Source organism: Medicago sativa, chromosome 4 (assembly GCF_051527215.1).
Source record: "Medicago sativa cultivar Bolivia chromosome 4, Bolivia_mono, whole genome shotgun sequence".
In the NCBI taxonomy this organism is placed as follows: Eukaryota; Viridiplantae; Streptophyta; class Magnoliopsida; order Fabales; family Fabaceae; genus Medicago; species Medicago sativa.
In genome coordinates this window covers 8,305,139-8,449,317 of record NC_140752.1, presented here as the reverse complement: position 1 = coordinate 8,449,317, position 144,179 = coordinate 8,305,139, and the positions used below count along the sequence as shown (strand labels likewise).

The window sequence follows — 144,179 nt, the reverse complement described above, 5'->3', positions numbered from 1 at the left end:
CTAATCGTTATAAAACTGACTTGTAAAATAAGGAATATCACTGTTTATAAATATTTTTCATCATTCATCATTTTCAATGTAGGATTTGAGTTTTTCCCATTACTTGTGACAAAAACATGACATTTTTTGTTTGTTTTGAACAGATTAGGATGCAATGAGCACAACTTTGCTAGCAGAATGGAATGTTTCAAATGCAGTGCACCAAGAGACACTTACTAGTAATGAGATTATCCAAGCAAAAAAAGACTAGAGATGCTGCAAGATTTTCTTTATTAGTTAATATGGGATGTTATGGCTATGATTTATAAAAAGGTGGTCCAAAATGCTATGTTTATTAGAGAAACCACATCCCAATTAGGTTCTTCTTTAGATTTCCCTTTAAAACTATAACAATGTTGTTTTTGTGCTTTAAACTATTTTTATTTTCTTTGATCTTTGTGTTAGAGAGTTCATTTATTGTACGGTGCGTGGCTTTCTTTAATGAAGATTAATATCTCCTTTCTTTTCTCATGAAATTTAACTAGTACTTACTTCCTAATTGTAATTGTAGAGTGTGTGATGCCATAATCCACCATTCCTCATATTCACAAGTCGATCAGGTTATTCTATATAGTATTGAACAACGATCAAAGTTAGTGAATTTTGTTTTTCCAACCAAACCCACGTTTTTGGTCCGTTCCAATTTAAAATCTGAACGTGTAAAAAAGAAGGGTTTTGCTCCTTTTCTACATGTTCAGAATTTAAAATTTGAACAACCCATGGACTTTCGAGAAGTGTGAAGTGGAAAAAGAAACAATCTCAAAGTTATGCATACATGAAGATTCACATCGTCACGGTCGGCTCAAACATAAAGCGGCTTAAGTCTTAATTTTAAATCCATCAATAAAAAAACTTATGTGCCAGGTGGTCATGACACCACTTGACCACTAAATGATCGACTCTAATATAACATATTCATCTAAAATCTTAAAACATTAGCTATATAGATTCTCAAACTTATATACCGTTCAACATTCAATTTTTTATTCAATGTAAGACTTTTAACTCACACCTGATACACCAACATGTACTTATAATTTTTTTATCATTCGTCACCCTGACACAATGATAAACTGCGTGTTTTTTCCCTAGTGAATTGGTAAATTCTTAGTTTTGAAAGAAAAAAAAAAACTTTATTTTTGTAAGACTATTGATTTTGTTAAGTCTTGCCTCAAAGTTCCTTTAGAATTAAAATGTGGCATATGGTATGTGATTTAGTACAATTTTTAACTCGAACAAAATTGATTGGGCACCGAGAAATCCACCAAGCAACCTATTCAACAAGGAAAACCCTTTAAACCTTTAGGTTGACCAAAGGAAAATAACTTTGAATCTACATACTTTACTAGTGTAATTATAAAGTTAAGCATATTTTAAATCGCCAACTTACCAGAGTTTAAGACATATTCATTAATCTCTTCTAATATAATACAAAACCATTTATAAAACCTAGAACTTAGATTATTAAGTCCACAACAAGTATTGTTGCATTGAACTATGGAACCAACATGTAGATGGGTTTCAAAGGATCAATTTTTATCACTGATATTTCCTTACATTTTCGAGTTTTTTTTTATATATATAAATAAAAGAAAGACAATTTAGAGTTTAAAAGTATTAAATTCAACATATTTCATAAATTCATTACACATTCATTTCAAACTTATTGACTTGAACATTATAATTTATTCTAAAAAATAATTTATATGGACATGAATCATGAATTTCATTTTGAGACTGCTATTAATTTAAAAATGAAATATTTTTCCCCATGTATAATCGAAGATAGTTAGATTTAACATGTCCGAGATAGAATGCTAAGCTTTCATATTTTAGGCAGGATGCCTGTTATTTTGTATTATATAATATCTATATATTCAATCTGAATGTGATCAAAACATTATTTGTCCAACATGCTCCAAAGTTGCATTCTCACATCATTTATCAGATTTCTTGAACAAAAGTGTTTTTTCTTAATAAAACTATATTATTATGAGACAATTGAAAGTTATATTTATTAAAAATAATTTAAATGTTCAATATTGTCATGATTGTTGCATTCACATATTGCACGATCTAAATACATAATATATAGTTTTTATAAAAATAAACTCCATCTAAGTCCTTCCTTTCTTTACTTCACTGTCTTAGTTAGCATATTTGAGGAACAAATCACATTGGATTCCTTTCACTGAATGTGTAAAGTGTACTTTAAAAAAGGAAGTGCATTGTGGATTTAAAAGATGAACTCAAGAATCCATAACAAAATGTGTTTTTTTAGGTTGAACTCTTGTCTTCCTTTCAGGCAGGCTTTATGTTAGTGAAGGGTCTCCAATTCTTTTAAGGCTAACTTTATTTTGAAGTTGTCTCCAAATATAGATAATATAAGAGATAAATGGCCCCTCATTTATTACTATAATTTTGTTATTCATTGTTACTATTATCATTATTTTGTTAAAAGTTACATGGCTTATCAATTGGAGGACCCAACCTAGTTAATGTGTCCTATTAGTATGATAACAATGCTTATTAGATAATATTATCCCCTTGAAAACCTCATTATCCTATCAATACTGAGGTCGAATATTTGTGATTCTTCTTTTTCAACAAGGGACATTTTCATTGACCAAACAAGATTTCCCTTTGTTTTTGGGTTTATCAATTTAGAACCCATTCCATTAACTTCTTTGAAGTTATTTGCTTATCTTATTTGAAGGAGAAAGAAAAAAAGACGATAAATGAGGGAAAGGGATGGTGAGACAATAGGAGAATGACTAATATTTTTTATGAAGCACGGACACCTCTAGGACTAGGTGTGTCGTGGTGTCCGACACGCGTCGTTGTCGGATACTCCTATGACACTTGTACAACACGTGTCGGACAACTAAGATCAGTGTCCTAATTTTTTTTTTCCTTTACTTCGATACTCCTAGATCGGTGTCCGACACCTATATAACACTCATACGAACCGTGTCGGACAACTCAGATAAATGTCTGAAACATTTTTTTCTCTCTTGGCTCCACACATAGTAGATACAAGAGTTTCATATGTGTTGAGAAATGTGGATCAATTATGGGGTTATAGAAACTAAAGTTGATTACAATGTTTTTGGCTTTTTTTATATTAGATGAATAAATAAAGGTCAAATACTATGATATTTTTTTTTAGAACTTTTTTCAATGAAATAAGTTGCTCAAGTTAAATTCTTATTATGTATGTATGATTGATTTGCATTTTAGATTGTCTATATATATATATATATATATATATATATATATATATATATATATATGTAGCGATGTCAGTGTCCTATATTTTAACATTAACGGTTTCAACATGTCTGTGTCAGTGTCATGTCAGGTGTCTGTGTTGGAGTCTGTACTTCATAGCTAATATATGATAATGCGGTGAACCACAATTTGAATTTCCGTTAAAAAAATTGAGTGCTCGATTACTTCCATTCCAAAATGTATTTCGAACGTATAATTTTATACTTTTTTTCTCTATCGAAAGAAATCTTCTGATTTTGTATTTTATCAACGCAATGAACCTAAAGCGCAACCATTTTTGGGACAACCTTTTTTTTTCTCTTCTTTCACGACAAAAACAAAAGAGAGAAAGAGGAAAAAAGATAGTAAAAGGACAATATGAGTATAACAGATGGTTGTCCAAAAGTTATCGCAAAATAATTATACAAATATTTTGGAACAATTTTTGTACAACTCTCATACTCTTATTATGTTCTTACTTTATCTCTTTCTTTTTCTTTCATTATTTTTGATCAATAAGAAGAGAGAAAAAGGTTATCCCATAAAAATATAATATTCCTCATAAATAAATAATAGAACTCCACATGGAGAAATAGACCATGATATACCAAACAATGATGCAAAGCAAAAGTAAGCACCATAAAGAAATAAAGGAATGAGGGAAATAATAATCAAAAGCCGAAATATTGTCAAGAAATTTACTTTGGAATAGTTTAGTACAACAGTAGGACTGTGTCAACAGTTATTTTGGACATGCAGGAGTTAGAATACAAAATTAACCATAGACATTGACACTTGACAGATGCCAAAGGTTATTCATAGTGATACCGATACACGTTTTAAATTACAAAATTCACTATTGACATTGACCCTTGACAGATGCCAATGGTTAATATTGATGTATCCAAGTAGAATTCTTCCACTTCTCATTTTCTTTCTAATATTGAATATCCAGTATTCCCAAGAGCCTTAGCTCAATTGGCAGTCAAGTTTCTTTGGAGACAGCTTGAAGCTTAATGCTACTTGGGTCCAAAAATACTGCACAACTTTTGGGTAAATGCATTTCAAGATTGTATAGTCATACAGTTGATGCATTTCAAACCGTCCGATTGATTTAAAGAAGGTTTTGTTCTTTTTATAAAATCGATTGATTTAAAGCAGATTTTGTTCTTTATATAAAATCTAAAAATACGAACTTTAAATCTGGGTCATCCGATCTTTTAATCGGTCACCTTTCAACTAATCCAGGCATGCACTTCTATGTTCCTAGAAGCATTTGGACATCTAAAATATAATTGATCTGCATTTTACATTTGTCTATTTGGAAAACATTTCAAGATCGAACTTGTAAAGTATATAATAGATAGAATTATACAAACATAACTTGTATCCGAAGTTTCAAATGTTTTAATAAAAGCCTTAACATTATATATTCCTAAAATAGTCGACAATTCTAACGCCAAATTACATAACTCATCCTTAACAAAGCTGCATGACAAGAGCATCTGAATGGAATCCGTGAAAACAGGCAACAATTCTTGTCAGACTCCCAAAGCATCTACTGCTGCATGTTTAATGGATGTTCAAACATAAGAAGTTAAAATCACCAAAAAAAAAAAAATAACTAAAGTATAATCTCGTCTACTTCAAGAGCAAATATAAATGAACAGCCAGGCACACAAGTTTGAAGAAATACCAAGAACATGCATGCCATTCGGCACAATAACTTCAACTTTTGAAAATGATGATTGACAAAATAACACAACCTTGTTGAGTGCTGACAACAATCAAACAATAAAAGCTCAAATGACAAAAGCAACTTCACAATCTATGGTATACATTTGTAGAGATCTACAATCATAATTACCTAATAGAATGAACTATAAGAAGTCTGTTAAAGTTGCACACTCATATTTGATTCCAAACTACTTTTCATCAGTCAATTGAAGTATAAGTTATACATGAATGAATATATTGCCTGAGAAAATGTGTACTGCAATTGAACAGGCCCACTAATAAATATAGCAGCTGATTTGAACTACCCGGTCCAAAAGCCATTGCAATAAGCAACAAATTTTGCAAATCCTAATTCATTTTGTGAATCTAAAATGGTTTCCATAATAGTATTATGCAATTCAGTGCCTAATCTCAGGGTGTAGCCAAATGCACAGATTCAAATCCATAATCAAATATGATATGGAAAAAATGACCTGTTTAAGTAAACAGGTTAATCAAGCGCTTATCCTCCTATAAGCATTTATGTATAAAATATTTCTATAAACAAAGAGTTAATATACCATCTCAAAATTTGGATTGGGTCCAACTCAATCCTTACGAATCCGGCTTGTAAGGTAAGAACTACTCACGACTTATAAGCACAGACCATATCTCATATAATGAGAGACTTCTCAACAGTAACCAAACAAAAAATAACTTCTGGTTACCTAATAAATATCCCTGAACAATATTTTTAGACAACTTTGAGAATCCCGTTTTCAAAAGCTAAACCAAATGGAGCCTTTTTTTATTTTTGGAATAAAGGAGGACCTAAGCCAACTAAACGGAACCTTAGTTTATGAAGTTTAAAATCTAAATTATTAAGTAGGGATACTCCAGGCCATGTCTTTAGCCAGTTTACTCATTAGCCTCTGATCTGTATGTTTCCAAGCAGTTTACTAATTCTCCATAGATCTGTAGAAAGATGTGTCTCCAATTCTTCTCTATGTCAGCTATGCAAAGTGTAATATCTTTCAAATTATGTTGACTCCTACTGCAACAAATATGAAAGTTTACAACAGCTAGGTTTGCAGTTGGTCACATTTACTATCCATATTTTCATAGCAACATGTCTATAAGCCTTGACTTGACCCGTGTAAATTGTGAAGATTCAAAAGGTATGAAGCCACAACCTATGCGGGTCTTCCCCAAGAAAACAGTCCCTGTGTTTCACAGGATTTTCAAGATGATAACGCTACTAGTACTACCACCATTCATCCTTTCGCTAGTTAACCATTTCACTATTCAGGTACCCTAAAAACTCATTTTATTTACATATAAATAGTTAATCTGCAGAAGTCAGATATCAAAGTTTTTGTTTACATTTGGAAAAGATATCCCCATAGAGAAAAACAAAAAAGAGTAATTACTATAGATAAGTTCCTTCTATCTGCAAAGAACCAACTCAGTGAAAAGTGAAAAACTTGAAGACTTAACACTGCATGCTTTCTAAAAGGTGCAAGTTCACACATAGTTTTTATTAATTAAGCGTATAAAGGCTTTTGATTTGCGTCGGTCAATCACATGTTCGCAAATAGCTTTATTTAAATGATTTGTAACTAAATATGATTTCTAGTAGAACATTGCAACTTTGTTAGACCTAGTTATCATGTTGGTAGAAAAACACTTTTAGCATTGTAATAGGAGAACTATAGTATCATGATTGGAGGAATGGAGGAGCACTTCTAAAGTGAGTTTCAAGGAAGTAACAAATAGTAATGGACAAAAATAAAAGTTTGGTTGTTATAAATCAAAATTTATCGTGCACTCAAAAGCAAGTTTGACCAAGAATAATGAAATGAAGCAGACAATTTTACACTTAAGTTTCACAACAAACTTGTTTTCCAAAAAAGAATGTAAAAATATAAACTATTCCACCACCTCAAACTAAATTTTAGCCAGAATTAATTTTATGACATTAAGTTCTCATTCACAACCAATTACCATATGCCCGCCCAAAGACATGTATCTAATACGATTTAAAGAGAATATATTGTCCGTGTAAACCAATATTACACATGCAACCAATGAGAATTCACTATTGAGACATGTCAACCCACTCTTGTAACAGAATTTTAAAATTAATAATATGAAGTGACGAAGTAATAGATTCTCACTGGATGGTGGTGTAAAACTGATTTCCACAGCATATGCCCTTAATCTCATCTAAAATTGCTTGATGCTTAGTTTCTTCAACTTTATTTTTCACAATCAACAAGCATAAACACAAAACTCACAATGAGTAGCAAAAAGGCCAGTAAAGGATCCTATCAATAATGTGATCACATGAAAAGTGCATCATCATGATTCATAACTCATTTTGATTCATAACTCATTTATGTACTTATTAATATCTATTTTTCATAACGTTTTCAATTTTCACACATCTTCCCTAATTTTCCTACCACCATTGTATCAAACAATTAAAAAATAACTACAAAGAAACAAAAGAAAAACACAATACCTCATCTAGTAGGAATCATGCCAGTCTTCCTAGCATAAGCAAAGATCCCACCAGCCTCAATCACTGGACCAGCATCCCCAATCGGCTTCAACTGATACTCCTTTCCAGTCGTATGATTAATCAACCGATTCTCCTCAAGCTCAACCGTCACCACATCTCCGGTACGACACTCCTCACACAACCTCGTCTCTGACTCCAATGGATACACCTCACCAGTTGCCACTGAGTTCCGGAAAAAAATCCTTGCATATGATTCCGCCACAACAGCAGCAGCACCAGAAGCACCTAATATTAAATATGTAACAGTTAGTTACAATAATTAGTTACACTGGTTAGCTATGTTACTTGCTCTAATTGGTTATATAAGCATGTTGTATATATTCCAGCGGCAGAAGCACCTAACATCAAATGTAATAGTTATTTACAATAATTAGTTACACTGGTTAGTTAAGCTACTTGTTCTAATTGGTTATATAAGCATTATTGTATATATTTCATACTAGTCTAACTTAAGTGTATATTTGGTTTTGCGTTGACAAAAATTACTTTTGAGCGATTTATGTTTGGGTATATTTATGTAAAAGTGAGTTGAACAACAAAATCAATTCTACTCGAAAGCAACCAAACATGCCAAATCAGTTCACTTCCAAAATCAATTTTGGTTCCACTTTTGGAGAAGCCAAATGATTCTAGAGGTGTAGAATCGATGTTGTCATGTTTGGTTGCTTTTGAGTAGAATTGATTTTGTCTCTGGAAGTGATTCTACTTGAAGCTAGAATTTGTAGTTTTTGATTCTAGAATTTATTTTTACACTCAAATTTATTATTCAACTCATTTTTACATAAATGTATTCAAACATAAATCACTTTCAACTCACTTTTATTCGGAATCAATTGTACAAAATCAATTCTTGTCACCGCAAAACTAAACATACATGGTGTTAAAATCAATTCTGAACTCAAAAGCTCCAATTTCTAACTTCAAATAGAATCAATTATGGAGGCAAAATTAATTCTACTCGAAAGCAACCAAACATGTCAGAAACAATTCTACACTTCCATACTCAATTTTGATCCGTATAGAAATCAAACCAAACATACACTAAATCTAACTTACTGTAACTAACTATTTTATCAAATACCTAATGCGACCGGAGCGTGTTCACGAGAAGATCCGCATCCGAAATTAGCACCACCGATGATGATAGAGTATTTCGTTTTAGTTTCACCGGATTCAACGAATCGTACAGTGTACGAATCAGGAAGTCCGATTAAGGCAAAAGAACCAAGCTTCTGATACTCATCAGGATTGGAAGGGACTAAGGTAAGATGCTCAGCAGGGATGATTTGATCGGTGTCGATGTTATCACCAACAACGTAGCAGAGACCGTGAAAAGATGATGCGGCGGTGGTGGTGACGGGAGAAGGTGGCGCTTGGGCGCGTGTGATTAGTGGAGAGGTGGTGGTGATGGTTTTGAAGGAGTTGGATTGAAATGAAGGAAATGAGAGATGAAACGACGACGTTGAAGAAGAGAGTGAGAGTTTGTTAGAGGGAGTGAAGGTTAGGGTTTGTGGAATGGTTGTGATTGAAGATGAAAACGCCATCGTTTTGAGTTGTTCTGCTTCTGAAAGTGATGATGAAAGTCACTGTTTTTTTTTTGGCGGCTGCTTATGCGTTCCGGTAATTTTCATTAGATTAGACTTATATACTATACTTAAACGACGACGTTTAGTGGTTAATTTAGTAGCAGCCATTATTACAGCTTCCGTGCGAGTGTCTCTTCTTGCATACGCATTTCCCACGTGTCAGAAAACATTAAGGGTAAAAATGTCAATTTGTAAAGTATTTGCTGACTCGTCATGGTTTTTGATCAACTTTGAAAATATTTGTAAGTTTAGACACCAAGACTCAAATGCCGTATCCTTATTATCTAATCATAAGCTACAATGTAAACAAAACTTGCAAACCCTAATCCTAGCATTTGAGCGGAAAAATGTGTTTACTAACTCATTTAATGTCGAATTCAAAATTCAAATTCCTCATATTATACCATAGGCCGCCGAACCCTTACATGTGTGCTCATTTAATGCCATTTTCTCATTGGAAAGTGCTTAAACAGCCTCAAACTCTCTCCATTCCATCTCTTACAATGTCTCGCGTGTTTCCAATGCAGTAAATAAACCAATGACTCAGGTTTCAATCAGGTCTCATACTTTTGTCAAAAAAAAATCTCTCTCATGCCAGAACCCACTCAGACTCCTCTTTCTCTCCCGTGCGCTACTTTCTTCTTCCTTTTCTCCCAACCTATTTCCTCTCTCTCTCTCTCTCTCTCTCTCTCTCTCTCTCTCATGCCAGAAACCTGCCAGTCCGGAAAAAGAGAAATAAGCCATGGAAATTTGCAATCTCAAGTGGAGGCTCCCATCATTGCTCTCTCCCTTCATCAACAAAGCTTCTCCCGTTGCTGAATCTAAGACATCCATTATGCTCAATGCTCCCTTCCATCACTGTTCTAATTTGCTAATTTTGCAAAGTTTCTCTCAAGGTAATTGTTTTTCCCTTTCTATGAATTGAATTGTGTTTTTAGTCTAATCACTCTCCAACTCTCAGTTGTTTCTTCAATTCCATTCATTATTGGTAATAAATTTGCAATTAGGTTCACAACACAATCAGATTTGGGTCTCTGATGAGAATAAGGTCATAGTTGATTGAATAGGATCCACTAATTTTGTTGTTGTATCTGACCTCAAGAATTCAGTAGAAGCCTCACCCTCTACATCAAAGCCAAATGAATGAAAACCATTGGGTTTCATTCTCAGTTTCACCCCTCACTTTCATCTTCTCTTATTTCTCACCTTTCATTGTTTCGAAGTTTATATGTTTTTTTTTGAAGTTTTTTGTTTAGCAATCGATTAAGATTTGTGGGTTCTTTGTTTTTGTTTTTCATTTTTTTGCAGTGGTGCTAAACGTCTGGTGTCGTCGCCGTTGTTGCTTAAGGTTCGAGCTGCTTGCACCTAAGGTATTATCTCCGATGAAAGTTTCTGATAAGTTGTTGCAATTGTATGGTTTCATCTGTTTTATTAATATCGTGTATATTTTCTATTGAAGCTTATTTAGAGTTTGCTCGGTGAGTTTATCGAAACCACAATGAGTCACTATTTTCCACATAAGGGTGAGATGATAACCCTTTTTCTTAATCATGTGATTCAAGAAATTTGTCTGAATTTATTCATGGCGGATCTAATTGGGGATTTAAGACACATTCATTGATTTATAGACTACATTTATATTATTGAAAATGAAATGCTTTGATGTTATTATTTTGCAAAAACCCAGCAAAATGGCTTTTGAAGTGCATGATGTAATTGAGGTTATTATTTTTGAGATGTACATTGTTAGTGTTTATATTTCTTTAGGTTTTTATTTTTGAGTCCTACAAATTAATTGTGCGCTTTCAAATACATCGATTTAGAGATAAGGGTAAATCTTTTTTCAAAGCATGCTACTATTTATAACTGATCACTTATAATGATACGTTGTTCTGGATTTATATTTACAAAATGTTTGAGAGTTGGCCATTTTAGTTATATACAGTGATTGATTGATTCTGTAAGCCTTCTTGAATTGGTCCGGGACAGTTTTAAGATGGTATCTAATATATCGTATATTCAAAATTTGAGTCGAAACTGAAGGATTGTTTTCCTGCTCAAATTTCCATTGTCATTTCTCTTGACATTGGAGCTTTTTTTTTTCTTTCATTTCTTATTATTTCTGTAGAATTTCTGCAAAACATTAGCTAATATGGATTCATATCATTTAGTTATGTGATCTGTCTTTTTTTAAAACATTATTTTATGTTTTAATTTGGTCTCCTTTTCTATGTCGTTATGTAGATTATTTTTGTAAATGTACAGCAGATATCCGAAATTTGCTTATAGTACACAATTTTGCTATTGTAGATGTGCATTTGTTTTCTTAATGAGTATACATTGTAAATGAGTACACAATTGCTAAATGGTATGCAATAGGAACTTTCATTCAGTTTGACCAGCATGAGTTTTGAGGTTAGTAGATAAATTGTAAAACCTGTTTGAAGCTTTATTTTAGAATATTTAAATATCAAATGAGAGATTCACTATACTAAACTTATATAGTTTGGTTTTAAAAACAAAAGATTGTTTTGTGTATGTGAAGAATCAATGAATGCTTTGCAGCCATTCAATGTTTTCTATGCAAATGATAACATGATAAGTGTGATCCTGTTAGTTGGGTTGAAGTGTGTTAGCCATTTAATTTTCTACCCCAATTATAGTAATGTATTATGTATAATACTAAGATCTTCAACACAATAGGAATCTGAGACCATCCTTTATTTCTTTCCAGAGTTGCGATTTCAGCTCTATGTAATATGTGTAGCGTTCTTCGTCTTTTGTTTTGTTCATTCTCTTAAATTCTTTAGTTATTTTTCATCTGTACTTTTGAGTTTGTTTTATCTTTATGTTTATGATTAACATACATATGCTTAAGGGTTTTGAGGTCCTTATGGGTGCATATTGATGAAGTAAAAGGTTGTTGTTGTTTTTTTTTTTTTTGAAAGAAAAGAGGTTGTGGTTGTTTAAAATATTTAGTATCCCTTTTACTTGATAGTTTTTTCCACTAATCATATGGTTAATGATTGGCTCACTTTTTTTGTCAAATTCATCTTTGTGACCATAATGTAGGTTGTGTGAACATAGGGACTTTTAAAGGAAAGGCTGGAATAAGCTTAATTTAGAGTTTGGATAGACTGTTTGATGACTACTTTGGAGTTATGAAGGGAGTTTGCAACCTTTTGGTTATGCTGTGCAATGAAGAAAAGATGAAAATATGGCCGAAAGTTTGTTAGCCAACAAGTGAACTTAAATTTTTATTTGTGAACCTTATACTTCAAGATTGACTTTTGTTCATTATTATTTGTTTTTCTTGATTTTTTATATAATATTTTAGTTAGACATACATACTTTAGAATTGGTTAGTTTATCTGCCAACTCTATTATGTTTTCATGTTTTTTTAATTGTCTTCATTGCATTCATATAGTGGATAAGTGGAACTTAATTTGACTTAAATATGTTTTGAGTATTTTTGTTGAATAGAAGTCTGAAGCATCTACTGGAGCAAGAATTTTTCGCATTGTTTAAGTACTCTTATTCCTCAAGATAGAAATTAGGCAGCTCTAATTTGGTACAATTGCAGAGAACTAGCTAAAGAAACAGGCAACGGCATATTAATCAACATTATGTGAACTATATGATACATGGATTTCTATTGTAAACAGGCTATTAAATTCTTATCCTTATTCAAAATCAGTATAAATTCTATTATTATCATATCAATGAAAATCATTTCTCTGTCTTTTTATGCTTTCAAATAGTGGCTATCTTGACGTGTTCATTTTGATACTTAAAATATAAGCTTATAGATCTCATAGTTGATAATTCAAAACTCTCATTGTTGATAATTGTGTTTAATCAAATTTTTTGATTGTGATTTTAAATTTATATCGAATTATGGAGCAACCCTGCTATATGATTGAGAGCAGCAAACATAAAGCAAAACTATTGAAAACATTATTATTTGTAATTTAGAATGGATGCCAGATTCCATGGTTACTTCGTTGCAGCTTAGAAATGGTAGTAATTTAGGATTTCAATTTTTTCAGAAAAGAAAAAATTGATTAGAAATGACAATAGTTTAAGATTGAAAAAATTGCAATATCATGAGTACATATATGAAATTATTTTTAAGGATTATACATGCATTTAACTATTTTTTATTTATATTGTTTTATTTGTAGCTAAAACTCACATCCACGGTTGAGAGGTCTAAAACTTGAACACGAATGAAAGTGTTCAACCTAACAATATGGACATGATGTAATTTCGGTGGTTAGGCTCTATAGACTATTTCCATTCAAGGGTTGTCTAATACATGATGTAGATCAATTGTTGTGAATGGTATTAACATCAATTGTGTCTAGCTCAAAAAATAAAATAAAGGCAGTTGTCTTAAACCAACGAAGACAGTTTCCCATATCAGTTTGTTTTGCAATGACTATTAACAAGAGTCATGGGCAGTCTCTCAAGCATGTTGGTGTATACCTTCTACAGTCTGTATTCTCCCATGGTCTGAAGATTGTGATAATTGATGACGATGGTGTCTGCATTAATAGTACCTCAAATGTGGTTTTCAAAGAAATTTTCCACCATTTTTCTAAATGAACTTTTTCTCATGTACTGTTGTATTTTTTTGATAATACTAAGTGAATGTATGAACATTCTATCCGCATATGTACTGTTGTATTTTTTTGAACCCACTAAGTGAATGTATGAACATTCTATCCGCATATATATGACCCGTGCGGTAGCTATGGTGCTATAAATTCCTAATTACAATATAATTGAATGTTTTTTTTGCAATCAATATGACCCGTGCGGCAGCACAGGTGCAAGGTCTAGTATTTTTTTGCCTTAAATATGTTATTCGTCCCTGCAAATAGGGGACGCTTAAAATTTCGTCCCTGCAATCGCTAATCCTTTTTTTTTGCCCCTGCAAAGTTTAATCAGTTAAAAATTCGTCCTTTGACCCAGTTAATCACTGCCACGTCAGTAATTTACCAAAAATGACATGGGGATTGACGAAAATACCCCTGGCTTATTTTTTTTTCCTTCAAAATTTTTTTTTTCCAGATTTTTCCCGAATTTTTTTTTACAATTTTTTCTCCGAAAAATTTCAGTTTTTTCAGTTTTAGTTTTAACATTTTTTTGTCCGAAATTTTTTATGATTTTTAATTATTTTTTCAGATTTTTTTTTAATTTAAAAAAAAATCAAAATTTTGAATTTTTTTTTAAGGAAAAAAAATAAGCCAGGGGTATTTTCGTCAATTCCCATGCCATTTTTGGTAAATTGCTGACGTGGCAATGATTAACTGGGTCAAAGGACGAATTTTTAACTGATTAAACTTTGCAGGGGCAAAAAAAAAAGGATTAGCGATTGCAGGGACGAAATTTTAAGCGACCCCTATTTGCAAGGACGAATCACATATTTAAGCCTTTTTTTTTTTTTGAAGGAACAAATGCCATATATTTAAAGTTGGAGTAAATAGGCAATTACTCCTTGAAATTGTAAGTTTCGTCAATTACTCCCCTGAAATTAACAAAACTTCAATTACCCCCTAAAATTGTACAATGTTAATCAATTTACCCCTTCAGTCAAATTTTTCTGTTAGTGAACATGACGTTTTGCAAATACCCCCCTTGAAGTTTTGCACTTGTGTGCAAAATGCCCCCCGAACTTAAAAATTTATATCTTTTTTTATGTGTAATGAGAACTATTGCCCCCCGAACTTTAATCTTCTATAGAGATTGATTGAAAATCCATGATTGTTTAGCCAATTATACTATCAATACATTCATGAATTGTCTCCAAGGTCTTCCAAGTGACACTTTCCTAAGTAACTCTGGGATTGCTATAGTATTCATGATATATTCCATACAATGCCCAAAGATTGGTCAACATTAACTCTTAGTGCCACTGCTTGTGCCCCCAACTCTTGGTGGTGTTTGTGTACATACAATGTGTCTTGGTAACCATGAATTCCACATGAAGTGCCACTGATAGGCTAGTTTCATGACCAACGGTGTTTTGGAATGTAATTGATTTGGCAATGAAATCTTTACCAAGGGTATATTGCTGGGCAAGCTGTGTTCTTGGAACTAATGTTATAGGCATGAACTTAGAAGCAAAGACACGAATAGAAACACTTTATTTCATTCATTATCGCTCTAAAATTTCACCCTCTTTCACCCACAAACAATCATGGATGTTCAATCAATCTTTATAGAAGATTAAAGTTCGGAGGGCAATAGTTCTCATTTACACACAAAAATAAATATTAATTTTCAAGTTTGGGGGCATTTTGCACATAAGTGCAAAACTTCAGGGGGGTATTTTCAAAACGTCATGTTCACTAACAGAAAAATTTGACGGAGGGGGTAAATTGATTAACGTTGTGCAATTTCAGGGGGGTAATTGAAGTTTTGTTAATTTCAGGGGGGTAATTGCCTATTTAGCCTTTAAAGTTGTGTATTCAAACAATCTTAAATTAAGAATTTTACTTTTATTTTGTAAGTGTGCTCCTTCTCAAGATTTTAGCTTCGATTATCCTTGTATCAATTTGGGTGGACTAATTTTGATTTTTAAAAAAATAAAAATAAATTTACTTTTAATTTAAAAATTTAAGTGTCATGGATATATTATTTAATGAAAGAAAAGATAAAAATACAATTAACATATTGTTAATTTAATTAATAAATCAATTTTAAATATTAGTTTTTTTTAAGAAGCTAAATTAGAATTTTAAATATTAGATAAATCACAAATAATTTATTTTCTCTCATTCTCATGAAGTAAATATGATTTTTAGATTATACCAAAAATAAAATATTATTTTCAGAGTCATTCATTTCAATCACAAATAACATCAACTACAAGTAGGACACCACCATCTTCATTATACTTCATCTATTAAATATGACTATGAGAATCATACATATTATGTGAAAATTAAAATTATATATGTTAGAAATACAAAGTGATTATAAATTTTGACTCTTGTTATCTATTATCTATCCAATAACTAGTATATTTTTAAATAATCGTTTTAATTAATGTAACGTGCTATTATTTAATGAATATGTTATAAATTAGTAAATTACAATTTTTTCCAGTTTTTGTTTTTTATAAATTATATTATCAACATTAATTATTGGCTGGTTTCAAGTTTCTTTTCAGTTATTCTTGTACTTTTTCATTTTTTTTCCTTTTTGTACACACACGTAAAAAGAAAAGACATTTTTACGAGCATAACTGCATAAGGGTACCGAAAATTGTTACTTTCTGGGGGTAGATTAAAAGTAGGCAAGCATGAATCCAACCACCACCCTCCTCCCATGCTAACATGTTATATGTATAGGGTTGTTAATTTACTCTCATCCAAATATGAAGGTCTAATTTAGCAAACATGCTCTCACTTTGGAAGTTTTTTTTTTTTTTTGAAAGGACTTTGGAAGTTAGTTAACATGCTTACTTTCACCTACTTTTTACCAAAATACCAACTTATACTATTTAAACCAAATTTCAATGTAAGGGTAGTTTTGTAACTTTCATATAATATACTATTTAAACCAATTTTCAATGTAAGGGTAGTTTTGTAACTTTCCTATAATTAATTAAACAAAAAACAATATTTTAAAAAGTATAAAACTAAGGGCTCAAAAAATTTCAAAGATTATGAGCTAATCTTATACAGAAGTTAAGGTTACTTGATTTCACATTATGACTGAAAAGTAGGAAAAAATTTAAATTGAAGGAAGGATACAAATTAGTAAAGTAATAAAGCAGTTAAGTTCATGATATAGTTTACAAATTTCAATTCACACAATGATAACATATAAAATATATTACCTTCAAAGTGACTTAAGTTGTTCCATTAAAATATATTACCATGTTCAATTAGAATTGAAAAGAAGAAATGAATCTGTCACAATAAAAAAGTCAAAATTGCGTTAGTTTTTTTTTTTTTTTTTGACAATGAAAAAAATAAAAATTGTGTTAGATTGTTGATAAGAAAAATCAAAATACAAATTCAGACACCAAAGAAATCATAAAGTATGAAGGATACACATTAAAAAAAAAATAAAGACAAAATAGCCTTCAAAGAGAGACCTATGCTTTTCAAAAGGATAATGATGCTTGACACGAAAATAATTTCGTGCAAATCACACGAGGCGATATTCACCTTACGTGGATGCTATTTTAATAGAGTCAATACTTTAATTCCAACTCAAAATATCTTGCATTACTGCATTAACATGATTTACGACAGCTGTATTGTCTGTGACAGTGGATGAAGTACCTTAATCGCCATAACTAGTTATATAGTTTTTTTTTTCTGTACTTCTAGCATGATTGTGCCACATTTTTCGGTTTGTTACTTTGGTACAAATTTATAAACTTGCAAAAAGAATCGAAACTCTCTTATCCTTATCCTGTCCCACTTGTTTTCAATAAAATATAATTCTAATTTGTTTTCCAACTTGAACAATGCATAAGAAGTAAAAAAAAACCAGTGTATATTTTTATTTTTGAGGAACCAATGTATATTTTCTATTTGGAGTGTATCATCAATTTCACTTCAATAATTAGTTGATTGCTTTTGTTTTCTCTTTGGAGTGTATCATCAATTTCACTTCAATAATTAGTTGATTGCTTGTTATTATTTGTCAAGTTGTTGGATTAAATGAAGTTAATCTTAAGAAAACCGTTTGCATAAGGGTAACCTTAGTTTGGAAGAATAAAGACTCAAAGTCTATCTTTTACTACTCATTAGTTTTTCAATATTTAGATTTTCATAAAATGGTGATGAAAAATATAAAACATTGCTTCTCAAATATGCAAAACTTAGGGGGTGGTTTTGTAGTTTTTTTTCTTAGGGGGCCAAAATTGCAACTTCGTGAAAGTTAAGGGGTAAAAACTGTTATTAAGCCTTTTTTTTTTAAGAATTGAATGAATATGATTCTGATACTTCTTATGTACATATCCACGGGTATCTATAAAATATCAATATCCGATAAGGACACATCTTTATTTCTGGAGTATTCGGTCTTCATGGGTCATAACAATGCCATTTTGGAAGGAAAAAAAGTGTTAACCAGTTAAAAATAATCGATTTAATTTAATTTTGTTCTACAATTTTTTTTTTACAAAATATGAATCAAACAAAATAAAATAGTTGATTAGATTCTATTCAATCGTAACGGTGAATTTAAAAATAAGTGAATTTATTTTATAAAATCAATAAAAAATTACAAATTTTAATTTTGTGTGCTATTGACACTACATACACTGTGTCCCCGTGAGCATCGCTCAGTTAGCAGGGATGATGCATTGTTATATGTAGGAATTGGACTTCGAACTTCAAACGTCTCATTTATTCACTTTAAAAAGGTAAATTCTAGCCACTAGACAACTTAACAAAAAATAAACTACATTCACTGTGATATAATGATTAAAGCCTTTTATTCCGCCAAAAAAATTATTAAAGCCTTTTTAGAGACTAACGGAATCCGCATTTTTCGATTTTATTTTTTTGGTTACAATGAAGTTTTCTATTGTATTTATGTTTTATGTGTTTTTAAATTTAATTATTTTTTAAAAAAATATTAAAATTATTATGGGCAAATTTACAACTGAAAATGTTCAACTGAAAAATAATTTTCAAATTTTCTATAGTTTTGGTGTATGTTTAGATTTAAATTTGTGAACAAAAAAATTTAATTTTTGGTTCGAAATATTTTTGAATTAACACAAGTATTGATCTATCGAGTCAATTTGTTGAATTGAAAAAAATAATTTGACTCAAATTCTAGAATTTCTTATTGAGTCTATTTGTTGGGTTGAAATATTTTCGAATCAACACATGTATTGTTTAAATTAGAGATAAAACTTGAATACTTATAATCAATAAATTAATTTTGAACTATATTTAAAAATAAGAATGTTACTTTTAATTTAGAAATTTATGTGTTATGAATATATTCTTCTTAAAAAAAAAGTGTTATGAATATATTAATTAAAGAAAGGATGAAAACACAATTAATATATTATTAATTTTAATTAAAAAACAATTTTTAATATTAGATCAATCACACTTAATTGACTTGGTCTCATTCTCATGAAGTAAAAATGATTCTTAGATTGTACCAAAAATAAAAATATGACTAGAGTCGCGCATTTCAATCACAAAAAATATCTTCAACCACAAGAAGGGCATTGTTATCTCCATATCATTCATGTATTAAATATGACTATTGGAGGAATATTTGTTATGTGATAAATAATATTATATGTGTTAGAAACATGCACAAAGTGATTATAAATTTTAATTATGTTACCTTTATGTATTATATTGTATCTATTATCTACCAAATAACTAACATTATTCTGATTAATCATATAAAACATTGTAACGTTTTATTATTTCTTGAACAAGTTATAAATTATATATTTTCTCAATTTTATTGTATATATTAGTAAACACTCTGAACTAAATTATATATTTTCTCAATTTTATTGTATGAATTGTATTAGTAAACACTCTGAACTTGACCCTGCCGAATTTTTGAACATCCTAAAGATGGACCCCGCTGAAACTTTCTATTCCAAATACTAGTCTTTGTTCTTTCTTTTTTTTTTCTCTTCATTTTGTTTGTTTTATTTAGCATTGTAACAAAACAAAAAAAAAAAAAAAACACTTGGAACTTAGTTGAGACATCAACATTAATTATTTTTTGGTCTTTCATTCGTCTTCGTTTATTCTTAGGAAAATGATAAACAAACACATTTTCCCAAACACAAATACGACAGCATAGGTATTATACCCCACCTGTCAAATTTTGATTGATTTAGGACAAAAATCTTTAAAATCGACCTTTTAATCAACTGACTTAAAAAGTCCAAAATAAAATAAAATAAAATAAAATAAAATAAAATAAAATAAATGAGGAAACATTGGTATCTCCGAAATCCAAGAGGAAAAATTATTCTTCAACCTTGGTATTTATGTCCAAACTACCAAGATATCCAAATAGTAAAAGCACAAATTAGATGGTGTGATGAAACAGCTTGGTATTATCTAAAAGAAGATTTTGATTATTTTCTTTTTAAAGAATATGTAGAAATGTCTTGGGCTTTGAAGAAAGAACTCAAAAGATTAGCCAGATAAATAATGGATTGGTTAATAAATCCATTTGGAAAAATAATACCACAACCATTCATATTAAATCCTAGTTATAACGAAATAACTAAAGTAAAAAATCAAATTAGATGGTGTAGGGAAACATCATTCTGGTTTTTAATGATCGAAGACGATTATTTTACATACTGGGAGTATGAAAACTTAGCAAATCTTTTGAGTCATAGGTTACAAAAATTAACAGATGGCTAATAAAGGACTAAGTGATAAAATACAAGATATTTTTGAAAATCTAATAATACTTCAAGAACGATTAGAAAAAGTAGTAGAAACACTACTAGAAAAAGAGTTTAAAGAAAAACTCGATGAAAAATTATCTAATCTAGAGGAAAATCAAAAACTATTAGATGAAAAACTTTTCCTAAAAATGGACGATTTAATCGATCTATTAAAACTCTTACATATAAGAGATAAATGTCTAACCCTAGAAGAATTACAAACTTTTGTCAAAAAAGAGGGGGGGAGATATGATAGAAATTTCAGAAAAATCTGAAAAATCAAAACAAGAATTGCAATTTTTTGCTCCAAAACCATAATGGACGAAACAGAAGAAGAAATAGCTAATCAGCTACAAGAATTACAAACCCTAATGGCTACTTTAGACATTAGTGAAAAAGGTAAAAATATCGAAGAACCAGAAGATGAAAGTAAATTCATCTATGATTTCGATTCAGAAAGTTCACTTGGTAATTTCGAAGAAGAAGAACCACAAGTAGGACTTGTTAAAACTGATGACCCAAAATCATCAGACCAAGGTCGTAAGAGAGGACGCCGTGATGACAAAGAAGAATTTATTGACCAACAAATCATTCAAGACAAAATGGATGATAGAAAATTTAAACATATACCATCTAAGTATATACCTGTAATAAATCGTCATAAAGAAGATGATGTTTTAGACATCGATTGTAGTGATGATACTGAAAAAGAGCTAAGAAATTGGTACCATAATAGTATGGTAACTATCCAATTAGACTCTACACTAAAAAGTTTAGGTCCAAAAGATATTTTTAACTATCTAAAAACTAAAACTCAAGGAATTGCTTGGAGCTTCATGTCCGAAAAATCAGACCAAGTACTTCCAGCAACAACTGTAGAAGTAATAAATTACGTGTATTCAATTCTAAAAAAGGAATTTGTAGGTTTTGATGAGCCTGAATCACAATCAGACTTAGAAAATATTAACATACATAAAATCTTTAACTTAAGAATCTGTGATATGTGTCAAATCGAACCATTCATATGTGAATTTAAAAAATACTACTATGCAGTATCACCACAAAAAAGATTACAATATAATCTTTTAGGATTATTCTATAATAAACTACCACCTGCGGTAGAAACAAAAATGGATAAGGTAATCCAAGAACACCTAGAGGTACTTGTAGGGCTAGAAGATACTCTAGGAACTAGGATAACTGCATTAAAAGATGGATGTCTGAACAGTGCAAGAATAAAATTGCTAAAAGAGAAGCAAAAATAAACCTTTGTTGCGACAAACTTCAAGATAGAGTAGGTAACTACGGTTGTAATAAATCCATAAGAAAAAGAAAAGTCTTTAGAAAAATTGACCGATCAGAATATAAAAGGAAAAAGAAATTTCCTAAGAAATTTAACAAACAAAAATATTTTAGGAGAAAGAAAAAATATCCTAAAAAGAATTCATGCCCTAAAGGCAAGAAAACATGCACATGTTGGTTGTGTCATGAAGAAGGACATTATGCAAACGAGTGTCCTAAGAAGAAAGATTCTAAAAAAGAAACCTTAAAATTAATTTGGCAAGTAGGTTTCGAACCAATAGAATCAGATATAGATTCTGATGAAAGTAGTATCTTTGAATATACTACTGAAGAAGAATTTGAAGAATGAGTAGGAAAATCCTAAAAAATGGAAATCCTAATTCAACATTTATTCAAGTTATCTTGAATAAAAAGAAAATCATGGGTTACATTGATACAGGTGCAACTCTATGTTTTGGAAGGAAATCTATATCCAAAGAATGGATTAGATTAAAGAAACCAAAAGAAATAAGAATTGCGGATAAAACAAAACATAGGATATGGTTTGTTTTAAAAAATACTTTTATAAAAATTGAACATATATATTTTTATATAAGATCAATTTACGAACATGATTCTAGAATAGATTTGATAATAGGAAATAACTTTTTAAAGTTATATAATCCTTTTATTCAAGAACTTGACACTATAACATTAAAATGGTTTAATGTCAATAATCCAGAAGAAAGTGAATTTGTTACAACAAACATTGTAACAAAAAATGAAATTTTAAAGGCAATAAAAGAAAATCTGAACGTACTTAGATGTATGTGGGATAAAAGAAAGTTTTACTTAACAACTGAACAAAATTTAGAACATCATTTAGATCAAGTTTGTTCTGAAAATCCATTAGATTCTGTAGTAAATAAGATACAGGATTTAATTGTTATAAAACTTAAAGATCATAAAAAGGAAGTTAAGGTTCTATACAAAATCCCTTATTCATCTGATGATAAGGAAGAATTTAAAAAAGAGATAGCAGAATTATTAGAGAAAAGGCCTAATAAGAGCTTATGTCAGTCCACATTCAGCGCCAGCTTTTTATGTCAGAAAACACAATGAGATAAAAAGAGGTAAAGCTCGAATGGTAATCAACTATAAAAAACTTAATGATGCCACTATAAGTGATTTTTATAAGTTACCAAGAAAAGATTACATTTTTGAAAAAATAAGAGGATGTAATTGGTTTTCATCTCTAGATGCAAAATCTGGATATTGGCAGTTGAGGTTATCAGAAGAAACAAAACCTTTAACAGCTTTCAGTTGTCCAGAAGGACATTTTGAATGAAATGTTTTACCATTTGGTTTAAAACTAGCACCATCAATATATCAAAGATTTATGGACAATACTCTTAAAGATCTTGACCATATTTGTTTTGTATATATCGATGACATTCTAATTTTTACTAAAGGAAGTAAAGAACAACATGTCAAAGATGTCATGACTGTTTTAAACAGAATAAAAGAAAGAGTTATTGTTCTATCTAAGAAAAAATCAATACTTTTGAAACAAGAAATCGAATTCCTTGGTCTTATTTTAAGAGAAGGAGGAAAACTCGATTTATCACCACATGTTCAAGAAAAAATTTTACTTTTTCCTGATCAATTAGTGGATAGAAAATAGATCCAAAGATTTTTGGGATGTCTAAATTACATTGCTAATGAAGGATTTCTCCAAGATTTAGCAAATGATAGAAATTTTTTACAGAAGAAGATATCTGAAAAAGTGCCATGGTCATGGACACAAAAAGATACTGAGGTTGTAAAATCTTTAAAAGAAAAACTAAAAGTTTTACATCAACTATACAACCCAACCGAAAATGATTTTTTGGTTGTAAATGTTGATGCAAATCAGTTTGCTTGGGCTGGAGTTATGAGAGCTCTACCTAATGGTAAACAAAAACTAGGATTAAATCTCAGTGGATATGTTGAGGATGAAACCCCACAACAATCCTATACCATTGTGGGCGCAACCCCACAGTTAAAATCAGATATCCCTAATGGGCGATCAGATATAAAATCGGTTTCGACTGATACAAAACTTGATTATTCAAGTAATAACATCCGAATTAAGGATAATGAACTTGTCTTATGCAAGTATGTTTCAGGTTCTTTTAAAGATGCTGAAACAAGATATCATATTAATGAGAAAGAAACCCTTTCTTGTTTAAAAGTTTTAGAAAAATAGAGAATGGATTTAATTCCATCAAGATTTTTATTAAGAACTGATTCAACTTATGTTAGCGGATTTTGGCGCTACAATTTAAAAGTTGATCATAAACAAGGAAGACTTGTTCGATGGCAAATGCACATCCAATAATTCTATCCTTACATTCAAATAATAAAATCAGAAAATAATTGTTTTGCAGATACATTGACAAGAGAATGGAGCAAGCTTTAAAGGTTCTCCGAAATAGCTTAAAGCAAAAAGATGAACAAATTGAGATCCATAGCCAAAAGCTGAAACAGCTCTCTTCAGAAAGGGGGAAAATGATTAAAATGATCGAAAGCTTAACTAAGATCATAAAAGTTGAGCTACCAGCAGAAGAAAATACAAAAAAGACCATGAATGAACAACATAGTTTTTCATCAACATCTTCAGCAGGATCCATGCTAGAAGAAGATACAAAAAAGTCATGGGCTGACAAGGCCGAAGAAGAAAATGAAGAAACAAAAAATGCTCCAGACCAGCTAAACGATGTCGTCGATCTAACTAATGAACAACTAGGGAAAAAGGTGTATGTCATCTTTGATGGTCCAATGAAGGGCATCTACAACAATTGGGCAATTGCAAGTCTTCATATCAACGGCAAAAACGTCTGACACAAAGCTTATCCAACCATGGAAGAAGCAAAAGAAGCTTACAAAGCTTCCTACAAAGAAATGACCATTGCCAAAGATATTGGTCAACCATCAAAAATGGAATCAAAAAAGAAGATCTCAGTGGGATCTATTATAAATCTCCATAAAGAGAAAAATAAGCCAAAAACCCTTGATGACTTCATGGGGAAATGGAGATGGTTAGCAAACTTCAAAGAAGAGCTAGCTCTTGAATGTTTTTACCCGGTCAACACCAAGTATGGGGTAAAAGCTAATACAGTTCCAGGTATATCTAAGGAATTGCTCGAAGAATTTTATGACTATGGAATGCTCAAGACTGTATATCTTGAAGAAAGAGAAGGTCGTAGATTTCAAGATTTGGCTGATCTTCCAAAAGAGATTGGCGATACAGCAAAAGATTTAATGATTTTCTTGCTAAAGGAAGAGAAATATATCTTCAATTCGAACAAACATATCCATGGTTCGAAAAAGAAAACAACCAGATGGCTGTAAGACCAAGAACAATCATAAAGATAGGCATCTCAAACAAAACCTATCTAGAACCAAATGCAACAAGTGTTGGATGGACATTAATTTCATTCATTCAACAAATGCAATATTTTTATGATTACCTAATTAAATATGGGTCATACATTATTAATTACAAGGTTCTTTATGTCTCAGATTTTTGTTTTATGATCTGTGATTCAAAGAAAAAAGTTTCAGAAGAACATCTTAAACAAACACTTCATTTTGAAGAATTATTCTCAGGATTTGAGAATGGTCTTTACCAAATTCAAGAAGAAGTATAACATGAGTGCTGCCAATACTTCTCAAAGTACAAAGGGCACATGTGTAAATGGTGTGCAAAAAACAAAGTGTCGGTAGAAAAAGACAATATACCGACAGTTTCAGCATTTGAAGATAAGGCCTAAACACGTGTTATGTAAGTAACCGTAGAAATAAAAGTTGTAATAGTGGAATCTTATCATCTGAGTCAGATGGGGACCACTAAAGATAGAAAAATCTTATCACATTAGGTGATAATGTATCTCTTTTTTCTTTGCGTGTTTTAGTGTCTTTACTTTTGAGCTGGATGGAAAGAGACATGTAGCCTACCATGTAGTCTCTTCCTCCTATAAATAAGAGCTTTGATGCCCATTTGTATTTACAACTTAAATCAATGAAGTAAGTACCATTTAGTTTATGAGAAACGTTGTTGGGAAAGGACTTTGCAGGATTTAAGGTTGTCACAACCAAATCGAAAGATTTTAAAAGTTTCCAATAATAATAATCGAAAGATTATTTCAAAGTTCAAAAGATCGAAAGATCAGAAGCATCAAAAACTCTAGTCAAGATCAGGTATGATTTTATATTTTACAATTCTTAGTATTTTATAATGGAATTTAGCATGTTGAAAGAAGATTCATCTGGTTTTATAGCAGATGTATTAATAGATCATATAGAAAAGGTAGATTTTACCTTAAAACCTGAAGAAAACTTCAAACAAAAAAGTATTTTTTTCTTTAATAAAAGAAAAGCTATCCGAAGAAAAGATTCTAAAATATGGAATGATGGTGGAAGATGTTTCCGTACCAATGGAATCAACAGATGGATCTGTTGTAATATCCATGATTGATAGTCAACAAATAAGCGAAAGATTAAAACACTTATCGCTAGAAAAAAGAAATAAGATAGGATATATTCATATATCAACTATTCAAATAATCATAAAAAGCACTTTTATGAAAGAAATAGATTCAGAACTAGAACTTCTTATAGAAGATGCTAGGATGAATAAAAAGCATTCACTAATAGCCAAAGGTGAAGGAAATTTAAAATGTGTAAAAATAAAATTCGACATAAACTTACAAATAGGCTTGAGTCTAAATGATATAGATCTAAATAGATCTTTAGTAATTCATTATAAACTCAAAGACCAAAATCTTATGAGACCAGGAAATCATCCTTTTAGCATAAGTTATAAGATGAACTATGCACTAAGTAATTCTCATTATAGCATAGAATTTAGTGGAAAAGAAAAGATACAGGTAGATGAACTATTTGCATCATTAATAAAATTAGAATCACCAATTCTAAAACCATTAAAAAGAACAAAATCTATTATGACAATAGAAAGAACACCTCTTTTAGAGCAAGAGGAAAGCACTAGTAAATCAAGATTCTTACCACCAAGGACTTCACTAGATAATAAAAAGTTTGACAAAACTTTATCAGAAATTAAAACTGAACTTTTAAAAATTAATAAAAAACTATAATGCCTGGAATAACAATAAAAAACGAGTTAAGCTTATTCAAAATAAAGCTAAAAAATTTAGCTGACAAAATAGAATTTTTTTTCTAAGAATAGAAATGAAAAATACTTTTTGGGGAGTCCGTGACTTAATAATTCTACATATTCCATATGTGGAAGAAATGATAGGAGAATTAGAAGAAACCGAAAATATCTCTACCCAACAAAGAGAAAGAGCTGAAACCTTACTATGGCCTGCTCAAAAATTAATTCACTTAGAAAACCTTTTGAAAAAGGTTGAAGAAAATTCCACCAATAACTCCGTGTCTAATCAATAATGCCCGGATTAAATCTTAAGATAGAGTTAAAACTCTTTAAAAAGAGACTAAAAAACATAGTTTCTGAAATAGAATTATGTTAAGACAAATTCTTTTCCATGCTCAAGATTCAGTACTCTATCATATAGAATATGTTGATAATTTCCTAAAAGAAATAGAAGATTTACAGGATCTTACGAGCATACAACAAGAAAGAGCTAAAATACTTTTAAAACCATTTCAAGGTTTAAACAAAATCGAACAAATGTTAGAACAAGTTCGAGAAACTTCCTCTGCCGATTCTGACCCCAACCTGGTATCAGAGCCAGTCATACAATCCTAAGGGATAAAAATGAAAATAAAGATAAAAATATTATTTTTTCAAAAAAGACAAGTCTTTTAAAATCGCTTTTTTAAATAACCGATTTAAAATGTCAAGACATACGTGTGTGTCCAATTATCACACCTCTTATTCTTATACTTTTTTTCTTTTCCTTTATTTCTTCTTTTTGCACATATATGTAAAAGGAATAGACATTTTTACAAACACAAGAGTACCGAAAATTGACATATTAAAAGTGGACAAGCACGAATCCAACCACCTCTCTTCCCATGCTAACATGTATTTTTTTTTTTTTTGGTCACGAACATGTTTTATATAACTCCTAAAAAATATGGTGTATACATGCATACATACATATATAGGGGTACAACAACTATTTTGACAACTTGATGTATATATGGGTATTTTCATAAAACCAAAAGGAAAAAACTTTATAACACAATGTTTTTACAATAATACCCCTATATATATAGGGTTGTCGAATTTAGATGTTTAATTTATATATATTTTTCTACTAAAAAAATTAGAAAGAGTTCATTAGCATGCTACACCTTTTGGTTTTGGACAAAAAACCTTTTTTATTTTCTTCAAAAGTAATCAATGCATGTTTTTTAAAGTCATTTTGTAATTCATCCCGACTTTTTTTCCTCACTTTCAACCAATCATTTTTTTTAATGATCAACTAATAACCTTTTTATTTTTTTATAATGACGTTTTTCTTATAGTACCAAATAACTTTGTTGCCAAATTCTTGACCCCCTGTTAAGATTTTTTTTTGGAAGCAATTTTTTAGATCATAATTATTTTTGTGCTTTTTTTCCCTGTAAAGAAAGCCATTAATTTGTACACTTATTAGCATTTTGAGAGACATTATATTTGCTAGTGAATTTATACCCATCTTTTAACAAACAGAACAAAAATAAAGGCAAACAAGGAAAGTACTCCCTAAAGAAGAAAGTTCTTAAAACATCATTCCGAAGAAGATTAAGCAAGCCTTCCAAAGGAGAAGTATGGATTAAGATATCGTTGTGTGAGGAAGCTTCAAGTTTCACCAAAAAATCTGCACATTGATTCTCTTCTCTAAATGTATGACATTGTTTTGAAGAAGCGGCTCTTTTATGTCTTGAATAAGTACAACATAAACTACTTCACAATGAGACTATTGATAGGTTGATACAGTGAAGTGAATGAGAGTAGCAACAAAGTTAGTGATACTAATATTAGTGGTAAACTGCTAACAACTCAGTGAGCAAAATATCAAAAGAATCTGGATAAACCAGAAAGAAGAAGACGCTGAAAGCTATGCGTCAGGAATACCCATCTATGTGTGTAATGATATGCTAAATGTTGATTTAACATGTTTAAAAAAAGTGTGTATTTAAAATCATTTTCGTTTGCAATCAAACGTTTAAAACCATGCATTATTAAAAAATAAATAGTGAGTGTTGATTGAAACACTAAAACGTTATTAGTTGTTCATAAAAAGAGTATTGATTGAAATAAGGAGGGAGAAAACGTTGAGATGGGTTGCAAATAACTAAACTTATACCTTGTGTGAGAACTTCGTTTATTCTATTTTGATTGATTGTTGTTGTTTATCTAACTCTTTGCGGCGAGGGATTAAAATGAATGATATTATTATAGCTGTCATAAACATTTATACATATAATTTTAATCAAAATCTAATTTTATAAAAAAATTATTTATAATTTACATGCATCAACCGCTACTATTTATAATTAATAGACAATAAAATTTTTTTTGGTCAAAATAGACAATAATTTTTAATAAAGCCTAATATATAATTCTTCAAAGTTCCTTTTTACATGCAAATGAGGAAAGAGCGTCAATGGGGCCTTAAGACATCACAACTAGGAATAACACTTGTGTACCATTAAGGTACCAATGTTATATATCATTGGCCAATTAGAGTGTGTCACCTACCAATGTTACTTTATAAATGCTTTATTTGATATGTATTTTTTAAAATATATGTCACGTGGCACACTCTGATTGGCCAATGATATATAACAAGTGCTATCCCTAGTGGTGATGTCTTAAGGCTCCATTGACGCTCTTTCCTCCTTTCCTTGTAAAAAGAACTTTGAAGAATTATATATTAGGCTTTATTAAAATTGTTGTCTATTAATTATATAAATACTAGCGGTTGATGGGTCTTTTTATTACACTAATGCGTGTAAATTATAATAACATTGGTACCTTAATGGTACACAAGTGCTATCCCACAACTATATTGACACAATTAACAACCCCGTATCATTTGCAACAAACGTCATAAATGTATGTAAATCTTCAAAGTATAACAAAAGCAAAATAATTTTTCCTTTAAAAAAAAAAAAAGCAAAATAAGTTTTAACCAGATGTTTTAGGTCTGAATCCAACCATGTGAATGTAATAGTGTTAAGTTTCTTGATAGGGAAATTTGTCACTTATTACAGTCCTACCTGACTCGATTGATTAGTTTATGTAGTTATGTGCAGATAATACCTAGTTTAAAATAAAAAAAATTAAGAATCGAATTACAACATTTTTTTTAAAGAAAAAGTTAGAGTGCATATGTAACACAGCAAATTTGACATTGACACTAATAAATTTATTGGTAGACGAAATAACAAAATACAAAGAATATCATAGAAGGGTTAGGCCAAAACTCCATAAGACAACAGAGAAATTGAACAACTGTCTAATTAAAAACCTTTCTTAAAAATTCTTTGGAATAAAACTAGCTAGCAAGTTTTTTTTTTGAGAGTACTAGCAAGGTTTTATAGCATATAATTCTCAATGTCTTAATGATTATTAAAATTTCAAAATAATTTTACATCTGCATAATAATTGACAGGCCGACGCAACATATTATAAGGCTTTAAAGCAAACATTAAAATGGTACATTTTTTGTAAGAAAATTAATTGAAATGAAAAAAAAAAATTGATAAAAGGAGTTTTAGATCCAACTATCAATGTTATTAAGAAAACACTTTCTAGATAAAATACACAATAAAGAAACCATAAACTAAAAGAAATTCAGTCTCTTATATTCTTTCAATTTGGCCAAGTTGTTCCATTGCAATCAACTTTAACCTTGCCTAACCAAAATTGAAAGAAAATATTAGATTTGATAATGTTCATATTCTTGTGAAATTTGTTCCAAACCATATGTAGCTTAACCATGTAACCAAAACTAAAGGAATAAGTTAGGCTCATATAACTGAATTCAATATATTTAATGAGATAATTTCAATAGTTGGCAAAACAAGTGGAACATTTTAGATTTATATAAACTGCATCGCTAAAAGCGTGCAGTCACTGTAGTCGCTAAAAGCCTGCGGTCACTGCAGTCAAAATATGTGTGATAAAGGGACATTGAGGTTGAAGAAGGGACTTGCTTCCACAGCCATGGGTTGAAGAATGGAACGTAAGTTGTTGATGTTTTTTTCAGGTGAAATCTTGTTGATGGTTGGATGAATCAAATTGTTGATAAGTTATGACTGCAGTGACTGCACTCTTTTAACGACTGCAGTCAATCTTGATCCGAGCATTTTCCTGTTGTGGATACATTGGAATCAGTTATGGCTATCAGTTATGGTTTTGAACAACATGTGCAGTATGCTATAGACATTACTTGTGCCTAAGTTGTCCAATAAAACTTTTGCCTTTTGGCCTCTTGAAACGAAAAAATAAAAGAAATCGTAAAAAATAGGCGGGGAAGAATCGGAAGAGAGTGGTCGCAAAGCTAGTCCATTCATTGTCCTTATTATTTTTATTACTGCATTATGTTACTTCACAGCATATGCAATAAAATTGTGCATCAAGGACTGCTCTAGAAACTTTCTTTTGAACATAGTAACACAGGTATATCGATATAATCGTCCACAGTTATCAAAAAAATATCCATGTGCAACAAAAGGCATAATTTTTTTTGTAGGCTTAGAAATATACACATGGTTTGTTTGCTTATAGACTTGAACTTGAATTCTGTTAAACTTCCGATTAATTTTTAAATTGTCGTATTCTCGTATCAGTACTCATATCCTATAAGGTACTGTACCCGTACCTATGCAAAATAGTATCCACCATGTTCATGTTTGTTGTAGACTTTGAACTTGAATTCTGTTTTACTTCCGGTTTGCATCTATGGAGCACGATTTAAAGACTCTTATATCAGTTTTAAAGACTCTTCAAGCTTAAATGCATAATAAATGGTATTATATGTTGTCTAATGAAAAGCAAACTCGTCTACCTAGCTTTATTCAAAAACAAAATTTATTGCAGAAAATAAAACACTCAAAGCTGGATAACTCAATACATAAGTTTGCTTTGCAGTAACAACCAAATCGAAATAGATATTCCTTTGCTTCATCAAAACCAATCAGTCACGACCACATCTCGAAGAAGGTTACAGTTCTTGCAGAGAGAGTTAACATATTGGCGATCAACGAAATTACCTGATAAATTAATTTTGCGGAGTTTTGGAAGTGCCAACAACGTCCGATCATCATCACCTAGCTCAAAATCATAGCTAGTAGCAATAACAGGATAGCTAAGGTTGAGTTCTTCGAGTAAAGGGAAACAATCAGCAAGGAAGAATAGATCATTCTTGCGGATTTTATTCATTCGGTAACAAGTAAGAGATGTCAAATTTTTCATATTTTTGGAGAAAGCTCGCAACCCATCTGCAGGAATATTGCTATAGCAATGGAAGAAAGTAAGCGATTTGATGTCTACAGGGAAAGTGGAGATATTGGTAAGAAGCTCGTCGAGGTCACTTTCTGTGGAGAAGCCAGTGATGTTGAGGGATGTGATATTAGGGAACCTGTCGAAGAGGTGAGGAATGAAAGGGATGGTTTTATCGGAGATTGTGATGGAGAACCGTAGACGGTTGGTGATGGACAAAAACTGTTTGGATACGAGGGAGAGAGGTTCCAAGTAACGGTTGTTGTCGCCATCGTCAACTAACTTGAAGATACACTCCCACCATTCCTCTGGTAAGAATGAACGTGTTTCCGCCATTGTTTGTGGAATATTGGATGTTGATGATTATGATAATGAGATGCCACAGTTTTTCTCTGTTTCTATCACCATTAATTTTGGAACATTTCGTTGATGATGATGCTGCTGCCGGCGCCATTGTTATTATAGTAATTATATTTCTAAATTATTTTATAGTAGTTATAGTAGTATATGCAAATATGCCATACAAGAGCATTTTTATTTTATTTTTTGGCTAATACTATACAAAAACATTCAAACCGTTTGTAAAAATGAAATAAAAACATTCTACTCTATTGATCAACTATGCGGCATCATACATACATATAAATTAACCATTCACTTTAAAATGTAAAATGAATATTATTAACAATTGATTAACAAATTAAAAGTCATCTTTGTAACCATATCATAATAAATCACAAGTTTGTCGAAATGACACCTCTGAATTTTCTAAAGTGAGTCAATCTCTTCTAAGACGTATTAAAGCCTTCCTAACAATATTTTGTGCCTGTTTTGTTTGGACTTTGCAACCACAAACACACGTCTGCGGGATTTCCAAAGCAAAACTGTCGTGATTTCTATAAACTGGCATTTGAAGCTTTTGCGTTAACGTGGTGAATTGCCATGGTTTTAAGGAAAACATGGTTTGCAAAACACAGAAGCAAACAGGCACTTTGTTTTCCAACTCCTCCGGTTAAAGTGGTTGAGCTGGAAATTCAAATGGATCTACTACTTTTAACTGAGAAGTACTAATACAATGAGATAACGTGATAAACATTAAATTTGAGTTTTGGAAACAAGGAACTACTTTCTTTTTAGATTTAACATATGCAATGAAAGAATTGAAATTGTACAGTGAGATACATAATGCATTTTCTAAATAATACTACAAATCCTTTATTCAGAACAATTACGTTAAAGAAATGGCTTGTTTGGGAGAGTGGCCATCAACCTCCAAGTTGAAAGAAGGCATGTCAATTCACCGTGATATAAAAAAGCTGCAATAAATAGCTTCCAATTCAACATGCGTTCACCGTAACCCGAACACCAAAACAGACACATAAAATCAGCTGGCTACATATGGTTATGTTTGCATTATCACCAATAAAATTTGGCAAGTTCCGAGACACGGACCTGTTGCATTTCATGTCTCAGAATTTGCAATATTCTGTTGCGATCTGCAATGTAAGAATCCCCTATGACTACAACTCATTCCTTGTATATGTTGTATTTCATTATTGGAAATTGCCTTCTCTTTGTTTAGATTTGACAAATGAAATGAAAGAAATAAACATGCACAAAAAGCTGCATTGTACACTTTCTAAAAATTCTGTCCTGTCATATCAGGTGCTATGAATATCGTCAACCAACACATTCTCATTTACGAATAGTATGTCAAAAAAATTTGCTGCATATTTTCCAATGGCTAGCCTAAGATCAAGAAGTCTAGTATTCCTGTGGTAGAAATTGCCTTTAACAGTAAGCAGAAGTATTCCTAGCTACCTACCTGTCATGTAAGATTCAAGCATCCTAGCATGTTACATCAAGGATGCATACGCTGACGCATGTATGCCATTCTCAATTTTCAAATCATTTAGAAATGTTTTGCCTTCCGAACACGCTTTAGATTAAAGGTACGAATTAATTCTCTAACATCCCTTCTAATGGAAAAGAATGCAGAGACTAGAGCAAAAACAATGGTTGGATAGATTCGGACACCCTTTGCATGACTGAAACCAGATTCTATCATGATGAGTTCTCTAATCAGACCCCACATCAGAAGAAGTATTCCAAAAAGTCCCATTCTTCCTGGTTTTATCAAACCCAAGATTGCTCCTCCTACAGCCAAATAGCTTCCTGCAAGAACCTGCAGGAAGAACCCAACTTAAAAAATGAGTGCCAAAGCTATGCGACAGTGCTATGGAGCTGCTATTTGACAAAATTTTGTACAAAATAGCATAATGCAGAAGAATATCAATTTGTTCGCTACACTATAACGCTATGGCACTGATGTAACCGTTATTTTAAGCCATTGTTTTTCTTTTCAGTTAGTAATCAACCTCTAGGCGTTGGAGTTCTGATACGGCAGAGATTGTCCTTGTATTGAAATTGTGCAACAAGTTTCTGTAACTTGGGATTGTTTTCAGCTTGAAAATAGCCTTTGCAACTGATCCTGGGTAGATAAGAGCTTTCACTATGAAGAGTGGAAACACCTCACTTGCAATCAATTGAGAAGATGTCAATTCTAATGGTGTCTTGCAGATTCCCCTTCTGCATGGAACGCTGAAAGAAATGAAGCCTTTGTTAGTATCAATTAGCACTACAATACAGTTATACAAAGAGCATTGTATTGATTCTTTTAAATTATAACTGAAATGAGAATTGAAATTGAAAGTATTAAATCAGAACTTCATTTCAAGCTTTTGCTGTTAGTTATTGCAAGCTTTTGGTGTTAGTTATTTCAAGAATTGAAAACACACTTTTTTTTTTGGATACAGAGAGGGCCAAAACCCAAGAAAAGAAAACTACAAAACAACTAGACGTGGAGTAGAAACTCCAATAACATCAACAGAGATCAAATGACTAATCTGACTCGGACATAGCTCAAACACTTGTAAAGTATCCTCGCTGTCAAAACTCATATTAGCTAGAGCATCCTCACATAAATTTGCTTCTCGATATAAATGACAAATTTTGATCTCCCACTCCACCTCAAGCAAACTGTGAAACCTCTCATTCAGGCCATATTCAATCCATTGAACACCCCCCACAATTCTGCAAGAGAGGCACTACACGCTCCAAGATACTTAGCAAAACCACAAATCCAATTATCATCTACTAGCACCATCCGTATTTAATTTTACCCACCCCATAAGAGGTGGAGTCCAACTAATGAAAGTTTGATGTTGAATGGCATCATGTAATAAGCGGTTCTGCTGCACTATATCAGTATAGTAACTCGCTCTCTGCTGCACTAATATCCACAGATTAGCAGACCTAACAAAGTGCAAAGACAGGAACTCTGTTTCTCCATGACCAAAGCATATGGCAAGCAATAGGCAACAGCCAATAATTCTTCCAACCTTTATTCAATTTACCAACAAGAGAACTAGATAAATTAAACTCAATCCAATGCACCAGGTCCACACAAAAGAACTAATTTCTCGCTTCCAATGTGACGACATTAATCCATAACGCCAGCATTGAGACAGTCGTACAAGACATGTAATATGCTTTCCACTTCAATTTCACAATTCACACACCAAGGATTACCAGTTTTCATTTTACTTCTCTAAAAGTTGGTCATCAATCTACCATGTAAAACAACCAAAAGAAAGAATTTCACTCTTTCTTGAACCTTAAGATTCCAAATTTTAGACCAAAGCCCATGATTTGTATCAGTATCGAATATGCAGAGGCTATGATAAGCTGCAGACACTGAGAATTCTCCATGAATATCACCCGTCCAACATCTAACATCATCCCCTCCATCTCTACTAGGTGGAACAATAGCTATGATTTTCTGCAGCATATGCATAGGCAGCCAATCACTCATAATCCGCAAATTACACTCCCCATTGTCATCAACTAGATCAACAACTCTAGCATTACACAGATCACTTGGAATGACACAACCTCCAAATCTGCTCCACAAAGATTACGAGCTATCCAATTTGAAGTCCACGTATCAATTGGTTCACCATTACCAACTATCCAAAAATCCAAAACTAGACATACTAGGCCACAACTTGACCAACTTGAAAACACACATTTACTAACACATAACATTTGACCAAAAAATTTATCGCACGAGAAAAATTGTATCCTCAGAACTACAGGGGAATGTACGGTCCGCATAGGTCTTTTACTAGTTAGTATATGAACCTGAACCAGTTACACTGCAATTATGAACCCAATTATTGTCATAATTTAATTTTCTACAATTCACTTTGATTGTATGATACATTGGAGTTTGAATCCCTTGCCAGATTTTAGTTACCTCTCAATCAAACTCTAAACTACCGGTAATATTTTAGTGGTCTAGTGTCAGTGTCAGACACCGACACATGTGAATATCTTCAATTAATTTATCTTTTTCAAAATATCACCGGTATCGACATGTCAGCGTCTGGTGTATGTGTCTATGTGAGTGCTTCACAACTTGATTAACCCTAATTGGCAGAATATTAAATTGCAGAATATTAATTTAAAGAACAAAAGAAACAGAACGTAAACCCTACAAAAACAAAAAGCAGAACGTAAATGTTGTACCAATGATTAACCCTAATTTGCAGAACATATTAAATTGAAAATGTATAATGTAATAATACTGATAATGATATAAAAACAAAAAGAAAGAACAATAAAGGTAGCTTTATTAAAGCGAGAAAAAAAAGGGTGAAAGAGAAATGATGATGACGATAATACCTGAAAATGGGGATTTGAAAAATGATGATAAAGAAATAAGCTGAAAAAGCAATGGTGGAAATGAGCTTAGCCAAACGTGTTGAAGAACCCATTGAATTGAAATTCAAGCTTTTCTTTCTTTTTCAATAATAAAATCAAAAAATGGAGTGAGAGAAAATAGGTGTCACAAAAGAAACGAAATGTTCCCTCAAAAAAAATAAATAAATAAATAAACGAAATGTAACAAGTTTTTTGACATTATTACTAAAATGGTGATTAAGAGACTAATCCGGGTAATTATCCCTGTGACTGAGCAACAAGTAAGGAAGTTTTACCCCACACCCCAACATTTATTCTTTGACCCCAACATTTGACCCAATCTACCTAAATTACCCTTTTAGGTAAGATAAAACCCAACAATCACTTTCACTAGTCTCAGACAAAACAAATGCATTACTGGAAATTCTTTCTTGTTGCCGGAATCCTTTCCGCCTGAAATCCTTTCGATTTTGCTTTCTTTTATCATAATCGATTGATTTTGTACCTTAATCACTGATTGAGATTTTAGGGATTTGACATTGATCTATTTTGTTCCCATGCATGGTTCTGGGTTAATTAGTTTCCTGGAAAAGGTTTTACAACTACTTGAATTTGGAAAATTAAAACCACTTAATTATAGAAAAATATAACTTTCGGAATCCTTAATTTTTACAATTGAATCTACTGTATTTTATTTTTGACATAATTTTTTGTGGAAGCAATTTGTTACAGGGAAACCATTTGTTGAATTCGGAAAGGTTTAAAGTGTTTAAAAAATAGTTTTTATGGAAGCAATTTGGAAACATAAACATAGTGTTACCTCAATTTATGGAAACGTACGTTTATTATACTGATTTCTGGAAGAAGAAAAAAAATACAAATTGGAATTGTTTAAACTGGAAAATGTGGGGGTGAACTCATACTTTGAGAAATGAGGCAGGGTGAAAAATTAATGTGTAAAAGGTTAAGTGATTAAAAGGATAAAATTGAAATTTTTTAAGATTTGTAGGGATGAAAGTATATATGTAGGGGTATAGGGTAAAACTTCCAACAAGTAATAACAACTTAACAAAAAAGAGTTTGGTTTTTCCGCAACGGAAGTTTGGCGTTATTGGACCACACCAAACTCTAGTGAAAATTTTGGAGCCAATTTTCCCTCCTTTTTTTTCGTTCTAACGTTTGATACTAAATCTGAAAATTTTGACACGTTTTAGAATTTTTTATTTTTTTTTTATGTAGTTTTTTCCACAATGAGGTGAAAAAACAAAAGTGGTCTTTAAACCAAGTTGTAAATACCATTTGAAATTTACAAATACAACTTTGTAGTTTTAAAATCAAATTTGAGTGAAGATGTCTTGTCTTGCAATATTCACCTTAGTAATTTTAAGGCTTAAAGGCACTTTTGGCCCTCTATGTTTTAAATAGTTGCGATTTTGGCTCCCTAAGAAAAAAAAATGGATATTTTGACCCCCTATGTTTTGTTTCTCTTTTGATTTGCTGATTTTGACCAGTCAACGCCCATGTGGCAGGTCATCACTTGAGTGATTTGGCAGACAGCTGTGTAATTTTCATTTTAAAAATTAATAGTAATTCCAATCTTGTAAATAGGCAATTAAAAAAATTAAAAAAGAAAAAAATAAGAGAGTGGAGCACGTGATCTTCTTCCCTCTTCTTGTCTTCATCATTTTCAAAACATTATACTCATATAAACCCAAAAAATCAACAATTAAGTTAACCAATGAAACAAAACAAAACCCATCATCTTAATTAACTCCTCTGATCATCATAAAAAAAAAATTCATTTCTCAAAACCCATTTGATTAAGTGAATCTCAAAACCCTTTTCTCAAAATCCATTTGATTGTTTCAAAAATCCAGTAAGCATCAAAATTATCAAACCTGCAATCGATTTTATTTATTTTTATATTTGAAGGATTTGTGGTTTTTTAAAGTGGGAAGGTGTTGATCAGAGACACATCCTACCGAGTTAACCCTTTCGCTTCAAGAATCAGCTTGGTAGGTAAAAATTCATTTCCAAACCTTTTGATTCTTATGTGATTCTATGCCCCACTGAATGTTTTGTTTTCGTTTCCTTTTTCTATTTTCCTTCCATCCCCACTGTTGGAGTTGTTGCTGTTATTGGGTTTGTCATTCAAACAAAGAAGAGGCAAATAAGTGGAAGAATAGATGCAGATCTGGGAAATAATTGTCTAGGAAATAGATTTATGAAAAGGAGGGTGAAATGATACAAACATTATTTTTACCTTTCGGCAAATAATTGTTTGAATTATGTTGTTCTGTGATGTTGAAGATTAGATGGTGTTGATAAGGAGAAGGAAAAGAAGATGAAGTTGTTTGAATTATAAGTTGAAAGTGTTTTTTGTTTTTATAACCCTTTTCTAGTTTTTTTTCTCGTTTTTCTGGGTTGTATGTTGAAGGATTAAGAAGATGAAGAATGAGGGGGAAGAAAGAAGAGGAAGAAGGAGAAAAAATTAGAAGCTCACGTGCATCTTTCTATTACTTTTTTATTTTTTATTTTTTTAATTCTTGAAATACACACATGGCTTTTCTTTTTAATTTTTAAAATAAAAATTACACAGCTGTTTGCCAAATCACTCAAGTGACCTGCCACATGGGCGTTGACTGGTCAAAATCAGCAAATCAAAAGAGAAACAAAACATAGGGGGTCAAAATATCCATTTTTTTCTTAGGGGGCCAAAATCGCAACTATTTAAAACATAGGAGGCCAAAAGTGCATTTAAGCCTAATTTTAACGAACTACAATTGAAAATTGGATATAGCTTCTTTTAGTTGACCCGACTCCTTTTGAAATGGAGATGATTTTTAATAAAAATATATTTTTTCCCTAAAAAAATAACAATATATTTTTAACACACTTTTTTAAAAAAAAATAAAAAATATGAATCCTACTAAATTTATGTAAGATTCCTGTGATTTGGCCAACTCGATTACATTTTAACTATTCAAAGTGAATGTGTGAAAAATGTGTGTTAGTGATTACTCCCTCCGTCCCAAATTATAAGCAAATAAAAAAATCACACTTATTAAGAAAACTAAAACATAAGAATTTGAAGTATAGTTTTTTGTGTGTTCATTGGAAAAAGTTTTATAGGAAGCTGTAAAAACAATTTTCATTGGCTATTGGTTATGGAAAAAATGAAAGAGAGAGAAAATTGAATGTAATTTACATTTAATTTTATGAGAATAAACAAAAGTTTTTCTTGAAAAATATATTTTTTTTTAAAAAACAAGATTAAATAGGATAAAAGTTTATTTTTTTTGCTTATATTTTGGGACAAAGAAAATGAGTATTTTTTGCTTATATTATGGGACGGAAGGAGTATTTGTTAGCGCATTATTTTTTTTTGGGAAATGTTAACTTGTGCCCTTGGGGTATAAGTTAAAAAGGTTAAATGTAGAAAAAAAATCTTGGAAATTGTGCATTCAATGCATTAAAAGTTTCAAAAATTGTATTTATAATATAAAAGTTGCTTTGACTTTCCATTTTAAGCTCCTTAACTTGTGTCATAAGGGCACAAGTTAACATGACCCTTTTTTTTATACGGAAATGAAAAGAATAACAAAAACTAAGGCAGGGCTATAGAGGAACAAACTTCCTTTAAGCCCTTATTGTCACTAACATCTGTGATAAAGAAACACCGGGAGACGGAGTTCCAAACAGAGGTGATGTTGGAACTTGAAGTAATAAAGGAAAGGCTTAATTGCACTTTTGGCCTCCTATCTTTCCAAAAGTTGCGGTTACGACCCCCTAACTAATTTAAATACAAAACAGCCCCCTATGTTTTGGTTTTTTGTCAGTTTTGGCCCCCTACTCCATATTTGACCTGGTCTTTGCTGACGTGGCACCCACAACCCTTAAGTGAGGTGCCACGTGTATTTTTTTATTATTTTTTATTTTTTTAAATTCATGCAGGCATTTTTTAATTAAATAAATTTAAAAAACCCAGATTTTGTCTTTGCTGACCTCATCATCTTCGTCATACATTCATCTTCCTCATTCTTCATACATTCATCATAAAAAAAAAAAAAAAAAAAACCAGATTTTTTTCTTCTCAAAAAGCTGAAATCACCATTTTCATAAATTCATCAAACAAATTCACACAAAATTATAACACCACAACACAAATACTTGAATACGTATGATGCAACACCAACTTCACATCCCTTCAATTCCTCTATATGCATATCTCACACACCTTCCAGATTCAACCTTTCATTGATGATCCCTCTTATCCTTCAATTACTCAGATCTACACAAAACCAACACAAATTAGTTTATACCAAAACCAACCTTTCATTGGTTGATGGCTTTGAGTTAAGGCTTTTCTTTTTTTGGTCTTAAATAAACAAGAAAAAAATGTAGATGCTTGGTAAAAGCAACCTACCTTCTAAAATCTACAGGAACAACTCCAGCCTTGTATTGAGCAATACAAAGGAAAACAGGTTGAGCAAGATCAAAATGTTGGAGAGGAGGGTTACACCAACCACCATCATTGTTTGGTAAAGCATTGTTTCGTGGACAGAAATTTGTGGCAGTGACCACAATGGAACTAGGAAGGCACCATCTATGGTCATTAGCACATCTAATTTCATGGCAAGAGCAACAGCTTAAACCATTGTTGAAAAGTGTTGTACTCAAAGCAGCATTGTTTGTTCCATACCCTTGACTGTAAAGGTTACCATATCCACAAGCCCCACCTACAGAACAAACACAAACAACAAAATTAGTGAAATGGGTTACTTGTTTTCTGCTTCAAGATCTGATATATTTTTTTACAAAGAAGCATAAAAATCAAAACTTTAATTCTAGTAGTGGTTTTTATTGAAAAATGGTGCATACCCATTGTTCCTGAAGCATCACTTCCTCCATAGAAGGTAGCATGAGCGTTTGTCCATCCTCCACCATAGGCATAAACAGAGGAGAAAGTCATGTGACCTAACTTTCTTTTTCCTTTTTTAATAATTGATAAAAATAATTGAAAAAGTGGAATTGAAAAATTGGCATGAAAATGAATGGATTGAGGATGAAGTGTCCGAACCTGGAATCGAAGGAGGAGATGGCAATAGCGGCGTGAGAATCATGAGATTTTACAGAGAGGAAATTGATGATGAACGAGGAAGATGAATGGGTGAAGAAAAAATGAGTTTTTTAAAAAATTCTGGATTTTTAATTTTTTTCTTTCTGATTTTTAATTTTTTTTTAAATTTATTTAATTAAAAAATGCCTGCATGAATTTAAAAAAATAAAAAAATACACGTGGCACCTCACTTAAGGGTTGTGGGTGCCACGTCAGCAAAGACCAGGTCAAATATGGAGTAGGGGGCCAAAACTGCCAAAAAACCAAAACATAGGGGGCTGTTTTGTATTTAAATTAGTTAGGGGGCCGTAACCGCAACTTTTGGAAAGATAGGGGGCCAAAAGTGCAATTTGGCCTAAAGGAAAATAATAAAGAAAACCTAAACATTCATTCTCATGTTGAAGATCGGTCCGCCGAGATCTTCAACATGATGACAACTCTCAACATGGGAATTGCAAGGAAGAGGAGAGTGAAAACTTATAATTTTTGGATCTCAAATAGCATATTAGATCATCTAAAACCATTGAAGGTCATACCAAGTAAGGCGGTTAAAAGGATTTAAATGATGAAGAGTTTTAGACGCATGTGTCTGCTTCGCCTGAGCCAAAACCGTCGAAACCTGATATATTTGTGGGAGATCTGGCCACGGTTCCACTGCCACTAGAACTAACAAACGGGTGTTCAAGAGGTATGAGTCCTCTACAATTGTTGGTGGCCAACCTTTCTCCTACAACTTGAGAGAAGAAAATAATCAAATTATTTGTGATATTTTGGGAGCGGATCAAAATAATGATCTTGGAACTTATCTTGGTGTCTCGATCATCGATCAACACATTACTAAGAATAGTTATTCCTTTCTTGTAGATAAAATGAGAAAAAAATTATCTTGTTGGGAAAAGTGAACTCCTTCTCTTTTGCAAGCTGAGTAACCTTAGCGTAATCTTCCTTGACAGGTATCCTATCGGCTACATAATGCAAACTTGCAATATTCCGATATTAGTTTGTGAGAAGATCGAACATATTTGAAGAAAATTTATTTGGGGTTCTACTACTAATCAGACAAAATGTCATCTAATAACTTGCAATATTTCGACATTAGTTTGTGAGAAGATCAAACATATTTGCAAGTCGAGTAACCCTAGCGCAATCTTCCTTGAAAATTATCTCTAGCTACATAATGCAAACTTGCAATTTTCCAGCATCCGTTTTCGAGAAGATCAAACATATTTGCAGGAATTTTATTTGGGTTCTAGTACTAATCAGAGAGAATGTCATCTAGAGGAGGGCTTGATTTTATATGTGAATTCTTAACCAAACATATGTGTGAATTCTAACCCTGAGAAGTTTTGGGTTCGAGTGATGAAAAGCTAAATATCATTCCAGTGTGCTAGTTTTACCACAGGTCCAACCGTTCAAGTATTTGGTGTGCAATTTCTCATGTTTTGCACCATGTCCAAAGCAATGTTTGTTGGGTGGGTGGTTAGAAATGATGATTATGCCAAATTTTGAAAAGATGTTTGGATTTTAAATATCAGCAGCTTGCAATCTCTTTCTCTGCAGGCTATCCCTCAAGGTCAAAGCAATTTTCAAGTTTCCTTCTATTCTACCAATGGGACTTGTGATAAAATTCTCAAAATCAAACCACTTGAGGAGCGAGAAGATGATGATTTTGCCAACTGCTCTCTTTCTACATATTTTTGATAGAAACGATTATGATATGAGACTTTCAGAAAGGCTAGACAAACCGAAAAATAAGCCAGCCTATGACGGATTACATACCATGTCTTGATTTTTTTTTTTTTGCCAAGGCGGGCTTAAGCATTGTAAAGTCTAGTTTAATTCATCTTATTTCTATCATAACTGTAGGATCGACTCATGTAAATTTTAATCAATCAAACATATGTATTAAAAAGTATGTGTTAAAAGGTATGTTATCGGTGCTTCTCCAGTCGCAAAATCAGGACGCATATTGTAACACCCCGTTTTCCCAACATAAAAATTTCTTAATAAAAATCAGAGTTTAACAACTTAAACGGAATGTTATACTTCTTAAAAATCATAAATGGAATAAATAATAATTTATCCTTCAAAATCCAACAATGTAATGTTGGAAATATTAAGAGAAAAATAGTTTTTCGGATAGTTAGGAAAGAATAGAAGAGAACTGTTGTGCCGTGACAAAAGTCACTGCCCTGAAAGCAAATTTCCGGTGGACCTCCGGTGCAACCCAAATCCGGTTTTGCTCCCCAAGGTTTACACAACTGCGTGTCTGAACCCGTGCACTCGAGACCAAACACGATGGAGCTTCACAAACAATGCCCAGAATAATTGAGAGTAGAATAGAAAGCATGAACTTAATTTTTCCTTCCCATTGCACGACTAATCCATTTCTATGTATGTCTCTCATCTTGTATAAAGATACTGCTAAAGACATCAATATTTTTTCTATCCGTTGCAGCCATTAGCAGTATTCTATTAATACTAACCAATGTATGCTAATAAAACAAATCATTTTTACCGTTGGTTATGTAACAGACCAATAGCTATAGGAAACAAAACGGTTATATGATTTAAGAAGAAAATAATTGTAGGAGTGAAAGATCATTGATTGCCATTATATCCTACAATCCCCCACTAATGGCAATCAAAGAAAAGGAATTGAATATGACAAGGAAAAGGAAAAGAACTCTGGGCAAGGAAAGGTTTTTTCATGCTTAAGTGTTAATGTCACGAGGATTGAATTAACACGTAGTGAAGTGAGACAACACCATAAATCTATAAAGTGAAATTACTCTTGAACTTAATAGATTTTAGATGAGACCCCCACAACACGCACTTTTACCTTTAAAATTGTGATAGCTCCGCGATAATTATTTCCATCAATATTTAAGACCTTTATCACCTTGGGTAGCTCATGAGTGCTCTAGAAAGATTGCCCAAGTCTTTCATAGAAGGTGGTCTAAGCCTTCACACTCAAGTAGGTAAATTCATCAAGTGCGTCTCAAAAGCACCACCATAAAAGGCTATGAATTTATTAAGAACATAAAAAAATGTTCAACCTCAAATTTAACAAGCGGCGAGTCCATCAAGTCCATCTCATAAGGACCACCCAAAAATTAGGGCTATGAACTCATTAAGAGCTAAAAGCTCAACCTCACATTAAGCACTACCACACGCCATAGGAATGAAAAATGTAGTGCATATAGGAGTATTCATATGGTTTCGTTTGACCTCAAATTGGGTATCCACCATAATTTCCTCCACTCAAGGCTTTAAATTCATCCCCCTCGACGTATCCAAGACAACTTTCTTGGTTAATCCTTTCGCATAAGGATCTTAATTTTTTTTTTTTATTTCTTTTCTCACTTCCCAAATGGTGAGATAACATTATTTTTAGTTCCTTTCACAAAAGGATTTGTGTCGTCTCTCATAGACACTATTATTAGTCACATAGCTTATAGCTTGTGATCACAAAATATTTAGAAGGTGTGGATCTCCTCAACATATGTATCTCATTCACACCAAGTCTTTCAACTATTATGCTTCTTGACCTGCAAATTCAAGAGCTGAGAATTTTGATTCCATTAGTAAATATGACTATGCTAGTTTGCTTATTTATTTCCAAGAGATGTCACATCATCATGAGATAAATAAGTACTTTGCAATGGAACCTACCTCAATTTTATTTGAGATCCAATTTACACTATTCAATCCTTCTAAGATCAACTATTAGAAGAACATGATATCTAGCCAACAACATCATATGAATAGATTAGAAAAAAAAAATAATTGATCATTTAAATGATCACCATTGAATTTATGAATTCACACACTTCATCTGTTCATTATACCACATGCAATATTATGTATAATATAATTCATAAAACCCATAAAACAATCAATTATCACACACGAATTGAGAGTCTATCTTTTAGAATTCCACTTTCTATTCATGAGATTGCTACCTTAAGGCATATCCACTAATTTTAAACCATATTTACCATGGAATTTAGTTCACTTCTAATGCCTTATTTTTATTTTAAATAATAATAAAATAGCATTGGTTAACCCTTTCCTTCAAAAAAATGGTTAACCCAAACATACTCATGGATAGTGAAATTATCTTAAGCATAGTTTTTTTTTTTTTTTCCCTAATCCTTCTACTTTCTCTTGTTTCAAAACTTTGCGTACATTCAAAAATATCAAGAATAAACATCATTCACAAAAATTGTTCTTCTTCTCATAACCCCCACATTTAAGTAATTTACGTTAAGAGAATGACTCTCCCACTCTTATAATTTTATTTTATTTTTCTTACTTAGGTCTTTCCCCTCAACATGCAACATAAAGTTAAACATGAATTATATATAACCATATAAATTCATCAACAACACAATCAACTCCAAAAGTTTCTAGCATGTTAATTAATTATACAATAAAATCCAGTTACACGAAAATCTCATACTCAACACCCTCCAAAATTCACAAGATATTTGTGGGTAGTCAACAACACATTCATAATCATATTCATTATTTTATTTTAATCTTAACCATCACCATATAGGCTAGAATAATTAAATTAGTCGTAACATTCTTAAACTTTCAGAAATGAAACAACTTGCAAATATTGATATATATAGGCATACAAATACCAATAGAAAATTATGAAGCACCAAGGTAATTTTCTTAATGGATAAAACATCAATTTCGTGACTCTATTATATATATATATGTTCCACAAAAGTTGTTCGTTAAATGTTTAAACCATCCCACAACTTTTCACAGTTCATATATGTCAAATATTAGAATCACTATCATCATTTCAAGCTTTCATATGAAGATATTAATTTATAATTTATACTATCAATGTAGAATTTTCATATAAAATTTTCTCCAATAGAAAATATTAATTTCTCGCAACTATGGACATAGAAAATATCACACCTTTAGATTAAATATTTATATGCATAAACATCTTTGAGTTTTAGGCTTACTTGAACTTGAAACTCGTCCTTTTACCTCAAATCATACGACGATCATTCGAACTCTCATCCGCAACGTTCTTTACCATCCACTTGATGAAGGTATCAAGTGTTTCTTTCCATGCAATTTGAACCAACATGATACATAGAAAAATCACAAAGTTAGTATTTCCAAATATAATTGAATAAATGAATAATTTGCTTTCAGATTGTTGGAAATATTAAGAGAAAAATAGTTTTTCGGATAGTTAGGAAAGAATAGAAGAGAACTGTTGTGCCGTGACAAAAGTCACTGCCCTGAAAGCAAATTTCCGGTGGACCTCCGGTGCAACCCAAATCCGGTTTTGCTCCCCAAGGTTTACACAACTGCGTGTCTGAACCCGTGCACTCGAGACCAAACACGATGGAGCTTCACAAACAATGCCCAGAATAATTGAGAGTAGAATAGAAAGCATGAACTTAATTTTTCCTTCCCATTGCACGACTAATCCATTTCTATGTATGTCTCTCATCTTGTATAAAGATACTGCTAAAGACATCAATATTTTTTCTATCCGTTGCAGCCATTAGCAGTATTCTATTAATACTAACCAATGTATGCTAATAAAACAAATCATTTTTACCGTTGGTTATGTAACAGACCAATAGCTATAGGAAACAAAACGGTTATATGATTTAAGAAGAAAATAATTGTAGGAGTGAAAGATCATTGATTGCCATTATATCCTACATGTAATATCTACAACTTCGCAGCGGAAATTATTTCAACATCTTAAATAATCTATGGCACAAGGGTCTCAACATAAAATCTCAAAGCAACTAAGTTTGATAATAATTCATGAAAACTTCTTAAATAATACGTAAGGAACAGAAAGCAATAACAAATTCCCATCCTGTTACGTATCAGAGCACCTAAGACACACTTGTGAGGAGTCCACTCACGACCACAACTAATCTTGGTTACCTGCAAGTTACCCATACGCAGAGCAACATTTTCAAGCAGAAGGGGTGAGATTTCTCAAACAATAATATTAAGCTCATAAATCATAAATTACATTTAACAATATAAACATCTTATAATTTAACAATTATAATCAAATACATAGACATCATCATTTCATCTTAGCAATATATCATCATATAGCAGTCACAATCATCGTCGCATATCATCATACTAAAAGACATCACAAGGTAATTCATTAAAACATCACAACTTAACAACTTGACTTGACAATGCATCTAGACTCGACTATGCAACTCTTAACGTCTTAAACCATCTCGAATATCATGAAATGCAAATGCATGTGGTACCATTATAGGGCATAAGCCCTCATCGTGGTTGAGCATAAATATACTCCTAGGGAATAAGCCCTCATCGTCGTTGAGCAAAAGCTCCTAGGGCATAAGCCCTCATCGTCGTTGAGCAGAAGCTCCAGGGCATGAGCCCTCATCGTCGTTGAGCACAAGCTCCAGGGCATGAGCCCTCATCTTTAAATGAGTATGCATGGACTCAACATCTTACGTCTTAGAAACTTCATGAACATCTTACAACTCTTTGACTTAGACCGACATTTTCATCTTAATAAAGATCAACAACAACATATGCAATACTTATAAATTCATTTCATATCAGCATCACAACATAACAGTATCAAATGATAATAATAGCATCTTAAGCATCACATCAACATAAGCATCATAATAACACATAATGCATATACGATCATATATATCATCAGTAACAACATTAAATCATCTTATAACAACTTCACAGATCATCATTAATATTATATTCAAACATCAACAATTCATCATATAACATCGTATTCGAACATCAACAATTCATCATATATCATCGTATTCAAGTATCAACAATTCATCATGTATCTTTGTAAGAACATAAATAATCATGCACAACATATTTTCATGTCAAACCAAGGCTACTGGAAAGATATCACAATTATCAACAACTTTCATGTTTACAACAAAGATCAATTCAAAACAGAAACATATGAACAAGACGCAAAAACATGAAACAGAGAATGTTGTCACCGTGCAATTTCGCTAAGACATCCTTGTAGTATTTTCATCATAACTCAAAGACCAAACATCATTTTCACGTCAAACCAAAGCCACTGGAAAGCTAACAAAATTATCTAAAACTTTCATGTTTACGCCTAAGACCAATTCTGTACCGATCAATACCAGTTTTCATTTTAAATTCGGAAAAGTTGTGCTGAAAGTCCATAAAAATTCACTGTGACCTACGTGCAGTAATTTGACCATAACTCAAGTTCTATAAATCCTTTTGAAGTCAAACCAATGGCATTAGAAAGCTAACATTCATACCTACAACTTTCGTGTTTACACCTAAAGCCAATTCAAAACTGAAATGTGTGAAAAAGATGCAAAAACATGAAACAGAGAATGCTGTCAGAGATAGCTCTCGGGAAAACTCCATTTTTCATCCCAAAATCCCAATTTTGAATCCCCTAAGCCCAAATTTGGTCCCAAAGTTTGTTTAAACGTTTCTAAACATGAAAAGACACCCAAATCCATATAAAACTTGAACTAAAACACCCTTTCAAAAAAAATCACCATTTGACCCATTTTTCATGAAAATCTTCAAGAACAACATAAATTCACTTCAAGCTCTATGATTATGATTACCCATGGATTATCTAATGTCTGTACATAATTTCTACATCAATCTAACAATTTCTCATCATCTAATCATCAATTCTCTCTCAGAACCCTAATTCGCAAATTCTCACAAACTAATCCTAGAACATATTAATTGCAAATTCAGAATTACGGTCTTAATATTACCGAATGATAGTCTCACCCTTATCTTAGAATTATCGATTGGTAGCCCTTCTCTTGGTTCTTCTCTCCTCTTGTTCTCTTCTCTCTAAACCTTGTTTTCTCCAAATCCTTTTTTTTTTTTTGTGCATATGTTAGTCTTTCAACCTAACATCTCCTCTATTTATAATACTAACTTTTCTTCTTAAATCTAATTAGGCCCAATAACTCTCTTCTTTCTATTTCAGCCCCCAAATCTACTTATTCTAATAATTATATTCTTCCACTAAATATATTCTCCCACTAAATATATTCTTCCACTAAATATATACAATAGGGGCTACTAATAAATATCAACACATAATAATAAAAATATCACTTATCAAACATATTAATTAAATTATAAAAAGACTCTAAACTCAATCAAATAAATAAATAATAAAATAAAGCCATTTAAATAGACTCTAACTCAACAAAATAATTAAATTACAAGGAGAGTGTTACACATATTAGTCTAACTCTTACATTTTATGATATTATTATTTGTACTTTATTCTATTTTGTAATATTTATAAGTAAGATACATTTCCTTTTGCCGTTCGAAAAAAGTCTAACTAATAACTAATACAGAACTTTTTTTGTGTGAAAAGGAATAATGCAGTCCTGAATAATTTTTTTTAAAAATAATGCAGTCCTGACATATAATGTCAATCTCAATGCATTTACTGATTAATTTATTTTAGCACACAATTTTAACACGGAAAGGTGTCTTTTTTGCATGAAATACAATCTAAATCACCTTATCTTTGACTATCTAAATATTCGATGATAAGGATTAACGAAAGTCATAACAACCATTTCAATGGTTAACTTTCTTTTTGATAAAGATTTAATTGATTAATAACAAGTAATTGATCTCTAATAGTTAATGAACTCTAATTAAGGATGGATCCTAAAAAAAGCTTGACTTTCATATGTTGCTTATTTTTCAGTCAATCAGTTGATCATATTTAGAAGAATTTTTAGTCGGACAAACTATGAGAGCCCTTTCTCTGAGAACTGAAAAATTTAGGATGAAAAATTGATTAATTTTTTTCAGCGTTGAATTGATTGATTAAGAATGTGTACATACTCTCAAGTGAATTTTTTACCAAGTGATTATACTATACTCAAGTAGTTAATAAATTTTCTTTAGAAGAACCTTAGTTTAATTCTAGATTAATTACACTTCCCTCATCTCAAATATGCTTGAATTACACTCCCCTCCTCTCTTATGTTAAAATATACACTCCCCTCCCCTCTTATTCAAAACATATTAGAAAATATTTCAGTCCCCTCCCCTAAGAGAAGCTTGAATTACATCCCCCTCCCCTTTTATGTTAAAATCTACACTTTACTCCCTCAATATTTTTTATTTATTTTTAATAATCTAGCAAAAAATAAAATAATCTAACACACTTAAAAAAAAATAGTACTGTGCATAAAAATATGCAAGGTCCTTGGTTCAAACCCCGGTCCCCACAAAAAAAATCAAAATTTGAATACATATTTTTCGCTATTTTTTATTCACAATTTCATTAACATATAGTTTTAAACCTTATTATAAAATATGAAACAACCAAAGATAAAATTAAAATATGTGAAAAATTACTAAAGACAATAAAACATGGTTATTTAAAGGTTAATTTTATACTATAAATTATAAAATTAATAGCAAAATATTTAAATTTAACTATCATTGACATTTAAATTATAAAGAAATGAATTTATTTTTCTTAAATGGTGGTTCAAAATTAGTATATATCATAAAAATATTTATTTATGTTAAAATCGATTAAAGTGCAGTAAATATTTAATTATTAAGGTAGATGGTTGTAGTTCAAGCATCTTATAGGGGATGGAAGTGTAGATTTTACTTTTCAAGGGGAGGGGAGTGTATATTTTGACATAAGAGGGGAGATGAGTGTAATTCAAGCATCTTTGAGGAGAGGGGAGTGTAATTTACTCTTAATTCTAAGATCTTGAGTGATCAATGAGCTCCCAATATGATAAATCATTTAAAGATTAGTTGGGCCTCTTTTCCTAAAAAAACGATGGGTCAACACATAAAAAGATACTTAATTTCATTATCGTTTTTATTTTTCCTTTTCTTCCTTTTATAAATCCTCATTGCTCGTTGGATCTATCTATAACCATTTGATATACTTATCTTTTTGTTTTCATTAAACTTATAAATTAAAAAAAAAAAAAATAGGGGAATGCTAACCAATGCCCTTGAGGCATTGGTTAGAGTACTAAAATAAGTAAATTTGCAATAACAAATTTTGTAATTATTACTAAGACAAAAGTAAAAGCTTGCATTTCAAAGACAAAATTTTTACTAATGAATTCTTTAACAATTGCCCTTAGGGCACTAATTAGTAAAACCCAAAAATTATGATGATGTCCCATAAAAATAAAAACGTATACTTTTTTCTTTAAGGCACTTGTAAATCTTTTAACATGAAAAAGTGAAAACAACAACCTCTTGATCCTTTGCAATAAAAGAATGGAGCATTTACCACCGTTCGAATATAAGGAAAGAAGGAAGCATCTATCTTAATGTCTGGTCCATGATGCGATCTCAAACTATATAAGGAATTTCTAAATAGGCCTTTTTTTAGAGAAATAAAAAAGATTGCAGTTTATTATTTAGACATTTTTTTTTACAAAAACAAAACGATATTCATTCATTCATATCGATAGAATACATCAGAATCAAGATCGATAAAAACGTAAAGGATGAATCTGCGAACAAACTCACAGCACCCAAATTAATAGAATACAACGGCAAAATGCCTACAAATAATATGATAAAATCTAAATCACCAGAATACTCTTGTTTCTGGATCTGCAACGTTAACGTCCAAATCATTGATTGAATCTGTGATTGACTGAAGCTGATCTTTCAATATGAACCAACGAACACCGCAACAAGATGCCAAATCAAACAACGCCGCACAAGACGACGAACAACACAAGGTCGCACTTAGACGACGAAATCACGAAAAAACACAAAAGAAAACGCTTGATATTTGTGAAAATCACTTTATTTAGATCGAAAGAAAGGGAAAAAAAGATGATTTTAGGTCAAAAATGACCTAAAACCACCTCTCCTCGATGAATGAAAGAGAAGGAAAACTTAGAGAGAAGTTGGAGTTTCTCTGACTAATGAGACTAATTGATGAAAGTATATTATTTAGACATGTCAATAAACATAATTTTAATTGCAAAATATTTGAACATTAAGAGATTAAATTAAAAATGTAGTTCATAAGTTAAGATCTTTCAAACGTTATAGATAATTGTTTTTCTTCTACAATCCATTTTCTATTCTATCTCACTTCCCCATGGGACCCAATATCGGCTATGAATGGCTTATTTTTTCGGAAATTCTGAAAATCTCAATTTACTTAAACTTCAATTTTTCTATTAAAAATAGCCATGGTTAAGTTTGAAAATTAGAGAGAAAAAATAATTTAGATGAGTCAAGAATTGGACAAACATAAGTATGATGAGTTATACAATTATCTTTTTTTTGAAATCACATTATATTATGAGTTACAATATGATTTGTTTTATATAGACATAAACTCATTCGTATGTATTATTATCCCAACCTTTGGATGTATTCAAAAGAAACATGATCTGTCAGTTTGTTTTGTTATGTGTAGATTTCAAGGCATATAAAAAAGCTTTATATAAATCACACAAAATAAAAAGCTTATATTAAATTGAGAAGAGACAAAGTACACACATAATAGTAACTTGGTAGGTGACGTGACAAAGCTCCGCATCACATGTGGATCACACATTTCAATGCAATAATTGGCCTCTAATAATTGTACGAGGACCACCGATTCCGGTAAAATAATTCCTTGTTTATTTGATGATTTTTTTTATAAACTAAAGTATTTTTTTTTTGGTTAAATTTATACAAGTTGATTCAGATTTGAGTGCAAATTTTTCTTCTATTCTTTCAGATTTGAGTGCATATTTTTTCTTAAATTCTTTCAGATTTGAGTGTATATTTTTCTTCTATTCTTTCATTTAAATTATTTTATATACAAGAATCCATCCAAAAAAAAATATTCTATATACAATTTAATTATTTTTTATCTAATAAATAATTTATTTTTGCAAATACTCACAATATTTTATTTAAATTAACGTGCTGGTCCAAAACGTGATAATACGAACAATACAATTATACAAGTAACATATTAAAAAAATGTTACCATGATACATGGAAGAGTCAATTTTCTTTACTAAAATCTCTTGCGAATTTTTAATATTAAAATTTTATATTGACAAAAATTTACAACCGAGGAATAATAATCTACTTGTAGATGAAGTTACATATTCTTATTCTTATATCATCATCATCACCACCTTTCTATTTGCTAGTGTGAAATCTTCACAATTTCTATTCTATGTGGAACAACCTACCCTTTGATGTTCTATCATCCATCTTCTCTTTTCTCTCCCCAGATTCCTTAGCAAGAGCAAGATCAACTTGCAAGAATTGGCACACATGTGGAACTTCCATAACCAAATACAAACCTCATGAGACTACACCATGGTTCATAGCACTACCAATTCGCAATTACCAAAAATCATGTTGTTATGCTCACAATCCCATCACAAAAAAGTGGCACGAAATTTCCTTAGATTTCTTTCCATTTCACACATCACTTAGACCAATTGGTCCAATTGGTAGCCTCATCCTTTTAAAGGTAACAAATTCAACAACACTTCAATTGGTTCTTTGTAACCCTTTTACAAGACAATTCAAATACCTTCCTAAGTTGAATGTTTCAAGAACAAATCCAGCTTGTGGAATTGTTACAATTTTGGAACCAAATGATGTTTGGTGTTTTCCTTGTTTTAGAATCTACGTGGCCGGTGGCATGTCCGAAGATAAACATGGTGGCGCCACGTATGATCCGACCGTGGAGATGTATGAATCTTGTGCTGACACATGGAAAATCGTTGGGTCGATGCCAGTTGAATTTTCGGTTAGGCTAACGGTTTGGACACCAAATGAGAATGTGTGTATAGAGGGAAGAAGAACAACAACGTTGTATTGGATAACCTCGGCTAGGGCTTATAGTGTAATAGGATTTGATGTTGGGAATAATTGTTGGAGGGAATTTAGTGTCCCACTTGCAGATAGGCTTGAATTTGCAACACTTGTGAGATGGAATGGAGGGTTGGGATTGATTGGTGGCACGTGTGGTGGAAATGTTTGTGTTTGGGAAATGAGTGAAGGGGATAAATGGTGTTTGGTTGATGAGATGCCAAGTGAATTAGGGGTGAGATTATTGTGTGGGAAGAGAAATTGGGAGGGTGCTAAGTGTGTGAGTGATGATGATGCTATTTGTTTGTATAGAGAACTTGGATATGGAATGGTGATTTGTAGAAAAATTGGGAATATGGGTAGATGGGAATGGGTTTGGATTGATGGATGTGGTTACATTAAAGGGAAAAAAGTTCTCAACTGTCCTATAAGAGGAATACTTGTTCATCCAACTCTTGCTTCCTCATCTATTTTCTTTTAAATTAGCAATGATCTTTGGGTGTATTTTTGAGAGATTTTATTCGTGTATGAGTTTGATGTAGTATGTGATTATTGATCAAAGTAACATTATTTTGGAAGTTTCAGTCTTCACATTAAGAGTGATATGAACTCATGATCTACACTTTCACCAATAAATACAATGTGATTTTTAAACATAAATTAACAAAGCATGTGCAAAAAAGTATTGTATAAAATTAATGTAAATTGACAAAACAATGCGAATCGTCGAATCGATAAGGAAAAACCAACAAAACATAGACATGTGTACACTACTAGTTGTATAATCCAAACTATATGTCTAGAGGGCCACCCTAGAGGATTGCTATAGAGGATGTGTTAGTCCACTAGTCTAGTATATAGTTTTTATGATGTATATTATAGATTAACACAAGTTTGTTAGAGATTAGTAAGTTCACAATAACTAGTTAACTGACATTAGTTAAAAGTTAGTTGGATAAGATTGAATTAGTTAGTTAAGGATTAATTTGATCATAGAGTTTACTTGGTAGTCAAGTAACCATAGTTAGTTAGCATAACTCCTCTGTTTAAAGGGTTTATTGTACTGTGTATTTCGTCACGTGTTTTCACAACTTCTCCATTGAATAAAGTTGACATAGTTTCCTTTGATACTCTCTCATTGTTTCTCTAAATTGCTATTCTCCTCACACTTGGTGTATAACTTTTCAATCAAACACACACAAAACTGAAATTGAAGACACACAACTTGATAGAATAGAAACTTACACAATGAAAATAAGAGAAATGATGTCAACCTCTAAGAAATGTAACAATTGAGAAAAGTGATTTAAGAACAACCGAAATGACAAACAGGAGGATCAAATAAATAGAGTGCTGAAAAAAGTAACATAAAAGTTAAAACTGACTAACAAAAATGAAATGCAGATTAAGAAACCAGTTAACTAAGCAAAATGGATAAGAAAATAAAATGATAGGAAAATAAATCAAGAAAGAGTAAAAAGGGTACAGAAAGAAATTAAGAAAATTTATTGAAAAAAAAAAGAATATTAGGAAAATGTAACTTATTTAACATTATTTAACATGGACTAGACTTCGAACTCTAAATTTCCCACTTATTTATTTTTAAAGGATGAATTTTAAGACATTGAGTTAAATAGGGAGTCTTGACACAACGGTAAAGTTGTTGTCACGTGCTTAAAAGTTCAAATTCTACAAAAATAGGGAGAGAAAAAAATAACAAGTAAAATTGTTTGACTATTACTTTTCCCACCCTATAGCAGTCTCATGCACCTTGTAAAATTTCCAAAAATGCCCCTTTGCAGTTCGGATTTCATAATCCGGACAAGTTCGGATTTCATAATCCGGATTATGCTTATGTATAATCAGCAATCATAATATCTCCCATTTCACCATTTTGAATTTTGCTTTTAAAAACAACAAAAATAAGGGTCTATTCATGTCAAATAAAATCATAAAAACACAAGAATGAGAGTTAGGAAGATTAATATTGTCCTTAAAATGACTATCCATGTTACAAACATGTTCAGAATTGGTGTTGATGTTGTCCGGATTACGTAGTCCGAACTGCATTAACACCATGAAAAAAGGGTCTAAACGATGAAATTTTGGATTTTGATGGCGGAGTCCCGTGAGAAGTCCCTTCTAAGGGAGTCTTGATCATAAAAACACAAGGATGAAAGCTAGGAAGATTAATATTGTCCTTAAAACGATTATCCATGTTACAAACATGTTCAGAATTGGTGGTGGTGTTGTCCGGATCACGTAATCCGAACTGCATCAGTACCATGAAAAAATGGTGTTTAGGAGGTGTTCAGATTCTATAATTTGGAAAAAAAAATCATATAACGCGCCCTATTTTTTGAGATTTTCGAATTTTTTCGGATTACAAAATCCGAATTGGTGAAAAACTCATTCTTTTTCACCCTATAACAATGGAAATCACCAGTTCGGATTTTAAAATCCGAAAATCTCAAGGACATTTTTGGAAAAAAAAAATAGGGTGCGCGAGAAATGGATAGGGTGTGAAAAGTAATAGTCAAACTGTTTTGAGAATTCGGAGCGAGGCCCAAATGCATCCAGTTAAATTTTGATAGACCAACATGGGCTCACATTCACACCATAATGAAAATTGCTTTTATCACCCCCACCGTTTCTATAAAAATCGTATTGTGGAGTAATTTTTTGTTTTGACAACAGTGTTGGGTGGTTGTTGATGATATATGAATTTTGCAGGAGATTTTAACTATGTTATGCTCTACACTGTTTAAGGGTTTTCTAAATTTGGATAATGGGTACTATAGAAGAAAGGAAATCACCGTTAGCCTTTTATCATAGGACTAAATCATGTACTTATTTCAGCATGGATATACCAATTTTGGTAGAATGATATTCTTGACACAATTGTTTAGAAGGGTACTCTATTAAAGAACATGTATGAACTATGCGTAGCAAAGAAAAGGAAAAAATAAGAACAAATGCCCCTTTCTATAATGTTTGATGGTTTGTTTGATTTTATCAATCCACCTAATGTTTTCATAGATTTGATGATATAGTTTTTTTTTGTCGAACATGTTATACGATTATAGCTTCATAGGTAAGAAATTTCCACCGCTATATAATAGTGACTAATCTCCGTCGGATAATTTGTTGGACACGTAAGATAGTTTTTTTCACTATTTTAATGGTGGATTTGATGATATGTTTTTTTTATCAAGTAGTTTAATGATTAAAAATTCACCATTTTAAGGTAAATAAGTGTGGTATCCGAGGTTCGAACCTGACATATACAATGTCTCTACCTAATGAGTTTAACTCAAATGACATATCTGATGATATTTGATAATCAAACAATTAACTAACATGTGTATATAAATAACACCTAGCACTGCTTTAATATATATTATATTGCCCATAAGGTCATAATTTTAGTAAATAAAACACACATTTAAGCCTCTCAAAGGGGTTGGTAACCATCTTATATGTTCCTATTTGAATTATGAGCTATGAAATTTTAAAATTAAAGTAGCTTCACCTGTCTAACCATACACAAGTACAACATTTCTGCACCACAAAATTAAACGTTTTATCACAATTTAACAACAATAAAGAAAAAAAATAAATTAAAGGGTCAACTAGTTGGCTATAAGTTTGATCACCAACTTAATTTATAATTATTCAAATAACTTAATATATATAGCATATTCATAATAGCACAAAAAGGACATAACTAGACTACAAACAATTATTAATCACAAAGATGGAAACAAAATTAAGACCACTTTGCTTAATTGCATTTATTGTATTGGTAACATTGGTCTCAAAAGGAAATGCTCAAGATAGCTCTTGCTTAAACAAGCTAGCACCTTGTTTAAACTACCTCAGTGGGACTAAAAATCCACCTGATAGCTGTTGTGATCCCTTGAAATCTATGATTGAATCTGATGCAAGATGCTTATGTAGCTTGGTAAGTAATAGAGGCACAAGACAAGCTGAGAAAGCTGGCATTAATATTAGTGATGCTCAGAGTTTGCCTGGGAGATGTGGTCAGCATGTTAATCCATTGTCATGCCTCTCAAGTATGATTTCCTTCTTTTAGTCCAATTTTTGTTAACTTACCATGTTATCTATCCCTAATTTTTTTTTTTTAAGTTTTAACTGTATTAATTAACTTTTTAATAAATATCTCTAATTATTTCACATTTTAGTAGAAAGTATTATGAATGGTAAATTTAAAAAATAATGAGGTCTGATCATCTCCTTATCTACTCGATGTCTAATTTAATAAAGTGAAATTACCATAAGATATAATTAGATGCATGTATAATTTATTCTATACCGTCGTCTGTCGGTCTATTATCATTAAAATTAAAACAATAGTTGACATAATAGTTTTTTTTATACAATAAATAGACTTTTTTCTTGTTCTCGTGAACATAGTTCAATTGATAAGAATTTACCTAAAAATATGAATCTCTACTTAAAATGAGTCACATTCTTGACTTTGTGTAATTTTTTTCTTGAGAAAATTAAATTATTTTAAAATAATTATGTATGTGTTATTTCAGATTCCCCTGGCTCCAAGAACTCAGATAGCAACTCGGCAACCAAGTTGATGAACATGTCCTGGCTAGTTATGATGATTTCAGTTGTGTCAACTATTATACACATGTTATCAGGGCCAACCTAAACAGGCTAGACCTTAGGGTATGCAAGTAGCTCAATGGAGCCGGGCCTCCCAAGATATGGGTCTAAAAAAAAAATTATAGTCTAGTAGTACTACTAAGTACTATCCCACTAAAAACAAAAATTCCTTCCTCTCCTTCTCTCTGTACGCGTTCCATCACCATCATTCCATCGGACTTTCCTTTTCTTCTTCCCCGATTTAATTTCCGTTTCCTCTTCTGTTGTCTTGTTTTAGGCCTATTAAAATTGAGTCATCTAGCTTTTGGTGTTAGGTGAGTGTTTTTTTGGGAGGGTGGTTTGAGGTTCCTCATGTATACGGTAGTGATTTTCATCTTTGGGTGTATTGCATATATACGACACCTTGTATTTATCTTTTAAAAAATTTAAATAGAACATTGTTCTTTTAAAAAAATTACATTTTTATTTTATTACAAACCTCTTTTCAATTACAGAGCCGAGCCTTCAGATTCGTAGGCCCTGAACCTAACGACTTATAATTGTAGTGATAATGTGTTGCAGAAAATGTTGAGGGGAAGATTGAATATTTTTACTTTCTTAATGTTTATATTTTTTTTTCATTGTTGTGGCCTGGCATATAAGATGTTCAAACTTGAAATTGCATGTTATTTGATTGGCATTATTTTGTTTTTCTAGTTGTGACTTGTGAGAGTAAATATCAGCTAGATCCTTTCGAGTGGAAGTAGAAGTAACTCCAAATTGAGGGTTGAAGAAAAAATTGAAGTGGTTAATTATTTCATTGACAAAACGAAATTAAAAGACGGTCAAATTTTGCAAGTACGGATCATATGCCAAGTGGCTCAAGATTCTTAGCATATTCATAAACGAGTAAATAGGCAAATACCCCTTGAAATTGTAAGTTTCTTCAATTAGCCTCCTGACATTAACAAAACTTTAATTACCCCCCTGAAATTGCACAACGTTAATGAATTTACCCCCTCCGTCAAAATTTTATGTTAGTCAACGTGACCTTTTGCAAATACCCCCTGAAGTTTTGCACTTATGTGCAAAATGCCCCCCAAACTTAAAACTTTATATTTTTTGCTTATCCTTGACTCAAAACTTATTTATAATTTATATTACTCAAAAGCTATACATAAAATGCACAAGGTATATCACTGATTTAATTTGAAGTACTTTTTGATCCTGACAAACTAAAATTCAAACATGGATACACCTTTACTTATGCACTTTACAAACAAATTAGAGAAGTTTTTTGCACATATATAATCAGATCAGAAACAGAATTTTGGTATACTGATCATATGGGCATTCTAGGTAGAAAGGGGAGCTGAAAAACTTATACGTACTTTTCAAATCTAGGCAGAAAGGCAGAAAGGGGAGCCCATACTTGCTGAACTAAGTAAAGAACTCAAAGGATTAAAGGCTTATATTTGGTCTTAAGCTATTTTTGAAGGTTTCTTGCTACTAACTTCTTCAGTACTGGTGCAACCTTTCAAACCCTCGTTCCTTGTTATGTAGACATTGTTACATTGTTGTAAAATCTCATTAGTTGATAGTGTTTTCTAGAGTTAAAAAACCCATTCAAATTATAAATAACTTTTGAGTCAAGGATAAGAAAAAAATATATAAATTTTCAAGTTCGGGGGACATTTTGCACATAAGTGCAAAACTTCAGGGGGGGTATTTGCAAAAGGTCATGTTGACTAACAGAAAAATTTGACGGAAGGGGTAAATTGATTAACGTTGTGCAATTTCGGGGGGTAATTGAAGTTTTGTTAATGTCAGGGGGGTAATTGACGAAATTTATAATTTCAGAGGGGTATTTGCCTATTTACTCATTCATAAACGAATGTCGTATGTGTTTGGATATACGTTTACGGTTTGATCATATCGTGTTTCGAGGCACTTTAGACGTGAAAACGTAGAAGCTACAATATGTAGTTTCTTGACAAACACATGTTTGGAGCAAACATCCCAAGTTCCTAACGAGCACCTAATCAATTGAAAATAATGTATTATGTAAAAGGGAATCCATTCATGTTAAATCAATTGATTCAATTGCAAAGTGATTGAATTTGCTTTGTAACCAAAAAAATTGCTAAGTGATTAGTGTGATTCTAAATTAAAAAATATGGACTTCGATTTCAACGGATAAAAAATGTACAATTTTTTATTCCACTCCACTGTTTTTTCGCTCGTCTTGATAATATTTCAGTGATATAATTCGAAAGGTGTAAAACATATTAAAAACATACTTCAAAACCCTACAATTTTTTTTTAATTTCATAATCCAAACCAAGTGTGTAGAATGTGAGAAGAAATTGTCAAATTTTAATATTGCATAACTCACAGGTAACTTTAGCTATTTCACATGGATTAAAAAATGTATTTAATGTTGTATGAAGAAGATATAATATGAATGACTTTACAAAAATATCCTTTATTAATGGTATGGGAAAATAAATCAAAAGAATTGGAAAAAGATAGAGTAATAAATGGTAAGGGCATAATAGAAAGAAAAAAAAATTAATATTTTATTAATATTGTAAAATGACATAATTTGGGACCAACATATTTTGCTAAAATGACATAATTTAAGACGGATGGGGTATAATTCTTTGAAAGTTGTTTAACATACATCTCAATTTTGTTCCTGATCGAGCCTCAATCTCGATCAGTTGTTTTTGTGTAAAATTTGATCGATCGTAACTCTCAGCCGACGATTTTCAACCAAATGAGCAATTTTGAGGTGTTTATCGAACAAATATCTAGTCCTTTAACCATATTGGGCCTTAAATTCTTTATGCATGAGGGCCTTTTAGGAACTTTCTCCAATGAAAATTACTTTTCTCACTTATGAAATTGCTTATTTCCTTATATCAATGACAATTAATTGGCGCTCGACATTTTTCAGCGGTAGTTAACTGCCGCTAAAACTTTTAAAATCGGTTGAACCGACTTAAAAATGATTGAACTGATCTTAAAAGTGTCATCAGTAGTTAGCTGTCACTGAACTGCCGCTGAAACTTTTAAAATCGGTTGAACCGACTTAAAAATGATTGAACTGATCTTAAAAGTGTCATCAGTAGTTAGCTGTCACTGAAAAATGCTAAACGGCGATTAACTACGGTTGATATAAGGAAATGAGCAATTTCTTAAACTATATAATATTTCTATATAATATTTATATTTAATATAAATTTATATTTCTATATAATATTTTTTTTTGTGAAAGAATTTCTATATAATATTTATAATTCAATTATTGATCAACTATAATTATATTACGCTCTTCATCCTCTGAAGTAAATTATTTACTAGTCAAGAAAAGTTGAATTCCTTAAAATACATATAGGTCTTGGGGGCCATTTTTGAATGTTCCATTCATATTATGTCAACTTTAACGGCCTACGGAAACCAATTAAAAATTGAGCAACCTGTTATTATGTTGATGATGTGATAATGATGATCATGATAATGACAACTTTTTTATTGTTAGTTGAATCAATTTTCTACATGTTTTTACACAATTTAATTTTCTTTTTTTTTGTCAAGTAACCCAGTGGCTAGATTCACACACATTATGTGTGGAGAAGTGGGAAATCCGAGGTTCGAACCCCGGCCCCTGCACAAATTATCCCTGCTAGCTACCAACTGAGCTACACCTACGGGACACAATTTAATTTTCTATCTTGAATGATTAATGTTGGTTCACAATTTGTACCAAAAAGGCAAAGTTGGTTCACCATTTATTCTTTCACTTCTTCTGTCTTCATCATATTGTGCTTTACCAAATTTAAAAAACATGATTAACTACACATGCCATTTTCTTATACGTTTGTGGACCAAACAAATTGTGCTTAGATATTGACAATCGATGCCTTGTTTGTTTCAAATTTAGATAGTATACATATAATATAGTGATGAGTCATAAGTTCAATCCCAAAATTGTAAAAAAGAATGGAAAAATACACACACACACACCATAAAGAAACCCTTATGCTCCATGATATCATCAGTATATTAAAAACAAGCCATATGCGACCAAAAGAAAAGTCTAGAAATGGAAAACATTATAAAATATAACTCCCAAGATGATTTATATTGACTGCATCGCCTTGGTATGTATACATGACCATTTCCTATTACACATTAACCACTCCTCTTCGTTTCCTTCACCCGCCAACTAGCTTTCTCTTCCATTTTCTACTAATACCATGCATAATTTTCACATCTATATTTCATACAATAAAGATATCGTGACATTATTTCTCTTGTAGAAAATAGAGAGTATCTTAGCGCATTTCTTTTATACACTTTTGCGATATTTGATTAATCAAATTTAAAAATATAAACAACTTAGTTGCGTAGATGATTAATTCAATTAACATTCAAAATTATGATTAAGTATAAGTCAACTACATAATTCTTTTTAATAGCAAATGTTAGGACTTGAATATCCTAAAAACATAAATTAAAAAACAATAAAGTAATAAATAGTAAGGGGTATAATAGAAAAGGGAGTATAATTCAATAATTTTCAATGTGGTCTAAATTAATCATAAGTTAACAAACATAGTATAACACAGTACTCGTGAGCTTAGTTCAGTTGATATGGACAATGCATAAAATATACAAAGTCTGAGGTTCAAACCCTGACCACCACAAAAAAAAAAAAAAAAACATAGTATAACACAAGTGATAGATATTTAAGGAGCTAGGATCCTCTCTATTTTTAAGGAGCTAGGATCCTCTCTATTTATTTTATTTTTGAGGAAATGATCCTCTTTATTTGACAAAATAAATGTAGTACGCAATTTGAAGAGGGAAAAACAAATAAAATAGATAGTAAATTCTATGGTAACCCATAAAACGATAGTGGATTTTACCACTAAGTGGGTTCAGAATAACAAATGTATGAAAAATATATATCGAGAGAAGGCGATCCCTTAAATAAATCTATGTTATTTGTCTTAGTGGTCATGCATGGAAACACATTAATCTACCAAAACAATAAATTAATCTATGCTTAATTGGCACACGTGTCGCATATTCAATGAAAATTAAATGTCCATAAAACGTGTTTACATGTTATTGTTCACACATATACGGAGAGTATATATCTATATTGATTTATTTATTTATCTATATATACTCTAGAGATCGAAACTTAACTCTTTATATTCGCCAGACCTAGAGTTATATCTATATCTATTTATCTACATATTCGATACAACAGACACTCATTAATTCACGTCAAATATAACAAACTCGGATTAACCCTAGAAACATCTACATAGCTCTATATATATATTTATATAGAGAGAGAGGGAGAGAGAAAACAAGTTATTAGAGAGATATCAAATTAGAGAGAGAGAACATCATGGCTGGTCTACCAAGATCTGAAGTATCATTCAGAAGATCAGGTTCATCTGGTCTTGTTTGGGATGACAGATTCTTATCAGGAGAGTTAAACAAACTCAAGCAAGAAGAAGAAGATGATCACAAGAATACTTCCAAAGAACTTCATGTGAAAACCACCGTACAAAGAAGCCATTCCACCGGTGCTGGACGAGGATACCGTACCGGAAAAGTCTCCCCAGCGATCGAACCACCGTCTCCGAAGGTTTCTGCGTGTGGATTCTGTAGCCCTTTTGGAAAAAAGGGTCAACGATCAAAGCCCGGTAAACGTCGGTCGAGGTAGGTATAGTAGCTTGTTGTTGAATTGAATCTTTTCCGGTGGCCGGAAAAGGGATATTCCGGTGGTGTAGGGGGAGTTTTTTGGGTTATTTGAGTTCATAAGAAGAAGAATAAAAAAAAAAAAAAACAGAGCTGTGAATTTTAGCTCTCTGTTTTTACTTTTGTCTCTTTTGTGTCTCAAGTTTATAGCTTTTTTGTTATATATCTTGTGTTTGGATTAATAGTTGGGTTGTAATTATTATGTGTATAATAATATTTGTGTTAAAAGAGCAACTAGTAACAGATTAAAGTAACGAAGGTAAAAGATAATGAACTCGATCGATCCTTGTTAACTTAGTTTGGTCAACCTTTCTACCTCTACAACAATTTGATCGATCCTTGTTAACTTAGTTTGGTCAACCGTTCTAACTCTACAACTATAGAACACCTATAATTTCGTTTTATTTTTGCGATAAATTAGGGTTTACGGTGCTACAAGCAATATATATAGTACTTCAATTCAATTTACAATAATACCACTTAATCAATATATATAATTCTGTTTTATTTATGGGATGAATTAGGGTTTACGGTTTTATTTCGCAATGCTTCGCTAACTCAGCTCATTCTCCACCTCTCCTCTTCTTCTTCTTGTATGTACAGATCATATTTCATCCTTGTATGTACAATTTTGATCTTTGTACAAATCGAAGGTTTAAAACAAATAATATTTCGCAGTGCTCCTCCTCCACCCCTCCTCCTCTTCTTTTGTGTATGGATCGTACTCAACAATTTGTTTATAGCTTGTGTGTCTCAGTTTATAGCTTTTTTTTTTATTTATATTTTGTGTTTGGATTAATAGTTGGGTTGTAATTATTATGCATATAATAATATTTGTGTTAAAAGAGTGTTGGAACATTAGTGTGATATTGAAAAATAAATTGGAAGATTAAACACCAAGTAAATTATACTTTGATTTAACATTGTGTGAATTGAAAAAATAGAGTGTGGAGTCCCACATAAAATAGAACTCACACATCATTAAAAAAACAATACTTGTGTATATAAAGGAAATACCAAATGTTCAAAAATTTGAGTAAGCATCATCTCTATTTATAAAAATAAATGAAGATTGCCATTTAGAAAGAGATACATATTAAAAATAGATTATGGGTCTCTATCTCTTTCAATGGAAGAAATAGAGAAGATTCAAAATGGAGAGGATCTTAACTCCAAAAATTTATGGGAATACCAAAAAAAATAGTATTTTATTCACATTTTGTCATTCATTTAAACTTATTTTTTATAGTTTTAACTCGTTTTTTGGGGCAAGACTATTTGTCAAAAAACAAAATTTGTCATAGGCTCATAGCAACAAATCTCCCCTCCATGTACCAAGCTTTTCTATTGTGAGATTGTGAATGAATGAACAAACAAGAAAGAAAGAGATGTACCAAGCTTTTCTAATAGTAATTTTTTTTCCTAATAGTAATATTCACCTCACTATTTTTATTATCGAACCAATTCGAGCAAACCATAGACCAAACATAAGGAAATGACATATTTAGCCCATACCCATTCTTTAAACTCTTTTGCTTCTTACAAATTCATGAATTAGAGATTGCATTAATGGTTATGGGGCCAAGAAAGACAATATGACATTCAAAAAATAAATAAATAAATTGTAATATATGTACAAATGGATTTTCTAATTAATGAGATCAACCAACAAGATACGTATATTAGGTTTAGCTAATGATTAGATTATATTTTGAGCTAATCCTCTACCCAAAATTGTCTTGACTTGGCAGATGCCAACCCAACTTGAGTTAATTTTTATAAGGCTCCTAACTCAATTGACAATTTTCAATTAATTATGTTTTTTTATCAATCATTTGAATTTCAAGTAATGATATTTTTGTGGGTCTTATGAAAGAATCATAAAATAGAAGTTTGTTCGTTGAAAATTTTAATTATAATGTATTAATAATACACAAATTGAGATGCTGTACAAAAAAAAAATACAAATTGAGTTTCAATTGACAATATTTACTTTTGTTTGACTTTTACCCATGACACTTATTTTAGCCTATTCAAATTATATATTGTTGGCACTGATATGCGTTGATTCAAATAAAAGACAGCTTGTTCTCGTGAGTTTAGCTCAGTTGGTATGGACATTGCATAATATATACAAGCTCCGGAGTTCAAACCCTGACCACCATCAAAAAAAATAAAAGACAGCTTCTTCGTGAACTTATCTCAGTTGGTAAGGACAGTGTATAATTTATGTAAAGTCCGGGGTTCAAATCCCAACTACCTAAAAAAGGCAGCTTTTGAAAAATAAACAGTTTAGAATTCAATTTTATTTTTTTGGGTCAAGCTTAGAATTCAATTCTACGTGTATAAAAAAAATCAAATTCCCCCATTTTGAAGTATTCCTAGAGTTATTATTTGATGACACGACTTGCCTGAAAAATTGATGATAACTAACAAAGATTGATAAACTAGACAAAGATTCATCTCTATAAGCAATCGTTAAACTTGTACTAATCCTTTTTTTTGTACAAATAAAAACATTTACTAATCCTAGGATCAATTATTGAACAAATAAAAAATTGATGACAAAACTTATAAAAAGATAAACCAATTAAAACCAAATTTGAATATTTAACGGTTCAATGTTAGTAGTGCAAGATCTCATCTGTATATAAATTGATTTGAAAGTTGAACAACGAATTTGTCCAAATCAAGATGTTTTTCTTTTCAAGAATGTTTCTGTTTGGACATTTTAGAACAAAGTCTAATGTTCCATCCACGTGAAAGTGAAAGTTATCAGTTGTGATGTGCTTGTGGTCACTAATCACTCATTTGTGTTTTGAAAGAATCATAGTCGAGCATTAACATTTCCCACTAACTTCTCCTTATCAATTTTCTTTGGGGATATTATGCTGTCTTCCAATAATAACACTTTGGAAAAAAAAAATACTTCCTTCTTCTTTAATATAGCTTTAGATGAAGAGTGCACCCTCCCATGCGAGATCTGAAAATTATCAACTAAGACATGATTTACTACAAAATATCGTAAATAGGTCAATAGTGTAGAATATGACTTAATTATAAATGCAAAGTATATTAAACCACAATAATAAAGTGTTGAGTTTAACTTAGGCTTAACATCAAAATACAAAAATTATGGTACAAAATCATAAGTTTTGTAAGTCTCTAAGCCATCCAAAAAAGCAAGTTTCACAAGTTTTTAAACTTGTTGATAAAACTATCCAAAAAAATAAATAAGTTAATTTCTTCAAAAGTTCCATAACATCATCTTCATCGGTGTCTTCATCTCCAACTTCATCAAATTCTTATCCAGATGATAAATGGTCTTCAATATTAGAACCAAATACACAGTTTGCACTCACATATATCATCAACATTAAAGGCAGCTACACATACTCACCATCATCATTATGATCAAGACCGTCATTGTTATCAAGACCAGCTATTGTGTGCTCCCATGTCTGTCGTTTCAAAACTCAGAGAAGAGAATAATGTTTCAAACTTTCAGAAGAAGTCAAGCAACATGTTTACTAAAGGAGCGTTTCAGTACTTTAGGCTTGAATAGAGGAATTGGGTTTTAAAAGAAAATGGACTCATAATTTTTCTTAGTCACTAAGTTTTTTATTATATTTAAGGCAGGGCCGTCTTAACAAATTCATAGGCCCCGTTTTAGTTTTATAAGGGATGCAAAAAAAAATTTAAATTATGGGCCCGAAAAAAAATTACACAAGTCATTTAAAAAAAAATTAAAAATTACACTTTGGTGGGACTTGAACACATGACTTCTCATTCACCAAAAGCTACCTGCGCCATAGAAGCACGCTTAGTAGATTGATATTATTTGCTTTTAATACATATATAACCATTATTTAGTGTCTTAAATATTTTTTTAAAAAAATTTGGGCCCCAAAAAATTGGAGGCCCGGTGCCGTAGCCCAGCCTCGACGGGCTATGGGCCGGCCCTGATTTAAGGCTAAACTGCAGTTTACGACCCCTAAGTTTCAAAAAGTTGCGATTTTGGTCCTCTATTAAAAAAATTACAATTTTGGCCTCTTTCGTCCAAAAATTGATGAGAAAATGCCACGTGTCCCAAAAAATGGGCCATAATCGCAACTTTTTGAGAAGATAAGAGGTCAAAAGATCATATTTCCCTTATGTTATGGGGTCAAAAGAGCATATTTCCCTGAACATGTGGGGTCACTTTTGTCATTTTTTTTCATAGGGGGACAAAATCGCAACTTTTTAAAACTTAAGGGGTGAAAAGTGCATTTACTCTATATTTAACCTTCTACTGAAAATTTCATTTTAATGAAAATGCAATAAATTTGCACCCATATAAAAAGGCTTAGTTAAAAAAAACATGAGTGAGATATATACTCCAAATATTTATTTTAAGAACGAAATGGAAGCAAAGCAAAATTAACACAAGTTTTTTCTTGACAGTACCTCTTACTTTGATTATTCATTTATGCATAAATATTTTTAAATACTACATTTAAAATGCACGAGAACTCAAATTTTGAATCTCCAACCACATATTATAACATCTCAAAACCCTTTTATTCAACCTAACACATATTTCATGTTTGGATTTCAGAGTGGAATATTAGTATTACTTATACTTTGGAATACATTGACAGGTAGTATTTTACTATTAGAAAATAGACATTAAAATAACATCGATGAGCTAATAAAAGAAAGAGATTTACTTTTTCCACCCTATTGCCTTCTCGCGCGTCCTGTGATTTTGACCAAAATGCCCTTTATCCGGACTTTATAATCCGGATAGTATTCGGATCATATAATCCGAAAAGATTAGGAAATCACCCTGCTTCATGGGACTTGCGAAACTTGGGTTTGGTCAGGGTGAAATACAATCCGGAAAACAAAATCCGGACACAATGGTTGTATTCCGGAGAAGAAAATCCGCACACCCTGTATTTAAACCGAGCGGGAAAAATAGTCGTTTTTTCCGGAATACGGAATCCGGACAGCTAGGTTATATATAGTTCTCCAGAACCTAACTGAAGCAGACCACCTTTATCACAAACACTCCCTACACCTCTAAAAAAACACTCCATTTATGGCGAAATTATGGTTTGGAGCAGCAATCTGGCCATCAAGGGAGGTTAACATCATCATTTTCAACTGAATGCAAAGGTAATGTGTATATAAACCTTTCCCTAGTCGATTTTTAAGCGATTAACTTTTGATCACGTTGTATGATCTTCGCTGTACTTTTCCGAAATTGTAAATCCGGACTACATTCATGTGTTCCGGATTTCGTATTCCGGATTGCACCAGTACAGAAACTGTGTTCATTTTCTGACTCTGCTTCGCACTGTTTTCAGTCATGGTTGTTCCTGTTGATCCCCCAAATGATTATCTACCTCAGAATGAACCTCCTATTGTGTTGCCGCTTCTTTTACTTGAATATGCACATGATTCCGGAAATGTCAAATCCGAGAATTCCTCACCACCACCCCCGAAAGTAGAGGATGCTCCTCCTCCTATTCCTCCTGTTGTACCACCTCCAGTTGTTGCTGTTTGTATTGACCAGCGATAACATTTTACCACCAAACACAAGTTTGCAACATGGAATGATTTGTTGGAGTGGGTTTAAGACAAATCTAGGAAGCTTGGTTTTTCCACTGTTATTGGTAAATCCGATAACGGTGGCAATGGAAGAAACGCATTTGTTACTTTGATATGTGAAAGGGGAGGTTCATACATTGAGTACAAGAGAAAGAGTCGGCGCGAGATAGCTGGTTCGGTTAAATGCGAGTGTCCGTTTCGGCTGAGAGGTTACTTGTTGACTGGTGGTGATTGGAGCCTCAAAGTTGGTGATGGTAAACACAACCATGGCATGACAGATGTGTTGAAAGGTCATAAAACCGCTGATCGTCTAAACCCAAATGAACGTGTTCACCTTGAAGAGATGGTGGAATCAAACGTTCCTCCGAGGCAAATGCTTACCAACTTAAAGAAGAGGAACCGTACCACTTCAACAACCATCAAACACGTTTATAATGCTACTTACAGGTATAGGCGGTCCATTAGGGGTACGAGGAATGACATGCAACATCTCTTGAAGTCTTTGGTTGATAATGGTTACATTTATCATTGTAGGAGGTATCATGATTCTGATGAAGTCAGTGAAGTTTTTTGGGCACATCCAGATTCTATCAAGTTTTTTAACACGTTCTCCACGGTGCTTGTGTTGGATTCCACATACAAGACAAACAAGTATCGTCTTCCATTGCTTGAGTTTTTCGGTAACCTCTACCATGAAAACATTCTCTATTGCTTTTGCCTATATGATGTCTGAGAGGCAAGACAATGTTTATTGAGCTCTTGAGAGCTGTCGTGAGATGTTGCACTCCAAAGATCTCTATCCCAAAGTAGTTGTCACTGATCGGGACAATGCTTTGATCAATTCTGTGGAAAAGGTTTTCCCTAAAGCTACTACTTTGTTGTGCTCATATCACATTGGACAAAATGTGAGAGCAAAGCGTAAATTGGATTGCAAAGTGAAGGATGTCAAAGGCAAGAATGGAGAAGCGATCAAGCCGGCTTCGGTGGTGAAGACTGTGATGGCTGCATGGATGGATATTGTGGACTCCAAAACGGAGGAAGCATATATTGATAATTGGACCTGGTTCAAAGTTGTATGCGCAAAGTTTCCTAAGTTTTTGGATTATGTTGAAAAGACAATTTTGGATCCGGTTAAGGAGAAGTTTGTGAGGTTTTGGGTTGACAAAAACCTTCATATGGGGAATACTACAACAAACAGAGCTGAATCTGCACACGCTCGATTGAAAAAGTATCTGAGTAGTAGTATGGGTGATTTGAGTACAAACTTGAATTCTGTTCATGCCATGCTAGAGTTGCAACATACCGCAATACATGCTTCGTTTCAGACGAGCATTATCATGCTTGAACATCTGTTCAAAGACAAGGTTTTGTGGTCTAGGTTGATCCGGAACATTTCAAGGGAAGCTTCGCATCATCTCGTAGTAGAGTACAATAAAGCACTCGAAATTGGTACGGATAAATCAAGATGTGGTTGTTTGAGTTTGATCACTTACGGATTACCGTGTGCGTGTATGATAACTTTGAAGATCAAGAACGGCACCGCCATCCGTTTGGAAGAAATTCACACCCACTGGAAGAGGTTGAGGTTCGAGTACGAGGTTGACCCGAAGCTTCAAAAAGAAGACATCTCTCTATTGCCAAAATGGGATATTCTCCAGGTATTTTTTATGTTCTGCCCAGGATTTATGTTTTGCCCAGGATTTCTGTTTCTGTATTCTGTACTGGTTCAATCCGGATTATATAATCCGGACATAATTGATGGGTTCCGAATTATATAATCCGGAGAGGTAGCATTTACTCCCCATGCAAGTGCATTTAAGGCTCATGCAAAGGGTGTATCGGGAAGTTCCGGATTTTATAATCCGGATTACCTTATGTATTTCGGAATATAAAATCCGGACTATATCAGTAGTAGTAACAGAATGCAAGTTTGTGATTGTTTTACATCAACAACAAAAATGACAGTTTTTTACACATTGTAGGCCCGGCTCAAGGACGTCGATTACAACATGAAGGTGCATTTGAAAGAACAATTCCGACAAGTTGTTTTACCGGAAACCACCTCTATGCGTCCACCGCCAAATAAGGTCACCGCCAAAGGAGCTCCAAAGAAAGATAAGAAAAACATTCGATCGACAAGGCGGTCCCCTTCCCTATGGGAGATTGTTGACTCCCAGGAGCAAGAAACACAGGGTTCACAGACACGGTCAACAAGGACGAGTAGAAAGAGTGCACGGAAAAACAACATGTCTCCTACTCCTCCTAAGCCAATTCCAAAAAATCCGCAATTGAAGCCAACACCCGTTGAAGTCCACATACCACACAAAGACCAAATCCCAATTTGGATGCATGGCTTTATTGAAAAGGTTACGGATGTACCCGGTGATGGCCATTGTGGGTTCCGAGCAGTTGCGGACCTACGTAACTTGACTGTTGATGATCACACATTAGTCCGGTACAACCTTTACAAAGAGCTTATCGGTGTAGAAAATGGCCGCTATCGGAGGATGATTAATGATGATAGGCGGTATAAAGAGGTCTTAGACGCTTTATCCTACGTCGGTATTGGCAATGCACCATCGGATAAATGGATGACAATGCCGGATATGGGTTTCCTCATCGCACAGAAATTCAACCAAACGGTTGTTGTGTTGTCCATTGGGAAATCAGAAACCTTTTTCCCTCTATGCGGTCCACCGCTGCCGCCAAGTATCGATTCGTTGATATGTCTGACATATGTGAATGACAACCATTTTATGGCATTGAAATTGAAGGATGGTTGTACGATTCCTCCCACTTCCGCTCTACGGAGACGATACCATCGAGAGGATGCAGACACATGGCCTGATAGATATGTCAGCCGGATGGCAGATTATAATGAGCTAAGTCGGGCGGTGGGTGTAGCGGTGATAGAAGATGATGAAGAATTGTACATTATTGAAAATCTTGATCCCGATGAGAGGGTTGGTGCTGGTCCTGGTCCTGGTGTGAAGGTTGAGGTGGATGATAGTCTCATTGATCTTTCAGCGCCATAGATTAGATATATATCATTAGTTTAGTTGAAATGTATATCATTAGGTGAAATGTGTAATGATATAAATTCAACTCTTTTTTGGTATAATGATATATATATATATATATATATATATATATATATAATCAATTTTCGATATAATATTTAAGTTAATTGTCTTTTATACAAACATATATAATGATTTATTGAAGAAAAAAAATGATAAAAACCACAATGACATGCAAATCTGTTTCAGTTCTGTGCACTGGTGCAATCCGGAGTATATAGTCCGGATGTGTCCGGATTATATAATCCGGAATGTCCCGATGGTAATTTTGGAAAAAATAGGGCGCGCTAGGAAAGGCATAGGGTGGGAAAAGTAATACTCTAAAAGAAAATGAATATTTGGGCTACCCGTTTTGCATACATGCTGCCATATTGGACTGTCAACACTTACATAAGTGTAACATATTTGTAATGTGTGTTTTGCTTCCACAGCATAAAATAAGTGATCAATTTTGCCTCCACAGCATAAAACAAGTGATCAATTTGTCTTCTTGAATGTTGTTAATCAAATGATAGATGTTAGGTACAATAATTGAACCAAGCTATAAACAGTGAGAAAATTTATATTTGCAAAATAGAATAGCTGATTGCATTATTCACATTCATTATTATCAGTAGAATCACAGCACAGCATACACCTTCAATAAGGACAATAGTCTTTGATTGCATCTTTTCCAAATTCCATTAACATTGTCCAGCTAGCAGTTTGCCTTTGGCATAAAAACTTCAGATTTTGGAATTGTTTCATTGATGCTCAACATATGCTGCAAGAATATAACGCAGTTTACCATAAATAAATGCAAACTTCAACTGTTAATGTGGAGAGTGAGGCCTTATTTGAACAAACAACTTAATTAAGCGATTATAGCATAAGTGCTTATGTATCAGCTATTTTTATAATAAAAGATATAATAAAGGTAGAATGTTTTTATATAAGCTATTATGGAGAGTTTATGGAAATAAGCTGAAAACAACTTATAGACACGTTTTGAAGTTGTTTCCATAAGCTCTCCCAAATAGTTTATAAGTGCATATGTAGGTAGATAAGCTCAAATCAATCAATTCAAAACAGCTTTATATCTTTCTTCGACATTCAAGGAACTTCAGCCACCAAAGAAACAATAAAATCTGCTTGTGTGATACCTATCCATGTGAAGAATTATAAATGAACATATAATGTACAAATACCTTGATAGTTCATAATTATTTGTGGAGAATTGTCCATGTGAGAATCAAAGATGGTGGATATATAATAGTGATTTTAGTATGGATCACAATATGGTCCATGGTTAATCATAAAATTAACTACTACTAATTAGCAAAGTATTAGTTTAGGATAGCTATGGATTGTTTATTTTTTTGGTATAGGATAGAATAGCCATGGATTGTTCAGTTACAATTTAACTATGAAATTTTGCGAGGCTCTTTTTTGCTGCAGAAATTTTGCTACGTAATTCATTGATAATTAGCTATGCATTATAATTTATAGTTCATTTTTTTATCCACCGTGAATCATATGAAAAGTGATTCATGCTGGAACCCATCAATAATAATCTATATTAACTCGTATGAGCTTCTTTCACAATAGAAACAGGTAACAGTAGAAATAGTTAATGTTACCTATTTCTACTCGGGGGGTGTTCGTTTCCTGGATTACAAATTTACTCCCATGAATGTGACATTGGAAATCCTTGATTCCCATGTTTGTTTCAAATTTTCATAAATTATGCCCAAGTACTTGTTTATACTCTCTTTTCATTTTCATGTATCAGTCTGACAAATTTTTGGTCGTATTTGGAGGATAAAATAAGCAAGTTTTGCTCAATTGGTATTAAAGCTTGCATTAAAGCTGAGAAATGGAGTTACATGAATGCATAAGTCCTTGCAGACCTAAGAAATTTTTCCAGTATAATATTTAACACTGAAACTTGCCTGAAACGACTTATCATGGAAAAGGGCATTATAATGCAATGACATAATTCGGCATACAAAATGAGGCAGATTTCATCGGTCTAAAATTGACACTATTTCTAAAATATTTGAATCTGGTCTCAATTTTAGGATCTACAAATGCAAAATTCTCACTAACATGCACAAGAAACCTGTGTTGACAGCCTTATCAGAGGCAGCAGCAATGTCCCAAAACATGCGTTACCGAGGGCCAAGTTTCGGGCATCCCTGAGCAAGAGGCAGGTCCATGTTTTCTACGGTTCTGAAAGTTCTAGGTACCATCTTATCAACATATAGAGTTCCATCCAAGTGATCACATTCATGTTGTAAAATCCGGGCCTGCCAACCAGAAGCAGTTATTTTGATTGGTTCACCATTGCGATCCAAACCTGTAACTTCAACGTCAAGGTGACGTTCCACCACAGCTCTAAATCCATCAACACTGCAAAATGTTATATAACAATTGAACATGTTAATGGTGCCCTAGATTGAAGGACCGCGTACACGTTTTTTCTCACGAAATTTTGAGTAAATCACAAAAACCATCTAAGCATAAGCAGATTAATTTCCGGAAATTATCAAACTACTATGAATTTATTAAAGTACAGGGATGCCAACCAAGAGCTATCAGTGAGTTGAGATAACTTGTATGTGAAAGAAAGTAATGGTACTCTTAAGCCATTAAGCAATAAATAATAATCACTTATCAATCAGCTTTGAAACAATTGTTTATATGGAGGCATTGTATGAAATGTCAAATTGGTTGCTTCAATGACTCTGTCTTCGCATTAGTCTTATTCCGTATTTCAAATTAATCGGGAAAAAGTGGGATACGATGTTGGTTTCGTACTGAATTTTAGAGTTTAGCCATTAGTCGTGAAATGGTCAATAGCCTATTGGGAGTCGGGAGGTAAATGTCAGTGTTGTCAATCCTGTATGGCGGAACAATAACAATTTGTTAAAATTCTGCTGCACTTAATGCTGCTAGATCCGCTATTAGACAACACAAGTAAATGTACAAATCAATACATGCACAAATTTCTTAGATTAAAAGAGGGACACAGTTGTTTAAATTTCACATCTCAGCTGCTTGCACGCTCGAACAAGTAAATGAATAGTTAGGCAAATCAAGTGTGGTAAGAAACAAAGATGGAAAACCGAAAAGGACAAATCATGATATACCTCAAACACCCTTCAAAAAACAGGGCAGTCCTTTTGCTCGTACTCTTCAGCCTGGGATTCACGATCACCTGCAACAAGAGAACCAATGAATTATATATATGTATTAAAGTACCGAAACTTTACGACAAAAAGTAAATATTTACTGTCAATATTCTCTTTTTCTCAGCATAAGAACATACCAAAAGATCAAAAGGATGTCTATCTTGAGCTATGAGCACTTCCTTTGGGGCATAACTAATAAATTCTTTGGTATCTTCCAAAACAATTATCTGCATAGTGCATACATGAAAATTCCAAGTTCAAATTACTTTCAATTTATAGGAAATAAAAAACTTTTCAAGCTGAAGTAAAAGCGAGTTCCACAAATTCACTTTCAATTTTCCAACATTATAGTTGTCATAAGCAAGCAATCATGAAGTACTTTCATTCTAACTTCCCACTTCTCAGCGTTAACAAAATAAGTACAACTTTAATCTATTTGAACTTCAATTCAAATGGAGCTCATTCACCCCTTTTGCTTCGTTTCCTTCTTATTCCTTTATTTGAAGTGTGGTAACACTTATAAATAACTTATATGCATAACCAATTACCTTAGCTCCTTCAATATATTGAGTAGATCACCAATTTAGTCAATTTAGTCCTTAAATTGTAGAGCATTCTCAAGTGTCAACTTAATACCTGAAATTAACTAAATTTCAAAATGATCTCTGAATTTCAATAATCTCAATCACGTTAGTTCTTACAAGATAATTTCAGAGACGAGATAATTTAAGGGACGACTATATTGACCTATTCAAAAAGACTAGTACAACAACAACAACCAAGCCTTATCCCATTGACTGGGGTTGGCTACATGAATCAAACGACGCCGTATTGCTCCATCAAAAACCATATTTACATCCAACTCATTAATCTCTAGATCCTTCTTGATAGGTTCTCTTATGCTTTTTCTAGGTCGTGCTCTACCTCTAGTGATTTAACTCCCCTCCATCTGATCTACTCTCCTAACTACAGAATCCACAAGTTTTCTCTCTACATGCCTAAACCACCTAAGTCTAGTTTCTACCATCTTTTCAACTATAGGTGCTACCCCAACTCTCTCTCTAATGTTGTCATTTCGGATCCTATCACGTCTAGTCTTGCCACACATTCAACGCAACCTCTTAAACTCTGCTACGCTTAATTTATTTTCGTGTTGGTTCTTTAGTGTCCAATATTCTATGTCCGTACAACATCGCTAGTCTTACAATTGTCCGGTAAAATTTTACCTTCGGCTTGAGCAGTACTTCCATATGAAAAAGACTAGTATGGTCGAAAAAAATTCAGTTTCATTAACTATTTTTAAATATTAGTAATTTCAAATACTAAATTAACAGAGCCCTGCAATTTCAAAATCAAATAGATGATTGACTCAAAATATTTATTCAAACTGCAATACCATGATAATGATGATGATGATAATAAAATAGTGATAACTAATGAATAAATGATAACAGCAGTAGCACTGCAGCTTCAGATTGAAGGAATGTCCGACATACCACTCATACATATGACTGATACATATAAAAGGCAAGCTGGTGTATTGTACGCAACCTTACCCTGTTTTTTACGCAAGAGGCTGTTTCCAGGACTTGAACCCATTTTCAGTCACATGACAACAACTTTATCAGTTGCGCCAAGGTTACCCCTCATATGGTTACGTTTAATCATTTTATCTTAAATTATTGGCATTGTCTGTATCTCAGTGCCAGAATCATGTCTAGTGTCTATGTCGGTGCTCAATAGACAAACACGATGTTGTGTATGGCTCATTGGTATTGACAAGTGGGCCAAGACATCGAGCGGCGCAAGACTACAACTAGGCAGGGGGAATGTTGTAACTTAGACCAAGTTGTAACACTGTAAACCCTACTTTTTTCTCTATCACTAAAATGGAAGTACAACTACTTTGTAATCTAAGACATAGGCGAAATTGGCCGAACTTTGTTAACTAACTTTATTTCTAAATTCTAACGCACTTACTTACACATATACATATACACAATGTGAAATTGAGCAAGAATGAGTGAAATAATTGTTAGTCTCATATCAGAAAAATGGTCTAAACATGTTTTTATAAGTGGGGGCAAACCTGAAAGCCGGTTTTGTAAGGATTAGTTAAACACAAATTTCAACAATAACATAGTCATATAATAAAAAACAAAAAATAAAGGGTAAATAAAAAAACAGAAAAATAATCAAGAATGCAACTAACCCTAGAAGAAACTCCAATCTGAGGAGCAGCTAAACCAACACCAGGAGCTTTCCTCATAACCCTAATCATATCATCAATAATTTTCTGCACTTTCTCAGACATTATCTCACTAGGATCAACTTCTTGAGCAGGTTCATGAAGAACAGGGTCACCAGCTTTAACAGTATCAGGCAAATTCATCTTCTTCTTCTTCTTCTTATCATCATCTTTTGTACGACCAAAAAAAAAACCTGCCCTTGTTCTTATAGTAGCAGTTTGAGAAGATGAAGATGATAAGGTTAAAGTTAATGGTGGGGGTTTTGAAAATGGTGATAGAGATAATGGGGTTGTTGTTTGAAGTGTAAAGAGAGAGTTTTTGGTTATGGATAGTGGAAGTATACACCGTAAGTGTAAAGCTTCCATAGCCTTCATTTTCTGAATATCTCTCTGTAAGAAAATCACGATAAGGGTGGGTTTATGGGTTGTTCTGTTTATTCTTCTATGGAACACAATAGGATTTGTATGACTAACCTTCACAATTTTACAATATTCATACAATTTTTTTTTTTTTTTGAAAAGGCAAAATTAAATTAAACAGATCTATGCTATGCACAAGGAGTGCTAAGAATAGATCAAAAGAGGGAATACAAGAGTTTGAAATGTGGTGGCATACACAATAAAATAAGAACCAAGAGAAAAAAGCCACACACACAACCAAAACACAGAGACAATAGAGCTGCTATTGAGCCACAATTACAACAAACTACCAAATGAGAGGATAGGCAAAGATGTAGCTGTCAGTTAAGAAACAAAAAAGCCACCGAACCACAAAACTGAAGGCATCAAACCAGCTCAAAATCAGACTGATACAGCTATAAACTGAGAAGGATATCAGATAAATTCAGATCAGTCCTGCACAAACATAAACTCCAACAAGTTATAGACACGCCAATGGACATAAAAACCACTCACTTAACGAATAGTTGAACCCGACCGCCTTAGCTTTTGTCCATTTCCATGATAGAGTCTTTACTTCATCTATCCAATCATCCACCGAACTAGTTAGATTGCTGAAAATCATCTCGTTACGGCGATTCCACAAAATCCAGACACAAGCAAACCAAATAACACTAATACGGGCCTCATCTATTCATACAATTTTTGTGTTTATCTTTGTCATTTTGGTCTCATTTTATTAATTTTAACCTAAAATATTTAAGGTGGACCAACCTTATAGGTGGTCTACTGTAGACCTTATTAATTTGTTTAATTTTAACATTTCGATCATTTAAAAATAAAATAAGATTGTTAGATCATTTTTTGATTTTTAAGCAATTGTGGTGGATAATGCAATTTGTCAACTTATTGTACATTCCCTCGGTCCTAAATATAAGAATTTATTTGACAAAACTCTGTTTCAAAATATAAGTCAATTTTTAAATTACAAAATACATTTATTGTTTCTTTTTTAAATAATCCCCTAATTAACGGTACCAAGAGCATCTCCGATGGTTATATTTTAATGAACTCATAGACTCCTAATATGTTGTTCCAGTATGTCACATCATTCTTACGCAACTCACATATTTTGATCAATAGTAAAAATTATGCAACTCTTAAGCAACTGCATTCTTATTTTGATTTTATTTGTATTCAATGTTGTCTCAAATTAAAATATTAATTAATTAAGTTATATGATATTCTATTGGTTCTCGTGAGTTTAGCTCAGTTGGTGGTAGAGACAATGCATAACATATGCAAGATCTAGGGGTTCAAACTCTGACCACCACCAAAAAAAAAATCTATTTACTTAAGATACTTTAACAATTTCTATGATATTAAGTATTTGAGTTAACACACTTGAGTTGGTTTGGTGGTGTTGGCTTGTGACCTTGGAATATACTTCTCATCAAAGTCTCAAGTTCGATTATCTCAACTGTCAATTTATGAGCTAGTTTAACTTCTAAAAAAAATATATCTACCCACTTTGTCACATCAAGTTCATCGAATGTGTTAGCTACGCGTTCATCAACTTACATAACCCTGTCTATGACACTCCCATAACCCATTTGAGATACTCTAAGTATATTGATGCATGAAATTTACAATAGATGCTTATATTTAGGGACAAATACATTATAAACCAAAGTATAGATAGAAGTTTGGTACAAAGACCTTTAGAAGAACACTCACCAATATCTCAAGACAACATCATCAAACCAACACAAGTGAGTTTAAAACCGCCTCATTTTACTATACACATAACCCTTTTTTAAGGAGAAAAAATGTCATCACTCCTTTGAAGCTTCACCACTCAAAAAATCACCCTATAATTGTTGATAAAGGAGGCTTCTTCATGAGCCTCATGTCTCTTAGCCATGTAGACAAGGGTCACATATTCATTTGGGGTGATTGCTTTATAGCACTTCAAATTGCTCAACCTTCTAAAATAAGTTTATCAAGAGTTACGTTTCAATTCAAAAGACAACAATCAGGTTGTAACTCCGGATAGATTGTGTGCAATTGAGAGTTACAATTCAATAAATCTTAGAGATTTTTGAGCAATGTGAGAGGCCTATAAAGAAACTTTTTCCATTTTGGTGACTCGTCATTTTAATAAATCATTTTCAGAGTTTGATCGATCCACTTAAGATGGTTGCTCAAAATTCCCCTAAAAATGCTCACATTTTTTTAAAAAGCCTATAGGATGTTACGACATGATCTAGGTTTACAAAAAAAAATAAAAAAATTGATGTGATGTTATGATCTATTGAACCATTTGAGAGACTTAGCAACCATATCCATATAATGGTAGACATCAATCAGTCCACTTAATAGCCCATATCGTTGAAAACTTCGCAGCAAAGCTGGAAGCAGTTGTAAACTTCGATTGTAATTGCATCGTGTTGACGTGTTGGCAGTAATATCATTGTGTTGTAGCTCGAGGATGTGCACATGAAACTCCCACTATTTTATTTACTCTTTGAAGTACTGAATTTTCTTTTATAAAAGTCTTCTTGAATTTAAGATATATTCCCTACCATATCTAGGACCTTGGTCTTTGGTTGAATATATTTATCCATTTACAAAGGATTATTGGATATGTATGATCATAACTCGTGTCTATCAAGCATATGATCAAATCCAAGTAATTTTCAGAAGTCCAAGTCCATCCTAAACAAGTTATCGCATAATTTTTCTCATAATATTCTTCTTTCCAAACTTTAGGTTAAGATTTGATGCAAGCAAATATATATTTATAAATAACTAAACCAAGCTTCTACCGCAACATTGGTGACATGGTTTTTCATCGAGGAATTGATAAATACACTGCTGAAGCAAACATACATTACAGTCATCACTTTAGGCTATGTCCTCTATTAATCAAAGTTTAGGCAGGTAGGTAGAGATTGAGTCATAAAATAATGTACGCAAGAGATTCTCTACAATTAAAGTTGCATCATTTTAACTTGACGTTCACCAAACTAGATTTGAATAGTTTCTACATTCCGGCATTAATCTTGTCTTAAGCCGCACTGGTTTTTGAATCGTATAATCCACATGAAAATCCATGTGCAATTAATTGTAAGCTAAACTTGAATATAACTTAAATCCATGTGGAATGATTGTAGGCTAAACTTAGAAAGTTGAGACTTCAAAGTTCTTTTTTTGGTTAACCCTCTGGATCTCAGGAGAAATGGGTCCTGGTAATCCCGAGTTTGGTCGTGACGTAAGGATAGTCTAGTCAAAAAATTTCGATCCAGAGATCAAACTCAGATTTTCCCGAACTATTCGTCATTGGTGAAACTCATTTCTCATTTAAGCCCAATTGTTTGATTATCAATTTTACATTATATTATATATTCTTTTTTTTTTTAGGGAAATATATTATATATTCCTTGAAGATTCCAACTTGTAAAAGGAATTCCATTTTGAACTCCTTGTAAATAAAGCTATATTTTTCTTTTTGTGGTGGTTGGGGTTCGAATCCGGATTTTGCATATATTATGCATTGTCCATACCAATTTTTTTTGTAGTGGGCGGAGTTCGAACCTTGGATCTTGCATATATTATGCATTGTCCATACCAACTCACGAGGACAAATAAAACTATATTATTTATCAAAATAAAAGGAGTTTCATTTTGAGAGACGAAAATTATATACAAATTTAATGATGGTGTGAGACTTGATGGAAACTATCCTCTATTTTTTATGTCTATCTTTCTCTAAATAAAACTTTTTTTTTAAAAAGATCCCAACTTGTAGTAGAGTATATCATTTTACTAAACCCAAATCTCTAGTAAATAATATTGCATTTAAAGATACTTCAAAAAAATATACGTGTATATATCCTTGCAGTAACTCAAATTAATTTATCCTTAGATATATCATGCGTGCTTCTATACGCATCTTATTTTATTCCATGCGTAAGCCATCTTTGACTTTGGTTTGAAGAGGAGTACGTTAGAATCAAAAAGTTGACCCAAATGATGTTGTGTGCTATGGAAAGAAAAAAAACACCAACATTAGAACTAGTCAACTAGAAACAGCATAACCCTTTGCGTGGTACATTCCAATATAATATAATCCTTAATCATAACGAAGTATTTGAGCCTATAAAAGCAAGCATGTCCATTCCATTGTAACACAACACAAAGAGTCAAAACACTTCATTTTTTACATCAAAGAATATAGAAGCTAAGCAACCATGAGAAAGAGCTATTTGCAACCATCAAGCCACAATCAGCAAAGAAAGGAAGAGATCAAACATTCATCGTCGTCGTCGTCGCATGAGGCAGAGAAGAAAGTGACTCATCAAACAAGAAAGCTAGAGAGGTTGCCAAGTGAAGAAGATATCAATGCTAGTGCTGATGCCTTCATTAAGAATTTTAGGCAGCAGCTTATGCTTCAGAGGCTTCAATCCATTGAGAATTATGAGAAAATGCTTGCTAGGGGACGGTAGCTTATGATATATAATATATATATTCTAAAGATTTAAGCTTAGTAAAGTTATGAATCTCCCTCTTGAATTTTCCTATATATCTTGTTGGATATATAGTAAAGTTTAAACTATTCCTATAGTATATGTACCTTCTATTTTTATTCATTGGCATGTGTATACTGTTTTTATTTTAATAAAACGATTGATTGAGTTATTCTTTATATATAGACCTGTTGAGGATTATTAATGTTACTGCAGATGGAATTCTTTGTCACTCCACATTTCATAATGAATTGGACAACCAGTGGATTATACAAAGGAATTGTCATTTTCATTCTCTACCGAAAAAAAATAGCCTTAATTAATTGAAAATTAAGAATTCCCAACAAAGACACAAGTGCATTGATCAATAACAAGAATGGATCCATGAATTTTAATCAGTGGAGAGAAAGATTGTATACTATAGCTTTTTTATAAAATTTTACCTATGAAAAAGTGATAAAATAATGACATTAAAAAAAGCGAAAAATTGGAGATGGAAAAAGTATGCAAGAATATGCCTAAAAATAAAATTGTTATCTATTAGGGATGATAATTGGAATCATATTCATTGAATTCCTGCATAATATACAACTAAAGAATAAAATATTTTAGATATATTGTGTCACTTTTTTTATACGGTAGCTGTATGTATTGTGTTGCTATTAACCACAAAAAATTTCAATAGTATAACTATGTTTCGTTCATGCCAACTTAATTTCTAGCTCTAATAAAATACTAAGGCTGTGTTTGGTAAACAAAAAAAGTTAGCTTATAGCTTGTTGGACTACCTTATAAGCTCGTTGGATGAAAACGTGATGTGTTTGGTAGCAAGCTTTTTTCACGAGCTTATACCTTTTTTTGAGAAGTTATTTCAAGTAGCTTTTTAGCTTATAGTTGATAGCTTTTTACATTTTCTTCCAATAATAACCTTATTATTTTATTTTTATTACTTTTGTACCCTTCTGTAAACAAAAGCAACTGTCCCACTACTCACCACTCACTCACGTTTCATTGTTTTCCTCTTCGGCCAAATTTCTTAAAGGAAGTAAATTTTTGTCATTTTTTTTCTCTTTTAAATCAATGTCTTTAAGATACACAAAGTCTAGTATAGTTCTTTAGATTTGTGAAATGATAATTTAGTCACTTAAATGTATATGATCGAATTTATTCTTTTTCAAATTTAGCATTATAGAATGTTTATTTTGATGTATGAAGAAGGGACCAAAGACAATACGTGACTTTCATAGATTTTGATGAATAAATATTTTCAAAGGTTATATTTTTTTGACATAATTTTGATTTTTTTTAAATTAAATTGTCATGTACGTTTAGGTCATTTAATATTTATAAGAGCTAATTTTACCAAACACATTATTTTTAATTAGCGAGCTTTTCAGCTATAAGCTATCAGCTAGCTTATGGCTTCTTTTTACCAAACAGAGCCTAAGAAGGAATATGTTGAAATTCTAGTTCTAATAAAATATGAAGAAGGAATCTGTTGAAATTTTAAAATTTTAAGAAAATGGTGAAGAGTGCCTTAAGACATTAATTAAGGTAATACAAATAGAAATATTGTATTAGAAAGTAATGAAAAGTGGTGAATTCAACTTTTTAAAAATTTAAAACTATAGTTTTCAATGCAAAATCATTATTTTTATTTAATTTTCTTAAACAAGTGTCCTCGTAACTCTTGTTACCATGATCCCTTGATTATATGTATTAGACACAAATATTTGTCACTACCAAAAAAAGACACAATATTTGTGCATCATGATTGAAAGCAATTGTTTTTGTTTTTTTTTTTGTTTTTGTGTGGTGACCGGGGTTTGAACTCCGTAACTTGCATATTTTATGCATTATCCATACCAAATGACCTAAACTCACAACGAGTGAAAGCAATTGTTTTAACGTAACTATATATTTAATTAGGAAAATACTTACATACAGTGCATAAAGCACCGTTAATCCGGTTCTGAACTAATATTCAACAAATTAACAAAAACCAAGTGTGAGGTGTGCATCTTTGAATGATCTAAAGGGTGCTTAAAAAAATTACATGATGAACCATGAACTGTGTCTAAAGGGTGCTCACCCATATGAATATATTAAAATTCTCATCCACACGGGTATGAACTTGTGTAGAAATATTCTTTTAAAATTGTGGGTTCACCATGAGGATGAATACTACAACACCCTTGCTAGGCCCTACAATAATTTGTCGTCCATATTCTTTATGTGGCTTCACAAATTAGAATTGTTGTATGTTTGATTTATTTTCAATAATTCATCTCCTACACAATTGGACATTTGATTCTTCACGGATATATTATTGTAGAGAAACTATTTTCAACCATTTTAGTTGTCACGAAAAGTTGTTCGAGGATGAGGACAAGAACAACTAAATCATAAGTGAAAGGAATGTGATGCAGAATTATGTATTGTCTTGCGACACGCGGTTGGTGTTGTGTGTTAAGTGTGAGTTAAAAGTCTCATGTTCGATGATGAAAAAGTAAATGTTGAGTAATATATAAGGGAAAGAACTCATAGACATATTGTCTTAAGTAAGGTTTTAAGTTAAAACATAGTGTCCAATTCACTTATGTTATTTCTCTTGACTTGATGTAACGATTCACCGAATTTCATTATTGACTGAATAATGTTATTAAAGTTGATGGTCACTAAAGGGACCAACTCCTTGTGTCAAAAGTCTTTTTGACAATGTGGTCAGACGACATGTCATGTTGATGCAACGACAACGACGACACTAATATATGTGGATGAAAAACTTTTCTCTTAAGGGGGAGCATACCCAGATGAATGTATAGACACACACATCAAGGGAAGATTGTTGTGTAGAAATTGTGAGTTAGAAGTTCCGTACTAGATGAAATAATAAATGTTAATAATTATATAAGTGAGATGACTCATAAGCATAATGTCTTGAGGTTTTGAATAACATTATGGTGTTTGTCTCGTTTCTGTAATTGCTCTTGACTCAATATTAATGATTCATTGAGCTCCCCTCATAACCCAACAATTGTGGTGGTAAAACTCAACTGAAGTTTTAATATTGAAATAATGCACGTTAGAAATTCATTTTAAACATTTAATAAACCTAGCAACATTGAAAAGAACAAAATAATAATTCCATACAAGATAGGAGTACTAGTTCGAAATGCATAATTTATTTAGAAAATTAAGCAAAAAAAGTGCAACTTTTAGAGGAGAAAATGTCTTATTATAACACTGATCATGTTAACCGATTTCTCTGAAGTGCTAGTTAAAGATAAAAAAAAGTAGCTTTTTTATACTTTTAAAAGTTTGACTACACAAATTACAAAATATTTTTTGCTACGTTTGTTTTTTTAACTAGTATCCTAGAATTAATGGTTAGCATTTTCCTTATAATATTAAAGGGTTAAATATGTTTTTGCTCCCTATAAAATTGGGAACTTCTAAGTTTTTTTTTTTTGAAGGAGGAACTTCTAAGTTTAGTCCTTACTTAATTTTAATAGTTTTTTAAGTCCCTACAAAAAAAAATTACTTATAAGTTTACTCCCTGTTAAAACAAAGTTTGTTTAATTATCCTTAAACTCTTAAATTTTTGAACGATTTTTTTAAGACATGTTTAGAACACTATGAAAGGTTCATTTACAAAAATTTAAAATTTTCTAACATGAAACGAATTAAATATGAATTTTTTAAAACAACAAAAGTTAAAGGTAAAAGTAACAAAATCTGAACGTAGAAATTAAATTTTGCTATAATTTTTTGTGAAGGAACTTTTAGTAATGTTCTTAACACGTCTGCAAAAAATTGTTCAAAAACTTAAGAGTTTAAGCATAAATTAAACAAATTTGATTTGAGTATAGACTAATATTGAGTGCAGAAATTTTTTATAAGGATTAAAAAAACTATTAAAATTAAGTAAGGACTACACTTAAAAGGTCCCAATTTTATAAGGACCAAAAACATATTTAACCCAATAATAAAACATTCATCACACACATACATATGTGGGCTAAAAATGTATCAGAGTCCTACTGCACAATAGAATCTGTTCTAGAAATACATCTTCAAATATGGTACTAAGTCCACTCGAATATTGTATTGATACCACCCTATCATGGTACTAAGACCACCTTTGTATAATGCTAGGACCACTCTAATATGGTGTTTCCACCACTTTAACCTCTAACTTCTACAAGGGCATAAAACATAATAGGGACTATATTGTTAACATACTTCTTATAATCTAAAGGGAAGCTTTATCTCGAAAGGGACTATGATCTTAAGAATACTCTTATTTTCGAAGGGACGAAATTTAACGAAGGGACTATACTCTTAAGATTATTCTTAGTTTTGAAGGGACATTGTTTCTTAAAGGGACTATAATCTTAAGAACACTCTTTAAATTTGACCGGATAGAAAAAGAGGGAGAAGAAAATAATAGCTCGTCAACACAAGCTAAAAGGAAGAGAAGAGATAAATGTTCTTTGACAATTCGAGAACTTTTGGTGTAAGTACAAGTGAGAGAGCGGAGCTCAATTTATAGGTGAATAACCAAAGATAAGATACAAATTCAAATGCTAGAATTAGTTGCTCGTTACAAAATTAACGGCTTGATATTGCCTCGTAAATGAGCATTAATGGTGAAAGTTGCCTATAGGAAGGACGCACGTACGCGTGTGTTCAACATGTGCCAAACGTATATTGACGCATGCAAATCGCTTATGTGGCGATGAAGTGTACCGAAACGAAAAACTAAATTAAATTATTAAATAAATTTAATGTTTTGGGTCTTTAAAATATAATCCTCCACTATATAAACACTATTATTGTATGTAATTTATCTGATACAAGACATAGGAATTGTTAATTAGAGTGGTCATAATATCATATAAGAATGATCTTAGTACCATAGTAGAGTGGTATCAATACCATATTAAAGTGATCTTAACCTATTTATAGATGCTGATATTAGAATCTTAATACCAAAAATAAAAATTGATGTCTCAATTATAGATGCTCAAAATCCATGTTTTTTTTAAGGAATTATTTGTACTTAGCTACATGTCTAAGTCACACAATTCACAACCATCCACATTTGCACTCATGTCAAAGTGGGTCACTAGACAAACTAAAAGTTGAATAAATAAGAGACCAGCACAGCAAATTAACACCAATAATAGCAGTCCAAATAAGTCACTCTGTTTCGAGTAGGAACATTTTGCCAATAATTCATTACTTTATTAATAATTAACATATAAGGAACAACATCATAAATTGACAACTAGAAAGCAACAACAAAAGAAAAGAAGTACAATTTCATGACTCATCATACATGATACATTCAACCTTTTCCCACACAAAGATGTTTGGTCACATCACAATAATCACTTCACAATCTTATGTATCTGATTCTGCTGATTCTGATTCTGCATTATGTGAAGATTCAATCGTGAGCATGATCTTGCTACCTCACCAACTAATGGAATCACAGGAAGACTATCACAATTGCATATCTCAATCATGAAACCATCTGGGTCATGGAAAAATAGCTGATCCACTTCAATCCCACCTTCTTCTACTCTTGCTCGAACATAATTGATTTCCATTTCTTTCAGCTTTTTCTCCACTGCTCCCATGCTCTCACACTGCACATCAACCAATTCAAAGTTCAAACACAAAATTTCATATTAAATGGTTAATAAGCTCCGATAAATGACAAATTGTTGAGGAAAATCCAAGTTTAATTTCTGATGAAACAAATATTGATCAGACTATACTTACCTCACGGTCGAACTCCGAATTACCAGAGCTCTTTTCCCTGAGAATCGAATGGTTAACAACAAAAAAAGCTAAAACTTGTATAATCCTTTACTACAATTGCACGATGCAGTACCATTAAATTAAGAAAGTTGGATAGTAATATATTTTTTTTTATCAAGGAGACTAGTGACTGATGCTCACACATTTTAAATACGAGGTGTCTGGAGTTTGAACCCCGACCTCTGCATATATTCTATTGCAATTTGAAGCAACCTTAGAGGATAAGATCCTTAAAAGCCATTGCATATCCTTAAAAAGGATAACATAAACGTGTCTATGATGACTAGGTGAGTGTTTTAGTTTTAAATTTGGTATGATCTATATTTAGTTTTAAATTTGGATTTTTCTATGCGTCACTTTTAGGTTCAATGTATTTTTTATCAAGCTCCTTCATTTATTGAAGTACGTCTTTCATTTTGTTTCTTTCTAAGTCACATTATTTTTTCCAAATTTTGAAACGTAATCAATAAGGTTAAGTTTAGTGAAAAATCTGACCTGGAAAGATATGTGATTATCCTTTGGATTTATTTCTTTCTTCCTTGGTAACGTCTCTGGGTTCTCTGCTTCTAGCAAATGAATACCAATACCATAGCCAAATAGCCTGCAAATCAGGTCACCACATACAAAAATCAATTTTCATTAAGAAAACCAACCAAAAATTTATTAAAATTTATAAGAAAAAATACTAAATTTTGAGGGAACAAAAGTCTCATTTTAATTTCTACTTCTAAGTTGTTTTCAATTGAAAAAATATGAGTTAAAGATCAGAGTGATAAGATGTCACGAGTTCGAACATCGATCCCATAATAGTTGTTTTAACAAAAAAAAATGAAAAATTTAATACAATTCTTATACTATATTATATATTATACAAAAAGTTTATGTATTGATGTATTATGTGAAATTACCATGCTCCATCAAAATCAAAAGAACCAGGCCTTCTTATTGGGAAGAAACCAAGAACATTCTGGTAGAAATCTATTGACTCTTCAACTGATCTGCATATGAGTGAGATATGATTCACTGATTTTAGGTGCAAAGGGTTTCCCACACTTTCCTTCATTTTCTCAAAGAAAATTAAATTAAATTCAAATCCAACCCAATTGAACTATGAAAGAAAAAACGGTGATCCAAATAACAAAGATGTTAAATTTTAGAGAAAAGGGTATCAAAATTTGATGAAAAAATTAGTGATCACAAATTATTGTTAAGGAAGAGAAGAAAGAGGCTTAAAAAAATGAAATGAATAGAAGATTTGTCACGGAAATAGCAAAAATGGTTACTTGCATTATATAGAGATGAAGAAGCTACCATTGATTGCCACGTGTCCGTATATGTCATACGTGTCAGATACGTATTTTATCTGTCACATCGTAACACCACATATGTCTGACTAGGATTGTACTATGTAAGTGGGGCCCTGGACACGTGAGCTTACATGTTTAGATATACACCGTTGAATGTGTAATTGTGATTATTTTGTTTTTCCTAAGTTATCCTAATCAGCATCTTTGTCGCCTAATGCAGCTCTCCGGTGGTATTCTTAGAGCTTCTATTCTCATATTAAATGGGGTATATGAATTTAAACTAATGATTTATGATTTACTAGTAATAAATTTGAAGATTCAATTCAAATTTAGCTTAATTCATACTATACTAAATACTGGTAGTGTTATCTAAAAAAACATGTTTATGTATTTCTTACTCAATATAGATATTCTAAAACAAGTTTCTTAGCTATTTAAAAATGTCTAATAGAAGAACACAACCAACCAACTCATTTTTTTTCCGGCTTTTAACTTTTCAAACTAGCGGCGAGAAATCACGTTCAGCTAGAAGTTTAGTTTTCTAGCTTCTTCATTGCCATGGTTGGCATGCTTTGAAACGTGATTTTGGGTGCCCCACCGCCAAACCAAATAGGCAATTAGTTTGATTAAGATGTCTTGAGAAAAAATTACATACCCCGATTAATTTAAACATACATTTAATGTTGTGTTGTCGCATCTGTTAATAAATGTAAAAACACGTAAGTTGTTATATTTATTAATTATTGTGACAAAACAACATTAGATATATGTGTAAAAATGATTATACATCAATAAAGTATATTAATTAAACTCTTATAATAGTAGAACTTGGCCCCTATAATTCAAAACTAGATATGCCAAAAATTCCTTCAAATAATGAGAATTCTCTTTGTTCTTCAAATAATGAGAGAGATGCAACCTACTCATATCATTCTTGAATCAACCTCTCAGGTTGGATTGTTCGTATAAATCACATCACATTAACAATGAAGCAAAGATCTTCCTTTCCAATTTAGATGTTAGTCGGGCCATTTTTTTCACATAAAAAGGAGAGTATATATTGTTAGCATTGTACTATAAAGAAACAATAAACATGTGCATGATTGTGTGTGGATACACTTGATCTTTGAGAATATTTTGGGGTATCATGGTGTTTGTTTGTTTGTCATGCCTTTTATACATGTGATTCTCATTCTTATCTTTTCATCTCTCGTTATGTGTAGTATGACTATTATTTACAATTGTGATAATATTAAAAATATAGAACTGGTGGTAAAATTAAAAAAAAAAAAAAAAAATCTTGAAATCAAACAACAATTATACTTTTGTCTTTAAATTTGCCACTTCTATAGATAGATCGAGTTGAGGCCAAAGAGTGACAATTCATTGGTTCTGTTGGGTGAACTGCCACTAAAGCAAAGGTTTTAAGCTTCTAAATTTGTTGGGCTCCACACTAATTTTTTGTTAGCCTGTCTAAACGTTTAAAATGTCTCTATATTTAAATTTCGTTTTAGCCTAAAAATACATTGGACCTGACCTGTGCCTATTTTGTATACAATATGAACAGAACAAAAGCTTAAAAGCTACATATATATACATGAATAATAAATAGTAATGCTAATACGTAATCACATTAGCTCATACCTAACATTTAAAACTAAAGATTCTCGTATTAGTATAAGGATCATGGAGTCTACAGTAGACAAGCACAATACCAACTTGATTCACTTTATTTCCTTTTTTACCAAAAAAAATAGTTTCCTTTACGTGATGAGGGATAACACATATGTACCATAATGATATATACTATTGTCCAATTAGAATGTGCCACGTGGTACACCTTTTAAAAAAATATATCAAAAAAAATATTTATAAAGTAACATTGGTAGGTGACACACTCTAATTGGCCAATGATATATATCATTGGTACCTTAATGGTATACAAGTGGAATCCCAGATATAGGGAGATCAAGAACACCTAATACCCTCCTTAAAAAAAATAACACCTAATACCAACATTAAAAAGAAAAAAGAACACGTTTTTTTTCCTTTGTTTTCCTTCTCCATTCAAATGAGGCTGAGGCAACACTTCTTATACAAGAACAAAATGAAAATTTAATCGTGGTCTAATCCTATTAACAATGTCGATATTGTTAGACTGGCATCTTCATTCAACTTCGAACTTGAAACATCACATATATGTGTTTCATATGGTGCTTAAGTTACCAATTTGTCCTCACATCCAAAAGAAAAAACGGAAATCTAATCTTTGTTTGATTTATATTATTTTGTTTTACAATAGATTTGCTTTATATTATTTTTAACCCTTATATGAATTACTAAGGGCGTGTATTTTTGTAAGACAAAGTCGGGATTGTGTTATTAACTAGTTACAAACCCGTGCTTCGCACGGGGGTTCAGTAACGTATTTGACAAAATATTATATTGGAAGGATAGATTGTGAAATGACAGATAATTATAAACCATAATACAATATTTAGAGTACTCTTGCATTACGGATTACAAAATTAAATCTTTAAAATGGTTTGATCACAAGTAACAAATGAAAACATATTTTGTCAGCGGTAGAAACACTTTTTCAGTAATAATTGATATCTATCTGTAAACCAATGAAAACCCTATTACCAAAGCTGCCTGATTTATATCATTTTGACTTTCAGCTTCAACATATATAAATCATTTCACATGATCTACAGCAAAGACAGTAACTGCAATTTAGTATCTAGTTCTTTCAGGCGAACAAACTTCTGCATCAGATAGATAGCTGAAAGCCTCTCTACCTAATTTATATCATTTTGTGTTTTAGCTTCAACGTATATAAATCTTTTCACATTATCTACAGCAAAGGATAGGGATGTCAATGGATACCAATGGGTACGGATAATATGATACCCGTCCCCGCCCCGTTGGATAAGTATGATACCCGTGCCCGCCCCGTATCCTCGTGGGTACTCACTATACCGGTACCCGTGGGTATTGAGGTATCCATGGGTACCCATGGAGTTTTGAATTTATTTATTTTTTGGTACAAATAATAACTTTTTTTAACTACCAAAAAACTTCAACTTTTAAACATCCATACATAATCCACTCAAATTTCATTAATCATACATAATTCATAGAAAATTCATGATTCTTATATAATCTATATGTTTTATGATGTGAATGAAGTAGAAATGGTGAACTTAATAAGATGAATTAAAAAAATTTAAAATAAAAATAGGTTATTATTGAGGATTTTTAGGTGGGGGGTAAAATTTTCTTCAATAAGGTACCAACTTTAAGTAATAAGATGTGATATATAAAGATATTAGTAATTTACTTAATTTATTATCGGGTATGGGTACCCATAGGTATGGATACAATCCAATCCGTGTCTATGTCCATATAATAATGGGTAGTCAAATACCCGTTTATTATACCCGTGGATACCAGTTTAGCTACCCGCTCCATACCCGTGACGGATTTTACCCATGGGTACCCATGGGCATGGGTATTTTTGCCACCCCTAGCAAAGGCAGATATTAACTGCAATTTAGTACCACATATATAAATCCTTTCACATGATCTACAACAAAGGTAGATAGTAACTGCAATTTAGTATCCATTCCTTTCAGGTGAACAAACTTCTGAATCAGACAGATAGTTGAATGTCTCTCTACTTGATTTATATCATTTTGCCTTTCAGTTTCAACGTATATAAATCATTTCACATGATCTACAGCAAAGGCAGATATTAACTGCAATTTAGTATCGAGTCCTTTCATGTGAATTATACGCACTTTTAAAAACTTGTTTTAAAGGAGAGATGTTCAAATTACGGAACATTACCATTCTTAGTAAATTTGAGAATGAAGTTCGCATAATCCAAATATTTGTGATGCATGGTTTAAGGCATGGGGTTCAGTAACGTATTTTGTAAAAAAATTGTTCCGAAGGAAAAATGAACAAATTAATGAATATTGCACAAAAATTAAAAAACTTTATCAAAATATTTATGAAAGCTTTATCAAGAGCAGGAAAACAACATAAATTACATAATAGTTAAAATTATAAAAGTGAGCGCTACTGTCATAGAGTTACCAAAAAGGGATTAACACCAATATTTACATGACACAAAATGAACGAAAGAAACACATTAAACTCTTTAGCGTCTTGTGTAGGAACTTGGTTATTAATATTTTGACCGTTAAAAAATAAAAAATCTCTTTGACATCAAAAAAGTAATATCAACTGAGCAATATTCAGTCTCTTCACATATGCTTAGTAATATTCAGTCTGAAAGATTACATTGAAAGGATAGATGGTAAAATGACGGATAATTGTGAATCATTATAATATGTCAAAATATAAACCTTAAAAACCATGAACCATCAACTTAGTTTTAAATAGTTAAAAATAAAAAATTGTAAAATAGTTAAAAGTTTTTAAAAATATAAAAATTGGAATATAGTTAAAAAAATTGGTGAGGTAGCACTCAACCAAGCAACACTAAAAAAATTACATGCATTAGCGTAACAAAAAAACAGACAGACGGACATAAAATATTACTCTAAACGTTAATGTGTGTATATATTCGCGAGGTTGAAGAAAGGAGATAAAAATATTTGGGATCATTAAATGACATCGTGAATAAAAATATTTGTGAGATTGTGATGATTAAACGATATTGAAATTAAATATATAAGTGATAAAAAGATAATAAAATTCCTTTGAAAAAAAGGTAATAAAATTAAATGGAATCTCCTTAAAAAATTAATGGAACGGTTAAAAAAAAGTTAAATGGAAGAAAAAAAACATAATGAAATATAATATTAAAAAATAAAGAAAAAGTTCCCGGCGTGAGTTGAAAAGAGGTGCTTGTGAAATAAATTGTCGAGAAGTAGTTTTTTAAAGTAACATTCAACAGCTTCTGGTCAAAGCTCATTCCATTCAATTTTATGCGTTCAAAAAAAGTACTTTTTTTAGTAAGTAATTAATTGATATTGTATTCGGCCTAACTTCTCCTTAAAAATGTAGAGAAGTTTGAAAAAAGTCGGGTCAAACGATACCTTAATCTCCCACAAAGGCAATGTAGAAGCAATTGAATTTGGGAGAAAAAATTGAAAAATAGTTAAAAATATAAAAATTGGAAAATAATTAAATGTTATTAAAAATATAAAAATAAGAAAATAATTAAAAAAATTGGTTAGGGGCAAAAATGGAAATTCATAGGCCAAACCTTAAAAAAAAAAAAAAAAACTTGTCGAGAAGTAGTTTTTTAAAGTAACATTCAACAGCTTCTGGTCAAAGCTCATTCCATTCAATTTTATGCGTTCAAAAAAAGTACTTTTTTTAGTAAGTACTTAATTGATATTGTATTCGGCCTAACTTCTCCTTAAAAATGTAGAGAAGTTTGAAAAAAGTCGGGTCAAACGATACCTTAATCTCCCACAACGGCAATGTAGAAGCAATTGAATTTGGGAGGAAAAATTGAAAAATAGTTAAAAATATAAAAATTGGAAAATAATTAAATGTTATTAAAAATATAAAAATAAGAAAATAATTAAAAAAATTGGTTAGGGGCAAAAATGGAAATTCATAGGCCAAACCTTAAAAAAAAAAACCACTTCCAATAATTGAATTACCAAAATGCCCCTCATAGGGGCAAATTGGTAATTTCAAGGGGCATTTCCTTTCTTATATATATAAGTAGACTACTAAAATATTAGTATATGTTCTGTGGTGAAAATATTAGTATATTTTATTAATAACTTATTTAATATATATCTCATCAAATAGCTAAAGTAACTCATTAACACCAGAAATGCAAAACATTAAGCTCTTGTTTAACATATATATATATATATATATATATATATATATATATATATATATATATATATAGGGGTTTGCTAGAACATACACCTTAGGGTGTATTTAACCACTTTTTAGTTATTTACTTGCTAAAACACTCCCACATGAAAACTAGTGGGTGTGTTCTAGCAAACCCCATATATATATATATATATATATATATATATATATATATATATATATATATATATATATATATATATATATGGGATTTGCTAGAACACACCCACTAGTTTTTATGTGGGAGTGTTTTAGCAAAGCTACACCTTAGGGTGTATTTAACCACTTTTTAGTTATTCACTTGCTAAAATACTCCTTCTAAAAAGTAAGTGGGTGTATCCTAGCAAACCCCTATAAGATTTGCTAGAACACACCCACTTGTTTTTGTTAGAAGGTGTGTTATAGCAACATACACCTTAAGGTGTATTTATTAACTTTTTAGTTATAACTTGCTAAAACACTCCCACATAAAGACTAGTGGGTGTGTTCTAGCAAACCCCTGTATGGGATTAATCCTATTAATCCTATTAATATATATCTTGTCAAAAATATATATATATATATATATATATATATATATATATATTGGGTTTAACATATATTTTATTAACCATTTAATAACGTAATTATATTTAGTGTCAAGTTTTGTGTTTAAAAGTTTGTGTTTAAAACTAGTCCATGCGTAAATGACGTGTGCAGTAGTACAATGAAAAATAAAGGATAAATAATTACTTTAGACCCTAACTTTGCATCTCGCTATCACATTGGTCCATGACTCATAATAAAATACAAAATAGTTCCTAGATGTATATTTATGTTATTCATTTATTCCTTAACGTTAAAAATTTCTGTTAGCAGATGAGGTGACAATTGTTTTAGACTAAAAAGGATGAATGATGTGGCATAGAGACCAAATTAAAAGTACTCAAACAAAATTAGAGACAAAAACAAAATCTTAAAATCCCTAAATCTCAAATTGATAAATATCATCTAATTCTTTCCTTTGTTTAAATATATGAGTTAAACCCCTTTTACTATGCTGATTTCATAAACCAACGGCTAGGAGTTCATATTCAGTGATGTTCATGTTTTCTTGAATTTAAGTAGTTTTCATGATAAATTTTTTAAATATGTCTTTTAGGTTGCTAATTCAATGCAGCTATTTGAAGTTTTTAAAATTTTTAAGTTTTAAATAGATCTTTAAAAGACCAACGGTGTATTAAATTAACAACTTAAAAGATATATTTAAAACTTAAAAAATTTAAAGGACTAACTCAATATTTTTGTTAAACTTAAAAGATCAAAAGATGTATTTGACCTAAACTAAAAGGATTTTACTAACATGTCATTCAAAGAAACTAATTTTTAAATAAAACATCTCTTTGCAAAGAATTTGCAATTTCATTTTTAATTTGATTATATCTGTGTCATAATATAGAGATAATCATGTCTGACATTGCATATCATGCGGCTTGAGGACTTCCTTCATAAGATGCTAATTAATAGTCACATATCGTGAATTAATAAAACTGAACACATCAAACTGTTATGACAAAGTCCATGTCATGAAACTTAAGCTAAAAGCCTAAAACTGTTACCATCAACTGTTATGATATCATCAAACTGAACTGAGTATTCAAAAGAGTTTGCACCAACCTCCATCATCATGTGATTCGATTTGGTATTCAATTGAAGATTCAATTATGATATTCAAAAGAGTTTGGAGCAAAGATTTAATTTTGAACAAAAGAGAATTAGATGAGACTTAACGATTTTTTTCCTTGATTTCGTTTGGGTTACTTTCAATTTGGTCCTTATTTCACATCATTCATCATTGTCAGCCCAAAACAATTGTCACCTCACTTGTTAATGAAATTTTTTAATGTCAAGGACAAAACTACCAACGGAACATCTATAGACTATTTTATATTTTGTACTGAGTTATGGACCAAAGTGACTATATAAATGTTGGGTTCACCCCTCATAGCATATCTTAAAAAAAAAAGCATAGCCAATTTGTTGCTCCTTTCATAATATATGTATGAATTACCAAGAAAAAACATAAGAAATCTTGCTAGAAAGTAGAAACAAAATAATTCATGCCCAAAAATTTTTGAACATTAAATCATCTGTTAAAGATTTAGATATTTAAATACTTATTTTATGATATTAGTGAACTAATAAGATAATATAAGTTACTACTTTATAAACTAAGTAAATCAAGAGAGAAAGAAGTAGGATGATATATTTTGATTTCTCAAAAATGGTGTATTTTTACATGAACCAAAGTGTGGTATTTATACTACTAAATTTACCACTATTACATGTGTGAAATTATTTGTTTCACTATTCTAATTTGACATTTACCTAGGTAATAGGTAATTATCACTTACTATTGTAAGTTGACAATTTGGATAGATATTTCAACTATAATAATTATGTCTATATTTCAACTATAATAATTATGTCTATATAATTTATTATAACACTCCCCCTTTGAAATATCTATCACGGTGCTCCATTGAAGTCTTGTTGAGGATAATTTGATTGAAACATATGTTGCCTCGTTAAAAACCTTATTAGGAAAAACCCATTGGGATAAAAAACTTAATAAGGGAAAAAGAGTACAACAGTATGCTCCCCCTCAACTAAACACATGTTGTTCCTTTTTAAAGAACTCGAAGATGACGCATTCCAATATTTCGTATGTGCTTCTTGAAAACTGATGCAGGGAGCGCTTTTGTGAAGAGGTCTGCCACATTATCACTCGAATGAATATATTGAATATCCACTTCTTTGTTTCTTTCAAGTTCTTGTGTGAATGAGAAGAACTTAGGAGGGATATGTTTGGTTCTATCACTTTTGATGTAACCTTCTTTCATTTGAGTAGCACATGCAGCATTGTCTTCATACAAGATTGTTGGATTTTTATCAACTGTTAAACCAGACGCTCCTTGGATATGTTGCAAAACCGAACGTAACCATCTACACTCTTTGCTTGCTTCATGAAGGGCTATTACTTCAGCATGATTTGAAGAAGTTGCTACAAGCGTTTGCTTTTGAGATCTCCATGATATTGCAGTGCCACCATATGTGAACACATGTCCTATTTGTGATTTAGCATTATGTGGATCTGACAAATATCCTGCATCTGCATAGCCAAGCAAAACTGGTTTTGTATTGTTAGAATAAAACAAACCAAGATCAGATGTACCTCGTATATATCGAAATATATGTTTTATTCCTTTCCAATGTCTATTTGTAGGACATGAACTGAATCTCGCCAGTAAATTTACTGCAAAAGCTATATCAGGTCTTGTACAGTTAGCAAGGTACATGAGTGCCCCAATGGCACTTAGATATGGCACTTCAGAGCCAAGATCCTTTTCATTATCTTCCTTAGGTCTAAAAGGATCCTTTTCTATGTTAAGTGTTCTTCCCATCATTGGAGTACTCAAAGGGTTTGACTTGTCCATGTTAAACCTTTTTAACACTCTTTCTGTATAATTTGATTGATGTACCAATATACCATTTTTAGTATACTCAATTTGTAAACCAAGGCAGAACCTAGTTTTCCCCATATCTTTCATTTCAAATTCTTTCTTTAAGTACTCTCTTGCTTCTTTAATTTCTTTAGTAGTTCCAATGATATTTAAATCATCAACATAAACAGCAATTATTACAAAACCGGATATTGTTTTTCTTATAAAAACACAAGGGCAAATTGGATTATTCTCGTATCCTTCTTTAAGCAAATATTCACTTAGCCTATTGTACCACATACGCCCGGATTGTTTTAATCCATATAATGATCTTTGCAACTTAATTGCATACATTTCTCTTGGTTTTGATGTATCATGCATCTTAAGTCCTTCCGGTATTTTCATGTATATATCATTATCAAGTGAGCCATATAAATAAGCAGTAACAACATCCATAAGATACATATCAAGATTATTAAATACTGATAAACCAATTAAATAACGAAAAGTAATTGTATCCATAACAGGAGAATATGTTACCTCGTAATCAATACCTGGTCGTTGGGAAAAACCTTGTGCAACAAGACGGGCCTTGTATCTTACAATTTCATTTTTCTCATTTCGTTTTCTTACAAAAACCCACTTATACCCAACAGGTTTCATACCTTCAGGTATAGCCACAATAGGTCCAAATACTTTTCGATTTTTAAGAGACTTTAATTCAGTATCTATTGCATCTTTCCAGTTTTTCCAATCATGTCTATTTTGACATTCATTGACAGATCTGGGTTCGGGATCATCATTTTCATTTGTAATTTCACATGCAATGGAAAATGAAAATATTTCATCAATATTTATGTCTTTTCGGCTCCACAAATTTCCCGTATTAACATAATTAATTGAAATCTCGAGATCATTCTTATTTTCAGTTTCATTATCAATGATCTCATTATCATCATCTTGTGCTTTTTCGAGAGCACACTTTTCATTGTCAGATTTATCAGTATCTAGTGTCTTTTCAAGATCACTTTCGATCATATTCACCTTTTCTGTTCCTTTTCTTTTTCGGGAATTTTTGTCTTTGGAACCTACAGGTCGACCACGCTTTAAGCGTGCCTTAGATGTACTTGCTACATCATTTAGTTTTGATATATCAATCCGAGATGGGACATTTACAGCTGGTACATGTGACTTTGTCACCATTTTTAAATCAGTAAATGAATCTGGTAGTTGATTTGCTAAATCTTGTAATTGTACTATTTTCTTTACATTTTCTTCCCATGATTTATTATATGGGTCCAGATGTAATAAATGTGGTACATGCCATGTTATTTCATTTTCCAATGGTTTATTTTCTCCTCCTAGTGTTGGAAAATTTGTTTCGTCAAAATGACAATCAGCAAATCTTGCCTGAAAAACATCAGCTGTTAAAGGTTCAAGATATCTAATAATCGATGGTGATTCATACCCCACATATATTCCTAACCTTCTCTGAGGTCCCATTTTTGTTCTTTGTGGTGGAGCTATGGGTACATATACTGCAAAACCAAAAATTCTTAAATGAGAGATATTTGGTTCTTTACCAATTGCAAGTTGATAAGGGGTATGTTTATGATCAGCACTTGGCCTTAGACGTATGAGTGCTGCAGCATGTAAAATTGCATGACCCCAAACTGTAACTGGTAGCTTAGTTCTCATTATTAAAGGTCTAGCAATATATTGAAGACGTTTGATTAATGACTCAGCTAAACCATTTTGTGTATGTACATGAGGAACGGGATGCTCAACAGTAATTCCAATTGACATGCAATAATTATTAAATGATTCAGGTGAAAATTCACCGGCATTATCAAGTCTAATTTTCTTTATAGTATAATCAGGAAATTGTGCCCTTAATTTAATTATTTGTGCAAGAAATTTTGCAAATGTCATATCACGACTTGACAGTAAACAGACATGTGACCATCTACTAGATGCATCAATTAATACCATAAAGTACCTGAATGGTCCCGACGGTGGATGGATGGGTCCACATATATCTCCTTGGATTCTTTCAAGAAATGCGGGTGATTCTGTCTGAATCTTGCCTGGTGAATGTTTTGTTATTAATTTTCCAAGAGAACAAGCTTCGCATGGTCTATCTTCTTTTGTAAGCTTTAAACCTTTCAATGAATGACCATGAGTACTTTCAACTATTTTACGCATCATTGTTGAACCAGGGTAACATAGTTTTGGGATCTTCTTTTACCATTAAATTACATTCAATTTCATGTATATATGTATAATGTAATCCAGAAGGTAATTTTGGTAGTTTTTCTAAAATTTTCTTCTTTCCCAAAATATTAGTAGTAATATTAATGTATTTCATATTACCTTCGGTTGTAGTTTCAGTATCATATCCTTGACTATATATGTCTTTAAAACTCAACAAATTTCTCTTTGATTTCGGAGAGTATAGAGCATTATTAATGACAAACTTCGTCCCATTTGGTAATATGAACATAGCATTACCTGTTCCTTCAATTAAATCTGCTGGACCTGAGATTGTGTTTATTACACCTTTAGTAGGAAATATTTTGTTGAAATATTTCTTACTTTTGAGGATCGTATGAGTAGTTCCACTGTCTGGAATGCAAATGTCTTTGTCATGATCCATTTCTATCCTTCTTAAAATAAAAATAAGATTAAATAAAAGAGAGGGTAAGATAATACAACATATTCAACAATATTATTTTATTTAGATCATGAAAATATTACATAGTCACACAACATGCAAATTCTTAAAAATATACACATTACACATTACATATATATATATATATATATATATATATATATATATATATATTAATTCATTAGTTAATCCATATTAATATCTTCTCCTATGAAATCAGCAGTCTCAAGACAGGTAGTATCATTCTTGGGTTCAATTTCATTAAAATTAACCTCCTTTTCCTTTCCATCAACAGATTCTTTGTATCTTTTACACAGATACTCTGGTGTCCTACATGCTTTAGACCAATGACCTTTCTTTCCGCATCTATAACAACGATCATCATGATTTCTAGAGGGACCTTCCTGGATGTTTTTACCTTTACCTTGATGATTCTTGTTGGTTTGGTCATATTTGAGAGGCCTATAATTCATATAACCTCTTCCACGGCCTCCACCACGAAAATGGTTTCGACCATGACTTCTGCCTCGACCACGACCACCAAAACGAGCATAGCCACCACGTCCTCTTTGGCGATTATAACCACCACGCCCTTGATTAAAAGTTGTGGCGTTTATTTCAGGATATGCCATTGTTCCTGTAGGACGCAACTGGTGGTTTTTAATGAGCAGCTCATTATTTTGTTCAGCCACTAGAAGAGCTGTAACCAAATCAGAGTATTCAGTAAATTCCCTCATTCTATATTGTTGTTGCAATATCACTTGAGATGCATGGAAAGTTGAGAATGTTTTCTCCAACTTTTCCTTTTCAGTTATAGTTTTGCCACAAAATTCTAATTGTGCAATAATTTGATGCATAGCAGAGTTATATGCAACAACAGTTTTATAATCTTGGAACCTTAATTTGTTCCATTGATCCATTAATGAGGGCAATAAGACTTTCTTCTGATGCCCAAATCTTGCCTTAATTTTGTCCCATAAAATCTTGGGATCTTTTGCATTCGAATACTCTGTTTGTAATCCATCATCAATGTGGTGCTTGATTATACGATTTACTTTTGATTTTTTCTTTGCCAATTCCTCTGGGACATCTCCCAAATCGTCTCCCTCAAGAATCTTGTTGAGTCCCTCACATGCAAGATACTCAATTAAGTTGTTGTTCCAAGTTATGTAGTTGTCTCCAGTTATGTTTAAAATTTTGAATTGGTGCTTAACATTTGACATGATTATATCTAAAATACAGAAGAACATAATCAACATTTAATATATATATTATGACGAAAATAGAAATATCATTTTATTTAATGGCAACGATTACAAGAACTTGATAATATTTTAATCTAAGCCTCCACGAAAACAAAAAGTAATCACACAAGCTAAGACTAATAATGGTAAAACGCTAATTATAGCTAATCCTACAAAATCTTTTCCTAATTCTTCAATATGGGTGAAAAAGAAGAAGAAGACAATAACCACAAGTAGAGTGATGCATAGTAAAAGGATTTTAGCCATTTTGTAAGTATGGGTAAATATTTTGAGATGTAAAAATTATGAATGAAGGTGATGTATTTATAGAATGAGTTTTGTAAAAATGACCGTTACTGTTACCGTTAAATACACTGTTCATAGCCGTTGAAATCACTGTTCATGACCGTTGATTTCACTGTTCATGACCGTTGAAATCACTGTTCATGACCGTTGATTTTACTATTCATTAACGTTGGATAATGAGAAAAATATTTTAAGTGTTTAAATATCATCTAAGTTAGGACACATGAGTAGTATAGAAAATCACAAGACAACATATATGGTAAATGAATATATATGATAATCATATTAAATTTATTTATTTATATTTAATAATGTCTCATGAATCAATATTATAAATGGGGTTTTAGACCTCCATTAAATATAAAAGTTAGATGGGGTTTTAGACATCCATTAAGCATGAAAGTAAAAATTAGATTAGATGGGGTTTTAGACCTCCATTAAGCATGAAAGTAAAAATTAGATTAGATGGGGTTTTTAGACCTCCATAATAATAATAATAATAATAATAATAATAATAATAGCCACTCTAGTTATAAATCACTTGACAGATTGCCAGTTTTCTATAACCGGGGCAGATAATAATAATATTAATATGATAAAGATAAATGATATACATAGCAATATTAAGTAATGATTTTAATGTGATCAGAATAGATAACATACCTAGCAGTAGTGTAAACTTCCGGTAGAAACGATCGTGCTGATAACGTGTTAAAGATTTAGATATTTAAATACTTATTTTATGATATTAGTGAACTAATAAGATAATATAAGTTACTACTTTATAAACTAAGTAAATCAAGAGAGAAAGAAGTAGGATGATATATTTTGATTTCTCAAAAATGGTGTATTTTTACATGAACCAAAGTATGGTATTTATACTACTAAATTTACCAATATTACATGTGTGAAATTATTTGTTTCACTATTCTAATTTGACATTTACCTAGGTAATAGGTAATTATCACTTACTATTGTAAGTTGACAATTTGGATAGATATTTCAACTATAATAATTATGTCTATATTTCAACTATAATAATTATGTCTATATAATTTATTATAACATCATCAAAGCTGTTTTATTTAAAGGATCATCAAAGTTGCTGTTAGAGATTGATAAAACGATATATGTATGAATTACCAAGAAAAAACATAAGAATCTAGCTAGAAACAATACATGCCCAAAAAATTTTGACCATTAAATTATCAAAGCTGTTGTTAGAGGTCGATAAAGCAAAACCAAAACAAATAAATTATAGGTTCATCTGACAAACTAATGAGATACACAAGCCTAAACAAAATTCATTTGGGCACATATTCATAAAAATCATGAAAATACTAAAAAAAATGCATTGGATAATGCATCATATGTAAGTTTGATGGAAATTTGAGTTTAAAGTTTTAATGGATTGTTTTAGAATCCAAACAAATTGTTTATAATATATTTATATATTTATGAATAGCCCAAAAAAATTGTGCTGGAGTGCACACTTGACAAGCAGTGCAACATACAACAAGTTAGTGAATTAGAATGCGTTTTTTTTTAGGGGAGTGAATTAAAAGGTGTTGATAGCATAACATAACTGTATGAAAAAAGGATTGGGCATTAACATAAGACATGAATATTTGAAGGAAAGTGCTATATATCGCGAAAAATTGCTAGCGAAAAATTCACGAAGAGAAAACAACTCTCAACTAGCTCCCACACTGACCATATAGGGGGGTATTTGTGGAATGAAAAGATTACTTTTTAATCTTCCATGTACGCTCGTGAAGGTGAGACCTATATTACCCTCTCTTGTTTATGAGGTATTTACCCTTTCAAGATATCAACCAATCAAAATGTAATATACAAATGTAACATTAAATGTCAAATAAATGAGTCAATTTTTCTATAAAAAAAATCAATTTTAATAAGGTAACTTTTAATTTTTATTTAATTATATTTAGGTATACAATCTTAATTAATTTACACTATAGGGCTTGTAACAATTAAAATTTCACATCAAATTCAACCCATAAATATTTATTTTTTAGGATGCAAAATTAATAAGTTTTTGGAATATTTTTAAAACATTATTTGTTTTTTAATTAAAAACAAAAAGGTGTAGCCAATTTTTTCTCTACAAAAAAAAATTGTTCCTATTTTGTACTTCCACAGATAAGTTGATATAACAAATTTCCACCAATATTTGTATTTTTGTTGCAAAATTAATAAGTCTTTGGAAGACTTTAAAATATTAAATATTATTTGTTTTTTAATCTACTAACAATACATAAAACAAATATTTCCTTCAAAAAAATATATAAAAAATATTAAAAAACAATATATTTATTAAAAAAAATATATCAAAATCAAAATCTAACAAAATTTCATAATTGTCCTTCTTAAAAGCCAATATATTATCATGATAATTACATACAGCTTTTTTTTCAATTCCACACAACAAATTGAAATATCTACTTTTACTACTAATCTACTACTACTAATACTATTAAGAAAATTAGAAAATCTTACTCGAGTAAAATTTCATAATTATCCTCACAATCTTCTTAATTTTATGGGTTTAATCGTCATTTTACAAAATAAAATACAAATTTATTCATTTTGGAAATATTATTATATATATTTTTGTTTATCTTTCTAGCCTAACTAATTCTCCATGTATCTTCATTTTTCAGATTTATCACTTCCAAGCCTAACTAATTCTCTATATCGTCATTTTGTTCTCATCTATTATTATCTCTTAATCTTAATAATTTGCATATTTAAAAAATTAATAGAAACGATACAATAATGTTAAATTTTTTAACATATTCATTAGTTTCCAAAATTTAAGCATATCAACTTTCTCATATCGGTATACATAAAATTTGATTTTGGAGATATAAGCACATAAAGTCTACAATGAGTGCAGTGTAAATATTTAACGGTATTTTGGAGAAACAATACAGTGATCTTAATATTTTAAAAATAGTTAGGAGTTTTCTAAATTTTGTCATATTGAATATTACATATTGTTAAAAAAAAAAAATCTTCTGCATATATCAATAGTATATATATATATAAAGTAAAGTTTTTTATGACACGTGTCACTTCCACATTCATTCTCAATATTTTTAATTATTATTATTTCTATTTTTAAAAATCAATATTTTATTTAACATAAATATCTCAACAAACTTTTGATCTTATGCACTCAGTATTTTTATTTTTATTTTTATTGAATTTCTAATATTTTATGTAGTAGAAATATCTCAACAAACTACACATCAACTAATTGAATTTCTAATATTTCTAATATTTTATGTAGTAGAAATATCTCAACAAACTACACATCAACTAATCAATCAATCAATAGTATATATATAAAGTAAGGTTTTTTATGCCACGTGCCACTTCCACATTCATTCTCAATATTTTCTTTAAATTTTTATTGAATTTCTAATATTTTATGTAGCAGAAATATCTCAACAAACTACACATAATACTTTCAACAAAGTTTACATATACGATCTTATTTTATGATTAAAAGACTCCAATTTGTTTATTTGTTTTTAGGAAAAGAAGCTTCAATTAGTTATTACTAATCTTTTAGCACTATATCATTCAATCAGTTTTTATGTTTGAGGGAAAAAAAGGTTCAATTAGTTATTATGTTATCTTTTAGCAGCATATTCTAATGCAAATGTTAACTATAAATAAATAAATTTTTCTTAATCAAATATTTACATATTTGAGCACAAGGAGAAACCCCAAACCTTCTTTTCATCTAATATTTTTCCTTCTTCAGGTTTGCCAAACACCAATTTTATTATTTCTCATACATATACTTTGATATATATATATATATATATATATATATATATATATATATATATATATACATACATATTTCAACCACTTTCTTCCCTTTCAATCGATTTTTCTCTCTCATACGCATGAGCCACGAAACAAACTCATGACCACATGTTTAAATGGACCCAAAACTCTTACCACTTGGACTAATTCATTATTGATTTTGTTAGACTTTTTATTTTTGCATTAGACATTCATCTCATCATTTATATTTATTTTTATGATATTATTATAATTGTAAATTTAAATAAATTCAATCTAATATACTGGCACGTGTATTCGTGCACACAAACTTATAAAACTTATTTAATATCTAACCCGGGCAACGCCGAGTCTCTAAACTAGTAAGTATATAAAATCTTCAACGAGTGCAGTGCAAATATTTATCGGTGTTTTAAATATAAAATAAAAAGTTATTTAATAGAAACATTACATCAATGTTGATATTTTGAAAATAGTCACGAGTTTTCAAAATTTTATCCTGTCGATTTTCTCATATATGTACATAAAAATTTATTTATGCATATATAAACACATAAAATCTGCAATGGGAGCGGTGCAAATATTGAACCCTGTTTTGCGTATAAAATAAAAAGTTATTCAATAGAAACACTATATTAATATTTATATTTTGACAATATTAATAAGTTTCTACGATTTGATCATATCAACTTTCTCATATATTAACATAAAAAATTATTTCTACAGATAAATCACATAAAATCTACAACGGGTACGGTGAAAACATTGAACGGTGTTTTGCATATAAAATAAAAAGTTATTTAATAGAAACACTACATTGATGTTGATATTTTGAAAATAATCATAAGTTTTAAAAAATTTACTTATAATTTTAGTCCCTGCTAAAACAAAGTTTGATTAATTATCCTTAAACTCTTAAATTTTTGAACGATTTTTTTGAGACAAGATTAGAACACTATGAAAGGTTCGTCTACTAAAATTTAGAATTTTCAGACATGAAATGAATTAAATATGAATTTTTTAAAACGACAAAAGTTAAAGATAAAAAGTAATAAAATCTGGATGTAGAAATCAAATTTTGCGATAATTTTTTGCGGAGGAACTTTTAGTAATGTTCTAAACATGTCTGCAAAAAATTGTTCAAAAATTTAAGAGTTTAAGCATAAATTAAACAAATTTGAATTGAGTAGGGACTAATACGCAGGGCAAAAAAACAAAATTAGGGACTAAAAATGCTATTAAAATTAAGTAAGGACTAAACTTACAAGGTCGCTATTTTATAGGGACTAGAAACATAATTAACCCTTATTTTATTGACTTTCTTATATGTGTATATAAAAATTTGTTTTCGTGTACATAAGAAAATAAAATCCACAACATACGCGATTCAAATATTTAACATTTTTTATATATAATATATGAAAAAAAAAACATTTGATAGTACTAATAAAGTAATTATTTTTATATGATTACCACAATGTTACGTGACCCATGCGTAACCGCACGAGTCTATAACTAGTTAAAAAATAAAATAAAGCATGACAGTTTTTTTTAAAGGAGAAAACGCGACAGTTGTTTTATTAAAAAAATAAGCTATGAACTTGGCCGTTATTTTTTAAGCCATGAACATGCTGTTTTATTAAAAAATAATTAAATTAAATTAATAGGGTTAAAATTGGAAGAAAAATATAAAAAACTACCAGCTATAAGCTCAAAAGCTACTTGAAATAGCTTCTCAAAAAAACGCTATAAGCTATTGGAAAAAGCTTTTTACCCAACACATCTTATTATATCAAAACAAACTTATAACCTAATCCAACAAGCTATAAGCTAGCTTATTCGTGTTACCAAACACAACCATGATGGGTTGAATTTGATCTGAAATTTTAATTATTACAAGCCCTATAGTGTAAATTAATTAAGATTGTATACCTAAATATAATTAAATAAAAATTAAAAGTTACCTTATTAAAATTCATTTTTTTATAGAAAAAATTGACTCATTTATTTGACATTTAATGTTACATTTGTATATTACATTTTGATTGGTTGATATCTTGAAGGGGTAAATACCCCCTAAACAAGAGAGGGTAATGTAGAAAAAACCGCTCGTGAATGCTTCCGGATAAAACCTGTCGCAATAAAAAGCATTTCCCATATTTGAATTATGCTCCTTACCCAATTGTTTTTGCTCGTTCCCAACCAAAATTTCAAAAATACCCCTGCGTAAGTTAACTCACACAAGTGTTAAATTAGCGTGACTTAAGTCACGCTGCTTGATTTAAGTCACGCTGAAAAAATCACATTGAATCCCAACGTGAGTTAACTCACGTTGGTTTTCTCTCATGCAAAAGCTTCATGTGACTTGCATTTTGTCATGTTTTGTTTCAATATCACGTAGGGATTCAATGTGATTTTTTCAGCGTGACTTAAGTCACGCAGGAATATAAGGTGCGTGAGTTAACTCGAACAAGGGCAATTTAGTCTTTTCAATTGGGAGCGAGCAATTTCTGTTGGGTAAAGAGCAGAATTCTAAATATTTGTAAAACTAAAACCATACATAGATGGGATTGACACCTTCTAATTCAATCATAATATTTGCTTTTAAAAAACCATAACTGGTTGAATCAAAGTTGTTAGTGAACGAACTTTACTTAAAGAAGAATTGTTTCGTAAAACTTGAGTTCGAATGTTGGTTGGATGGAACAATCCCTAACAAAATTTTATGTACATCGTGATCGAACTTCATATTACTTGAGTATTTTTTCTCCGTCGAGATCAAAATAATTTAATTTTAAAAATTATGTCAAATGTCACTTTTTTTTAATATTAACTCTCTAGTTCTCAATAAACACACCCAAAATAATTGAAGGCCAACACAATCTAACACATGATTTTAACTATGATTTTCTTGAACGTTTTGTTTCTAATTAGAGTTTATTAACCACTTTAGTTAAACTATAGTAAATACTTTATTCTATAAAACAAGGTCATGTTTTATACGTATAATATGCATGCTAAATTTTTAGGTCATAAGTTATAAAACAATTTTAATTTCAACATTATCCCAACTCATCAATTTTTACTAGGCTTTTACTTTTTCCACCCTACCACATTCTCACACACCCTATTTCTTTTACGAAAATGTCCATGGAAATTTCGGATTCCATAATTCGAATTGAGTTTTCCCCTTGTTTTGGGGTGTAAAAACCGAGTTTTTACCAATTCGGATTTTATATTCCGAAAACTCCAAAAAATATGGCGCATTCCTTGCTTTTTTCGGATTGTAGAATCCGAACACCTCCTAACACACCCTTATTCAAGGGAAAAACAGTTCGGATTATATAATCCGAATTGTATCAACACAAATTCTGAACATGTTTGTAACATGGATAATCATTTTTAGTTCATTGTTAGCAGTTCTCAGTCGAAAAAACAATATTCATGATATTTGATCGGATTGCTCCGAAACTTGGCCATAAAATCAGGAAAAAAAAAATCAAGAATCAAGACTCCCATAGAAGAGACTTCTTATAGGACTCCGGCCCTCAAAATCGAAAATTTCATCGTTTAGACCCTTTTTTTTTCTTCATATTCTCAGAAAAATCCGAAAAAATTTGCATTAATTTTATTTGATTTTTAGAACTCTTTGGTGGTATTTTTATAACTTTTTGATTTTATTTGACATGTTTTTATCATTTTTCCTTTGTTTTTTTAGTTGTTTTTAAAAACAAAGTTCAAAACTGCTGAAATGGGAAAGACGATGATTGCTGCTTATATATAAGAATATTTCTGATTATGGAGTCCGAAATAGTGAAAACTCATTTCGGATTATAAAATCCAAAAATTACACGCGCATTTTCGTAAAAAAAAAGGTCACGCAAGAAATAGGTAGGGTGGAAAAAGTAATAGCTTTTTATTGTTACATTGGTCCCCTAACTAATGGGCCAAAACACAACCCAAGAAAACCCATGGGCAAGGCCCAATTTCCACAACTTCTTTCCAACAACAAACACATTACAAATCAACAAAAACAAACAAAGATTTGGGGAACATAGATTTGATTAGGGTTTCTGTTTCTCACTTCTATTCTCTCCGCTATCTCACTCACACTCTCTCTCTCTCACACAACACATCAATGGAAGCAATCACAGAAGGACTTAACAACATCAACATCACCGATTCTATCAAGAAGAATCGTATTCAAGTCTCCAACACCAAAAAACCCCTCTTCTTTTACGTTAATCTCGCCAAGGTAATCCAGTAAGCGATTTTTTTTTTATTAAATTTCGAAACTTTTGTGCTTTTTCAGTTCTGGGTTGTTTTTAATTTTGTTGTGAACATGTTTGTTTTTTTTATTAATTAATTTTGTTGATTTTTGTTGTTTTGTTTTGTTTTTGCAGAGGTATATGCAACAGCACAATGAGGTTGAGCTTTCAGCACTAGGAATGGGTATTAAATCTTTAAACTAAATCTCTTTTATTAATGCTGGTTTTTTTTTCCTTTTAATTTGGTTTTTGTATTCTTTTTAATTGGTTTGAGTTTTTAGGTATTTATTGCATTTATCACTTTAACTATGTGAGATTAAGAATTGTGACACACTAAAGAATGGTTTACAGAAAAACTACATTGATTTGAAGATGTTACGTTCCGGAGCAAAATTTGTCCATGTTCAATGCTAACACAATGTTACATATACTACCTAATTGTCTACATACATATGATTATCTTGTAGACAGCCTCTATATATGTTTTTAACTTTTAAGGCCTTGTCAGGTTGAATAACTGTTTAATGATATGCCATTTAGTACAAAATTTTGTCGATCGCCAAAAATAGCGGGTTGTTCAAATGTATATATGTTAGAATGCTATAGTTCCTTTATAGCTACTATTTGACAGTATTTTGTACTAGATAGCATGTCGTGAAACAATAGCGGTTTGTTCAAATTCTACTGCATAATACATTATAGTGATGCTATAGCCTCTATTTGTTAACACTGCTTCTTAAGTAGAATAGCTGTTTAATGAGTTGTTTGGGTTAGTTTGGTTACTGCTGTGACTCTTGCCCTGAACATGGGCAGATAAAACTAGGTACGCTTCAGTTATGTTAGTGCTAATGGTGTGATATATAGAGAAACTGATATTTGAGGATAAAGGGATGAATAGAACTTCAAAGTAAAGATATCTGTAGTTTGATTATGTACAACGAAATTTCAAAGTAAAGGGATCTGTTGTTTGATTATGTACGGAAAATTGGGATAGGACTTCAAATACTTTGTTTTTATCAAAGAATGGTTATATTTTAAGTATGCGGTGACATGTACCCATACATGCTTATTTTCAACGTTTGCTCCCCCTTTAAACCCCAAGTAAGCTGAAACTGACAAGTTTTCTGACGCTGTGACACATAGCATCTTTGGGCTAGTGAGCACAGCATAAACGTAGAAAATAGAGATATGAGTATGAATTGTGTTAGCTGCTTGTGGAATTTGAACCTATCTGCATTTTGGTGATACATTGATAGTTCAATATTAGAACAACATTGACTAGTAGAACAACATCCAGAATTAAATAACTGAGGCTGTTTGGATGAACTTTTCAACAAATACTTGTAAAAATAGTTGAAATAATATTTTATGTTGATGATCGCGAGTCCTTTTAATAATAGATCCTAGGTACCTGTAAACTTGTTAAGGTCTTTTCCATTGGTTATTAGCCGGGTACATATTTCACTTAAGAAGCTCCCATAAATTGGAAACTAATTTAAACCGGGCCTTAGTATCTTCCTGATTTATATATTGAATCTTTTCTTGGTTACGTCTTTCCTATTTCTGATTTCAATTTTTACACTGTTGTTACAGCTATTGCCACAGTGGTTACTGTTGCTGAAATTTTGAAAAACAACGGGCTTGCTGTTGAAAAGAGTAAGATACTATGTCTTCTTCTGTAGCATAATGTCTTCCTTTCTCCTTTCTCTTTCTGGTACTCAAATAACCGAACAATTAAATCTGATTCGCTTGATCTTTATGCAGAAATCATGACTTCGACAGTTGATATAAAAGACGATTCTAGAGGCAGACCAGTCCAAAAGGCCAAGGTAAGGGTGGGAATAATTTTGTTTTAAACCTTCAAACCTATGGCTTTGGATTCTGCTTTACGACTTTCTGTTTTAAGCCTCATTTGTTGTGATGAATTGCGTTTTTAGATTGAAATATTACTCGGGAAGACTGCAAACTTCGACGAGTTGATGGCTGCTGCCGCAGCAGCTGCTGAAAGTGGCGAGAATGGAGATATTGAAGAGCACACTGCTTGAAGTTTATCAATATCTCACATGTCTTTGATTTTGTCATCTTGAATGAATTGTTTGATTGTTGTTTTTGTTACTAGATAGCAGACAAGCATAGAATTTGTTATAGCCTGACATGCAATGTTGAGCTACCTTATTCCTTCATTTCTTTTCCTTATAAATAGATGTTTTTATATTTCTTGTGTTTTTAATGTTGTTTAACACGTTTTAGAAAGGAGAGGAACAATACTCATATTTTATCGCCATGGTTAGCCAATAATATTCATTCACAATCCCGGGAGTAGACAACAGAATGAAAAATGAAAAACGAGAGGACGAGGAAACCTGAAAATCAAACACTGCAATTTTGTAGTTTTGATTTGGATGTGCATATTTGTCTTTGTCCTGAAACCTTGTTTGCCAAGTTTTTCAAGGGTACTATTTTGTTTACCTGCACTTGCTACTGAAACACTTCTGGGGTTTTGAAAGTGAATGTATTTGAAGTGTGAAAGTACATATTTTGACCACACAAGTTCCTTAATTGTCTCAATGTTTTGCGCTGTAAGTACTATATACTTTGTCTCAATGTTTTGCTCCATATGTACTGTGAGCAAGTTCCTCGGATAAAATATTTCATTTGTTACCTTCTTGCATTAAAGGGTATTAGTTTGACACCATAAATGAATGTGACATTTGAAGTACATTAATGTTATATCATAATAAATTTATTTTTCACATCAAATTTTACAATTCATGTCTACTTTAGTACTAATCTCATAGACTTTCATGTATCGTTTTAAGGGTGAATTTAGGACGATTAAGTAAATGATTTTGATTGTCGTAGTTAGATTAAGTAGGCTCAAATAATAGGCCAAATACCTCCCCGGGTCCTTTAAGTTTCATGTTTGTTTCAGATAAGTCCTTTAAGTTTTTAAGGTTTCAGATAGGTCCTTTAAGTTTCGAGTTTGTTTCGGAGGTTCTTTAAGTTTCTAAGGTTTCAGATAGGTCCTTTAAGTTTCGAGTTTGTTTCAGATAGGTCTTTTCTATCAAATCAACTTTGGCTTAACAGAGGTTGATAGAAAGGACATATCTGAAACAAACTCGAAACTTAAAGGACCTATCTGAAACCTTAAAAACTTAAAGGACCTATCCGAAACAAACTTCAAACTTAAAGGACCTATTTGAAACCTTAGAAACTTAAAGGATCTATCTGAAACAAACATGAAACTTAAAGGACCCGGGGAGGTATTTGGCCCAAATAATATTATTCTAGTCTACAACGCTTGATTCAACACATCTCTCTCCCCCCTCCCCATTGCCTCCAATCTTTCTTCTCTCTTATAGAAGAATAAAAGAATAACAAATTGTTCAGTAGCAAGGCTTCAAGGTGTTCTGGATTGTCATTTTGCGTCATGTTACTAGACAAAATTGCATGTTATTAATGTCATGCAATGCACACAACCAGAACTCCAAGTAACAAGTTTACAAAGGACATGGTATGCCACACTATATCCCACACTTGATCTAAATTCGTTGTTAATTGAACCACAATGAACAACAACATTTACTTGACCATTTTAAGCTCACCATCAATTCAGTAGTAAAAGTATTACATTGTACTAACTTTAAAGAATGATGTTTAAATATGTTCATGATCTTTAGTGGCTCGGGTGGAGGAATTAAAAAGTGGAGTGATAAGGAGATCAATGTTCAATCTTCATCTCCGATATAATATTAACATTTACTTTTCCTTAACAATAATAATGTTATTGTTTTTTTTTATAAAACACACCTAAATTGAAACAGTTGCAAAATAATAATCTGTATTTGATTAAAAAAAACTATTATCTCATAAGCCAACATATTTTTTATTTATTTTTAAAATAACTTTTACACATAACTTTAAAATGCAATTTTGTATGATTCTTAACCGGTTACTCCATGAAATAATTTATTCTGAACCTTCAATCAAAAGCAAATTTGAGTGACAATTTTAGACTCGAGCTCTGCTATTCTCTTTAAAAGGGACACAAATTCTCTCCGTTATTAAAGTATCTAATTGAATCTCAACCACTAATTTAAAAGAAGGCAACCATAAATTACTTTCATACTTTGTCATGAACTTGGACATCATCCCACCTTAAATTTTCATAGAATCTAGCTAGAAAAAGAGTTGCATTAATTAATTTATCTAAAAAAGAAAGAGTTTGGTTTAAAAAAGAAACAAGAAAAAGAGTTGCATTTATTTTTCAAATAAAATAAATATATGGAGAAACCAAAATATACAACTCATACATCGTCAATTTCTTTCATTTCCATCTTCATCGCAAAATTAGAAAGAGATCAAATCCTTCACTAAAATCAAATGGTCGTTTTCTCTGTAAAACCCTTATTCACCATCTTCGTCGTTTCACTCACTCTCCTTGTCGTTTTCACATTGCTATCACCTCGTAACCCTTTCTCCCAGAATCCTATTTCTCAACAACCCTCACTGTAAGCTTCGCAATTTCACTTACTCTCTTTCTTTTACGCTTTGATTTCCCCAAAAGTTTCAAACTTTGCATCTGGGTATTTTCAGTTTTCAAAATTTCAGAATCTTATGCAATATTCTTCTCAATTTCAATTTCTCTTTCTTTTTCGGTTTAATAAAGCAAAAAGATTCTAACTTTGCATCTGGGTATTTTCAATATTGGATATTTTAGTATCTTATGCAATAGTAATTTTTTTTTTTAATTTTTCTTAATTTTTTTTCTTCTTGTTATTGATCTATGAAATTTGTGGGGTTGTAGAGGGGAGGTGGATATATGGAGTGTTCGGAGACTCATGGAATGGAGACCTTGCAAATGGTGGCTACAAGGGCATCTAACAGGTATTTTTTGCTTAATCAAATTATATTTTGTTCTACCAACTTTAAGTTTTGAATGTTAAAATTTGGTTAGTTTTTAATGAAATAGGCTTAGGTGGTTTAGGCATGTAGACATAAGACTTGTTGATTCTGTAGTAAGAGAGGAGGTTAGATGGGGGGATAGTCAGATCACTAGAGGCAGAGGAAGATTTAGAAAAGCTTTAAGAGATTGATGAGTTGGATCGAAATATGGTTTATGATAGAACATTATGTCGTAATTTGATCCATGTAGCTGACCCCAGTTAGTGGGGTAAAGCTTGCTTGTTGTTGTTGTTTAATGAAATTTTGTGATTGCTAGATTGATTAAAGTGATTCAATGTTGCACCAACCAAAACTTCAGATCGAATCATATTTGGTTCTGTTATTAATTTTTCAGCTTTGGAGATTAAAAAAGTGTGTTTTTTATGAACTTTTGTGATTACTAGATTCATTTAGTGGACATGACTTATAGTTTGGTTTTTACTTAGTTTAGGATAGCTGTAACTGTTTGTAGCGATTAAACTTTTGGAAAATCACTTGGAATTACTCACTCTACTTTTGAATGATTGGAATTTAGGCCATATGCTTAGCTTTACATTGATCTGTGAAGCATTGACATAGCTACTGCGCACGACAGTGATACATTTACACTGGTAATAATTTGAGAAAATAGATGTAATTGAATCTAAGCATATGTGTCGGTGTCGGACACTGATATGTGCGGGACATCGAATGCTCCTTCGATATGAAGTAATTGTATACTCCCTGGCATTGTACACCCTGAGATTTTAAAACTATAGAATAGTTATTTGAACCCACTGACCTAAAACTTTTGCAGCGATGCCCAAAACAAACATTCTCATTTGTTACTGTTCCCATGTGACAGCAACAGCCAAAATGAGGGACTTCTCATTTTGGGATTTGTGAAACCAAACATAACCCTGCATTGCCATAACTCCCCTCTTGGACCCTAGCTGCACCAGTACACTCAATTGCGGTTCCCTATGCTGCACTAGTGGTTGAGATTAGTGGTTTCAAGGGCGTATTCGTACACTTTCAGTGGACTTGTTGTTAGAGACTTGCAAATTCGTGATAGTTTGGTCTTTTCTTTCTTCATCAACTTCAGTCAATCATCTTTGTAATGCTCTCCATGTCTTTTGGTTTGTATGCTTTGATTTTGTGTTTTGTTATTCTCCCCTGTTTTCATTTGTGTCTTTTGCATTTGTTTTTAATTGTGAAAGATAATGGAAAAATATTTGAAGAATAGATTCTGTGAATCATGTTCTCAAGGACAACACATTATAGTTAATGCGAAAGATTTTGACAATCTCGGGAATCAAATTCCCAAGGAGCGTTTTAGGCTATGAATATTGTGAAAAGTAGGTTATGTAGTCAAATGAGGGGTTGACGAATTGACAATTATCTAGTCTTATGACTTATATTGGAGACATGAAATCATATAGATGACAATCATAAAGTATGTTTGAAATTTATTTAATTACATATATTACAATGTTATTAGATAATATGTATATGTTATATATATGATAATAATTATCAATTGAAGTTAATTAGTTTGCACCCCTTCTCTAGATGCACTACTGATATGAAGTGTCGGTGCTACATCGATAGTGATATTGGAACTTAAAAGTGCAACTCAGGAATTGAATTTTGCTAAAACAATTTTCAGTGGATAGGGTCAGTTAGTTGGTTGAGACAGGGCTGATGATTGGCTTTTTATTTTCTGAATCAACCTTAATTGGCTTTCATTGCAGACATTGCTTTCGTTATTTTTTATTCTTGAAATGGTGCAGCTCTACCAATAGAAACCAATGGATATATCAGAGTGGATTGCTATGGAGGCCTCAATCAGATGCGAAGAGATGTGAGTGTTTCAAGAAAACTCCTGAATTTGAACTCCAGATTCTTTGTTGATGTTCGATACTCTTTTGCTTGTTTCTTGAAATTGAGTTAAAATCTGTTGTGATTGCAGTTCTGTGACGGTGTGGGAATCGCTCGGCTGTTAAATGCAACACTTGTCCTGCCAAAGTTTGAAGTGGCTTCATATTGGAATGAAACAAGGTAATTTATCTTTCTATTTATGTGGAATTGTTTTATTTGCAATTTTTAATCGAAATACTGGTAATTGGTTGGTTAGTGATTGGACTTTCCTATCTTATCATCTGATCAGTGTTGTCAAATATCGGCCATGGCATCACCATGGCAGATTGCAGTGGTGGAATTTTTGGCGTTTTGCCATAGGTCTTCCATCTGCAATGAATAACACTGCATTTGATCTATGTTTTTCTAAGTTACAATATCACACTTATCTGAACTATACTAAAAGGATTTCTGTATGGTTTGTTCCATTACAGTGGTTTTGCGGATGTATATGACGTAGACTACTTCATGCAACATATGAATGGCTTTGTCAAAGTCGTCACAACATTACCACCGGAGATTGCAACAAAAGAACCAGTTCCAGTGGACTGTAGCAAAAGGAAAGGCCAATTTGATTATGTTGAAAGCGTTCTCCCATCTCTGTTAAAACACAAATACATTTCAATCACACCAGCAATGTCCCAAAGAAGAGACAGGTATGGTTACGTTTCTCATTCAAATTTCAAGACCATAAACTAGTTGCTTACCATAAACATCCCCGATACTATTGATTCAAACAGATTCATGGTGAATGAGCTTTTAATTCCCTGCATCTTTTTTCTTTTTCTTTCTATTTCCCATATACTTTGATAGAGGGATATCACTCTACTTAGACAATGCTTATGATGCATATATTGAGTATATCTCCAACTTGGTTGTTGAAATAATAAAAATTCAAAAAAGGTCCCTAAAACTGCAAATTGACTGTCATTTTAGTATACTCTCCTAGTAGCATTTTGAGTTAACATTTATTAAGACTGATTTGACATTTATAATTACTTCCTTAAGAATGGTTTATAAGCAAAAAATACTCCATCTATCTTGGAATGAAATATAAGCAAAAGTTATCACTTTTTATCTTTTTTAATGCTACTATCTCCAAAATGCCCTTCATTTAATGTAAATTTTGTTTCAACTCAAAAGTTATTTATGTAATATTAATAACTTTTAAATAAAAGGCTTAAATGCATGTGATCCCTTAACTTTTAAAAAGTTGCGATTTTGACCCCCTAACAAAAAAAATAACAATTTAACCCCTTAATTTTACAAAACGTTGCAAAGCTGCCAAGAAGACACCACGTGTCCCAAAACAGGGGGTCAAAATCACAACTTTTTGTAAAGATAAAAGGCCAAAAGAGCATATTTCCCTAAAGTTGGAGGGTCAAAAGAGCATATTTCCCTAAAGTTGGAGGGTCAAAAGAGCATATTTCCATATAGATAGAGGGCAAATTTTTTATGTCTTTTATTAGGGGGCCAAAATCGCAACGTTTAGGGGGGGAACTGCATTTAAGCCTAAATAAAATTGTGTAGTTAATTCTCATTCTTAAGATGTGTAATTTTGTCAACTTTAGCTTATAAGAGTAATCTTTTAGGGCAAATTGATTACAAGTATTCAACTTTAGTGACTAATTTGAAATGTTTGCTAATAGTGGGCAACATCTAGACATAAATGACCGAGGACTTGCAATTTCAAAGACTTTTTTAATTCCAGTTATTTCCAGGGACTAATCTGACAATGACAAAAGTGTTAAAAGACTATATTAGGAGTTTACTCTAGCTATGCTATTATACTTTAGAGTATTATTCTTGACATCCTATCATAATTTCATTATAATTTTTTTTCAACAATAATGCACAGTATCAATGTATGCTATGAGCTAGTCCAAAAGTGTTGGTCTGCTGCTCAAATGTGATATTAAATGCTGGCAAGAATAATTCACCGTGGTTGTAATATTCAATTTCTCATAAGACTAATAATGGCTATGCAACTTCAATCCCCTTGATGCCAAATCACAAATTATAGAATAAAATAGAAGGAATGTTATTCAACATCCAGAAATAATTCACAGTTGTAACTGGATTTTTTTTTTTCCTTCTACCTTTGCAGATATCCTTTGTATGCAAAAGCTGCTCTTTGTCAAGCTTGTTACAAGGCGTTACGTCTCGCCAAACCCCTGGAAAGTAAAGCCTCTAAGCTTCTAGATGCAATACCTAAACCCTTTTTGTCTCTCCACCTTCGTTTTGAGCCTGACATGGTTGCATACAGCCAGTGCCAATACACAGGCCTTTCACCTGCTTCCATCAAAGCCGTAGAAGCAGCAGTAGCACTAGTGGAGAGAAAACCATGGACCGGAGAGTTAGCCCGCATTTGGAGACAACGTGGGAAATGTCCCCTCACACCTAATGAGACAGCTTTAATACTTCAATCTCTTTCTATTCCACCAAGCACTAATATATACCTGGCGGCTGGAGACGGTCTGATGGAAATCGAAGGATTAACAAATATTTACACCAACATATTCACCAAGTCTAGCCTTCTCAATGAAGAAGACTTCACAAGCATGCATGGAAATACAAAAGCTGCTTTGGATTATTATATATCTATCAATAGTGATTCCTATATGGCTACATATTTTGGGAACATGGACAAGATGGTTGCAGCAATGAGAGCTTTCAAAGGATTGTACAAAACTCTATTTTTGAGTAGAAGAGGATTTGCTGAATTAACCTCACAAGGTCTTAAGGGAAAAGAGTTGATGCAAGCCCTCTGGAAGGTTCACAGAGATGAGTTTGTCGCGGGAAGAGGCTCTGCTCTTCCCGAGTGTTTTTGCGAATTCAAGTTGTGATTTTGGATCTAGGATTCATCATTTTTTTTAACTTTTTTTTCTGTACCTAATAACTTATTAATTTAATTCTTCACGGAGTTCTTGTGCTTCACTTTGAAAGAAGGCATTCGTTACATTGATGTAATGTGTTCTTTTTAATTTGATCACCAATGAAGGGATGTAGTTTCTATCTATTGAGGAGTTTCTTTGAAGTGTGAAGTTAGTAATATGATCAAGTAATGTGATCAATTACACAGTGTCACTATACATATAATACGACTTGCATTGGGAGTAGGTATATATTTATCATATTTCATTGCTTATTATCAATGAATATTGCAAGACTTGGAAGACATGCAGAAGATGCTGAAGTACATTGAGAAGTTGATGCTTTTGGTAGCAGACATCAATAATAAAAGCCTACAATTTCATGATCTTGTTCCAGATTTATTTACTTGGACTGGCAATCGTGATGGCATTTATTCGGCTAGCTCTAGATACAAATGGTTGCTTAAAAATATTATGTGTATGCCTCCTATTATGTCTTGACAGTGGTTTGGAAAATTAAGGCATCAAAGAATATTAAATTTTTCATTTGGTGTCATCACTCTATCCCCACTATTTCTATGTTCCACCATAGAAGAATGGCTTCCAATAACTAACGTAGTCGTTGTTTGCAGCATGAGGAAACAATCTTACATTGTTTGAGGGGTTTTGGCATTCACTCGGTTGTACTAATATTAGTCTCTTGAAAATTGTTGACACCGGCTAAAAAACACCAGTAAAAGACGTAAATACCTCTGTTAGCTGCCGCCGGATTGGAAATCCTCGATAGTTAACTGCCGTCGGTTCCCTTTTCCCTCGACAGTTAGATGCAGATGCGTCTATGTTGTGCTTTTCCCCAGAACTTCACATTTGCTCATTTTAATATCCTCCGAAATCAATAAATGAGGAAACAAAAAACGATAAAATATGCGATTAAAAGGAAAAAACTATAAAGCAAGAAAATAAATAAGCAGATAACGATTTTGTTTTAGTTTTTTAAGAGGAGTAGTGATGTTGGAGAAGGTTGTCATAACATTGTATGTTCGAAAACCTTCTCCAACATCACCACGCATCTTATAAATTGTTTACACCTCTAAATTTAAAACCAAAAAACAATGAAGAAGTTTTTTGGTTTGCTGCTGCATGATCTCTATTGAGATATTTTCTACTACGAGGTGCACTATCTCCCAATATTTTGTTTCGACGCTCTCTGAATCGGTTGACCATATAAGTTTCTTCAATTTCACATTTTCGATTGTAGGCTGCGAAATCAAAAGGATATTATGATGGATCCATTAATAGTTTTTTGTGATATTGGAAGTAGATTGAATGAGATTTGGGATATTGGTACATCAATGGATCTATGAGTCCCTATATATAAGTACATTGAGTGGTGGGCACTGACGGATTCGAAATAAGTTATTGTATAGAGTTAATTATCAAATAAGGACTAGATTCGAATTGGGTGGTACATATTAAAACACAATAACCCATACATTAAAGTCAAAAGTCATGGACAATTATTAAAGCAAACACTACACACTTGACATCACTGTCTGGGGAACACCCACTCGCGTTTGTCTGGCGCGTGGGCGGCATGCGCGCTGGCAGGTTTAGCGCCGCGTGGCCTGCTCTTGGCCCACCATTGCAGATTTCAACATGTTGAGTTCTTTCAACATCTCTCTTCCACCTCATTTTTCCTCAACTTTCAACACACCATTGCATGCTTTTTAAGAGTTGAAAATGACATTCAACACACCATTGCACTTGGTCTTATGTTTTTATTTTCTCTCTCTCTATTGCTTTGGTTTTTTGTGTCAGGACCTGCATTTCTTTGTATATTTTGATTGTCCCACAAGTTGTCTCATATCTAAATTTTCAATGACATTCAACACACCATTGCACTTGGTCTTATGTTTTCATTTTCTCCCTCTTTATTGCTTTGGTTTTTTGTGTCAGGACCTACATTTCTTTGTATATTGTGGTTGTCCCACAATCCCACAAGTTGTCTCATATCTAAATTTTCAAAATGACAAATAGTTCATGAAATGGAAGACTGACAACAAATTTAGTCGTTATGTGACCGTCAATTTTGATGCAAACTAGAGAGATCAAGAAAAGGTCTAAACAAATTTTTGGAAACATACTCCAACTAATCCCTGTATATATATATCTGAGAAGTGTCCAAGAAGTGTTCTAAGGTGTGTCGAAGCAAAGAATAACAAGTTTTTTTGGGACACTTGTCGTACGAGTGTCGAACACCGAGACATCTAATCCTAAAGGTACCTGTGCTTCATAGATCATATGAGAAGTGAGAACCCTTTATGTTTTGTTTTCAACCAATTCCATGACCTGTATACGACCTTTTCAAAAATCTGCTCAGCAGTTGAAAACTTTGAAGAAAATTTTGACTGGTTAATAGCATTCCAAATAGTCGTATGAATGTTGAAGCAAAGAAATTTTTAATCCCTGTAAATATATCTGAGATGCGTCCAATAAGTGTTTAAGGTAAGTCGAAGCAAAGAATTTTTTTTCGGAACACTTGTCGTATGAATGTTGGACACCAACGCATTTTTGTTGGAACACTTGTCGTACGAGTGTTTTTGCGATTCATTTGAAGTGCATGTCCGACAACTGCAGGTAGTCCGAAATATGAACACTTGCTAAAACTGGAGAAAGCTTCTGAGAACCTTACACTCTTCAAAGCAGATATCTTGGATTACGAATCAGTTTACTCTGCAATTGTTGGATGCAGTGCAGTTTTCCATGTTGCTAGCCCTGTACCTTCAACAGTTGTACCTAACCCTGAGGTAATGTTTCTAACGTTCTTTTATATGCAGACTAATTTGATATGTCACCGCGTGGTTCTAGTTTTGCCTTCATGGTGAAAACACACCAGTAAGTTGAGAGATTTTCATCTTATCCATCAGTGTCATCGAAATTGTTCATGTTAGTAAACACGACATCCATGAAAAAGTACTTGAAGCTTAATGTGCAGGTGGAAGTGATTGAGCCTGAAGTGAAGGGAACTGCTAATGTACTTGAAGCTTGTCTCAAAGCTAATGTGGAACGTGTCGTCTTTGTATCATCTGCAGCTGCTGTTGCTATCAACCCTAATTTACCAAAAGATAAAGCGATTGATGAGTCTTGTTGGTCTGACAAAGACTACTGCAAAAATACTAAGGTCACTAAGATTTTATTATATTTGTGCATGACATAAATGTATCATTAGCCTTATGATATGATAGTAGTGTCTTATAATTTTTTTTCTTCAGATCTTTAAGTTTCAAAATATGTTATGTTTCAATCATCGAAGAATTTTGGGTTATGTAAATAAGCTTATACTTCGCATGTGATCCAGAACTGGTATTGTTATGCCAAGACAGAAGCAGAAGAACAGGCCCTGACTTTCGCGAAAAGAACTGGACTTAACGTGGTAAGCATTTGTCCTACTCTTGTTTTGGGACCAATTTTACAGTCAACCACAAATGCAAGTAGCTTGGTTCTCGTCAAACTTTTAAAAGGTACCTACTGATATGCCTTATCAAGTTCTTATAACAACATGCATATTTGTGAACTGTATAATCGAGTTAAAATTCCTTGTTGTTTTCCATGATAATGATAACCACATAACTTCTATAAAATCCTTGGCTGTGTAACAGTAGCGTTTTATTTTTAGTGTGCATAACAGAATCAGAGTTTTGGCGTCAATATTTATTTGGATATTATGTTTGAATATTAGTAGCAATTTTTTTTGATGATTAGTTATAAATATCTGTTAAGTTTTGTGTGTTCTTCCATTTTTTAGCCTTTATATGTGTATGTCCATACACCATACTACCACTACCTGCTTCACCGCTATAGTGTTTTGGGAGTCGGCCGTTAAGCTAAACTATCTGCTACTAAATAGATAGATCATGAATTACGAATATGCCCGGATTATTCTCTGCATAACTTGTTTTCTGCCAGTATAATTTAACTAATTTCATATACTATAGATTTCATATAAATGCTAAAATCATTTTTCATGTTAATCATCCTGTCTTTGTTAGAAGGCTGCGATTCATTGGAGAATAAGCTTCGTTGGATTGTTGACGTACAAGACGTAGTTGATGCAATACTTTTGGCCTATGAGAATCACAAGGCAGACGGGAGATACATCTGCACTTCACACACTATCAACACACGAGATTTGGTGGAGAAATCGAAGAGTATATATCTGAACTACAAGTACCCTACGAAGTAAGCTTCATTTTCTAAAGTAGTAGTCATAAACCAACCTTTAAATTTAAATATTATCAGTAATATTAATAATATCAAGATATATAAGAAATGTGAAAAGAAAGAATTTTTTGCAACGGTAAACTAAAGAAGTAATTAATTAATTAATGAGGAATATATGTAAAGGAGATTAACTATTAAGCATGTTCTTGTGATCAACAATTGTATCAGGAAAATTGTAGGGTCGTGAGAATGAGCCGGGAAAAATTGCAAGTAATGTTGCGCGACGGAGTACTTGCAGTGTCGATCTTAATAGTTGCATTGTCACATCGAAAAATTCAGGTTGAAGGTGTGTCTTGTGTCCGGCATTAAGACGATACTGACACATGTGTTTAAATCCAATACTTCTGTTTTATCAAATTATCATTGGTGTTAGCGTGTCAGTGTCGTGTTCGGTGTATGTGTTAGTGTTTCATTGCTACTTGCCTATATAGATTTGATGGTTACAATCTTATGTTAAAGTTTTCATTGCTGGCAGCTATATTGAGATGGATGATTACAAAATGCTGAGCTCAGAGAAACTGCAAAGTTTGGGTTGGAAATTCAGGCCATTGGAGGAAACACTCATTGACTCTGTTGAGAGCTATAAAGAAGCTGGACTACTTCAATCAGAATAATTTTAGTTCTCCTAAAACCTAAACAAATGTGACTGCTTGTTTAGCAAACAAGGCATGATATATGTCACAATGAAATTCCTCTACTTCTACTCAGCAATAAAAATCAACACCAGAAGGTGTGATTATCTTTCTCAAGGAAGGCCTTGTATGTATTAGTCCACAAACAAAATCACCATCCACCAAACTGCAATTCCTCAAATTCAACTCTTTCAATGCTATAGAATTTTTTATTACTTTCCTTACTCCCTTAGTTGTAACATACAAACAATTACGAATGTCCAAAAACAATAGTCCAGTGCACCACTTTGAGATTATTGAGAGTGATTCATCTACAATTCTTGATCCTGACAAGTTTAACACCTTCAATTGAGAAACTTGAAAGTTTATCTCAAACTTTTCTATTCCAGTATATGCAAGGTTTAAGTGCCTTATCTCATAGCATCTCTTCATAACCTCAACAATACATTCTCCAGATATACCTTCACAAGCCATTAAGTCAAGAAGTTGTAAACCAAGACAAATGGAAGAAAATTTGATTAAACTTGCATCATTCAGTAAAATATTATCACCAAAATAAACCGCTTTTACTTGGCAGTTGACAACAAAGTCCGACATGGAATTGGAATCTTCTTCACCTTCTACTCCGTTATACGTTCTCTCCATTTTGATCTCACGGAGCAAGGGACAATTTCTTGTGAGTATGAAAAAGGTTGAGTTTGTTAGCTGGCAACAACCGCTATGGTTTATAGAGGTCAAGTTAAGAAGAAATATCAATAACTTGTTGATACATTGGTCAGTTAGAAAGTCAGATTTTCGAAGATCTAAGCATTCAATATATTGACATTTGGATTAAAACATAAAAGATTCCTGAAAATGTTAAGTTGCAACAGTCTTGGAGGACAAGTTTTTTCAGACAATCAGAAGCAGTGTTTGCGACTGAGATAAGAAACTCATCTGATATAAAAGAATTTGACAAATCAATAGCTTTTAATCTCTTCAAGCTCACGAATGAATCAATCAAATCCAAGTTAATAGGTAGGGGTGTCAAACCAGGTCCATGTATTCTTTTCTTTTCAATGTTAAAGGATATCGAAGTCAAACTTGGCCTCATTTGGATCGCAGAAGCATTTCCAACTTGGGATATTTTGAAACATTGGAAGAATGAAATTTCTTCCAGTGATCTGCAGTTCTGGCATAGAGACAAAAGAGATTTATCAGTGATCAAGTGATTACCAGAAAAATCGATCTTGCGCAGATTCTCAAGCATGGAAGACAGCCTTAGTAATCCAAAATCAGATGCTTGAGAATCCAAAGGAAAGCTAATGTCAAGCTCTTCAAGAAATGGGAAACAATAAGCTATCACTACCAGATGACTATCGCGAAGAGAGCCAATGTTTGAGCAATTCAAAACCTTCAAGTTTATCATCTTTGAACCAAGTTCTCGCAATCCATCAACAGGAAGTGTTCTCTGGTTGGAAAGATTAACGAAATCAAGGTCCAGCCCAAATTGTGAAACTTGATGAAGCAAGCCTTCTAGTTCACCATTGAAGTGACTAAAATCTACGACTTTGAGCCTTAAAATTCTCGAGAGTAGCTGAGGAAGGAATAGAACAGTGGAATCATTTACTGTCAGAGAGAATTTAACTCGGTTTGTAATGGAAAGGAATTTCTTGCAGACCATAGAAACCGACTCCAAATCATGTCCTTGGCCAAGGAATTTGAAGACTGGTTCCCAACATTGTTGAGGAAAATCTTTTTGCAATGTGGTGTGGTGCCATGAAATACTCCAGAACCCCACATGCCCAATTTTTTTATATGAACAATCATAATTTAAATGTGTTTTTCTTACATGGAGCCGAAAACTTTTCCATTTTTAAGTCATTTATATGAATGTGCAACAATATTGAATTTATCAACAACTTTTTGAAACTGGTCATGTTGTCCATAAAGTAATTTAGAACTTAGAAAACATTTGATAATAATAATATTTAATCTCAAAATGAGGGTTACTTGATTCTACACAAAAATAAAAATAAAAACGTGTCACGTTTAATTTTCAATGTAGTGTTTCATCCAATTATACCCTATAAATATAATCAGTATTATGTGCTCCATTTCCAAGTTAAAATCTTCCACTTCACATTTAGGTAGTAGTGTTAATAGTGAAAATTGGAAGGCAGAAAATGAGAAGGCAAAATAGTTTACTTGCATAACAAGTAATGTACTAGTACTTAAACTAACTTGCAGTTAATTGGTTAGACAGTTAGTTAGATTGATAACTGAATCTAGTTTGTGATAATGTTGGAGTATAGCTTCTATATATAGTGAGTATATTTGTAACAACTAGATTGGTGAATAAAATTTTCATTTTTTTTTTTATGCTTCCTTCTTTGTTTTCTTTGCATGTTTGCAAGCTTTTTCATTCATCCAGAGTCTAAGATCATCCTTCCACATATAGTGAATATATCAAACAAACAAACAACTAAAAATGCTGCCAACGCACAAAAACTATAGCTCCTAGATGAGCCTAACCCAAGACTTTTTTTTTGATGACAAATGTTAGTATGTTAATTTTTTTTTTCTCCTTGTCAGAACTTGAACACTGGACCTCCAACTCCTTAACCTTTAGCTCAAATCAGTTGAGCTACCCAATCACAAGCCTAACACAAGACTAAAGCCTCAAAAACTAAACTGTAGCAAGGAGCGCAACCAAGATCAGAAACCGAAGCACACTACACACTTAACAGAACAAAACAGCCCCAAGCAATACCCTAAATCGAAGGATAGCATAAAACCCCCAAAAGCCACCTAAAACATGAGGAAACCACCAAGCGCCAAACTGCAGTACCACATCAAACAAACCTTAGCAGCCCTAAGCAAAAAGAACAACAGACCGATATGGTGTTAAAGCAAACTGACCATACAAATTCACGGATTCCACAACCAGTCAAGCACAGTCCTAGCTTCTAATCAAGGAAAGAAAAACCGCTCCGGCCAGAACAGCAAAGAACAATGTGCTGCAGCAACTGTGCAAAACCTAAGTTGCTGGTGAAGGTTGCTATAAATAAGTATGACACAACACAAGAATCAAATCCAGATGATACAATTCAAGGGAAAGCAAAGAAAAACAATGTAATTTCTAACTTTGTATAACACATAACTAATTGCTAACAATGTAATTCAGTAATTGGACTTAGTCTGCGAGCACATGATGAAGATTAGTTTATTTTGTTTAAATAATTCTTCGCATTTTGTTTGAGTATTACTGTGGTAGAATTGGCCACGCTATAGACACTTGTTTTAAGAAGCTTGGTTTCCCTCGTGAATCTAAGCCAAAGGGAAAGTACTTCATCTGTGAAGAATTTGATGAGAAAATAGACAGTAGCAGTCCTTCTGAAAGAGGTACCGGTTGCAATGATTGTGGAAATGGAAAGAGCTAAATGTGCCTCACTAGTGATGAATGCAGGATTATGTTCAACTTGCAGGGAGCACATCAGGTCACTTGGTTCTGCGAAGCAGATTGAAGGTATAAATCAAGTAGTAAACCAAATTGTTTTCTAATTTTGAAATTGGGCTGGATCAGTTTTTGTATATATTGTTTAACATGATTTTAAGTTATGGTTCAAGTGAACCACTTTATATGCACACTCCTATTTCCTGGTACTCTTAGTCAAAGGAAGCAGTTTATTCTTTTTTGGGTGTAAACCGGGTATCCTCTGCGCGCAACTGCGGAGACTAATCATCCCTTGAGCATTGTGGGACCCAAATGGGTGGCAGGCTAAAGGAAGCAGTTTATTCAATAATATTTACCTATTTAAAAAAAAAATTCAATCGCGGTTCCTTATGCTGCACTCGTGGTTGAAATTAGTGGCTTTATGGGCGTATTCGTTCACTTTAGCATCTTGTAAGTTCACTTTCAGCGAACTTGTTGTCGGAGAAAATGCGACACCTGTATTAAATTTCCATGTCACCTAATGTTAACCGATGCCGTTTTCTCTCTCTGTTTCGCGCAAAAGAACTCTGTTTTGCTCATAAGAAACTGCCAATCCCAAATCCATTAAACCGCCAATGAAAATGCAGAAAAAAGTCCGAAGTTTGTTTAAAAATCCCCGCCTTAAAAATTGCAGCCTGCAATTCAAACTAGCATAAACTTTCACTGCCAGTCCCAACAATAGTGTGATCACTATTAATTTTAGTGCACCTTATTAATCTGGTTTTTCTTTTGCAAAATCAAAATTGAGACCATGATTATATTTGTGTATAAAAAGGATTATGAAACATCTATTTTTATTTCAATTGAGCCTTAGAATATTGATCGATATGGATATATGCAATGCTTTCTCCTCATCATGAACCAAGCACGTACCCTTAGCTTCTTGAGGTTTCAACTGTTTTCCTTTGTTTATTATCTTTTTAATTATCATTTCATGCATAACAAACCATGATGTGTTAGGATGTTAATTGTTGATTTATGAAGTGGTTTTATCTCACCCTTTAAAGTGAAAATACATTTGCAGTAGGTATAGATCATTATAATTATTTATTATATGTCACTGTTTATCATCAATGAATATTGCAAGACTTGGAGAACATGCAGAAGAGGCTGAGGTACATTAAGAAGTTGATGCTCTTTGTTTTTCTTCTTAAGAGGGGCATTGTGATGATGGTTGGATACTGAATATGCTAAACACTCCCATACCAGATATGCATTGGCAGCATACATCAATTTCATGATCTTGTTCCAAATTTGTTTACTTGGATTGGCAATCGCGATGGCATTTATTCAGTTAGCTCTAGATACAAATGGTTGCTCAAAAATATTATGTCTATGCCTCCTAATATGTCTTGGCAGTGGTTTGGAAAATTAATTAAGGCATCAAAGAATATTGAATTTTCCACCTTAGAAGAATGACTCCCAATAACCAGCGTAGTCGTTGTTTGCAGCATAGTCACATAATTCGTGGTTCGCTTCGGTACGTGGTACGGGTTCGGGTACGCGGTACGCATCCTTCAAAGAATCCGGTACGTGGGGGGTATACATAGTCGGTACGCTATTTTGGTTTGCGGTACGCGCTAATGTATTAATTGTTACACTATTATGGGTAAGATTATAATTTGTTGTGAAAGGGGGTATGATTAGGAATTGTAACTTCATTATATTTTAATACAAATAGTCCAAACAAAGGCCCATTTACTGTCCAGACTCCAGAGGCCCAATGAAAAAACCTAATTTCAGAAATTAGAAGTCATCTTCTTCCTCCTAACAGCAGCGGCTCCTCTTTTTCCAGATTCAAGATCTATCTTCTGCCTCTGCCTTCTTCTCATACAAAATCGCTATTTCCTCCTTTCCATCATGACTTTCAGAAACTATCTCTTCCCTATTTCTAGATCTAATTTTCCAGATTTTCTGCGGATACTCCGGTACGCTTGCGGCTGCGAATTTTCACGCGAATTCCGGCGAACCAGTACGCGGAAGTACCGCGAATCGGTTCGCGCGAACCAATTCGCGGTTCTCCAATGGAACCAACGAATTATGTTACTCTGGTTTGCAGCATGAGGAAACAATCTTACATTGTTATGGCATTCACTCGGTTATGGTTATACAAATATTAATTTCTTTTCTCAGGTGAATGTTGTGGCTTTGATCAAGTTTAATGGTGTTGGTCTTAATGTTTCCTTCTTCTTAGCCGGTCTTTGCTGGAAATGGAAGGCGCACAATCCCATGTCTGTTGGGCATTCACTCGGTTACTTATTTATTTATGGGAAATGTTAACCAATGCCCCTAGGGCGCACTGGTTAAGGGAGCAAATATAGTAATTTTTGCATTGAAAGCTGTGTAATTAATGCATAAAAAGCTTAAAAAGTGTATTTTTTGACTTACAATTTCTTCTTTTGGCTTCCTTAACCAGTGCCCCGGGGCACTGGTTAACATGACCCTTTATTTATTTTTGATATGATAATATTTACTCCATCCGTCCCAAATTGTATGATGTTTTGGGCATTTGACACGTATTAAGAAATGTAATTAATATTGTGTGGGAAAGAGATATTATGAATTGTTTTACAAAATTGTCCTTAATAAATTATATGGGAAAGATAAATTAAAGAAATGAAAGAAGAGATAGTAATAAATAGTTAAGGGTATAATAGAAAAAGTAAAATTAATGTTTCTTTGGTATTGTAAAGCGACATATAATGTGGGACAATTTTTTTTTTCCAAAGCGACATACAATTTGGGACGAAGGGAGTATTAAACAAATTTTGACCAACATGAATATCCAGTGTGACCTAATAAGTATTGCAACATCATTGTGAATATTCCATATCATAAGAAATGATTCTAAAAATGAGACAAGGTTTCAAAATTCATAAAAGGGTCATGCTAACTTGTGCCTTTAGAGCCCATGTTAAGCAACCAAAAGTAGAAACTTTTTCTTAAATTTTGTGCATTCAATTAATTAAAAGTTAAAAAATTAAATTCAAATGCATTAATTGCAATGAACTATTTCTACTTTTGATTCATTAACTTGTGCCTTAAGGCACAAGTTAACATTTCCCTTCATAAAAATGTAAAATATGTGGATTAAAAATCCGATTTTTTTTAAACACGGAGATTAAAACTTATTTCTTTAAAAAAAATAAGGGACCAAATATATATTTAAGCCGATTTTCATGTCAGTTCACATTTATCAGGTAATTCAACACTTAAATTAACCACTCATTACACATTTAACTCACTATCGTTTATGATATCAATTAGCTTACTCAGTGTAATTTATTATTTTATTTTAAAACTAGCGAAAAGACGGGCACTCACGTGTACGTCTTTCCGCTCTTTTTGTTACATTAACGTCTGAAAATTATGAACGGTGTTTTTCTATAAAATTTTGATTTTGATTAAAACTAAAAATATAAATGTTCGTTGCTTTCAAGTTATAACAAACCAAACTAACCATAGCTATCTATTTCAATGACACCAACAATATAACAAAAAATATAATCTAATTATTATTTTCTAAATGACACCAACAACAATCTTTATTATAAAAATAATTGTTTAAGGGTATTATTGGGATAATAAAAAAGTAAGTATAAGTAAGTATAAATATACTCATTTAGTTTGTTACACTTTTTAAATGATAAAGGAAAAAAAACACATATATATATATATATATTCATATTGTGTTTGTTACATTTTTTTTAATATTTAAATTTATTCTTATCTATTTGTTACATGAGTTATTTGTATTAAAAATTGCTGACATTTTTGGAAAAAGAAAAAGTCAATCCAAAAGAGCTGAAAGATGTTTTTTTTTTTATATACAGTATAGATAAATCAAACTAAATAGTTTTTCCCTAAAAAATAATGGAGAATGCTAACCAGTGCCACAAGGGCATTGGTTAAGCATCCAAAACAAGTAAGTTTTCATGAAAAAGTTGTAGTATCTTATATTTCCAAAACAAAATTTCTATTTGAAGATTTTTTAACCATTTGCCCTGAGGGCACTAGTTAGCAATACCCAAAAATAATTCATATATAGTTTTAGGGCAATTAGAACCGGAATTCCATTCTTTGTGGGGAATAATTATTAGCCAAAACATAACCTATATCAGTTATGTTTATTTGTTTCCCACTGAATAGAAGGAATTGAGAGACTCTCTTACGATGGCGGCAACATCATCCAAATCCATTATCCCCAAAAACCCTAATAAACGAACAAGAAGAACAATGGCAGTGGCAACATGTCCCTATTTACCAGATGAGTTATGGGACCACATCTTCAAATTCCTTAACGTCAATGACGAAGACACTTTAAAATCTCTCTCAATCATCTCCAAACAGTTTCTCTCCATCACCAACCGTCTCCGATTCTCAGTCATAATCTCCAGTCAAATCATCCTTTCCCTTTCGCACTTCTTCCAAAGGTTCCCTAACATCACATCAATAGACCTCACACACTTATCCCGAGACATCGACCTTGACACACTTCTTACCCAAATCTCCACTTTCCCTATAAACGTCAAATCACTATATCTCTCCAACCGCGACGTCATTCCTGTAAAAGGGTTGCGAGCTTTGTCTGAAAAGATGAAAAATTTGACATCTCTCAATTGTTCCGAAATCACCTTTATAAGCAAGAATGGTTTATTCTTCATTGCTGATTGTTTCCCTTTACTCGAAGAACTCACCCTAACGGAAGAATACACCCCCTACCGTTCTTTCGCTATTTCTAGTAGCATTGATTTTGTGATAGATGATGATCGATTGTTGACACTTCCAAAAATCCGTAATATTTGTTTATATGTTAACTTCTTTGAAGAATTTCCCGACTCTCACTTGTTCTGAGATTACTTGTATTCGCAAGAATGATTTATTCTTCATTGCTGATTGTTTTCATTTACTCGAAGAACTCACCCTCATGGAGGAATTCAACCCCCATTGTTATTTCACTATTTCTAGTAGCATTGATTTCGTGCTAGCTGATGATGATGATTACGATGATGATGATCGATTCTTGGTACTTCCCAAAATCCATTTGTTTATATGGAGACTTCGTTGATAGAAGAGGCTGTGACGATTGATTGGATTTCATAGAGGAGACGAATAACTTAGTCGACGATGATATTGCATAGTGATATAGGATTAAGTTTAAGTGAGTTAGATCAGGGCTTACAAGAATCAGAGCAGACATGGTAGTTGCGCATTACCAAACTAGTATCTACAATTGTAAATGTTAGTGCTTTTTATCATTTTTTCAACTCATTCCGTCAGTGTCATGGAGGTAGTTATTGTTACAACTGACAAGTCACTCTAACGGAACAAGTTGATGAAATGATGAAAATGACTGGTGTCTTTTAGTTTGGAGTATATTTTTGTCTTTCAATAAATTTTAGGGACTAATTAAAATAACCGCTGTTTATGATTTCGATGATCGATTTGGTGGTTCACTTGTTTCCTTTGTTTATACTTGACAACTACATGTTTAAACACTTGGCATATTGTATTCTTTTTGACATAAGAATGAGAATTTGATTCTCAACTTTACTTTTGGGTTTCACTTATGAACAAAGGCATATTTAATTTTCTTCTAATGATGGTTTGTTCTTGCAAATATATGTATTGATTTAGTTAGATACTTATACAACTACGATTTTTTCTTTTCTTTACTGCAATGTAAACTAAAGTTGCTCAATGAATCAAAGGCTGCCAAGAGTTTCCATGTATTGATACGGATTATTTTTTAATGAATCCAAGTTTGTTTTTCTTTAGTGTAAGAGTGTAACAAGGAAAGTCTGTCAGTCCTGAAAGAACTTTTGTCCACATTGTTTTTGTCCAGCAGGGTAATAAGGAAAACAAAACAAAACAATTTTTGCGACAAGATTTTGTAAAACAATTCCGCTAATTCCGCTGATTTTTTCATCAACATTCAATAACTTGAAAATTACATTTTTCGATATGAGGATTCAGCCAGCAGCATAATACACTTTATTATGCATTTAAGCTTGAAGCACATAACAAGTAGAAATGATGCAGAATCTTTAAATCGTTCTCCTTGGATGAAAAAAATGCATTAAGGATGTATACATACATGAGCACATCTGATGTATACTTTAATTGGACTTAGTCTAAGTGCACTTGATGAAGATTAGTTTATTTTGGTTAAATAGTTCTTAGCATTTTGTTTGAGTTTTACTGTGGTAGAATGTGCCAAGAAGCATGGTTTCCCTCATGGATCTATGCCAAAGAGAAAACAGCTCAGCTGCGAAGATTGTGAGGAGAAAATGGATAGTAGAAATCATTATGAAGAAGATGTATCAGTTGCAATTAACAGGGAAAAAGACAGAGCTAAACGATCATGAGTGCAGGATTATGATCAACCTGCAGCAGGAAACTATTTGTACAAGTTAGATGGTTAGGGCACACATCAGGTCAATCAAGCTACTGTTATCAGAACTGGTTCTGTGAAGCAGATTGAATGTAGAAATCATGTATTTTCTTGTAGAACAAGTAGAGTTAGTCAAGTGTGGATAGTAGACTTTGATGCCACTGGTCATATTCACACATGATTGAATTGGTTTGATTCATATCATGAATGCAGGATTATGATACACCTTCAGCAGAAAACTATTTGTACAAGTTAGATGGTGATTTCCGGTAGAAATTGCCTTAGTATTCCTTAGGATTTTCAGTTATGATATTATGAAGTTTTTTATGAGACATTAGTAAGTTGTCTTCAGTTATGTTTTGTTTTAAAGACTATAACTTTAGGGAGTTTCTTCTCGTTTTAAGCTATGTTTCAGCTCTATTTATAGAGCACTGAAATGTTTGTAATGGTATGCTTGATGTTTTTTTTTGAGAGGGGAAAACTTATAGCATATCATTAATTAAAATGTGTTCAATACAATGTGGTGGCGTAACCAAAATATGGAAACTAGCCGATAGTGTGGCCGCCTTTGCTAATTCATGGGCAGCCCCATTTGCTTGTCTTCGAACAAACTCTACCCTCGAGTTTTCATATAAATGATTAAACAAGATTTTACAATCATTAATAATAGCTCCAAATTCCGTTGAATCATGCCTATTAGCTCCAAAGCTGTCAACCACTTTTTTGGAATCAAGTTCGAACTCTATAGGCCCTAACTGTAACTCATGCACCCATTGAAGAGCTGTCAACAAACCCAATGCTTCACCAATATGCACATCACACTTTGGAGTTAAACAATCTGTTCTTGCAATCACAAACGCACCTTCATCATCCCGAATGCAAATGCCTATTCCAATCCAGTTATCATTATTAGGAAAAGATGCATCAATATTACATTTCATTCGACCTCTATTCGGCTTACTCCATTTAATCACCCTTGCTGATTGCGAGTGCTCACCATTTCCAATAACAACATTGTTGCTCAGCCTTGCATTTCGAGCTGCATTCCACTCATACAACAAAGAAGATGCTCTCTCCAAAACGAAGTTTTGCGCATCTGTTACGTCATTCCAAATCTTGTTGTTCCGCTGTTTCCATATGCTCCATAAAATAGTTGCAAATAAGGCGGATTCTTCCGCGGACAGAACCTCTAACAGATGAAAAATAGCAGCACTGCTGTTCAAACCTTGAGTAACAGCAATATTGACAGCATTTGACAGATTTGACAAGTTCCTAATATTGCTACTACTAGGACAATTAAAGAAAAGATGCAAGCTATCTTCATCTGCTGAATTGCATAACACACAATGTGGCCGACAATTGACTCTCTTTTCTGAATGGTGGTTTGTTTTTGCGAATATACGTATTGATTTCTTGGCTTCAGACTTTTGAGTATTGTTTGTCATGCTTTTTTCATCAATATTCAATAACTTGGACAATTACATTTTTCTATACGAGGATTCAGCCATACATTAGGCACTTTACTATGCATTTAAGCTTGAAGAACATAAAATGCAGAAATGATGCAGAATCTTTAAATCATTCTCGGATGTAAAAAAGCATTAAGCATGTATACATACATGAGCACATATGATGTATACTTTAATTGGATTACTGTGATAGAATTGGCCACGCTATAGACACTTGTTTTAAGAAGCATTGTTTCCCTCGTGAATCTAAGCCAAAGGGAAAGTACTTCATCTGTGAAGAATTTGATGAGAAAATAGACAGTAGCAGTCCTTCTGAAAGAGGTACCGGTTGCAATGATTGTGGAAATGGAAAGAGCTAAATGTGCCTCACTAGTGATGAATGCAGGATTATGTTCAACTTGCAGGGAGCACATCAGGTCATTTGGTTCTGCGAAGCAGATTGAAGGTATAAATCAAGTAGTAAACCAAATTGTTTTCTAATTTTGAAATGGGGCTGGATCAGTTTTTGTATATATTGTTTAACATGATTTTAAGTTATGGTTCAAGTGAACCAGTTTTTATGCACACTCCTATTTCCTGGTACTCTTAGTTAGAGGAAGCAGTTTATTGAATAATATTTACCTATTTAAAAAAAAAATTCAATCGTGGTTCCTTATGCTGCACTCGTGGTTGAAATTAGTGGCTTTATGGGCGTATTCGTTCACTTTAGCATCTTGTAAGCTCACTTTCAGCGAACTTGTTGTCGGAGAAAATGCGACACCTGTATTAAATTTCCATGTCACCTAATGTTAACCGATGCAGTTTTCTCTCTCTGTTTCGCGCAAAAGAACTCTGTTTTGCTCATAAATAAGAAACTGCCAATTCCAAATACACTTATTAAACCGCCAATGAAAATGCAGAAAATGCAGAAAAACAGTCCGAAGTTTGTTTAAAAATCCCCGCCTTAAAAATTGCAGCCTGCAATACAAACTAGCATAAACTTTCACTGCCAGTCCCAACAATAGTGTGATCACTATTAATTTTAGTGCACCTTATTAATCTGGTTTTTCTTTTGCAAAATCAAAATTGAGACCATGATTATATTTGTGTATAAAAAGGATTATGAAACATCTATTTTTATTTCAATTGAGCTTTAGAATGATGGATATGGATATGCAATGCTTTCTCCTCATCATGAACCAAGCACGTACTCTTTAGATTATTGAAATTCCAATTGTTTACCTTTGTTTGTTAGCTTTTTAATTATTGTTTCATGAATAACAAACGACAACGAGTTAGGATGTTAATTGTTGATTTATGAAGTGGTTTATCTTACCCTTCAAAAAAAAATTAACTTATATTACTATCAATATTACTTACACATGAATAAAAGGCAAGCGGGCAACAAGCTGCGCCGTTAGACCTTTTTGGATGGCAAAGCCAATCCTCGTAAAGTGAAAATACATTTGAGAATAGTCAAATCCACAATTAATCCTGACATCCATTTATAGTGCAAAAATGAAAGCCACAACTATATAAAAAAGTCATACACACTACGAAGATCTTTTTAATTTATACTCCCTCTGTTTCATACACACTACGACGATCTTTTTAATTTATACTCCATCCGTTTCAAAATGAGTGTCACTTTAGTAAATTGCATACAAATTGAATGAAATAATTATTAGACACAACACTTTTACTAAACTGCCCTTACTTTATAAGAAAAAGACAAACTTAAAGTTGCATTGAAAATTGTATGAGAGGAAAGTTAGAGAGGGTAAAGTTGGAAGAAAAAAAAATAAAGTTGTATTGAAAATGTAAAATGACATTCATTTTAAAACAATTTTTTTTTAGCTAAAGTGACACTCATTTTAAAACGGAGTGAGTACTAATTAAGTCGTTTGATTTAAGTAATGTGATCAAATATCCAGCGTCATTGTAATCTACATATAATACGACTTGCATTTTCAGTAGATATATATATTTATCATATGTCATTATTTATAAATGAATATTGCAAGACTTTGGCAATAGACATCAATAATAAAAACCTACAAGTTTATTAGACAAATTTTGACCAACATGAATATTCATTGTGACCTAATAAGTCAACATCATTGTGAATATTCCATATCATAAGAAAGGATCCTAAAAATGAGACAAGGTTTCAAAATTCATAAAAGGATCATGCTAACTTGTGCCCTTAGAGTTCATGTTACGCAACCAAAAGTATAAACTTTTTCTTAAATTTTGTGCATTCAATTAATTAAAAGTAAAAAAATTAAATTCAAATGCATTAATTGCAATGAACTATTTCTACTTTTGATTCATTAACTTCCCTTCATAAAAATGTAAAATATGTGGATCAAAAATCCGATTTTTTTAAACACGGAGATTAAAACTTATTTCTTTAAAAAAATAAGGGACCAAATATGTATTTAAGCCAATTTTCATGTCAGTTCATATTTATCAGGTAATTCAACACTTAAATTAACCAATCATTACACATTTCACTCACTATCGTTTATGATATTTTTTTGGTTACAAGGCAAACAAAAGAAAAACTATCGTTTTGCTGAGAATACTGGTCAAGAAGATGCTTATTATGCAGAGTTATCAGGTGCTTTGAGAGCGATTGAATTAGCAAAACAATTCAATTGGCTCAATCTTTGGCTAGAACTTGATTCAATGCTAGTGGTTAATGCTTTCAAGAACAAAGCCTTAATCCCTTGGAGGTTAAGGAATAGATGGGATAACTTCTTGAACACTGTTAGCAACATGAATTTCATTGTATCACATATTTTTAGGGAAGGTAACCAATGTGCTGATCACTTGGCAAACATAGGTTTAACTTGTAATGTTCCTTACATCTGGATGCAGCTCCCTAGTAGCATTAGCGCTTTTGTATCTCGGAACAAGTTAGGGATGCCTAACTTTAGGTTTGTTACTCATTAAGGAGGTTTGGTTTGGCCCCCCTCCTTTTATTTGTATTTTTCTCTTCCTTTTATATATATATATATATATATATATATATATATATATATATATATATATATATATATATATATATATATTTTCGGTAGTCTAGTGCTTTGCTAGCTACCTTTTTGGTTAAGAAAAAAAGAAAAAATAAAAACTATCGTTTATGATATCAATTAGCTTAGCCAGTGTAATTTTTCATTTTATTTTAAAACTAGCGAAAGACGGGCACTCACGTGTCCGTCTTTCCGCTCTTTTTGTTACATTAACGTCTGAAACTTATGAACGGTGTTTTTCTATAAAATTTTGATTTTGATTAAAACTAAAAATATAAATGTTTGTTGTTTTCAAGTTATAACAAACCAAACCAACCATAGATTTCAATGACACCAACAATATAACAAAAAATATAATCTAAATTATTTTTTTAAAATGACACCAACAACAATCTTTATTATAGAAATAATTGTTTAAGGGTATTATTGAGATAATGAAAAAGTAAGTATAAATATACTCATTTAGTTTGTTACACTTTTTAAATGATAAAGGAAAAAAAACATATATATATATATATATATATATATATATATATCATATCGTGTTTGTTACATTTTTTTTAATATTTAAATTTATTCTTATCTATTTGTTACATGCGTTATTTGTATTGAAAATTGATGGCATTTTTGGAAAGAGTACAAAAAAATTTATAATAGTATTTCCCTAAAAAAAAGATTATATATATAGTTTTAGGCCAATTAGAACCCGAATTCCATTCTTTGTGGGGAATAATTATTGGCCAAAACATAACCTATATCAGTTATATATGTTTATTTGTATCCGACTGAATAGAAGGAATTGAGAGTCTCTCTTACAATGGCGGCAACATCATCCAAATCCATAATAACCAAAAACCCTACAAAAAGAACAAGAAGAACAATGACGACAGTTGCAACATGTCCCTATTTACCAGATGAGCTATGGGATCGAATCTTCAAATTCCTCAACGTCAACGACGACTGCACTTTAAAATCTCTCTCCATCGTCTCCAAACAGTTTCTCTCCATCACCAATCGTCTTCGATTCTCAGTCACAATCTCCAGTCAAATCATCCTTTCCCTTCCTCACTTCTTCAAAAAGGTTCCCTAACATCACGTTACTCGACCTCACACGCTTATCCCGAGACATTGACCTCGACACACTTCTTACCCTAATCTCCACTTTCCCTATAAACGTCAAATCACTCTATCTCTCCAACCGTAACACCATTCCTGCAAATGGGTTGCGAGCTTTGTCCGAAAAGATGAAAAATTTGACGTCTCTCAATTGTTCCGAAATCACCTTTATCAGCAAGAATGATTTATTCTTCATTGCTGATTGTTTCCCTTTACTCGAAGAACTCACCCTACTGGAAGAATATACCCCCCTCCGTTCTTTAGCTATTTTTAGTAGCAGTGATTTTGTGATAGATGATGATCGATTCTTGACACTTCCTAAAATCCGTAATATTTGTTTATATGTTAACTTCTTTGAAGAATTTCCCGACTCTCAATTGTTCTGAGATTACTTGTGTACGCAAGAATGATTTATTCTTCATTGCTGATTGTTTTCCTTTACTCGAAGAACTCACCCTCATGGAAGAATTCAACCCCCATTGTTATTTCACTATTTCTAGTAGCATTGATTTCGTGCTAGCTGATGATGGTCGATTCTTGGTACTTCCCAAAATCCATTTGTTTATATGGAAACTTCGTTGATAGAAGAGGCCGTGACGATTGATTGGATTTCATAGAGGAGATGAATAACTTAGTTGACGATAATTTGG

General features: G+C 32.1%; 14 protein-coding genes, 1 long non-coding RNA gene and 3 pseudogenes across 19 annotated transcripts in view; 10 read left to right on the top strand and 8 right to left on the bottom strand.

Annotated features, from left to right (window-relative positions):
• LOC146926018 (Ran BP2/NZF zinc finger-like superfamily protein) overlaps positions 1 to 515 on the top strand; it is a 2,481-nt gene extending 1,966 nt beyond the window's left edge. Inside the window, exon 3 of the mRNA XM_085758439.1 lies at positions 144 to 515. Coding sequence (XP_085614565.1) covers positions 144 to 219 — 76 coding nt within the window. The 3' untranslated portion in view covers positions 220 to 515. The remainder of the gene's footprint in view (positions 1 to 143) is intronic.
• Positions 516 to 4,640: 4,125 nt separating this feature from the next.
• LOC146926017 (3-isopropylmalate dehydratase small subunit 1-like) lies at positions 4,641 to 9,226 on the bottom strand. 2 transcript variants are annotated; one of them, XM_085758437.1, is made up of 3 exons: positions 8,691 to 9,226; positions 7,550 to 7,834; positions 4,641 to 4,873 (listed from the first exon to the last, which is right to left on the bottom strand). In XM_085758437.1, exons 1-2 carry the CDS (start codon positions 9,151 to 9,153, stop codon positions 7,551 to 7,553), a joined length of 747 nt encoding a protein of 248 aa, XP_085614563.1. In that variant the 5' UTR covers positions 9,154 to 9,226; the 3' UTR covers positions 4,641 to 4,873; position 7,550. The 2 variants fall into 2 exon arrangements, with proteins under 2 accessions (XP_085614563.1, XP_085614564.1); XM_085758438.1 differs by having other exon boundaries at positions 4,641 to 4,870.
• Positions 9,227 to 9,522: 296 nt separating this feature from the next.
• LOC146926016 (uncharacterized) lies at positions 9,523 to 12,707 on the top strand. Of its 2 annotated transcripts, XR_015034005.1 has the most exons (3): positions 9,616 to 10,091; positions 10,504 to 10,565; positions 12,268 to 12,707. It is a non-coding gene; the product is annotated as an uncharacterized LOC146926016 (long non-coding RNA). The 2 variants fall into 2 exon arrangements; XR_015034004.1 differs by lacking the exon at positions 12,268 to 12,707 and having other exon boundaries at positions 9,523 to 10,091; positions 10,504 to 10,951.
• A 19,360-nt stretch (positions 12,708 to 32,067) lies between these two features.
• On the bottom strand, positions 32,068 to 32,718 carry LOC146926015 (F-box/LRR-repeat protein 16-like). Its single transcript, XM_085706848.1, has one exon. It carries the CDS (start codon positions 32,716 to 32,718, stop codon positions 32,068 to 32,070), a length of 651 nt encoding a protein of 216 aa, XP_085562974.1.
• A 1,276-nt stretch (positions 32,719 to 33,994) lies between these two features.
• On the bottom strand, positions 33,995 to 37,316 carry LOC146926014 (uncharacterized). The gene is made up of 3 exons (XM_085758436.1): positions 37,129 to 37,316; positions 34,761 to 34,983; positions 33,995 to 34,567 (listed from the first exon to the last, which is right to left on the bottom strand). Exons 1-3 carry the CDS (start codon positions 37,218 to 37,220, stop codon positions 34,295 to 34,297), a joined length of 588 nt encoding a protein of 195 aa, XP_085614562.1. The 5' UTR covers positions 37,221 to 37,316; the 3' UTR covers positions 33,995 to 34,294.
• A 3,745-nt stretch (positions 37,317 to 41,061) lies between these two features.
• On the bottom strand, positions 41,062 to 42,314 carry LOC146926013 (expansin-A10-like). The gene is made up of 4 exons (XM_085708069.1): positions 42,227 to 42,314; positions 42,028 to 42,138; positions 41,573 to 41,885; positions 41,062 to 41,437 (listed from the first exon to the last, which is right to left on the bottom strand). Exons 1-4 carry the CDS (start codon positions 42,267 to 42,269, stop codon positions 41,428 to 41,430), a joined length of 477 nt encoding a protein of 158 aa, XP_085564195.1. The 5' UTR covers positions 42,270 to 42,314; the 3' UTR covers positions 41,062 to 41,427.
• A 12,023-nt stretch (positions 42,315 to 54,337) lies between these two features.
• On the top strand, positions 54,338 to 55,746 carry LOC146926012 (F-box protein At3g08750-like). Its single transcript, XM_085758433.1, has one exon. It carries the CDS (start codon positions 54,522 to 54,524, stop codon positions 55,647 to 55,649), a length of 1,128 nt encoding a protein of 375 aa, XP_085614559.1. The 5' UTR covers positions 54,338 to 54,521; the 3' UTR covers positions 55,650 to 55,746.
• A 3,166-nt stretch (positions 55,747 to 58,912) lies between these two features.
• On the top strand, positions 58,913 to 59,989 carry LOC146926011 (Bifunctional inhibitor/lipid-transfer protein/seed storage 2S albumin superfamily protein). Its single transcript, XM_085708068.1, has 2 exons — positions 58,913 to 59,244; positions 59,734 to 59,989. Exons 1-2 carry the CDS (start codon positions 58,926 to 58,928, stop codon positions 59,853 to 59,855), a joined length of 441 nt encoding a protein of 146 aa, XP_085564194.1. The 5' UTR covers positions 58,913 to 58,925; the 3' UTR covers positions 59,856 to 59,989.
• A 5,100-nt stretch (positions 59,990 to 65,089) lies between these two features.
• On the top strand, positions 65,090 to 65,806 carry LOC146926010 (MAPK kinase substrate protein At1g80180 pseudogene; annotated as a pseudogene). Its single transcript, XR_015034003.1, has one exon. The product of XR_015034003.1 is annotated as an MAPK kinase substrate protein At1g80180 pseudogene (transcript).
• A 4,879-nt stretch (positions 65,807 to 70,685) lies between these two features.
• Positions 70,686 to 74,210, top strand: LOC146926009 (PKS-NRPS hybrid synthetase cheA-like; annotated as a pseudogene).
• Positions 74,211 to 76,061: 1,851 nt separating this feature from the next.
• LOC146926008 (peptide deformylase 1A, chloroplastic-like) lies at positions 76,062 to 80,776 on the bottom strand. Its single transcript, XM_085758432.1, has 4 exons — positions 79,633 to 80,776; positions 77,558 to 77,647; positions 77,379 to 77,446; positions 76,062 to 76,638 (listed from the first exon to the last, which is right to left on the bottom strand). The coding sequence occupies exons 1-4, from the start codon at positions 80,041 to 80,043 to the stop codon at positions 76,398 to 76,400; spliced, it is 810 nt and encodes a 269-aa protein (XP_085614558.1). The 5' UTR covers positions 80,044 to 80,776; the 3' UTR covers positions 76,062 to 76,397.
• A 3,455-nt stretch (positions 80,777 to 84,231) lies between these two features.
• Positions 84,232 to 84,777, top strand: LOC146926007 (uncharacterized). The gene has a single exon (XM_085758435.1). It carries the CDS (start codon positions 84,321 to 84,323, stop codon positions 84,573 to 84,575), a length of 255 nt encoding a protein of 84 aa, XP_085614561.1. The 5' UTR covers positions 84,232 to 84,320; the 3' UTR covers positions 84,576 to 84,777.
• A 5,047-nt stretch (positions 84,778 to 89,824) lies between these two features.
• Positions 89,825 to 91,690, bottom strand: LOC146926006 (glyoxylase I 4-like). The gene is made up of 3 exons (XM_085758434.1): positions 91,337 to 91,690; positions 90,924 to 91,029; positions 89,825 to 90,253 (listed from the first exon to the last, which is right to left on the bottom strand). Exons 1-3 carry the CDS (start codon positions 91,489 to 91,491, stop codon positions 89,993 to 89,995), a joined length of 522 nt encoding a protein of 173 aa, XP_085614560.1. The 5' UTR covers positions 91,492 to 91,690; the 3' UTR covers positions 89,825 to 89,992.
• Positions 91,691 to 103,953: 12,263 nt separating this feature from the next.
• Positions 103,954 to 104,991, bottom strand: LOC146926005 (uncharacterized). Its single transcript, XM_085706847.1, has one exon. The coding sequence runs from the start codon at positions 104,989 to 104,991 to the stop codon at positions 103,954 to 103,956; it is 1,038 nt and encodes a 345-aa protein (XP_085562973.1).
• Positions 104,992 to 113,176: 8,185 nt separating this feature from the next.
• Positions 113,177 to 115,643, top strand: LOC146926004 (uncharacterized protein At2g34160-like). The gene is made up of 5 exons (XM_085758430.1): positions 113,177 to 113,416; positions 113,565 to 113,613; positions 115,023 to 115,085; positions 115,194 to 115,258; positions 115,367 to 115,643. The coding sequence occupies exons 1-5, from the start codon at positions 113,300 to 113,302 to the stop codon at positions 115,472 to 115,474; spliced, it is 402 nt and encodes a 133-aa protein (XP_085614556.1). The 5' UTR covers positions 113,177 to 113,299; the 3' UTR covers positions 115,475 to 115,643.
• A 2,095-nt stretch (positions 115,644 to 117,738) lies between these two features.
• Positions 117,739 to 123,291, top strand: LOC146926003 (O-fucosyltransferase family protein). Of its 2 annotated transcripts, XM_085758428.1 has the most exons (6): positions 117,739 to 117,940; positions 118,237 to 118,316; positions 120,146 to 120,216; positions 120,325 to 120,413; positions 120,707 to 120,928; positions 122,380 to 123,291. In XM_085758428.1, the coding sequence occupies exons 1-6, from the start codon at positions 117,813 to 117,815 to the stop codon at positions 123,116 to 123,118; spliced, it is 1,329 nt and encodes a 442-aa protein (XP_085614554.1). In that variant the 5' UTR covers positions 117,739 to 117,812; the 3' UTR covers positions 123,119 to 123,291. The 2 variants fall into 2 exon arrangements, with proteins under 2 accessions (XP_085614554.1, XP_085614555.1); XM_085758429.1 differs by lacking the exon at positions 117,739 to 117,940 and having other exon boundaries at positions 120,107 to 120,216.
• A 160-nt stretch (positions 123,292 to 123,451) lies between these two features.
• On the top strand, positions 123,452 to 128,175 carry LOC146926002 (cinnamoyl-CoA reductase 1-like). Its single transcript, XM_085706846.1, has 6 exons — positions 123,452 to 123,603; positions 125,763 to 125,952; positions 126,141 to 126,326; positions 126,504 to 126,666; positions 127,195 to 127,384; positions 127,902 to 128,175. The coding sequence occupies exons 1-6, from the start codon at positions 123,452 to 123,454 to the stop codon at positions 128,038 to 128,040; spliced, it is 1,020 nt and encodes a 339-aa protein (XP_085562972.1). The 3' UTR covers positions 128,041 to 128,175.
• Positions 128,131 to 139,372, bottom strand: LOC146926001 (uncharacterized; annotated as a pseudogene).
• Between the last annotated feature and the right edge of the window lie 4,807 nt (positions 139,373 to 144,179).

What these genes read in the sequence shown, in the direction of transcription:
- LOC146926017 (XM_085758437.1), bottom strand. Translation starts at nt 9,153, where the DNA reads ATGGCGTTTTCATCTTCAATCACAACCATTCCACAAACCCTAACCTTC. An exon ending in ACACGCTCCGGTCGCATTAG is followed by an intron (nt 7,835 to 8,690) that starts GTATTTGATAAA and finishes ATTTAATATTAG; the next exon opens with GTGCTTCTGGTGCTGCTGCT.
- LOC146926015 (XM_085706848.1), bottom strand. Translation starts at nt 32,718, where the DNA reads ATGGCGGAAACACGTTCATTCTTACCAGAGGAATGGTGGGAGTGTATC.
- LOC146926014 (XM_085758436.1), bottom strand. Translation starts at nt 37,220, where the DNA reads ATGGGTTCTTCAACACGTTTGGCTAAGCTCATTTCCACCATTGCTTTT. An exon ending in TTTCAAATCCCCATTTTCAG is followed by an intron (nt 34,984 to 37,128) that starts GTATTATCGTCA and finishes CATTTCTTTCAG; the next exon opens with CGTTCCATGCAGAAGGGGAA. An exon ending in CAGAACTCCAACGCCTAGAG is followed by an intron (nt 34,568 to 34,760) that starts GTTGATTACTAA and finishes TTCTTCCTGCAG; the next exon opens with GTTCTTGCAGGAAGCTATTT.
- LOC146926013 (XM_085708069.1), bottom strand. Translation starts at nt 42,269, where the DNA reads ATGATTCTCACGCCGCTATTGCCATCTCCTCCTTCGATTCCAG. An exon ending in ATCTCCTCCTTCGATTCCAG is followed by an intron (nt 42,139 to 42,226) that starts GTTCGGACACTT and finishes TTATTAAAAAAG; the next exon opens with GAAAAAGAAAGTTAGGTCAC. An exon ending in TGATGCTTCAGGAACAATGG is followed by an intron (nt 41,886 to 42,027) that starts GTATGCACCATT and finishes TTTGTTCTGTAG; the next exon opens with GTGGGGCTTGTGGATATGGT.
- LOC146926012 (XM_085758433.1), top strand. Translation starts at nt 54,522, where the DNA reads ATGTGGAACAACCTACCCTTTGATGTTCTATCATCCATCTTCTCTTTT.
- LOC146926011 (XM_085708068.1), top strand. Translation starts at nt 58,926, where the DNA reads ATGGAAACAAAATTAAGACCACTTTGCTTAATTGCATTTATTGTATTG. An exon ending in TCCATTGTCATGCCTCTCAA is followed by an intron (nt 59,245 to 59,733) that starts GTATGATTTCCT and finishes GTGTTATTTCAG; the next exon opens with ATTCCCCTGGCTCCAAGAAC.
- LOC146926008 (XM_085758432.1), bottom strand. Translation starts at nt 80,043, where the DNA reads ATGAAGGCTATGGAAGCTTTACACTTACGGTGTATACTTCCACTATCC. An exon ending in AGATTGGAGTTTCTTCTAGG is followed by an intron (nt 77,648 to 79,632) that starts GTTAGTTGCATT and finishes TGCACTATGCAG; the next exon opens with ATAATTGTTTTGGAAGATAC. An exon ending in TTTTTTGAAGGGTGTTTGAG is followed by an intron (nt 76,639 to 77,378) that starts GTATATCATGAT and finishes AACATTTTGCAG; the next exon opens with TGTTGATGGATTTAGAGCTG.
- LOC146926007 (XM_085758435.1), top strand. Translation starts at nt 84,321, where the DNA reads ATGAGAAAGAGCTATTTGCAACCATCAAGCCACAATCAGCAAAGAAAG.
- LOC146926006 (XM_085758434.1), bottom strand. Translation starts at nt 91,491, where the DNA reads ATGAAGGAAAGTGTGGGAAACCCTTTGCACCTAAAATCAGTGAATCAT. An exon ending in TTTGATTTTGATGGAGCATG is followed by an intron (nt 91,030 to 91,336) that starts GTAATTTCACAT and finishes CCTGATTTGCAG; the next exon opens with GCTATTTGGCTATGGTATTG. An exon ending in ATAATCACATATCTTTCCAG is followed by an intron (nt 90,254 to 90,923) that starts GTCAGATTTTTC and finishes GTTGATGTGCAG; the next exon opens with TGTGAGAGCATGGGAGCAGT.
- LOC146926005 (XM_085706847.1), bottom strand. Translation starts at nt 104,991, where the DNA reads ATGTCAAATGTTAAGCACCAATTCAAAATTTTAAACATAACTGGAGAC.
- LOC146926004 (XM_085758430.1), top strand. Translation starts at nt 113,300, where the DNA reads ATGGAAGCAATCACAGAAGGACTTAACAACATCAACATCACCGATTCT. An exon ending in GCTTTCAGCACTAGGAATGG is followed by an intron (nt 113,614 to 115,022) that starts GTATTAAATCTT and finishes CTGTTGTTACAG; the next exon opens with CTATTGCCACAGTGGTTACT. An exon ending in GACCAGTCCAAAAGGCCAAG is followed by an intron (nt 115,259 to 115,366) that starts GTAAGGGTGGGA and finishes TTGCGTTTTTAG; the next exon opens with ATTGAAATATTACTCGGGAA.
- LOC146926003 (XM_085758428.1), top strand. Translation starts at nt 117,813, where the DNA reads ATGGTCGTTTTCTCTGTAAAACCCTTATTCACCATCTTCGTCGTTTCA. An exon ending in TCAATCAGATGCGAAGAGAT is followed by an intron (nt 120,217 to 120,324) that starts GTGAGTGTTTCA and finishes TTGTGATTGCAG; the next exon opens with TTCTGTGACGGTGTGGGAAT. An exon ending in ATGTCCCAAAGAAGAGACAG is followed by an intron (nt 120,929 to 122,379) that starts GTATGGTTACGT and finishes CTACCTTTGCAG; the next exon opens with ATATCCTTTGTATGCAAAAG.
- LOC146926002 (XM_085706846.1), top strand. Translation starts at nt 123,452, where the DNA reads ATGCAGAAGATGCTGAAGTACATTGAGAAGTTGATGCTTTTGGTAGCA. An exon ending in CAGTTGTACCTAACCCTGAG is followed by an intron (nt 125,953 to 126,140) that starts GTAATGTTTCTA and finishes CTTAATGTGCAG; the next exon opens with GTGGAAGTGATTGAGCCTGA. An exon ending in AACTACAAGTACCCTACGAA is followed by an intron (nt 127,385 to 127,901) that starts GTAAGCTTCATT and finishes CATTGCTGGCAG; the next exon opens with CTATATTGAGATGGATGATT.